The following is a 121,896-nucleotide window of genomic DNA, read 5'->3' on the forward strand; positions in this document are numbered from 1 at the left end:
AACCAAAACTATATCATTTGGAAAACCTTTATTCATTATGCAGAAGCTAAGAGATGCACAATATTCCAGCTGCTTTCTGAGACTAATGTTACTAACAGCCACGTCACCTTCTCGCCCTTTCTCTTTCTTTCATTCCTCTTTCTATTTTTCTCTCTCTTCCCTCACTTATTTCCTTCCTCCTTGCATCCATACTTCTTCTTTCCATCCTTCCTTCTTTCATTTCTTCATTCCTTTATTTCCTTCCAAAGGAGTGAGTTTCCCATTTCCCATTGTTCTTCATTTCCATAGCTTGTGCTTGAAAAACTTTTTTTTTTTTTTTTTTTTTTTTTTAATGATGGCAGCCAAACCTTGTTGGAGTTGTTCAAGGACTGGGCTTTTTTTTTTTTTCTTCCCCATCAACTTGGCTTGGTGCAGTTAAAATAAAAGCTACTCAATCCCTTTAAAAGGGCTTTTGCCACTTTTCTAGAAAGTTTGCCTCTTTGCACCAAGAATCAGGAGATATGCCCCGGAGAAGCAGCATGCTGTCCCTGAGGAAAGGGGACCACCAAGAACAAGGCAGCTAGCTTTGGCCAACCAAGGTGAAATACCTCCAGTTTCTGGGTGGGACTCCATCCTCAATGGGAGGAGGGAAATGAAAAGATGACATAGAATGATTGGTCAGAAATGAGGAAAAAAACTCCCCATAATTTCAAGATTATGTATTCCTGTTTATTGAGAAGTAATTTTTATAAGGAGAAAGAACTTTTAAAAGAAATAAAATTAAATTCTGGCTACACAAGAATACAAAAATCCCAGAAATTTATAACTGAAAGTATTTTGCAGACTGTACAACTACATATGAGTTTTTAGTCTTCTTAAAAACCTCCATAGTTATAAAGAGAAAAACATCATGAGTGTCGAATTTCTGTTCTGCAGCTGATGCTAGTCTGCCTGCCTGGAAACACGAAGAGAAGTGACATATGATTTCAATTAAGTTCACAGTTCCACAAAATACCCTTCCTACAAAATGGAAAAAGAGCTAGAATAAGTACCAATGTTGCTGAAGACCCTTTGGTTTATCCTTGGGCATGTTTGTGCATTGTTCCTGATAGATTTCCAGTACAAGACAATCACATTCCCAAATCCTTAACAAAGCCTAACTTCGGACAATATATAGCTAATAAATGATGAAAGGAAGGAAGGAGTGGCATTAGTCACATGACTCAAGAAATCAAATGTTGCATGATTGAGTCTAGAGAATTCTTCTTCCATTTTCTAGGCTCTGCCCTGTGGACAGTGGTTGTCTCGATATTATTTGTTTTTTATTCTCAAAGGAACTTCGTGAGAATTTGTTGGCTAGCACCTCAAAAACATTTTGAAAACCACACAAAAGTATATGTCCAAACACTGTGCTCCCACATATCAAAATTACCTCGGCTCTTGATTTTTTTTTTTTTTGTACCTCTCAACTACCATTCTCCTCTTTGTCCCTAGGTTCATGGATAAGGAATAAAAACAGAAAATATCCCTTTCATACAATCCTTCTGGTTAGTCACATAATTACACCTTAGAAGCTGTAAGTGGCCACACATCTAGAAAATGATTACAAAAATCATTTGCCTCAATTCCATGTGGAAATAGTCTTTACTGATTATAGTTCAATGATTATGTTTAAATAGTTCACAGAGAGAAAAATGATTTACTAACTTGATCATTTAAGTTAGTTATTATTCACAAGTATCCCTTATGAAGGAAAATATAAAACTGATCTTTCTCAGAGTTGAAAGTATTAAGCACATGGACTAAAACAGAACATTTCTTCCCAAAACCTTTTGAGTATTTGCATTAAAATGTTCAGATAGCTGTGATCTTCTGACCGTTTTGGTCAAGCATAACGAAACTCTCAATTCTAACAAGAAGTTTTCCAATACTTGGGGATGAAACAGCTGCTGTGTTTATGCATCCTACTTTGTCTTTCTGCATAATTATCTAACACTGAAAATAAATGTAAAGGATGTGTCCTGGAGTCACACTCACTCTAATCTAAACACCAAGGCCTCTGTAGGATGGCTAGGCATATGAACAGAACTATAATAAGAAATGCCTACAATTATACTCAATGGGAATGGTGCCATGCTACACAAAGCCAAGGAAGTTATGTCTCTAGTCACTAACTTGCATATGAATATTTTATACAACTAGATGAAGAGTTGTGACAACGAGGGAAAGTGTGTGATTTCCTTCTGTAAAAAGAGAGTTCTAAATCTAGAAGAGAAGTTGGAGATCATCTGGCACAATATCCTCATTTCACGGATGAGGAAACCAAAGTCCAGAGAATTCAGTCTTCTTTTCTAAGACCTGTCAACTACTTAGGGAGCCAAAGCAAATGGGGACCAGCAAAAACAAACAGGCTTTTAAATAAGACTTATTTCCAAAGTGTGACCGTAGTCTTAGCAAGCAACAAGGGTTATGTTTTAATTTTTCCCACAAGAGTTGAGCATCTAGGAAAAGGGGTATGTCTCCTTCACTGTTAATAGACTTTCAAACCCGAGTCTAACTAGCTTATCAGGGCCAAATCGGTCTCATAGAATTTTTTAAATTTTAGACCCAAAGAGCTTTATGGAACATTTTGCCAAAACCCTTAATTTATAGTTGGAAAAATGAGACCCATGGAGAATAAACACTTTGTCCAGAACACAAATAGAACCTATGGCTACAGATGCAAGATATGTCCTTTCCACTGTTGAGGTAGAGACGGTGATATTCAAGGGCATCAGGGAAGGCCACGTTAAGAAATTGCCACTTGAGAAATGACTTGAAGGAGAGGGAATGAGCTATGTGGGTATCAAAGAAAGACTTTTCCAGGTGAAGACATTTTCCAGGAACAGGACATAAACCAGTATGGCTGAGGCTGTGTGGACCTAGTAGAGAGTAGTTGGAGTTAAGGTTGGGGAAGTATTAAAAGCATTTACCCTGACTAAAATGAAGAGCTACTTGAGGTTTCTGAGCAGAGGGGTGGTATGGGATACCTCTATTTTTAAAGGATCAGCCTGGCAGCTTTCTTCAGAATAAATTGCAGAGGCACAAAGATGGCAGCAGAGAGAGACCTCTCAGAAGTTCTTCCGGTAAATCCAGGCAAGAAATGGCAGAGGTTCAGATCGGACTGGTAGAATGAGGTGGTAAGAAATGATCAGATTCTGTGTGCGTTCTGAAGCCTGGCAGACTGAGAATGAGGGGAAGGGCAAGGTTACGTGTAATTCCCAAGTTTCTGGCCTCAGCAACTGGAACAGATGAAGTTGTCATTAATTGAGGTGAGAAAGGCTATGAGGGGCCCAGAGGGTAGGGGTGGGAAAGAGCACGGGGTCTCCTTTGGGACAGGTGGAGTTGGCGTATCTGTTACACATCAAGTGAATGTGCTAAGTGTTCTGGTGGACATACAAGTCTGGGGTACAAGAGAAAGCCCAGGCCAGACATGAAAATTTCGGAACTGTCAGTATACACTTGGCACAGGTGGTATTTAAAACACTTTTTCTTAAACTCAACAAATATAAAAACAGTATGTCATAACATGAATTGCATTTAACTGCACTTCAATGTCTGCTTGAACAAAAACTAACAAAAATATAATGAAAGAATGAATCAAACCTTAGTGAATTTTAGGCTCACTTTATTTTTTTGTAGTGTTTCTTTGTGGTTCTCAATATTAGGAAAACTTGATTTTTCTGGATAAAAATAGCACCAGTCTGCAAGATACCATAGGTTTGCCTTCTTACGATTTAATTCATTTCCTTGTGCATATACATTGGCTTGGCTTGTAGTATTATAGTTATTGTAACAAAGCTGAACTCATTCTGAGTACCTCCACAAAATAATGTTTTAGTTTGACATCTAATGATGGTTTTCTTCACTTTTCAGGATCTGAGAAAATGAAGAGACCTAGTCTGGTATATTCAGGGATGGGATCCTGGCTGCCTTACCCATCACTGACAAGGTTTGATTTGCTCTAAGTAACATCTTGCCTTTTCCCTAGGAGAGCACTTCAGAAAATACACAAAAGATGTGTTTCATGAGTATGTAATACCCATTAGCAAACAATTTAAGGATCAATTAATTAGTCATTAAACTTTCCCTATTAAGTGCTTTGGCTTATATCTCTATGGTAAAGCCACTAATGAAAGTCACATATGCTGAGGTTTCATTTCCCTTGAGAGCGTACATATCAAAATGTTTAAATTAGCCTTCTTTAAATATATTTAAATCCCTCACATCTAGAATATTTTAAATAAAACTTCCAACCTAGGTTTAGGAATCTCTTCTTTTTTTAAAAAATGAGATGAATCTTATTAATAGCTATTCCTGGAAGGAAAATCTCCCTACTGATCTTATTTTAAACTGAGAAAATAATGAATAATTAGAATGCTGTTGAAGAAGATACTTAACATGCAAAGAATCTTTGGGGGGGAGAAAAACAGAGGTAAGTTAGTTCCACCAACTAGACTCTGAGGAGTAAATTTTTGTGCTAAGACAAGATTGACTGACTTGTCTGCTTTCTCTGCAAATTCCTGTCTCCCCCACAAAAAACGTACTTGGGATATATTTAAAGGAGATGGGAAACTGTAAAACAATACTACAGGAAATTCAAGTGGAGGCAGCTGTTGGATTTATTTTGTTTTGGCAATGTATAAAGGTAACTAAAAACAGAGAGGCATATGGATGGGGGAGAAAAACGCAAAATTTACAAAAGGCATAAGCCATCTAAATATCCAAAATACACACTAAGAAATCAAAACACTTTATGCACAGACCATCATCAGTGAATAAACAATCTGTACATGACATGTGTTCCCCTTTTCTACTCTTATTGTGAGAGTCTCAACTGTCATGCATTAATCATTGAGTCAACAAATGTGTATAAGCACCTCCTCTATCCCTGCCCTATGCTGTGCACTGAGGATATAGCCGGGAATAATCTTGTTGAGTTTTCGTTCTAGCAGGAAAGATAAAGTCTAGAGCAGACACCTGAAGTAGGATGAGCACTTTTAAAGGGGAACCTTGGTCTCCCCTTCTCCTTACCACTCTCTTACTACTATTGCTTTCATAAGGGGCTCTCCCTTGAGTGTCCACCATTTCCCCCTCTGCCCAGTAATTACCATCTGATCATCTAAAGGAGTTTACAACCCAACTGCTCAGGCCCACGAAGGTTAGCTCTTCATCTGCTGCATAGGGATTGGCATAAAGTGCTCACACAGATATTTCAATTCATCTCATACATACCTATCCACTTCCATCTATAAGCCACTAGAGGCCCCAGAAAAAATAATCCATGTTCTCTGCTTTTATGAAGCTGACCCTACTGAGCAGGGACAAGTATGAACATGAATAACTCTAACACAAGGCACCATAAGATAAAGCGTCCAAAGTCATGCATAAGTGACATTTGGAGGGGCCAAGGCAATGATGAAAGGAAACATTCCATTCAAATCAAGAAAGACTACCCAGCTAAAGTATGATATCTGAGATGCACCATAAACAATACTTATAATTTCAATAAACAGAGAAAAAAAAGAACAGTACAATCTAAAAACAAAAGATAGCAAAATCACAGAAAGGGAAAATAGCATGAGAGGAAGGGATGGCAAGTGGTCTGAAAGAGCTAGGGCACGGAAAAAGCACATCACTTAGTCCATGTTTATGTTTGTTCATTTGCATGTTTGTGAAGGAGTGTTTGTTGTGTATCTCTTGCATATTGATAACTCCATCACAAATTCTCAGGAGTATTTAAGTATCTAAGTAGGGGCCCTGGAATAAGGAAATCTAGGATCCAACCCTAGTGACTGTATGGCTGTGGATAAGTCATGTCTACTTAATATGAGGTTTTTCTTTTTTGCGAAATGGAGAAGATAGTGATATCTTCAAAAAAAGTCTTGGGGTGCAATAAGACAATACCTTTGAAAGCATCCCACATCGTAAAGGTTGTGAAAATGCTTCAGGTCTTTCCTGATACTTAACAGGTCCTCATAAAGGGTTTTTGCTGTTTCATAAGTCAGTACAACTACAGCCAGAGTCTTTATTTAATTTCAAGTTATCAGTTTTGCTTGACAGTTTCACCAGAGATCACTCTGTCACAGCAAATTGAACCCACCATTATTCTTCCAAAAATATTTAGTCTTCACAAAATAATGACACTGATATCAACATCATCTGTAATACTTAACTGTATTTTAATTTTGGGTTTGGGATTTCTGTTAGGAAGAGATGGTATATCACTTTTATTAAAAAAAAATCACAGCATCTAACATGGCTGTTATCACTTTCTGCAGGAATATTACAGTTTATGAAAGTTCAGGATAGCGCTATAAATTCTTAAAATTAAGGAGGAGAAAAAGAAAGTGCAGAAGAGATAAAGGAATAGTTAAGAGGTGATGCTGTTTCATTTCCTCTCCATGTCTGGGAGACATCTCCTGGAAAATATAAGTGAAGTTCAAAAGCTGAGACTAGAAACTTATTGTTTTAAACCTACATGTAAATGAAAACTTAAAATCTAGAATTATCAAAGACTCTATTTCTGAAATCTCCAATTAAAAAGTTTGGGGTTTCTCCCCTCGAGTGGCATTTTAGTGTACAAAACTTATGAGAAACTCACAACCACTTAAGACAGTAGTACATATTAAATTAGATTGTCTCTGTGAACTTGTTATTAAATGCAAACTAGTTTTCTTTTGAATCTCATATTCAATCAAATATCACTTAAATTTTATATAATTCTAATGCTCCCTTGTGTCTGGCAAGCAGATATTACTAAAATGTATTCAATTTTCTTTTTTGAATATTCTATTGAAATGGAGGGCCTACATCTCAATGAAATAAATGGTTTTTAGAATGTACCATGCTTTCAAAGAACTGTACGAGTATTATTTGGTATGAGCAAATAAGTGTCACCTCCAAAACTGACTCAGCAACTCACAAAGGAGTTAAAGGCCACCTTGTCACTGGACTTGTAATGACATCTAATGTGATGGATAAAAAATCCACATTAGATAGGAGACTGTGGGATGTCATGAAAAGAGCAGTGGTTTGGAAGCTAGAGAGCATGAGCAAGTCATTGAACTTCTCTGGATTTTGTTCTCCTCATTGACAAAATGAGAGGTTAGCCCTGGACACGTTTTTTAAAACCAAAAGGAACAAAACCAAAAAATATAATTCTAATCATCATTTACTTGGCAGTTAAAAACAGTAAAGATGCACAGGAGCTCCACAGTAAATCATCTCGGAAAATTAGCAGAAACAATTTTTTTTTTTAAGTCACACTGTAAAGAACTACAAGTCCTGCTTTCCTCATCTTTTCTCTTCTTGTTCCCAACCATGGGGGGTGGGGGTGGGGATGGAATGGAAGAGAATTGTTGGAGCAGGACTGGGAGAGAGTCCTGAAATATCTTAGAAAAGGGTAAAGCTGTTAATTTGGTTTGTGTTTGGTTCCAAATGGACATCCGGTAGTGCCACACTCAGCTGTCCGATGGGGACACATCTCTCTCTTAAGTCAGTCACAACCCTAAATTGTCTCCACAGTGAGCTCTCCCACCTCTGTTACTCCCTGAGCACTTGTGTATACTGACATATTATTGCAGGATATTTTTAAAGTATAAACATTTTTTTTTTCTCAGCTAGATTACAAGTCCTGTTTTGAGGAACAAAGCACATTGCATCCTTCTCTACCTTTGGGGCCTTTCTGAAACTACAGTCCAAAGAGCAGAGTTTTTTATATAGTGACCTTTAATAAATATTTGCTTATTAATTAATAAATTAGGTAGGGAGAGTCTATAATAGCTTCCAGTGATCCCTATCTTCTAATATCCATGTCCTTATAGTATCCTCTCCTCTTAGATTGTGGGCCAGACTTTGTGGTTCAATTCTAATGAATAAATTACAGGAAAAGTAATAGGATAGCACTCCCAAGATTAGGTTACTTCCCTTGCAAGGAGTGTGACTTATCTTTTTTGCCATCTCTCACTCTTTCTCAGACTCCTTGATCTAAAGGAAGTAAGTGGCCATGTTGTGAATAGCCCTGTAGAGAAGCCCACATAGCAGGGGACTCGTGTCTCCAGACAGAAGCATAATGACCATACCAACAATCATGTGAGTGAGCTTGGAAGTGGATTCTCCCTAAGCAAGACTTGAGATGTCTAGAGCTCTAGCCAGCACCACAATACATCCAGATCTGTGATTCACAGAAACAATGAGATTACAAATTTGTGTTGTTTTAAGCCTCTAAATTTTGGGGCAAGTTATTATACAGCAATAGATAGCTGATACAAGTAGCAAAGCAGTGAGAATGAAGAGAGCATTTAGGAATATAACATTTAGTGATGTGCAAGCTTCTTGTATTGATTTGCTTTGAAGCCATGTTGAAGGGGGTATAGAAATCCCATCCCCACGATTCTTTACCATTGCCCCATGAACCACAGTGCCATTTCTCCACTTGTCATAACTTTTTTGTTGGTTTATAACCATTTACATGCCATTAGAAAGATCACTCTTAAAAGAATTAAATACAGAATGGAGAGGTTCGTGTATAATCTTGACTATTGAAATAATTAAGGCTATGATTCACCCACAAGCACAGTTAATTGTAACCCCAAAGAAGAAGCTAAATGGCTGCTGCTTCCCTTGTCCTCACAACCAATCAACGACTGAGTGCTTCTGTCTGGAATTCTCTGCTCAGGATTGGGTAGAGGAAGCAGATGGGGACAAAGTATCTCACTACAATTCAACAGTTCAGCCTCAACATGTAGAAATATGAAGCTTTACACTAATTCCTCTCCTTTGAGTCAGCCTGTATATCCAGAGGGAGGAAAATATTAGAGTTGGTAGCAGTGAGCCTATGGAAAAAGAAGAGCATATTTGGAAGACACCATGAAGATTCAAAACCTTTAAATACACTCTGGGAAAAGGAATAAAGAAAAGAGCATCTGGGTTTCTCATTAAGTCCAACATACTCAGAAGACTGGCCATTTTCTGCCGAGTTCTGCTGCCATATGCCAAAGGGTTTTGTTTTATTTTATTTAGTTTTTAAAGCTTTCTCAGCTCGCTGCCGTATACCTCACCCATCTGGGGCACTATCTGGTGCATATGTGCAATACTGTAGAACCTAAGTCCAGGTTTTGCCACCTTAAGAAACAAATAGCAGTACCCTCAAGCACAACAACTATGGCTTCTTGCTTTCTTAAATGAACAGGAAGTTTCTCATTCTCCAAGTTTCCACTAATATTGCTACATGCAAAAATCCTAGAAGTGAAAGTCGATTACCCTTGGTGCTGACTCCTGGAAATCCACCCTAGAAGCTGTAAGTGCTAGAAGATAGTAAAACTGAAGATTAGCACATTAGGTCTGGGGCCTTCTGCAGAGATCTATAGGTCATGGCCCAAAGGACAGAGGAGACATTCTTTCTTAGATAGTCAGTTAAAAAATGAGTAGTCAGTTTATTCAGGAAGCACTTCCCAAAGGTCCCAGGCCTACAGAGATACCACCACCACATCTTGATTCTTTTTTCCTCACACACCTTATTAATCCAATCCTGTTGGCCTACCAGGAGTGAGGCCAAGATGGATCCGGTATCAGATATCAGGAGAGACCAGAAGCAGAGCCTCAGCCTTTAATCTTCAATATAGAAGACATTTAACACAAACCTTCTCCCCCAAACTTTGTTCACTCAAGCCCCATAAAAAAATCAATATGCAAAGCAAAAAAATTGGAGTCCAGATCACACTCCTGTCTTGCCTGATTTCTGCATCAGTCTATAGAATCAAATAAGCATAACTGTGCCGTGAGATCTCCTAACTCCATGTGTCAATGGACATGTTAAAAGTAAGGCAGTATACACCTACACAACTTTAAGCCTTTTAATGAAACAAAATGTTCTATCACCCACAGCAAAAATAGGATCTTTTCCAAAATGCAACATTAGCAGATGTTCCTGATTGGGCATCCACTTTATAATAGGTCCTATGCTAAACACACAGGGCTGTGAGGATAAATAAATGTTCATCTCTGCCTCCCTGGAGTTGACCTTCTAGTAGGAGAGACAGATTAGTGATAGGAGTGATAAGCCTAGGTATGTGCTAGGTAAAAATTGTATCACTGAGTAAGATAAGGAAACACTTTGTAGAGGAGAAGATGGTTAAGCTGAGTAGGAGGCTGCCAGGTCATTTCACGCAAAAGGAACAGCATGAGCAACCTAAAAGAGCCTGATTGTCAGAGATATTTATCTCTCCAGCCTCATTTTCCAACACAGCTCCCTTAGCCACTTCTGTAATCACCACAATAAAATACTTTCTGTTCTTTGAATATGAATAACATGTACTTTCTCACCCTTTGCAAGTGATGCTCTCTCTGAAGCAGTTACTCTTTGACCTCATCTCTTAAGCCTTGGATCTGAATACCACCTTCTCAGCCTTCTGGCCTTGACTTGGATATAAGGACTTCTCTGATAACCCCAAGTCTGAGTTTGATGTCACTTTCATGTTCCCTAACTGTATGCCATTACTTCCCTACCATAGAGCTTAACGTACGCTAGCATAACCCCTGCAGACTTACCTATATTCCCTGTAGATTGCACATTCCAGGAAGACATATCAAGATTATTTCTATCTTGATTGCCATTGTGTCCCCAGCATCCAGCAGAGTGTCTGCCATATAACTGGCAGTGCATGCAGGATGAAACTGTTGTTCAAAATTTCCAGGCAAAGCACAGGGCTGGATAAAGGGTAGGTGATAAGATTGAATTTATAGATAAAATTAAAGCCCAGAAGACCGCATTTGCCCTGCTGTGTATATATGTTATCCTCTATTCAAGAAGTCAGGAAGGGTTATAAGCAAGAGGACAGTGTGACAAGGCAGCAATAAGAGGGCCTGAAATAATGGCAGGGGCCTGGAGACAAGAAGACCGATTGCAAGAGATACCGTACTTAAGAAGTTATATCTCCAGGACCTGATGATTTATTACAAGTTCAGGTAAGGGAGTAGGAGAATAAGGATGACTCACAAAATTGGTAAAATGAAAGATCTATGGGGAATATCTTTATTTTTCTCCTACATGAGAGAGATGAGTAATGTAAACAATAAGATGGCCCTGAGTATTCAAGACTAAAAACATGTCTACAGTTCATTACTGCGTGTCTTGATATTGTCAGCTCAATAAGCTACAGAGAATTTGTACCCCCCACGGGTGGCAAATTCAAAATTTCAAAAGACTACTTCATAATTAAAATAGGAGAGGAATAGGTAGTATGCCTTTTTACAATAACACAAAATAAATCATCTTTTAATTCTTTAAGAAATGGATAGTTAAGTGGAGGTTGAATGGCTGAATCTTGCCTTAAAAAACAACACATTATCTGCCTATTATTACTTTTTGCCTTCAGATTACCAAAAATTTACCAAAGATGAAAACTCAAGCACACGATATCTTCCAGGAGATATTTATCCAAGTGGAAACACTGAGGAAACAACATTATAATAGAGTGAGGGGAAGGATACATTTGATAAGTCAGAGGAAACCCTCAACATCAAGGGAAGAAATGGTTCTCAGAAAACATTTTGAAAAGATGAGGGAGGACACCAGGCAACAAGAAAATGTCTTCATGTGGCTTGGGGATAGGGTTTGGGAAGAAATCAGAAAATCAAGAGTGCTGAGCACAGAGAGAATAATATTTTAAATAATATTTTAAAGAGAAAAATCAGAGGGAGAAATGAAAACAAATGTGTGATTAGAGAAAACAATTACAAAGCAGCCCCCCCCCCCCAAATTTCACCCTCAGCTACAAAGGACAGAAAAATTATGAACAGGATTAGAATTTGGTCAGAATTCCTCACCTTGGTCATCTGAGCCTCAATTTCCTCATCTATAAAAAGGGGTTACAGTTATGTCTCTCTGTTATCTCTTATAGAGGCGCTAATCCTATCAGATCAGGGGACTACCCTGAAAACATCTTTTAAACTTAATTATTTCTATAAAGGCCCCATCTCCAAATACAGTCATGTTGGGGGTTAGCACTTCAACATATGAACTTTAGGGGGACAAAATTTGGTCCATAGTAAGATTGTCATAAGAAATGTGTGAAATTATGCAAAGAACATTGTGCCTGGTACATAAGTGCTAAATAGATGTTAGCCAATGTTAAGCTATGAAATCATCATCACTACAGGCATCATCTCCAAAGTTACTTATACTTTTTCTTTTATATTTTTAAAGGAGTGCTACATATGGGAAAGGCACCTATTTCCTACTGCCCTGAAAACTGCCCAGCAACCTGGCACACTAAGATGTCCTCAGGCCTGATTTATAAATATCCTCCAATGTAGAAGTAGCTATAAAAGGAGTAGAGAGATGGTGAGACAGTGGAGGCGGAGGACTAGCAGAAGAAGGTGGGAAAGGAGAAGACCCGCAAGGACACAGGATGAGGATGGACTGAGATCTTGCAGCCTGTCTTCTTCCCACACACTCACAAGTGTGTATCTAAGCTACCTGATGAAAGAAGGAACATTAGAAGTACCCCCTCCAACGATGTTCTACTTCTACTGAGAAGGAGACAAAAACCTCATTATTTAAGGCACTCCAGGGCTAATGTCAAGCTATTCCATTCAGAAAGACCATGGTAAGCAAGTAAAACTAATCTCTCAGGTGGTCACAAACTTAATAGGAAGACCGTTTTGACCTAAAACATCTTTGAGTTTGCGAAACATGCTTCAACTTCTACTCAAAGGGAAGTGTATATATTAGGATAAAAGAATAAGACCAACTATGGACTTAAAGTGTCCATGGAAGCAAAAGAAACACTGTAAAAAGGGCTATGAATTTCCCATCCTATATCCTAGATTTTTAAATAAAAATAGAGACAGAAAACCACTGCATTGAAAATCCAGGAAAGTATAGCCTATGTGAGTCACTTAAGTGATCACAAATCTCCCATGATGTGTTTTAAAACTACCTACCTTCTATAAGGAGTGAGATGTTCTTAGTTGAAATAATGTCCCACTTGGCACTACTATAAATAGAATAGCCATCATTTGATTAGTACCTAGAATGGCAGGCATTTTACAAACACTGTCTCATTCATGTATTCCTAAAAATCCCTGTTGGGGTTGCTATTATTTTTGCCATTTTACAAATAAGTAAACCAAAGAGGTTGCCCAAGGTCATACAACAAATAAATGAATGTTAGAATTCAAACCACTTCTGACTGCAAATACATCTTATCCCCTTTATGCCAGACTTATCATCATCCTTGGGGTGTTGGGACATGTGAGCATGACTAGGAAAAATGGGCTGAATTGGTAAAAAAAAAAAAAAAATGTTAGCATTGATTCTTAAATCAATGTATTTTTCGGTGTCATTCTTATGAGTATTTACTTACTCAAATTTTTAAAATCACCTGCAAATGCCTCAATACTGGAAAACTGCTCTACCATTCTAGTCACTTGATCATATAATGGGCTTTTTAGTTTAGATTCTAGAGCAGAAGATATGAGTTGCAATTCAGTGTTCCTACTTCTAAAGTATGTTATTTCTAGCAATTGCTTATCTCTTCTTAGTATCCATTCTCAAGGGAGCATTATCACCTATGTCACAAGGAAATTTTAAGAATTACATAAAGTCTGCAAAGCATACTCAACTGTCACATTAGCACTCAGTGTTTATATTTTAAAAGTTAATGAAAACATTGCCAACATCTCTATTTCTGAATGAGGGTAAACAAGAGAGACTGTAAGGATTTTTACAAAGAAGCCTAATGCCTGAGAATTAGGACTCATTACCATGTAAACTCCAGACATAATCAAAGTTGTTTTCAAGCTTCATTGTTCCAATCTAGTTTATCTCTTTTCTCCCCCAGTTATTTTGATGGGTTTTCACCAACTATGCAGACTTCAATAACTCACTCTCTAATAATATACTCTGGATAATTGTTAGCTTCATGAAATACAATTGCCTGTACTTTAAGTTATAATTAAAGGCATTACTTAAACCCTCAAGTGGCCTTTGGAAATCTGAAAATGCAAGTTGAATTCATAAATGCTAGGGAAGAATAGGAAATCCCAGAACCCTAAATCAGCAGACTCAAATTCATGTGAACCTAACTGAAAGAGAAGCCGCCTAATGCTCTGGTTCTAACCACCAGACTTAGATGGACATTAACACCAGTACTAAATGAGAAAATTGGGCTCACTAAGATTGGATCTTTAAAGTTCAGTATATTCACTGATGGAAAAACGTTTATGATTCAGCTGAACAAAGGAAATACAGTTTTAAAAGCAGTCCTGTAGAGTAAGGGGGAATTCTAATTGTGAAGAAAGTCCAAATGTGCTTCTGTGGCATCTGACTGAATGGGAATGGTGAGTTTTGCAAATTGGATATCTATAATTGGATTTGGTCAATCTGGGACCATTTGCCCCTTTTTTCATATTATTGGCTGCTCAAAGAATGACATGATGAGTCATATAGAAGGACCTAAGTTATTACCATTACTGACAGCTTGAGCATTCTATTATTTTTTAAGAAAGTAATAATTTGTCCATATTTTAATAACCTTGTCAAAAGAATTCTGTTGTATTCAATATTCCAAAATGAAGCTAAGATCATCTCAGCCCAAATTCCTGGTCCTTTTTTCCATCACTGCTTAAGCTTTAATTCTCTAATATATATGCATATATATATTTATATGTATGTACCACATATAACCTAAACTCTATTCTTCCCACTTACCTATACAGATCATAAAAACATAAAATGTAAGTCTCTAAGTACAAGACTAAACTTACCCTCTCAATAATGAACAATAGTGTTCATTCTTCTATGAAGTTCTACCTAATACACATTATTTTTTTATTCTTATGACCCAAGTGATATGTTTAGGGCCATATACACAAAGATAAATAAGCCATGAATCTTTCCATCAAAGATGTCACCAAAAAAGTCAAACTTAAATGGCACTTCTACTTTATAAAATGAAGATGGCCTAACAGTGCATACTGTTCCCATATTTCTTTCTTTCTTTTTTACAAAAAAAAAAAAAAGATTTCATTCATTTATTCATGAGAGACACACACAGAGAGAGGCAGAGACACAGAGAGAGAAACAGGGATCCTGACGTGGGACTCGATCCTGGGTCTCCAGGATCACACCCTGGGCTGAAGGCAGCACTAAACCACTGAACCATCCAGGCTATCCCCATCTTTCTTTCAAGACCTATAGCCTGAGCTTTTCTCTTAGGTTATCTCTGGCTACATCATTCCACTAATATTATTGGCTGACCCACTTTCTTTTTTTATTTTTTTTTATTTTTTTATTTTTTTATTTTTTTTCCACTTTCTTTTTTTAAATTAGAATATGATTAATAGAGCAGAAAGTGGTCTCAGATCTTTGAGTCCAAACTCCCATTTCACAGATTAGAAAAATGAAGTCTTTCCAATTCTGATAACACGGGCAGTTAAAGAAACAGAAACCCATTTCTTTTAAACCATGTAGAAACGTATGATAAAATGGAATGAAATAAAAAACATTTCAATACATAGCCTGCCTCAAAAGAAAAAAAGAGGGATCCCCATAGCTAATGGGAGAAAGAAAATTCATTTTAGCAAGAACAGTAAACTCCAAGTCACACTGTCTCAGTTCCTAGAGGTTCTGGACCTCACAGTTGGTTATATCTCTGGCTGCCTCAGTTCTTTCTCTGGCACTGTGGGCTTCAGGTGATTAATGTCTGTAGTGGCCTCCGAAGTGCAGTGTTGAGATCTCCTTCAAGAGAGCTATGCAGACAACTTAGCTGACAGACTTAGTTGTGTCCATTGGGATTCATACTTCCTCTGGCTGCACCCAGCTCATGGCTGAGCATAGTATAGGGTATGAGAGCCAGCCCATTCCTACCTGATACTGGACTCCTCCAACCAGCAGATTTTGGCTGAGAAGTCCTCACTGGCCTGGAGAATGTTTTCTCAGAACTGTGCCATGGCCAAAACTCTTCCAATCCAATCCTCCCTTGCTCTCTTCTTTCAGTTGTCAAATCTGTGTTGACATCTAAAGGTTCTCCCGTCCCATCCTATTCCTTTCCCCTTTATCCTTCACAAACATTTTCCAAAATCAATCTCTTGTACATCTACTTCCCATCCTGGTCATCTGTTTCTCCAAGGACCTGAACTGACACAGAATCTAAGTATATTTTTAACATGGCATGGTACATCAGTTGGGAACTTGTGAAGTTCTGCACTAGAGAAACTTTTAGACATGTACACAAGGATACATTATGCAATGCTGTTCAGTACAGCATAGTTTGATATAGTAGGAAATTGGAAGCAACCTAACTGTTCAAATATATGGAAAGGGAAATTCAAGGTATATCTATTTAGTGGTACAACAGATAGAGAGCAAAGCTAGCTACAGGTATCAACATGGATGAGTCTTTCAGTATAATGTTAAGTAAACAAAAGAAGTTGCAAAAATACCCACTCAATATGTCATAATTGTTTTAAATCTAAAACACATAAACAGTATTCTACATAGTTTTTGAAAATTATAATAATTTGGGTAGCAAGAACAAACATCCACTACAGGAATGGAAATCTCTGGGATAAAAGGGAGACAAAATAGGATAGGGTGGATTTCAACTCTTTTCTGGGATATTTTATTCCTCTTTTTTAAAGGTTAACAACTGTTATTTGGGGATACATGGGTATTTGCTATAGTATTCTCTGTACTTTTTTATGTGTTTGAAATATGTCCAGATTTTTCAAGTGAAATAAATATTTGTTGAAAGGAAAGAAACTGAGGCCCCTCCAAATTGTGGCATGACCAAATTCATGTATTTAGTTCATGGCAGAGAACACATTCTTGGTTCCTGGACCGACTCTTTGGCCACCACACTGTGCTGTCTCCATTGTCATGTGTTAGTCTAATGGGGAAGACTATGGTAAATAAGTTTTTTGTATCCTTCACAATGCTTGGTAGCACAGTGGATGCAAGAAAGCATTTAAAATCTACTAGATCAAATTTGCATTAAACCTCTAATGCAAAATTACTTTATCATTGGAATTATGCTTCAAGAGAAGAAGTCTCATGCTATAGTTCCGACTATGACGTGTTTAGAGATGTGTGGATCATGCATTCAACAGCTCTGGGAGGCCTAATTGCTGACCGATGATCTCGTCCAGAAGCAACAACACCACCAAAAAAAAGAGGAGTCAATTCTTGAAAGAATCAGAAGTTAAGCTGACCAATTGGAAGACAGTTAAAGTATACCCATAACGTGTAGGTGATTTTGGAGAGCTTACAGTCTTCCTCTAAGGATTCACATTTGTAAGAACCCCACTACCTGCAGTACTCAGAAATCTCTTTGTTCAGAATCGGGAAAATTCAACTAGCTCTACTCTCTATAGTATAATGGTAAGATAGGCAACCTTTTCTGAACAGAAAATGGATTTACTGACCCTTGATTCTGTGGCCCTACAGAATCCAAATGAAAATATATATTGTCTGTTCTCCAGAGCTCTTCAACAGATGCAAGGCCAAAAGCATACAAAACAAAATACACTTAGGTACCTTAACACTGAAAAGTACCTGGGATAATTAATAACCACAGACAGAAAAGAACAATTGGGTTGTACATTTATTAGGGTCCTTTTTATGTATTTCCATTGTGAAAGGCAATTATTTTTCTAACTTTAGTAAAACCTAATGCCTTTATACTAATTTTAATAACATGAAAATTTGAGGTGAATATGTCCTTGAGGGTAAGCTTTGTATTTTTCATCAGTATATTTTTAAAAGCTGGCAAAGTGCTTGGCACATTATTAATGTTTGTTGATTGAATGAAAGGATGAATAAATGAATATAAGTGAAATTAAGACATATTTCTTACTGACAGACACTAATGACTAAAAAAGGGTTCCAACAAATGAGCAGAGTTGACAATTAAAGTGTAAATAGGAATCTAATGAATGTTTTAATTGATCTTCCCTGCTTTAAAATGTAGCCAGGATTTTTTAACCTTGAGATACAATGCTCAGCAAATTAGTACACTGCCTTTGTATGAAAATCTCTTTAATCAACCTAATAGTTTGTCTACTCAACTATAAACTTTAAGACCTCTGCCAAGTTAATGTTTTGTTTTGTTAGTCTTAACAAGAAAGAGTTGTCTCTTAATAATAGATTCATATGCAGAAGTTGAGTTTAGTACTTGGACTTCTGTGAAAATAGAGAGCATATGTTAAATTAAAAAAAAAAAACCCACAACTTTTCAAAGTTAATAAACCTAGGAGGGAAAAGAAAACTTTCATTCTTTCTTGATGATTCTATCACCAGAAAAACAACACACCTTTCGTGTCTGAATCAGATGTTAACAAGATTTTTTTTAATGGATTCCTTCTTTTTATAGAGGTCCCAAGAGAATGACTGCTAAACATTTCTTCAACCATTGAGAAGTTTGATACCATCTATATAAGGCTTGCTGAGATGAGGTTAAATAAATAATTAAATAAATAAATAAATAAATAAACAAATAAATAAATAAGCAAGCCTGACCAAACCACCCATCTCCACCATATAAAAGAGGGTGGAGGCTAAAGGGGAATTGGAATTTAAATTTTTTAAAAGATTTTATTTATTCATTCATGAAAGACAAAGAGAGAGGCAGGGACATAGGCAGAGGGAGAAGCAGGCTCCCTGAGGGTAGCCCGATGGCAGGACTCCATTCCAGGACCCCGGGATCACAACCTGAACCAAAGGCAGATGCTCCATCACTAAGCCACTCAGAATTGGAATTTAAAAATAAGATTTTGTAAAAGAGGTGCTGGTGAGTGGAGTCCCGCTCTGTTCCTCATGACAGGAAAAGTTAGGCATGCTTTCCCTCGTCTTGAACCCATAAAAAGTGACTTCAATGGAACCACTTAGAGAGTTCAAGGTGCACCCCAGTGTTGACAGAGGACAATAGAGTAGCAATTCTATTCTGATGGAAGACAGGAAAGATTGCTACAAAGAAAGATTGCAACAGTTTTTTGGTGCAAAGAATGTGTGAAAGTTTACTGTGAATGCAAGAGAAAAGAGACAGCCTTAAGGTCCTCTAAATACTGCCCAAATGACTGCCTCAAGGTACACAGTAACTCTTACAAAGGAGTGTATTGCTGGATTCTCAGGGACCCGGGGAGAATATCAAATAAGCAGGTATCTGCAATGATGAATTTCCCAGTACATCAAGAGAACTGCAGGTCAGTTACCCCAGTGATTTTGGGGTAGAGGGTGGGCAATTTTCAAATAATGCACTAAAGTTTGCCAAGAGAAAGTGTCAGCTTTAAAAAAAAATCTGCCAAGTGCAGAGAACACAGACATCAGCTAATTTCACCATGGATCAAATATTACCTTTGCTTTCCTCTGACCTCCTCCCTCTCCCTCAGTCCCCTCCTATGGACTTAGAGCCTGGTAGCAAGCTGGAGGGGAGCAGGAGGCAGAGAAGCAGGAAGTGGTGAATCTGAGATGGATCTCACCAGGTCTGCCTTCCCCTGCACATCACCTCTTACAGACCCAAGCTAAAAAAGACCATAAGCCTCAACTCCAAGTAACATTAATCTTATTACGTGGAAGTCAACATTTTCATAACTGAAATAAGATCTCTTGGGTGACTTAGAAGAGCACAAAGGCTTTCTCATTATCTAATAGATCAAAAAAGCCACTGAGTCCTTCTTGGAATTCTTCCTGCAAAAACAACAACAAAACAAGAGTTTGGAATGGGAAGAGGGGGGAAAACAAAGTTGGCTCGTGATTCCCCTGCTCATTCACTGTGGCAAGGTTATTTCAGCACGTCAAAATTCTGGTAAGTTCTGTATTCTGGTCTTCATAATAAGTATTACAAGGAAAAATGAGGAAGAGGGCAAACTTCCTTGTGTGACATCGATGTGGTTAAGTGGGAAGAAGAGCTGGAGACAGGTCATGAAAGATTCCCCCAGTCTCTCCAGGGCAGTCATAAGGAAGCCCAAGCCTCACCAGTGCTGAGTGAGGTAGACAAACAATCCTGAGGATTCATTTGGCTGCCAGGAGTTCAATACCAGCTGAGGCTGTTTGCTCTCCCTCAGCCCACCATGACCTCTCCTAATGTCCTACTAACTGGCCAGTCTGTTTACTGACTGTGTAATAGTAATCTGCTTTCCTGGAGAGACCTGAACCCTCTGTCCCACATGCTGTGCCAGGAGCCAGGGTCATTCTCCCAATGGACTAATCTCCTAGACTCCCTCTGTCTGCCAAGTTCTATCATCTGTGCTTCCTCTGCCCTGCTCCACTGACCAGATTCAATCTCTTTATAGCAATACTCGCCCCACCCCGCCACACCCACAGTCACACTTTCCCAGCTCTGATCTCAGCCTCTACCCGTCAGCCTTTGCTACTAAGGTCCCTGTATGCCTTGCAGCTGAACCCATAGAAAGTTGGAACATAAAGAGAACTTGGAGTGACTCATTTGCAACTATTTCTTGTCATTAAAAGTGGCACAACCATTAAAGAAGAAAGGTGGGAGGTAAAAATTGGGGCCTTAGAAAGTAGCCTTCTGTTATCATATAAGACTAGGAAAGTAGCCACAAAGTGTTCGTAATGTTCCTCAGTGGTTATCATTTCAAATCAGACTCAGACCAGGAAGATGCAGGGATAATCATGAAATATGAGGCACACTGCTGCCGAGCACCAGTTAGTTCCAAATGTGTTCATTTATTCATTTGCAGTAACAGCCTCGAAAATCAGTGGAGTGGCGTCTAGGAAGTAAAAGAGTAAAATAATTTTCCAACTCTCATAGTCAGAGGGCTAATTCAAGTTTCAAAAGCAACACTAACTTGCTTAAAGTACCATAAAAAGAGAGAGAGACACAGAGTGGAAATTCCATCCTGCTTTAATCACTGTCCACTGCAAGTTTCCTTAATGATTTCCAGCTGCCTCCATTTAAAAGTTGTTGCTTTGACAGAACTTTCATACAAACTTGGAACATTTTCATGTACAAAAGAAAAAAAAAAAACCTTACTTTGCTCTCAACTGCATTCTAACCAAAAGCAGATTTCTCTTGGATTATATAAGACAATGATGAGCTGGAAGGAGCAGGGGAGGGATGAGGAGTCAGGCCAGGCCTCTGATTTTTTTGCAGTCTCCACAAACCATTCCACACGAGGCACAAAGGAAAATGTGAAAACTCAGGGAGAAAGCTCACACCCTTGGGAAAGCCAAAATACACTTTGACTTCAACATACCACTGCATTCTGATGTGAAGAAAAGCTACTCAGAATTAAGCTTTACCATGAAATAATTGCCTCCAAATTCACGTCAGTTAAAATTTTATACGTGTGTGTGTGTGTGTGTGTGTGTGTGTAAGTGTGCTAGTCAAATAGACCATAACCAACCCTGCATCATCCATTTCTTCCCATGGGGTGAGGAGCCCAGAACAAGAGAAACAAGAATGTAAGATATAATGAAAGGTTAGATATTAACAGTTGAATAGGTATTTTGTTACAGATGTGAGGTTGAGGTGACCCTTTAAAGTCCCCTTACCTTCATTCACGTTGTATGCTCTTTAAAAGCAAAGAGCAACCATTTCTTAGTAATCTTTGTCTCCCCCACAATCCCTGGCACTAGTGTCTCCTAGTGTAGGGTCTTCAATGAAGATATGTTACAATGAATAAAGGAAAGCTTTCAGAGATGGAGGTTAGTTAAGCAATAGGATATGTGCAAGGAGAAAATATAGATAGCTTGAGAATTGCTGAAATCATGACTATTTCATCCTCATGATTCTATGAAACTATAATTTGTTCACATATCATTAAGTTCACATATCATATCTACTATATGTAGATATAGTCCTCTATTGTTACCTGTCGGGCAGAAAGGAACTTTGAAAGGTCTTCAAATTATTCTCTGAAACTATCCCAGACTACTGGAAATCCATTCTCCCTTTTGAAAAAGAGTCCTATAAATTAACCTGGTAATATTTTTTCTTGTCCACCATATCAATAAGGAAATAATCTGTCTACCCCAAATCCTTTATTTTGCACATTGGATCTTTTGATGGTGTGGGGAAGGATTTTTAACAATATTAACAAATCCATAATAATTTTCCATTTAAATCCAGAAGAGGCAGAGGAGGTACAGGAAAGAATAGCTCTTAGAGTCACTTCTCATTCCTCATCTTTATTCATTCTGACAGATATTTTTGAGTACTTAGGGTGAAGCAGATGCTGAAAATCCCATAGATATTCCTCATAAATCTTATTTCCATCATTTAGGGACATGTGAAGGCTCCAGAATTTCTATCTAAAAGGGCCCTGCGGGTAATAATCTGGTTGGCTGGCAAGGATGCCAACTTCTGTCCTGAAGCTGCCTGTGAACGCTGAGCAGTTTTACTTGCCCAGCATCTTTACTGGGGGCAGAGTGAGTTGGGAGGGCTTGGAGGGTGAGATGCCTCCAAACTACTTGGTACTGTCCTTGTGAAGGACCTTGTTTTAATCAATTTCTGGACTTAATTCTGAATCTTTCCAAGCTCTCTATATTGTTCTCCAATTCCAGTGCCAAAAATCATACAGAAGACTCTAATGTGGGCAAGCACAGAGATAAAGACAAATTCATCACTTTATAATTGCTGGATTTTGCCTATTTGTAAACCTCACTAATTGTGCTTGCTTTTTTGAACCAGTTCAGTAAAATTTCTTATGACTAGATAATTTTAGCTGAATACCACTGTAGTCATTTATATTCAAAAAAGCATTCTGCAAGTGAAAGCAGGCAGTGATATAGAATGGGAGCCTGTTATATCTGTACTGAGCCTTCTCTTTGCCACTGTTTTAATACATTCCTATTCCTCCTATTTTTCTCTTATTTTTTTTAAAGATTTTGTTTATTTATTCATGAGAGAGAGAGAGAGAGAGGTGGAGATACAGGCAGAGGGAGAAGCAGGCTCCATGCAGGGAGCCTGAGGTGGGACTCGATCCCGGGTCTCCAGGATCACGCCCTGGGCTGAAGGCGGCGCTAAACCCCTGAGCCACCCGGGCTGCCCTCTTATTTTTCTTTCTATTAAATATATTAATATATAAAATACTATTAATAAATATTCCCATGCCACATTATTTTTCTCTCCTCTGGTCTATGTCTCCTTCTGGTCTCCTTCTTTACTAGGTTATAAGTTTCTTTATTATAAAAACATTGCCTTGTTCATATCTGCATCTCACTGGCCCACATCTGGCACACAGAGAATATTAAGAATGGTTTGTTGAGTGAATAAATGAATGTACTGAACCCTGGACCCCGGAAGGAAGATATAAAATAAATCTTTAAAACTTTAATAAATGGATTCAAAAGCTGTTTCAGATAAACTATTAGCAAGTCGTCACATCTAACACTTCTAGAAGGCCCACCAGGGAGGGTCAACATAACCCCATAAGGGTGTAAACACAGCTGTTGTTCTTTTCAGGATATGATTAGTTTTGATTTATTGCACACGTCCACCTGCAAGGCTTCTCAGAGCACACAGAGTCATAATCTCCAAAGTCACCTAGTGACAAGTGAGTCCCTCAGCTCCATTGCTCACCTGGATCAGCAGCTCTCATTTATCTCTTAGGCAGCTCAGAATGCTCCTAGCCTCAAGGCCCGCAAACTTAGACTTTGTCAAATCAAATGGGCAATAATTTACAATATAAGTATCTTTTATAGAATAGTGAGTTATTTCTCTTCTTCCTTGTCTTTTTCCCCCTCACAAAATAAAACCCTGGAATTATAGACCACAAAATATATTTATAGTTAGTGCTTTTTCCTTTTAAAAAAGATAGGTGCATATTCCTGTCATTGGTCACAAAGAAGATGAGACGAGGGATTTGAATGGATCCAAGTAAGGATATCAACCCTTACCCTAAAAGGGCTCAAAGCACATATGGTACACTGCAGAAGATGTCAGAAGAAAAGAAGGACATCAGGTAAAACTCAGCTTGGAAACAGGTGGAAATGTAAAGCGACACAGAAAGGCAGAATGTCCACAAGGGAAGCCATGCCCCTTAAGGAGTGAAAAATGTGAAATCCTGAGATGCTAAATTCTAATCAGGCTTTAAATCAGATCAAGTTACATCGGGTACTTATAACTTACTTCATCTGTGAAGTAAAATAATGCATGAACAATAAGTACTCGACTGTGTGCAGATAAAACCATAAATGAAGAGTAGACTGAACTAAGTGACCCCCCCAATGGAAAAAGAAAGCTATCCTTGTAGTTACCCTACATTAAGAACACCACTAAACACAGGATCCCTAAATAAAGCATGCCTTGCAATTAATACTCTCCTCCATATAGAAAGAGTCCCGTTTCATCCTTTTTTAGCTGTCTTTGCAAAGAGAAGGGAGCATTTCAAAAACTTATATACCTACTGATTCGAATAAGTTACCCCCACACCACCCCACAGAGGGCAGCCGGCAGGATCGGCTCCTACGTTGGGGGTTTCACACGACAATGTGAAACTAACTACCTAATTAATTTTGTGTATTTGGAAACCAGCTTTATTTTGTGAAGAACACTGAAATGAGAATTAACGTTCATGTTCAAATCCTGGTTCAATCTCTTAGTACATGTGTGATTTTTAGTAAATTACTTAAGATCTATTTTTTTTTCAGTGATAAAATGGGGGATTAATGATACTTGCCCTAATAACCTCCCATATGGTTGCCATAATTAAATGAGATGTTACATTAAAATGTGCTTTGTGAACGCTTAAGTGCTATGCAAATGGAAGATACTGATTGAACACGTTTGATGACACAAATATCTGTGCGGAAATTTTTCCACCAACCTATGTGGCAGAAAACAGCTTTGAACCTTTCCTATAACAAAAGAGCGTATAAATACATAGCTATGTTACATAAACAGCTTTTCCATATCTACAAACTACCCGTACCTACTAAAAACAGCTACTAAAATTATAGGGGTAAGCAAATTCTTCCTTTCTCTTGCTTTCATTGAGCTTTGGGGAAATATTTTTTAACTTTTAGTCTATTCCTCCTAACTGGTGTCTGATGTACATATGAAGGATAACTCTCTAGATGCTCACTCTTTCCAGAAAGTATTTACTTAGAGAAAATTAGAATTTAATTTATACTGGATGATCAATACAGACCTTTATGCATGCAATACATCTAATACACTGCAGCCAGATTAATTTCCCTAGTCAGTGATTAATTGCCTACTCTGTCCCAGGCGCTGGAGAAGGTGCCTGGAATATAACAGAGAGCATGATGGGCAGGGTCTCTGCCCTTCTAAATGTCAAATCCATAGTTTCGTTTCAGAGCTCATCTTTCTCAACCTCTGTGACATTTGATTTTGTTGCCAATTTACCTTCTTGAAACTTCCTTCTCTCTCAATTTTGAAGGCGTAATTCTTGCTTAATACAGCAGATACTATTGGCCAAGTTCCCCAACCTGAGTTTCCAACCCCTTTTCCTTCATTGCCTTCCAGCTAAGGGTAGTGATGTGCTGTGGTTTTGCCCAATTGAATGAAAGATGAAGTCTATGCTAGTGTTCCTGCAATAGATAGGCAACACTCCATCTTTTTCCTAATTCCTTCTGCTACGATGTAGATGTGTTGACTAGACCTGTAGCCACCAACCTACAGCCATGGGGAAAAGTCAAGAGAACCGCTCTGTGGTAGTTAACCGCGTAGGAGATGACTATGCCAATTTAACTCTCATTCATCTTCAGTTACAGCTTAAATCTCCTCGGAGAGACCTCCCAAAACCTCCCAATCTAAATTAGCACCTCCTACTAGATATTCTCATAGCACTCTGTGATTTGCCTTCATATAACTTGTATATTTTTAGTTCTGTATTTCACTTCATTGGTATTTGTCTTACATCTTTCTCCTCCTCTAGAAAGCAAAGGGATAATTAAGTCTTTCTATAGCCATTCCATAGTCAGTGTCTCACAGATTATCTGGCATGATTTATGTGCCTCACAAATATGTGTTGAAATTTGATGACTTCTTCAGACTTAGGCTTCAAATTACCCTCTACGTATCTCTACTTGAAGGATCAGCAGGTCCCTCAAAACCAAAAACCCAAAGTAGATTCTATCTGTACTGAATTTCTTTTCCCAGTTAATGGTATCAGAAACCTCTAAACCTCCTGACTTTTCACTCTTCCACTTTTCTGTTTACCTAGTATCCAAGACCTGATTCTACCAACTGAATATTTCTTCACCCTCTGCCTCATCCCCTTAGTGCTGTTCATCCTTCCTTGCTTCAAGGCTTCCTTGTACGTGTATTTCTACAGTATTACTGTTGTAGGAGACTGCTCATTCATCTTCCTGTGTATTTGAAACCCTCTCTTCTTAATGATCTTCAACTAACCAACAATTATACCCATTTTATAGATCAGAAAGATAAGGTTCCAAGGGTTTCAGAAACTTATTACTTCAGGTCACTCAACCAGTAAGTAACAGAGCAGAAACTTAGATTGGTCCATACCCCCAAATCAGGAGACCTGGGAGAGATCTTCTAAACTTCAGCATGGCCAAAGCCCCAGTCTAGGCATCCTGAATTAGAAGAGTAGGCTTATGTATGAACTTCCCACCCCCACCCCCCAGAAGTTTGCATACTTCTTGAGAACAGAGAAAAGATCTTCATTTCTTTCAACCCTTTTCATCACACATCACCCACCCCTTCCCCGGCACACTGCATAGTATCTGCTTTATTGTAGTATATCAAAGGATTTCTGAGGCATAAATGGAAAAAGAAACAAAAGAGAAAGAGAAATAAAGACTCATCCAAGGGAGGAAAAAAGGCGGAGGATCCAAGGTGATAAGATATGAGGAAGAAAGAGATAGGAATAAGAAATATAATTCACTTTGTTTAGATTCTTGTTCAGAAGTTATGCCTTTGCAAAAAATGTTGGCTTGAATTTTGTCTGATGTTTTCCTTACTTCAGCACAGGGAAAATTCCAACTTGGCCTCTTCCCTTGGGAACACTTATGAAGAGTTAAGAGTTATATGATGATGTGAAGTAAAGAAAGTCAATTCACATATACCCTTCTTCAAAGTAAAAGTTAGCAGCTAAGTGCCACCAAGTAAATCACCTCTCCTCTAAAAGCTCTGCCCTCTCCCCTTCAAGACAATTATAGTCTAAAAAGCCAGTTTGATTTGTCACAATTTTTTTTTTTTTTACCATTTTGTGCTTTAAAGTAATTTGGGACTGTATTTAGGGCTGCAATTTCTCCTCTAAAGCAACTAAAAGCCTTATTCTTTTCAGTCTGATAATTAACCTACCATGCCATTTCACCCAAATAATCTTCGGGAAATTTAAAAACGTACCCCCAAATCTTTTGTAGGCTGGATTTGCCTCAGCACCACTAAATCACTCAGTATCATGTTCCTCATAGGCGGCGGCTGAAATGAAATATGCATACTATGTAATTGGAAAAAGATTCTGTCTCATTTGCCTCAGCTGTTCTTCCTTGTTGGAATTGCAGAGGGAAAGAAGGCAGCAAGAATACCTTCCTGCTGTCAATTTAGAAGAAAAGCCATCACCACAGAGCCACATCAGCAGGGGCCGGCCTGAGTTCTCTGCAGGCTCCTAACAAGCCCCTTAGACCTCGAGACACTCATCACGGTCCCTTGACACAGAATGGGAAGAGTCTCGATAAAACAATATGGTGTGCAATTACAAACACATCTTAAGTGCCCCCTACTCATTGGCCCTGTTCCATTTCCAAAATGCTCTTGTTCAGCCTCTCCAAAAAAAATTCACCTCTAGCCAAAGTGCCACATGTGCAGAGAAAGAACACATTCTGGTTTTTTTATGTGCTTCCATAATCCTAGTAATAAAACATATTAAAATGAGAATCTTCCTCATTAGGCTGGGGTTTATATGGGAGATGATTTAAAATTTTATAAATTTACTATCACTTTTATTTTCAGTTCTCTATTATTTAGAATTTAATTGTTCAATGCATGAAATAATTATAGCTAGCACTTATTGTGCTTTCCATGTGCCAGGCACTGTTCTGAATGCCTCATGTATATTAATTTTGTCCTCAAAAGGATCCTGTGTTGGTAGGTGCTATCACTATCACTCCTATCTTTAAGGATAAGCTAACTGAGGCACAGAGGCAAAATAACCTGCTCATGTCACCAACTAGTACGTGTTGCCCATGCCATAGTGCCTCTTACTTATGCAGGTTGTCATTTACGTGTTCGTTACTTCTTTTTTTTTCTTCCCTCTATGTTTTCTTTTGGGCCATTTTAGTCATGTATTCTTTTAGAGAATGCTTGCCTTTAGAGAGTGTCATCAGTATATGAGGAAGATGCAATGAGGTACACCCCCAAAGTCGTGGAAATAAGGGAATTAAGGTGAGTTCAGAGAAACCATCAGGACATCCCTGAAGATCCATGGGACTCGCTTTTCCAGCTTTCCTTGCAGTTGGAAGGAACCATGTGACCAGTTCTGGTCGATAGTCTTCGAGCAGAAGTAAAGCCAAATGAAAAAAAGTGTACTTGGCGAACAGAGCATCGAGCTGTGTCAAATGCCACTGATAGGTCAAATATTATAAGAATTGAGAACTGATTATGACAGTTAGAAACTATGGGATTTTAGCAATAGGGAGGTCATTACTGAGCATGCTAAGAACAGTTTCTCTGTAGAAAATCATTAGTAGCATCATTGAATCAGTAGAGTACAAGAAACTATTTCACTAATGGATACAGAATTTGGGTATATAGAAGTTAATCAGTGATTGGCATATGGTTATAGAACCTAGATCCTTCTTCTCAAACTTATGCTGTTCTCTTTCTGAGCCCACTCAGAAGTCTCTTTCACTTTCCTTGTTTCGTTACACATCCACATACTCACACATATATATCAAGTTGCCATACATTGAACTATTAGTCCAAAGTCTCTTACTCTTTTATAATAGTGCTATACATCTGTGTTTTTGCCATGGCCTTATGGTAAGTAGAGTGTACTCCTAAGCCACTTAACTTTTGACTTGGTCATATGATTTGATTTGGTGAATGGGACATTAGCAGAGACAACCTATGCATAAAAAATCAAAATATGCTTGAGCAACTGGACTTGCTGTGTTGTACATCTATCTACACAACCCTGAGCTAGTCCACATACTTAGGATAGTTCACTTGTCCCATATAGACACCCCAAGATGAACCTACAACCTGGACCCCAGTCCAGCCAACATCAGCCAAACCTCAGCTGACCTGCAGAAGCATGCATGGGAAATAAATGACTTTTTTGCTAGAAGCCACTTAGTTCTGCAGTGGTTGGTATATGGCATTATTGTGAATAGAGCTGACTGAGGCAAAATTTGAATTCCAAATCTCCCAAATGATCTTAAAAAAGAAGGCACAAAGTTTTGCCTGGACTCTTCTCTAATTATAAGCCTCAGATTGATCCCAAAATGCCATGAAGCCACTCCACCCAGTACCCACACCACACAGTAAAATTGGTTCATTCCCCTCTTTAAAAATCAGACCTTAAGGAAAGGGAGGTGGGCAGGGGGATGGGTGACTGGGTGACAGGCACTGAGAGGGGCACTTGACGGAATGAGCACTGGGTGTTATGCTATATGTTGGCAAATCGAACTCCAATAAAAATATATACAAAAAAAATCAGACCTTAGGAATTGGAAGACATCTAAGTAGCCATGCCCAACCACCTCTTTTTACATCAGAGAATACCCAGGAGATGAAATGACATGTCAAATATCATACTGCGAATCACACAGAGCAACTATTAGAATCCAGATTCCTCACCGTTATTTCAGTACTATTTCCTGTGGCACATTGCCTATCTTAATTTCAAACTGAGAACTCTCTGGTTCAAGAACTCTCAGGTTCAGAAACAAGAAATCTAGGATTTAACATTATAAATATTCATTCTCTTGTCACCCATGGTCTCCTCTTTCCCTTTTTATGAACTCCTTTCTCTCCAACACCTGAACCACTCCAACACACACACACACACACACACACACACACACACATAGTTGAATCCAATCGTTAGTCTTTGTTTTGACAATTATTCTGTATCCTCTAAAAATCTCGGTTCCACCAACAATTAGTATAGATTTTAAATTTTTTCATTGGAAGATGCTATAAAAAGTGGTATATCCAATAGAATTATAAAGTTACTGAATTAACAACTTCATTTTGCAGTCAAGGAAAGTGAGTCCTAAAAAAGTAAGAGGACTTGTCCAAGTTCATACAACTGAAGAGCAGAAAAGGGGATACTGGATCCCAGGATTCCTGACTCCTCTCTAGCAACTACCTCCCAAACTCTACCATTTATAATCAACAATATCTGTACATTTGTGCCTTTGTGGGTTTTAATCTTATTACTTCAGGAAAAAGTAATTTTGGATTCTTTTTTCAATCTATTAATTCTTGACATCTTTTTATCTGGAATGGAGATGGAGCCTTTTGCATTAGAATGTAATCCAAATAAATGTTCTTGAGGGATTTCAAGTCAATATGACTTTTTACTCTTTCAAAAAAACTCATCTCTCAAGAGGATAGTGACTTGCCTTTGCATTGCTGTGCTTTGAAACAAAAAGATAATTTGTATATTTAAAAGGCACCTTTCATCTTCTCATCTGTAGACTTCAGTGCTTACAAAAACAACTCATTAATTGTTTCTTCGCTTTTTGTCTCTTTAGAAAAGAGGAGAAACACAACACTCAGAAACTAAATCACACGTCCAAGTTTGGATAGGAAGGCACATTGCCTCTACAAAGTTCTGGTAAGAACTTTCATATATTAGTAATCCAAATCACAACTCCCATGAAACTAACATTCATTCTAAGGAATTGGAAGAGGCACCAAGTCCTAGGCACCATGATATGACTTTGATATGCATTCACTTACTTATTCCAGATGATGGGTGTATTATCATCCTCATTTTACCAGACAGGAAGATGAATATTAGAGGTATCAGATAATTTTTCTGAGGTAATAGCATGAACGCCCAATTTCTGGCAAAGATGCTATCTATGTCTTTCTTACAAAATATCACAGGGTCAGGAGTGGGAAAGGGCCTTGACTCTAGCACTAAAATGGTGAAGAGAATCACTTCTGAGGTTTCCGTGGTGAATTGCTGGAAGTACACATCTATACCTACTTGTTTGAGGCCCTGTGAATGTATGAAAAAAGATGGATTTGAGCTAGTCCATAAGGTAAATTAAAAAGTGGCCTTGGCTATTAGAACTCCAGCTTGTGGTATCCTTTGAAGAGGAAGGAGTGCTTATGACTCGGAGGGAAGCCAACAGGGTCTTGTGCAGTCTGAGGAATGCTCTGCATTTTGTCGTGGGAGGTTATGTAGGTGAGTTTACTTTGTGAACATGCATCGAGCAGGACGCATGATTTATGCCATTTTCTCTGTGTGTACTATACATCATTAGAGCTCACATTAAAATTACCCTTTGAAAATGTCTAAAAACATATTGTGAATAGAACCGCTGTCTGCCTCTGAGGAAACTTTACATTTACCAGCTGTGAACCAGGTGAGGTAGGGTAACAGAGGTTATGCTTATGAACTTTGAAGATGACAGGTCGTGTTCAGTTCCATCCCAATTAAGGATTTCTAAGCTTTAACAGCCTTGCCTGTGAAAACAAAGGGACTGAGCTCAGTGAGCTCTCTTAGAATATTCGTTATATTTCATCGTTGCTTCCTCTCCCAGGGAAGGTTTCTGTTTACCTTGTGTGTTAGTCCAGAAAACAGACAATATGATTGAATTAAAGGTGCAAGAGACTTCTCAGGGAAAACATCCGAGGAGCCTGAAAGAGATGTCAGATTGCAGTGTAAGTCTGAACTTTGTGAAGGTGAGAGGGGAGGGGTCCTGGAAACAAATGATGCTCAACAGGAACCAAGTTTGGGGAAAGGGAGAAATAATGAATTCGGTTCTGACGTATTGAGCTTGAGGTGTTTTTGGCCATCAATCCTGAAATGTCAAAGGGAAATGCGGGTCTGGAGTGGGCTTCAGTTGCACATTTGTGGGTCATCTGCATATTGGCGGTAATAGACGCCAGAGGCCGAACGTATAACGAGAGAGCTTAGGGACAGAGCACCAAGTAAAAGAGAAAAAGGCCTCGAGCATCGGTGAATTCTGATATTTAAAGTCAGGAAAGAGAAGGATGAGCCTGCAAAGATAACAAGTCCACTAAGAGGAAGCGAGCAGAAAAGGATTGTATCCAGTCAAGGGAAGAAAGAAATGATCAATAGCGACAAACACCACAGGGAGGTCAAGTAAGAAGCAGCTTGAAAATGGCCATTGGATTAAGAGACATGGAGGCCATTGTTGATCTTAATAAGAACTATCACAGTTCAGTGACAGGGACAGGCCAGTTTCCCTAGATAGTTGGGGGTGGGGGGCAGAGCTGGACTTGGAGTACAAATCTGAAGGGCAAGTGAGTAGATTGGCTTTTGAGAGGATGCAAACAGCTCTTCTATTAAACAGGAGGAAAGAAGCATAGATTAGATACAGATGTAGGCAGAGATATGTTTGGAAATGGGAAGATGAGAGATCACAATCTTATCTGGTAGTTTCCATTTTCTCAGTGAAAATATCATCGGCTGAGAGCCATGGAAAGGATAAAGAAGTTGAAGGATTCTGAGGAACAGAGAATTTGAAAGTCTTTTCAGAAGATGGGGGTGGGAATTGAGCAAAAACTTGCAACAAGGTGAAAGGCCTATTCGCAGTTGTTGAGTATATATTTATGGCAGATCCATTGGCCCTGCTGTTCAGCCTTCCAGAGCCAGGTTGGGTTGTGCGATGCAAGCTCAAGAGGGGCAGATCTCTGGGTAGCCTAGGGAGGACTTTCTGCCAATTAGGTCCAATGAAAAGCCAAAGGTGAATGTATTTAGTGGTAATGGCCATAGTGTTATCGAAATGATACCATGTGGAAAAGGAAAAGTTAAGAAAGGAAGGGAATGGTGGATTGAGAGAATGTAGAGTTGTAGAGAGAACCCCAGCCCTTGAACATTTTTATCCTCAACCTCTGAACACCTCTTCTAAAACCAATCGCTCTTGCTCCCAGGAAAAAAGTCATGTAGCAAATCTTACATTTGAAAAATCAACAGCACTTATGGTAGCAAACACAACCAAAAACATTTCCTTACCTTCATGAAGTTTGTATTGTAATGAAGTCAGACTAACAATATTTTTTCTAGAGCAATACTATCCAGTAGAAATACCATGTGGGCCATATACATAATTTTAAATTTTCTAGTAGTCATATTAAAATGAGTAATGAAAAAAGGGAATTTGTCAGATTCTTTTCTTAAAGAAAGAATATACTTACACTAAAAAGCCATTCCTTGCTTATCTGAAGTTCAAATTTAACTGGGCATTTTGTGCTTTTATTTGATGTCTGTCCATCTAAACAGGTGGAATAAATATTAAGATTCTGCTTCTTTCCTTATCACTTCAACATGTAACCAATGTTTTAAAAATTTGAGATATTATACATTTTAGTTGAATAAGAGTATATAAAATTAAAAACTCAGCTTCTCATTCACCCTAGCCACACCTCGAGTGTTCAATAGCCATACGTGGCCACACATTGGACTTATCGTAGCTACTGTAATGGACACCATAGCTCTACACCATAAACTCCTGAAGTCGTAAACGATGTTCACCCTTGTCATCTCCCTAGTGGGCTAGCACAGTAGCAAGGTCCTGTAATCACCACCAACAGAAGAAGATCTATTTGAATAGAAAGGATAGACAAAAGATAGACAATAATGAGCAGAGAAGAAGTATATGAATTGAACAAAAGAGCCTTCTAGAAGCCCAAGAAATTATACCCTTTGGACAGAAACTTATATGAAAAAGATGGTCCTTAGAGAAACAGTTTCATAACCAACTGGAATCTAATTTTAAAAGAAAAATATATACTGTGTACCTCAGCAATATATACAGAGACAAGGAAAAGGTGTCTTTCAAGAAAGTTTCTATCCCAGCATGCACCAAACATTTATTTCTCTGCATTTTACATGGAACTTAATTCCTTACATGAATATATTTTCCACAGACACAGCATAACAAACTCCATCGCTATCAAGACAGCAAAGACAAACTCTCCCTCAGAATTCCATAGAGCAAAGAGTCGTGAGGCTGGATATCTCTGATGAGCATGGCTATTTTCTCTAAATCCTCTCAGGGTGTTTTCTGTTTTCTAAAATGAAAGCAACCTGGAAATTATTTACTTCACGGTGGAGACCCAGAAGAAGAGTAATGGCAGGCTGAAAGCTCACAAAAGAGAAGGCTGAAGCTGTCCTTTTTTTCCTCAGGGAAAAATAATCTGAGTCTGATGCAATGCAGTCATTTTTCCCCCGCCATTCTTTTTATCTGCCGAAGCTGTGTTCTCCTAGAGCATTCATCAGGCAGCTCTTTCTTGGTTAGCAGAGACTCTGTATGAATTCTAACCCTGCTATATGATCCATCTTGGAAAGAGGAAAATATAATGAAAGAGGAGGGGAGATCATTCTTGTATTGATATTTACATTTCCCAGAACATATAAAACTATCATTCAAAATTAATTGCTCACCAGACCACACTCCCACTGAGAAAATGTTGTTTTATTCAGAGGGGCGACTGACCCGGAGCCCCTTTGAGTCAGAGACACTCTTTTAATTACCCTCCTCTCTTCGCTCCTCAAACAAGCCCCCTTTAATGGGTTAGTTTGTGCAAAGTTCCCCTCCTTTGTATTTTTAGTCAACCCAAGTTTAGGGCTTATGTATCATTTTTCATTAGTTAAAAGATTAATATTAGAAACTTCTGAAATAACAAAACAGTAATTGCTTTCCAGTCTATAAATGGTGGTGGTGATGGTAGCTGTTTCTGGTGATGATTAAGGGACTGATTTTTGAAGTTAGCATCTACCTATTAGTGGTGAGGTATTTAATGTCCTGGTTTGTCAAGAAGGATGGTATAAAAATGTTAATGATCTTACGGTGGTTGTGTAATGTTTGGACATTGGAAAGATGACACTCAAATATGCTACCCTCTAGTAGTTTATTGAGGCATGAACCCAGGAGCTATAATCTGGAAAGAAAGGTGACAATTCGGTAAAGAATCATTTACCTCTATGACTTAGCATTTACTAAGAACTGACAAGTTATGAGGCCTTAAATATGTTTGGCTCTCAAGAACAACTCTTCTTCTCTGTTTCCTTCTCTTTAATCTCCCAAACTAGGATAGGAGCCCTACAGCAAGATAACATGACCTAGGATGGAATTAGAGTCCTGGCTAGAAATAATTTAACTCTCCTTCATCCTAAAAATAATGCTTTCCTAGCTCCGTCAGTACAAGTTCAAAATTGGAGGGAGACAATTCTCTGCAGGTTGCACGCTTCTGCACATTTTGCAAGACAAGCACTGGTTGCTCTTTTATTCTGGGCTATATTTTCAAGGGTCTTTGTACAGGAAAGAAAAAGATAATAATTCCCTCCTTCACAAAGAGAGATACTTTGCATGCTTATCCTCCAGGATGATAAAGATAATGCCTCCCTGAGAACAAACATGGAAATGGTTGCTGCCAATTGTAAGATATTTGGGTTCCCTAAATTCAGAGTTCCCTTGCATATTCAGCTGCACCTTGGCCCCCACTTTTGTTGGTTTGTTTCCATCACCCCGTGAAACTCAGGGAACTGGCAAAAGAGAAGAAAAAAAATGCTTATATTCTGACCATTGCTATCACTGTGAGCTAGTCTTTCATCTCTCACTCAGGAATGTTTTGTCTTCTACCAGCATCCATGAAATGGTGGTGATCTGACTTGCTAGCTTGCAAGTAGGATAAAAATCCCAAAGCCTTGACAGTTCTTAACAAGAATCTGGTAGGAAGAGGCCCAGAGAGGTAGGCTTTTACCCCTCACATATCTGCTCCTTGCCTCTTCAAGCTGAGGCCGGAGACAGCAGAAAGTGAGGGCTTTCCGGGGCATGGTTCTCAGCGAATTGTAGCAGGCTAGTGCGTGAAAACCCTTCACCAGTGTGGAGTTTGGGCTCAGTATATAAAATGAATTTGTTGGGAGGCCTGGGTGGCTCAGCGATTTAGTGCCTGCCTGCCTTCGGCCCAGGGTGTGATCCTGGAGTCTGCGGATCAAATCCCACATCAGGCTCCCTGCATAATTCTCCCTCTGCCCATGTCTCCCTCTCTCTCTCTCTCTCTCTCTCTCTCTCTCTCTCTCATGAATAAATAAATAAAATCTTTAAAAAAATAAAATAAAATGAATTTGTGCTGCAGCTGAGGGCCTAAGCCCTTATGGTGATGTCCATCAGATAGGATGCTGGCCTGACCTGACTGCAGTGCCATCTAGAATAGAGTATTCCTTGCCAAGGGCAGGAGATGAGAGGTTAAATCCAATCTAAGCAGGACAGGGAACAGAGAATTTACTGGAACATGTGAGCAGCTTGCTTTGCCAGTGGCAAAGTATCATCATAGCATTCAGAAGCTTGAGTCAGGCAAAGACTGGAGCTGAAGGCCCATAGTGGAACTAGTTGAAGAGTGTGGTCTCTTCAGTTAAGTTTTTGCAGCTTTCTAAAACTTTCCCCTTTTTAAAAAATTGATATTTACCTTTTCATCTTTTCAGGAACGACGCCACCCAATCTAGAATCCAATTCTTCTGTGCGCCTCCAAGACATAAAGGCTATGAGCCACAGATCTAGCTATAGGTTGGGTTGGTGTTGCCAAGTCTGGTGTCTGCAAGGAACCACACCCCCACCCCCAACCCCCAGGAAGTTTATTCTAGCAGGAATTAACAAGTTACACCAAGGTCTAAATTAGAGCTGAGCAAATAGATGGTGCTTACACAGGACCATTTTACCTGGTATACATTCTTCAGTGTCCTTTTGAGACACAGTGGGAATATGCCCTCTCCTCAACACTCCGAGCCCCCCTCTGATTCTCAAAACTGGCTCCACATAGGTACTATATGAACGGAGTTAGAGATTTATTCCTCTGGAGTCTACCCCAGAACTCATACAGAAAGCTTTGCCAGTCACACCTAAGGGATAAGATAAGAGAAGTGCATCTCACTCCTTGCCTGAGGCAGAACTCCAGGAGGAGGTCTTAGACCTCTGGAGAGAAATCCCAAGATAAGAGAGGGATTCCACTTACCACAGGCAATAAGCAACGTGATGCAAGGAAGACTGAGGACAAATGGGCTTCACTTAACCCTGCCCTGCCCTGTGAAGATGAAGGAGAGCTCCCTCCATGCCAGGCCAAACAACTTGCTGCCCTTAGACGTTCTGGTTTCCTCTTTAATGTGCCTATGAAGTCCTGGAGGTTGAGCTAAAGGAAGTGACATCTGTCAATACCCAGACAACAAAGAAAAGTGATTCCTCTTAGGAAGAACTTCACTCTTCACCCTTGATTAAAAGTAAATAGATAAATAAATAAATAAATAAATAAATAAATAAATAAATATAAATATTTTAGGTTAATATGCTAATTGACCACCTGCTATGTTCACGGTTGTTCTCTGTAAAGGAAAACCCAGCTGTCTTTCTATTGAAGATGTGTTAAGAAAACCCTTTGCAGGAAAGTCCAATTTGAGGATGGCTCTGTGTTCTAATGAAGACTTTCGACCCCTGGGAAATATAAGGAGGAACATCCAGAGGTAGTGATAATAGATTTCCTGCCTTTTAATCCTGGCAGGAAAGCTTATTTTGAAGAATTTCGATTCTTTATGCAGATAAACAACAGATGACAGAGCTGAGTAACATGCTAAGAGTTCAGTTCCTCCCCAGCAATCTTTTCAGGTTTTGATTCCCTATTAAAACTCAATTCGTAGGTCCACTAGAGAGAGAAGGAGGGAAAAGAATGTCTCTTGCTTCAAACCCATAATGGCATCCAGCTCTGCTTTGCCCACTTTAAGTAGATTGCTTGGTTTGGACGCTTACACTATTTTTTCTGGAAACCACTCATACTTCTGGGTTGCACTCTAAAACCACTAGAAGTTGTCTGGCTGAGAAGGAATTAGAGTCCAAGTACTTTATTTATGACTTTTTTTTACCTGCTCCTTCTGAGTACCCTGCACTTTAACAAACACAGGAAAACACATTTATTGACAACTTTTTATAATGATGTCCTACAGGAAGATTTTGTTGTTACCCACTCCTTCCCAAGTTTTACTGCAAAAGAAGAAGCCCCACTGAATCCAGCTGGTGACTCCCATGGAAAAGTTTAGCACAGAAACATTTGCAATCAGTTAAGACTTTGGTCCCATAATGCTCAGCAAAGGAAGTTGAAGACAATTCAAAATGGAAATGGAGTTCTATACGCCAAACCTTAGAGTTAAGTTTTAAAGCATCACCCTTGGAAGATGTGTGTTTTTCTCATTGTTTGGTGCCCAGTGAATGGAGATAAGTATGTCTTTAAGACTTTTATTCATCATGTTTGTGTCTGCATCTGTATAGAACATTATCTTCCACTTGGCAGGTCACCTAGACTTGCCCACATCTGGTTCTGCTTTCATTTCTATTACCCTATTCGTTTCTGGCCAGCACTCAAAAAGAACTACAAGTTTATAGGTGCCACGGAGGCATATGGCTGAGGGGAATATTTTCCCTTTTACCAAGCTCCTATTTCTGTTTGATACTTTCTCCTATTTTTCACTTAATTAGGAAGAATTACAATTGAGTAGAAGTTTTTATTAATATTTGCTAAAATGACTATTTTAGGGAGGCATTTTACAGTGATCTGAATGCTTAGAAACTTTATTTCTACCACTGACTACAGACTCTATTGAGAGGCAGTTCTTTATTGGAGGACCAGGGGCTTCAGAGTTTGGCAGAGTTAATTCCAAGTCTAGTTTTGCCATTTGCTGAGGACCTGAATCCCGGATTTTCCCATCTGTACTTACATGATAGAAGGAAGTCAACGTGTTTAGGTTGCTGTGAAGATTAAATACATGATAAAAGAAAAGTATTATTAATAAAGGGTAGCTCTTAATATTTTGTGGCAGTAAAATGCGACGCTGATCATATTCAGCTATTAAAAGGAAAACGTGCTGGTTTGCATCTCTATGAGATCTCATTATTATGTACTGGTTCTCCATTAGACCCAACAGAATGTCATTGCTGATAATAAAGGCTGTGAAAGCTTGCTGAGCCATAGAAGTTTTATTTGCTTAATGTGAGAGAATAGGCCCAAGGACAATACATTCATGGTTTGGGAAAGAGAAACAGATTACTAGAAAAGCAATAACATGTTGAACACATCAAAGAAAACTACAATACTGATAAACATGAAATAAGTCTTGGTACCAGGAATAAGGTAAAACGGTGATTATTTACTGAAAATCCAGAGGGTTGACCTTCTAAAACAGACAAGAAGATTAGCCGAAGGAAACTATTGTCTGTCTTACTCCTCTCTTCTCTTCACTATAATCAGCTTTGGCTCCCAAGTCAAGGGAAAAGAAAGGCTCCAGTTAGGTGAGATCAATGCCAATCTCAGTTAACTATTCAAGATGGCCAAGAGGAGTCCCCTCAGAATGTCAATGTTACTTTAAAATCTAACACCTGTGAGCAGTAAAATCAAGCACAGAGATTTCTCTACAGTCACCTAGTGATGTCCTAGACATAAAGGAAAATTAAGTTTAAAATTAAGAATTTAGGGACACCTGAGTGGCTCAGCCGTTGAGTATCTGCCTTCTGCTCAGGGCGTGATCCCGGTCTGGGGATGGAGTCCCCACATCGGGCTCCCTGTGAGGAGCCTACTTCTCCCTCTGTCTATATCTCTGCTTCTCTCGGTGTCTCTCAGGAATAAATAGGTGAAATTTTTAAAAACAAAAAAAATTAAGAATTTGAACAAGATCTTAAAAGATGACAGATTTTAGGTGGTTATTTCACTCCTGGAGTCAAGCAAGATATATTGTATGATTCTGTTAGGATTTACATAACCGGCTGGATCTCAAGCGTGCCTCTTCTGTGTGGGTGATGGTGGTCGCTGTAGCAGGGGAGAAATTTATGATTTTTAACTTTAAAGCAGCAACTATTTTCTTTACTTCCTAACAATTTCTCAGGCACCCCAAGACAGTCACACGCATCTCTCTCTCTTTTGTAAAAATATATTTTGTTTCTTCTCTCTCAGGTAAGGTTGACTTTCATAAGGAAAGACAGGGATGGTGGTAAACATTGGAGTTTGTCTTTAATCAGTTTTCCTGTCTCCTATTTGGTATTGCTTACTTCCCTCTGGGTCATTTCAATGAAATTAGACTTCACTGTGCCATCCTAAATAAAGGAAAAGAGGAGTATGAATTAATGAAGTTTGGGTAATATAATTCTTTTAATGAAATTCAGGTTTATTGCTTTAAAGAATCTATGGTAATTAAAACTAGACTGAGAACTGCTTCGTTGAGATTCAAATTTAATAAATAACGAAGCAAGATTTGCAATTAGATTATCATATCCAGGCGCCAGCCCAAGTATTGCCGACGTCTGCTTATATTGTAAGTATACTATTTTATTCATTTATTCATTCATTCTTTCCACACAAACTTATTGAGCACGTATTATTTGCCTGACACTCTGCTAGATGCTAGAGATACAATGTTTAACAAGAGAGAATTGCTTCTTCACCTGATTGCACCTTGTATAACTGGAAAAACTTTTCTTCTAATTAATCTTTCCCCTTATGATCTTATTTACATGATTCCATATATTCATATAATCACAAACTCACAATAAATCTAAATTAATGAGGCTTTATCCTGCCCTTTTTTTTTTCCCCCAAGGGCAGAAACTGATCAGCAATTCTTTCTTTTTCTGCAGCCGTGTGTCTTAAAAGATAAGAAACCACCTCAATCTGTTTTCTTTTTCTCTGACAATTCACAGGAAATAGATGACTTTTGATCTGAAGACACCCATCAGGTTAGTCTCCTCTTTCTTTCTGCTGTACCAATTATTACAAAAGTTGTAACAAACAAGTTAAGAGTAGTATTATGAAGTCAGGCAAATACTGTACTGTAAAAACACGGTGGAAATCCATTTTGGTGGGAAGAAGCTGAAACCTTCCAATGGGTCACAATAATACAGCTGTCTCAGGTGGAAAGTGACTTTGGAAAGTTACGATTATGCACACAAGCGTTACTAAGCTTCCTTCTATCATGTAATAGTGTTTAACGTTCAGAAGTCCCTCTGCCCCGCAGCACCAGTGGTAAAGGGCACAGAGTCCTGTAAGGACAACTGAGTCTGGTGGTCCCATCTCTGCTGTGACCTTGGTTCAGCGGCCTCATCCCTTAGGGATGCAGCATACTCAGAAGTACAGTAGTTGAAATCAGAAGCCTGATCTGATCTGTGACTATGGGCAAAACTCTTTCCAACAGTGGGCTCTTCTTTCAAAATGATGAGGTCAGGCCAGAAGTTCTCTAAAAGAGTCTACAGTGTTAATCTTCATTTCTAGAATTAGAGTTAACACCAGAGTTGTTTCCCAGGTTGGAAAAACAAAATGGTTGTGAATGGCACTTGCTCGTTCACTACTCTTCTTCACACTACTACTTTTGAGATCTTTGCATTAGACCATCCAAGGATAGAGGAGAAGGTGGTAATAAGCCCATATTATGGGTTGAATTGTGTTTCCCACCCCTAATTTGTATGTTGAACCCCAACCCCCAATACCCCAGATTGTGACCTTATTTGAAGATAGGGTTCTTAAAGAATTAAAAGAGAGAGTTTAGAGAGTTCAAATGAGGCCATTAGGATGGCTCTAATCCAATATGACTGGTCCTTGTAAAAGATAGGGATTTGGACCTAGAGGTACACACAGAGGAAAGGTGATCTGAAGACACAGGAAGAAGACAGCCATCTGCAAGCCAAGGGGAAAGGTGTGGACTGGATCCTTCGCTCTCTCAGCCCTCAGAAGAAATCAGTCCTGCCAACATCTAGAACTCAGGCGTCTGGACTCCAGGACTGGGAGATGATAAGGTTCTGTTGTTTAAGCTATGCCATTTGTGATACGTTGTTAAGGCAGCCCTAGCAAACTAATACACCCCATGAGCTAGTTCCAAGAGCACCAAAAGGATCTGACTATACAGGTAATAAAAGGCTTGGATCCTACATTTCTTGCCCTTTCCAAACACACACCTCAATTTGCATGTTTCCACCTCATGGCACCAAAACTGCCCAAAGACATTTTAACAAGATAGAAATAGATGATGTGATGTCAAGAATTTCTCATATGATTTGCCCACCCTCAGAGAATGAGTCCTCCTTTCTAAAACTAGTCAGTTGGATTTGATAGTAAGGACCCCTTTTAGCTACAGTATCTGCATAAACATATGTGGCAGGTAACAGAATCTACTGAGACAATTTAAGAAGGAATGATATGGTGAAAATGGTGCTTTAGGAAGATCAGTACTGACAAGGCAAAGGAGGAATTAGAAGGAGAGAAATAGAGGTTAAGAGACACGATCATTGTAATTGTTCAAATAGGTGATATGGCCAAATGGTCAACAGAATTAGATTAGATCAGTGAGTGATTCTCAAACTTGAGTGTGGGCCAGAATTGCCCTGAAGACTTCTTAAAACATAGATTGCTGGACCCCATCCTTAAGGATTCTATGTCATTAGGTTTGGGGAAGAGGACCAGAATTTCAATTTCTATCAGGTTTCCCAAGTGAGGCTGATTCTACTGCTTTAGGGAGCACACGTTGAGAATTACTGGGCTGGACTGTCATGACACCCTAGAGAATTTGGGCTCCAAGTTCTGGTTTAAAAAATTTCTTTTTTCAAATTTGGATTTTGGCAAAATCAAGATTTGTTTATGCTTTAGATTTTGTCTTTGGCCTAAATGATCCAAGCTGTTAAATACACAAGAGTACCAACTCAATGATAATTGATTGTGCAAAATTCTGTTTGATGTGGAGCCATATTAACCAGGAATTAGAGGCCTCAGATCCTAAACCTGAGGGGGAAAGATCATGAATTGGTGTCTTCAAATCTGGCTACAGTTTTCTTTTAAGTTAAAAACATAGGTGATTACCAATTCTATTCCTCCAACTTTCCTACCCCAGTTTAGAATCACTGATTTATAATTTGCAAAGCCTTTCCATTTGATTTTCATAGCCATTGATGAATTCACAACTACTGGTTCTGTTCATCATTCTATGTACACAGGCTGAGAAAGTATTTCTCCCAATCTACAGATAAAAAAAAAGAGTCTCAAAAGGGGTTTTGCCCCTCTTTTTTTGTTCTTGCCAGGATTTAAATAATTTTCCAAAACAGATTAATGTTCCAGCTCCAGAAATTTCTCTTAATGTATATAATAGAAACAATATTGGACTGATCATTAAATTCACACAAGCAATTTAAAGCAAATCGCCACAGAATTAAGGTCCATTAAAAACAGCCAATCAGCCCTAACAGACTTCTCCATTTGTGAATTATGGATTCTGCTTGAATATTCATCCTATCACATTGATCAAATTTGTTTCTTTCTTTGGTGTTCTTAGAATTAATTTCAAATAAAGTGGCTTCAAGCCACAGATCCAGAAATCATTCCTTGTTAAATGAGGGGAAAATAAGCCTCTTGTTTCTGATTTTCTTCAAGTTCACAAAGAGTAAAAGCCCAAGCACTGTACTTTCTATTAAATCGAGAAAGAGATGTGTAATGAGGAAAGAATTTTGTTCAACAATAGCAGCCGTGCCACATAGCTGACCAGCTGGAGCCCAGCCCAGCTGCGGCCCCACAGCCCGCCCTTCCAGAGAGAAGCCAGCGTGGCTCAGCAGAGGTGCTCTGACAGAGGGTGTTTGCCCTCAGCCTCCATCCAAGAAACCAGCCATCCCTTTCTGTAGTGCGATTTACGCATTTAGAAAACGTTATCCTCTCTCTCTCTCTCGTTTCCCAACTCCTGTCCTTTAGATCAGTTTTGTGGCTCATGCAATGAGCATTATAGTATACTGGGTCTCTCCAGTTGATCCCCAGGTTTAAATGAGCCATGAGTTATTTTCATTTCCTTGGGGACTTAATTTTACTCAAAAGATGAGGGTTACACACCAACACTTTATCTTCATGAGAAAAAGCAAGAGAGAGACAGAGACACAGAGACAGAGAGAGGGAGGCCATTCTGAAATCGACGTTTCAACCTCTCCTTCCTGACTGCTATTTAAAGCACTTATTCTGACTTGGAGAAAATGTAATATATAGTTCCTTAATGTGTTTAGTTAAGGACCTCATGAATCATGTGGATTTCTCCACAGCCTAAGTGGCTATTATGCTGACCCAAGGGTGTGCCATTTTGTGGACACTTCATCTGTGTGTCCCTGTTTATTTGTAGCAAGCAAGCCCAGTTCTGTAAGACACTGATTAGAGAGGCAGTAGAAGTTGTTATCTACTGTAAGTCGCATACAGCAAGAAGCTGCCAAACAGTTCACATAATTGAAGATGCCGAGCTTTCAGACTTGATTGTGATTTTGGTTTGGGGCTTCCAATTCTAGCTCACGCTCTCAATAAGTCCAAGACTACTCTTTATCCTGAATGATTCCTTTTCAGGAACAACCACGAATCCTGGAGATCGCATACCAGTTGTTGCGTTTAAAACTTCATTTTTAACTACAACAATCTCCTCCTTAGTCCTCTCAAAACTAATGAACCAACGCTGCTTCCTTTGCTTACCACTGGATTTCAACTTTGCAAGGAATTTTACTAAGTAGAGAGAGGCAGTGGGGGGTGGTGATGGCAGTGAGCTAGCACTAAGCAGAGCTTTCTTACCAGCTGTTATACATCAAGAAGACAGGCTTCTGTAACCCTTTCCTGGCATACTAGTGCAACACAAAAGCCAGACACTCAGTGTTGATAAAGATTTTCCCTTGAAAACATAGACACAACATAACATGAATTAATTCATATTTAAATATGATTAATAAAATGTGACACTGTTTGTGTCCGTGTTTTAGATTACTGCAGAAAAGTGTGAGAACACAGAGGCACCGAACAGTGTTGGTATCCTTGACATCCCCACATGGCACCGCTATTTGCTTGTTTCTCAAGGAAAGCCACTCTTTTCCCTCTGAGACATAGATCAAGAAAACACCAATCTGAAAAGTATAAAGAAAAAGTTTAGGGTTGGACCTGAACTTGGTCACATCTCAGAAGTGTGTTTAAGGGTTAATTCCAAGGCACCTCCCAGGAAATGACAAATGTTTCCACAGCCCAAGTTTTCCTCATTCCCCGGCCCCCAATATCCAGACTTTCAGGCTTCAAATAGTTAGAAAAAGTGTTTGGTTTGAAATAATTCCTGAGGTTTAGCTTGCCTCACAAACCACATTCTTTCTGCCCTCCTCCCCCAGCCCAGTTTTAAGAGAAAAAAAAAAAAAAAAGAGGAAAAAGGAGATGGCTTGGAATTCTGATGATAGACTTTCATAAAATCGGCAAACAGTGGTAATAATAATAACAATAATAATAAATCTAAAGCGTAGGATTTCTGTAGTTGCCAAAATATTCGTCTTTAATGTAGAGATATCTGTCTTCTTTTTTACATCTTGAATTCTTTCTGTGGTTTTCATTTTGCAGTTTTCCATTTTAACTTAATTCCAGTGTCATCCTACAACTCCCATGAAGACATCAACTATTTTGTGAAGCCCAAGGTCCCTGGATGTACCAAAAACCTTAAATCAGTGTCTGTAAGCTTTTTTTTAACTTGCAGATGCCAGGGGCCCACCCCTAAAAATTCTCATCTGATTTGGGGCCTTAGAAAGTGTAATTGGTCTTCCAGTGATTTAAGGCAGAACGGAGCTTGGAAAACACTGCTACACACACACACACACACACACACACACACACGGACTACTCCCATTTAATGACTACCATCAGAGAAGAACAGTCATCTTTAAGAGTTCCATTTGGAATTCTGCTGCAGGGGATATCCTCTTTTTCCTTTATGCTAAATTTCTTGAAAAAGTGGCCTGTCTGCCTCACTACTTCTTAACCCCACTGCCCACTTACACTGGGTACAATCTAGTTTTCCCCCTAGTGTTTCCTAGATCAGTGGTCAGTTACCTCTTAATCATAAAGCTCAATGGTCTTCTATAGTCCCCTGCTTCTTAAACATATTTTCATCCTTAATACTTGACCATCTTCACCTTCTTGGAGCCCATTACTCCTTTGCATTTGGAGCTCTGCACTCCTTCAGATGTCTTCTTATCTCTTTGCACTTTCTCTGTATCCTCATATTCCTGCTGCAAAAAAAAAACTTCCAAATCTGCCATTCACTGTTTTATTTTCCATCTCCATAAATTCTCATTTGGCAAGCTTATTCAGTCCCACAACTTTAAGAGCACCTCTTCACCAGGAGCTCCCCAGATCCCTCTCATTCTGACCTCTTTGCCATCTGCATTCCTCTCCCTTTATTCTTCATAAGACTCCCTCATCTGGCTTTTCCACTATACCCCCAAAGCAACATATTCAAAAGGAAGTTAATCTTTTCTCCCAAACCCACTGCTCATATGGTGTTTTGTGGTTTCATAAATAGTAGCTCAATCCTCTAATCAGTTGGGGCTCTAAGCTACAACATCATCTCTGGCTGATTCCTACACTAGCCCACAACATTCAAACAGGGATCTAGGCCTGTTGATTTTTCCACCCAGATGTCTGCAATTCAGTCTCCTTTCTAGTCCTACTGCCAGACTAGAAATACTGTTGCATTTTAAATAAGGTGGAGATTTTTTGAGAACAAGAGTATTCAGAAAAAAACTCAAATGTTCAAGATGAGACTTGAACACTCTATGAAAGATAGGATTTCAATAAGTCAAAGGAGATATGGAATGAAATCTGGTGGAAAGATCAACATGGGTCAAAGTGCAGATATGGGAATAAGCATGGCATGTGCAAATGTATTGAGGATTTGTCGCACTAGAGCCAAGTGTGCTTATTAGTCTCCAAAAGTGACTCCCTAATAAACCATGCTTCTAGGTAATCATACTTTATGCCACGCCATCCTCCTAAATCTCAGTTGGCACTGAGGCTGTCTTTGTGACTATAGAATGTATTGGACGTGGCACTGCATCACCTCCGTTCCATAACTAAGACAGAAGTCTTGAGGCTTCTGCTTTAGTCTCTTAGAACGCTCTCTGTGGGAGCCAAATAAGAAAACCAACTGCTGTGCTGGAAATGCCACATGGAGACATCTCTGTCAATAGTCCCAGTTGAACCCAGACTTCATCATCTCTATTAAGGCAACACATATACTGAATATATGAATGAAGCTATCTTGGACCCTTTGGACAGAGCAGCTGCTGGCTGAACCCTGAATGACCTCAGCCAATACAAAGTAGAACAGAATAATCACCCAGCTAAGCCCCACTTGAATTCCCAAGCCATAAATCAAGAATTTGGTGTTTAAAGCCACTAAGGTCCAGGCTAGCTCGTTAGGCAGCAATACATAACCAAAGCACAAAGACAAATTTTGTTGAGTAGTAGAAAATAAGATTAAATATGTATGATGCTTCCAAATTATGGAGAGCCTTGAAAACGTCAAGCAGAGAGGCTTCTTTTGCTGATATAGGATAATAGAGAGTAAATGAAAGTTTTGAGCAGTAGAAGGATAATCATAGCATTGTGTGAAAGATAGTTTGCCAGAAACACATAAAATGTATACATGAATGGCAAGCATTTGACAACCTGATATAAAAGATGTAGGGTATCAAGTTGGTTTTGTTGATATAAAAGAAGTTATTAACTTGAGCTTGCTACTACCTTAAGGGATTGTTGCTCTGGCTAAATGGGTCATATGCATGACAGTACTGGAAAGCTCATTCTAAATACCATATAAAATAAATTCTTGTTAGTCAGAGGAAGGAGGGACTAGACTGCAAAGTTGGAACAGCAATCTGTGAGTAGTGTGAAACATTGCTTATTTAGGATAAGGGATTTTGTCCCTCTCTAGCCTTATTTTCCACCACTTCCTGCTACATAATTTGTACCCTAGCCCCATTAACAATAAGGGTGACTTCAACACTCTGGTTCATACTGTACCCCATACCTCTATCTTGTCTTTCTCTTCTTATCTACCATGCCATCCTATTCCTCTTTCAAAACTCAGTGAGAGGTTTGCTTTTCTTATAAACTTTTCCTTGATTTTCATAGTTTGAATTAATAGCTCTCTCATTGTGGCCTCTACCATACATTGTACTCTATAATAATTTCACATCATATTAAATGGCATTTGTTGGTTTATGTATTTGTATTTCCAGTGGAACTACACCGCGTAGCTTTGATTATCTGACACACAGTATGGGGCTTAATCTATGCTGTTCTTTTATTTTTTTTATTAACTAGAACATTAGGGATAGTAATACAAGAGGGTTGAAACAAGTGGCACTTTAAAGAGAAAAAATAAGATGGTATGAATGACTGAATTTAAAGAACAAAGACTATGGAAGAATCACAGGTGACCCTGAGGTTTCAAATGTGGAAGACCGCTATGGTACAAAGAGACTCAGGAAAATATAAAGATTTTGGACATAATGATGGAACACTTTTGAAAAGCTTAGATGTGAATATGCTGAACTGAGAAAATGACAAAACATCCGAATAGAAATATCCAGAATTAGTTGTATATATAAAGCTAACATTGAGTTCATAGAACAAAATTCAGTTACCTCCCTGTTAAAAGATCTTTTCAGAGGAATAGTGCACAGAGAGGAGAGGAGACCCATCTTCAGGGACCAAGAGAAAGAAAGAAAGTTACAGAGGGAAATTAAAATGGATCAGTATTCATAAGACTGCCAGTGGTGATGTCACAGAAACCAGTAGCAGTTGCCTGCCAGTCAGCAGCAACTAATGTCCTGCAGTCATCTCAAATATACTAGGTGCAAATCTAAGTTAAATTCACAAATCTGCCTTTCCCCCTTCTGTCCCCATATTTATTAGACACCATCATCCACTCAGTATTCCAAAGGACATTTAATAATCATTCACAATTCTTCCCTTAATCCTGTTATTCTCTCAGCAAATTCTGTGAACCTGTCATTGCAACACAATTCTCCTCCTCCTCCTGTCCAACCCAGCACTACCATGTTACGTGATACAATTCCTTTTTAACTGCCTGCCTCCAATCTCAACTCCCCAAGATCCATCCTTCCCATTGCCAGACTAACTGTTCTAAAACACAAATCAAACTGCAGAATTGCCCTACTGAGAATTCCTCAATAATTCTCCATTCCCTGCAAAGTATACCTTAGCCCTCCATGACATGGATGTTGCCTACTTCTTCACTTCTCTGATTCTTTACCATAAACAGTTCCCATGCTCCATCCATGGGAAATTATACACAGGTATTTCAAATACAACACACTTGAAAAGGAATTTGTCATTTTCTCAAGCTTAAATCCACTCTTTGGCCAGGATTCTTTGTCTCAGAAGTGTTATTGCAACAACGTAGAAAACATTTGATTTTTTCTTTTCCTGATTCTTTTTTTTCTTTAAAGATTTTATTTATTTATTCATGAGAGACAGAGAGAGAGAGAGAGAGGCAGAGACACCGGCAGAGGGAGAAGCAGACTCCATGCAGGGAGCCCAACGTGGGACTCGATCCCGGGTCTCCAGGATCATGCCCTGGGCTGAAGGCAGACGCCAAATCACTGGGCCACCCAGGCTGCCCATCTTTTCCTGATTCTTATAGCCTATATCCACCTAATTCTCTTCATCTCCAATATTATCACCCTAGATCCACTACCAAACTACCAAACATCTCTCATTTGGAAGAATATCTCTCTTTTTTTTTTTAAAAAATTTGTTCATGAGATACCAGAGAGAGAGAGAGGCAGAGACACAGGCAAAAGGAGAAGTAGGCTCCCCTCAGGGATCCCAATGTGGGACTCAATACCAGACCCAGGGATCATGTCCTGAGCCAAAAGCAGACACACAACCACTGGCCACCCAGGCATCTTTGGAAGAATCTCTTAAAAGTTCTCTTAAGAGTCCTGTTCCACGCATCCTTCTACAATCCGTTCTCAAGACAACAGAGAGTTGTCTTTCTAAACAAAAGCTGATTGGGGTTAGAGTTAGAGAGGAGGTTAGGGTTAACATTTGGTTTAGGGATTAATATTTTTCAGTGGATTCTTATTGCTGCTTGGATAAATTCCTTAAGATGCCTTTCAAGGCCCTCCCTGATTGTCCTCTGGCTAACCTGGAGCATACCTCTTTGGACTCAATCCCGACCTCACCCATCTATCTTCCCCTAGCTAAATGGCATCCATTTGTTATGGACTGAATATTTGTGTTCCCATCAAATTCAACTGTGATGAATAATCCCCCTATGTGATGATATATAAAGATGGGGCTTTTGAGACATTATGAGGTTTGGACGAGGTCATGAGGGTGAGGCCCCCATGAAGGGATTAATATCCTTTTATGTAGAAGTAGAAAGACCAGAGATCTCATGCTCTCTCTTCCATATGAACATAAAACAAGAGGGCAGCCATTGACAAGACAAAAAGTGGGTTCTTACCAGGAACCGAATCTGTAGGCAATTGACCTTGGATTTCCCAGGTTCCAGAGCTGTAAGAAATAAATGTTGTTTTAGCCACTCGATCTGTTGTATTTTTTTATGGCAGTCCAAGATAAGACACCATTCTCATTCTGAGTTTGACATTTCCCCAGAGTCCTTCTCTATGTCTCATGGCTAGACCAGGGTCACTGCCATATATTCCCATAGCACCCCACATATTTCCTGTCAGATGATTCATCACAGTCTACTGTGCAGACTTGTTTAGTGCCTGTCTTTTCTGCTAGACTATAAGATCATGAAAGCAGGAACCCTCTTCCCTTAGATTATCAGCGCCTGCCACAGTGCCTGAGACATGGTAGCGTAAAATAAATATTTAATAAATAAGTGAATGCTGCTATGCTTTTACACATTCTTGTTTATTTCCTGCAGTATGAACCTAACAAACCCTCACCCATCAATAATCATCTTCTCCTCTTGGAGATCCATCTTAATATTCTCATACAAAGTTAGATACCTCATTTGTTTTCCTACAGAAACACCTCTATCATATTGTATTGTTTCTCTCTCATACCTCCCCACTAAATTATGAGCAACTTGAAGGCAATTATCATCTCAAGCATCCATTTTTCCTTAGGCCTGTGATTCAAGTCATGTTTGCTGAATAAATTGATAAATGATTCACTTGAGAAAGAGGTAGGTTTAGTAATATTTCTTCCAATATGGAAGGATGGAGCTATCCTAACTATTCAGTGATTCCAGTTCTTCATTACCATATTTGAAAGGCATCATGAACATAAAAGGAGCTATAGTCTGTTTTTTTTAGGGTATAGAAAGTAAGGGTGTAAATATAGTCATTTCACATTAGGAATATACCTTCAGTTAATTGTGAGACAATTCCACCAAGTCCTTATTGGTCACTATAGTACATCTTTTAACCCATTCTTCATGTTTAAAAACAACTGAAGTAGTAGAGATTCCTTAATGTTCTTTGGGGAAAAAAATCCATCTAAAACATTAGAGGCCGTATAATTTTAAGTTCTGTTAGAAGTTTCCACTATTCTTTCTTAAACAATTATTTTTCTATTTGTAATTCTTTCAATTACCACTGTCATTCTCTGACTTCACTTTCTACAAATATTTTGGAGATGAAGTCTATAGGAGATTTGAGTTCTAAGAATTGGCTAACTGTACTATTTCAGATTTTTGCCATTGTCTGGTCACAAGACATTGATGGAACCACTTTATGTCTCTGGAATAACTCCATTATGCTTCACATCAAGTGTGGTAATCAAGACTGTAAAAATAGAGCAAATCATCTCTTAAATCCCTTTTTGCTCCCCACTCCTGACATGGGCTTTCATACTTGCTGAAGCTTTATCTGGAAAGTTTCCTCGGCTTGAAGAACATTTTGTATTATTCGAGACAATAATAGATGGCTCACATTGATTTGCCATATTATTTACTAGTCTTTCTTTCTCATGAGACTGTGAGCTTCCTTTAAAAAATTGCTTGAGGTAAAATTCGCATAAAATAAAATTAACCACCTTAAGGTGTAAAATCCAGTGGCATTTAGTATAGTGTTATGAAACTATAAAACTATATAGTTCCAGAACATTCTCATCATCATCAAAGGAGACCCATACCCATTAACTAGTCATTCTCTGTTGCTCTTTCCCCCTAGCCCTTTTGCCACTACCAATATGCCTCTATGAATTTCTCTATTCTGGATATTTCAAATAAGTAGAATCCTATATTATGTGACTCTTTGTGTCTGGCTTCCCTCACTTGGCATAATACTTGGAGGTTTATCCATGTAGAAGCATGTATCAGTACTTTTATTCCTTTCCATAGATGAATAAAATTCCATTGTATGGATATACCACATTTTGTGTATCCATTCACCTATTAATGGACATTTAAGTTGTTTCCCCCTTTGATTATTGTGAATAGAGCTACGATGAACATGTCAGCTTCTCAAGGGCTGAAGTTATTTGTTTTGATATCCTCAGAGCCTAGATAACTGATTAATCAAAATTCTACTGAGTATGATATAATGATATAAATATTTTTAATGATTATACAAAGACAAGCTCATAAACACACACAAACACACACACACACACACACACACACACACACACAAATTCTGCTTCTCCTCCTGTAATAATGATACCAAAGGCCACTTGGTAGCCCAAGGCAAAAACTTCTCCATTTTCCATATTTAATTGATCATCAAGTCCTATCAATTTTAAGTCTTAAATATCTCTCAGATCTGTCCTTTTCTTTCTTTTTTTAAAGGTTTTATTTATTGATTCATGAGAGATAGAGAGAGACAGAGACACTGGCATAGGGAGAAGCAGGCTCTTCACACCCTGAGCTGAAGGCAGACGCTCATCCGCTGAGCCACCCAGGCATTCCAAATCTGTCCTTTTCTTTCTATCTTTACGCTTCAACCCTAGGTTAGGCCTTCATCATCCCTACACTATTACAATGCCTTTCTAAATGATTGCCCAGACTCCTGGCTCTCTCTACCGCTCCTTGGTAGGACACAAATCACCACTGGACACCACTGCTGAAAACCCTCCAGTGGTTCTCCACACACTATGTATTAAAGAAAGCCTCCTTAATATAGCCCAAGATGCCCTTTATTAGTTTTTCTTTTTTAAGATTTTATTTATTTGTTTGTTTATTTATTTATTTGTTTATTTATTTATTTTTTTTTTTATTTTTTTATGTTAGAGAGCAAGAGAGTGAGAGTAAAGGGAAGAGTGGACGGAAAGGGACAAGCACACTCCAAGCTGAGTGTGGAGCCTGATGCAGAGCTCAATCCTACCCTGAGATCGTGATCTGAGCTGAAATCAAGAGTCAATTGCTTAACCGAATGAGCCACCCAGGCACCCCTATAGTTTTTCTTTAATTTACTATGGCCTTATTTTTTCACTGGCCTTTAATTATACCTTAACTTCTAACTCCACGTATATATTTCCCCTCCCCCAGTACATCCCCTTCTTCTTCAATACCTCCATTCTCTGACTATTGACACTGGGGTAAATAAGACAGGCTAGGCAATGTTGACATCTAAGGTGGATAATTACTTGTTATGGAGTCTGTCCTGTGTATTGGAGGATATTTAGCAGCATCTCTGGCCTCTATCCACTAGATACCAATAGTACACACCCCCTACAATGGTAAAAAATGTCTCCAAATATTGCCAAATGTCTCCTGGGGCCAAAATCAGCCAGGGTTGAGAACCACTATTCTAGAGGGAAATTGTTATAACCTTACTTATTTTTTAAGTTATGATAAATGTCACCTGCCTCTACACATGTTGTACCACTTCTCTAGGAAGGATTTTCCTTTACTTTTGGCCTGATGAATTCCTCCAAGAATCAGTTTCAGTGTTTCCTTCCCCTAGTCATCTATCCCAAGCAGAATCAGTTACTACTTCTTTGATCCTCCTGTAGACTCCCTTAGATCTTGTTAAAACATTGTTCTCTGAATAAACACAAAATATCTTTGTTTTAATGAGCTAATGTGTTATTTTCTCCAATTATGTAAGCTAATTTCTCCCTATGAGTAAATTGCCTCTACTACTTCAAATTTTAGTAAACAAGGGATTTCAGTATATGCAGATTTCATTTTGTATACTTTTTCCTCAACCACAAAATTTTAGTTCCAGTATATAAGAATTATAAGTCACTTCTGTTGAGGATGATTAGAAACAAAAAAAAGAAAGAAAGAAATTGGGTGTCGAGAATAAAAAAGTAAAGTAAAGCAGATGGCATGGCAGTAACAGGGTTTTGCCTTGAGGCTTTAGGAAATAAGGGAATCTGAGGAGACATAAACCAGGACCTTAAAATGGCACTCCCACAGCTGCAAGGAAGCAGGGAAGTGATATTTGTGTAAGAGGGGCCGGATGGCATGTGCTTTAGGGAGTTATCTCTGGGACTGAGGACGCAGGAGTCAACAGTTCCAAATCATGAAATCAGAAAGGCATTGCGCATTTGGATGGAGAACCAGATACAGGGGGAAAAATCCTTTCATATGCATATTATCTTCAGCAAAGCAAAGCAAATTTATGGGCATTTCATTGAAATGGCAGGGGAGAAAGACCCTGAGAAAATTCTATTGAGCAAAAGATGGTAAATGGAAAGCAATTGTACCATAACCATTATTAGTAATTTAAGACGTGAAAAATGTTACTGATACTCTCTTTAGCATGCTGTCTTGATGGTTCTACTTTAGAGATGATACAGAGATTTATAAGGGTTGACATTTAGTCCCTCCATAACCTGATTTTCCCCCTTACATTTTAAGTACCTTGAACTGAAATATCTCCTTATCCCCACAACTGGGGAGGATCTGCTCTGTATTTGTGACATCTCCAGAGATTGAAGAGTATACTGTATCCCTCTGTCTATCCCCACATCTGCACCTGGCACATAACTGGAACCCCAACACTGTTTGTTGAGCATACAATCCAAAACAAGATGTGGCTAGAGGAACTGGCAAAACCCATTTTCTTCTCTTAGATGGAGTCTCTGAGAGAAAAGTGGAGATTGGGAGCAGGCCCAGCAGAAATGGACTCAGCTGCAGGCAATAGCTGGAAGTCAGAAGCAGGGAAAGCAGAGATAACGAGGATGTGCCGGGCCAAGCCAGGACTGCTATCAGTGAGGTCCTGCAAGAAGAAATGCAGGTGTTGCAACAGATGTTGGAAGATAGAGCCCTGGGGAAGCACTATTGCAGATCCAGGCAGGCAGGTCTACAACAATAACAGGAACATAGAGACATGGCACTGAAGTTAGGGACAGGACTCTGGTCTTCAGGGTGTCAGGAAAGGGTCATGGGAGGGTTGTCAGGAGCATGTCTCACACCCAGCTCCCAACACTGTATCTTGCATGGACAATAACAGATTCATGGAATGAACAAGGCCACTCATTGAGGAAATAAGCACATTATCAAAAGAGGAACTTGGGTACAAGAGGAGACAGAGGAATGGGCCTCACATTTAGACTGGGCTGTAGCTATAAGAAGTCCAGACAAAAGGAACAATGCCACAGCGTCAAATCCAAACTTGACAGAAAATGTTAGAACTGGAGATTCTTAATCTCATCTTCTACCACGACAGGGTGGATTTCCAGAGTCTGGGTAGGATTGGGTCTGAACATGTACATAAGTGGCCACAATTGTAAAACCAGGACCCTGTCAGGAAACCCAGCTGGGACTCACAAGCAGGAACAATGACATCTGCGATTGTTTTAGTCTAGCATGTTGCACATTCTGGAGTTCTGAATAGGAAGATTTGTTCACTCATGTACTCTCTTGGGTGCTTCAGAAGGAAAGTCCATTTTTTAAAGCTCTGGAGTGCCATTCTAATTCAAGTATCAAAACATGACATGGGAACCATAGGGAATAGAAGCATATGCCTGTGATATCAATATATAAATAAAATGTTTCAAAACATCATCTGGGCCTTTGGGGAGGGGCATTGTTCAGAATGAGTCATGAATTTGCAGTAAACCATGATCTTTCTTGCCTCACCTGAACTAATTACCCAGGGAATTACACCCAGGACCACAGAGTGGTGGATTCCAAGGTACTATAACAGGGAGAAGTTAATTGGTCCACAGAGGGACTATGGCTACAGCCCAGACTTAATTAGCTACAAGTTCCAACCATGAGGCCAACCACACTCAGCTTTCCTCAAGCGTTCACACATACCCTTCCTCACACATTTTTCCTCTATATATGCTATTTATCCAAATAAACTTAAATCGAATTTGGATCAATAAAACAGGATTAAAGCAGTCTTCCTTTGATGTTACAAATACTATAAATAAAAAATAATTAATAGCCTTTCAGAATGTTCAGCTACCCATTCCCTTGAACCAAGAAGAATTAAGAAAAGAAGCAGCAAGTCAACAGATACATTGGAAAGAGAGTAAAAATAGATATGAAGGGGGCTTTCTGGAATGAAGGAGAATAGAGAAGAGGAGATAACATTTTCTTAACTGGACTTTCCCACTTTGCTATCTTGTCATGTTTACTTCTATCCTCCATGATGCAAGCTATAGATCTAATTCAGGTTTAAGCATAACAGTCACATTCCTCAATACTAAATCACCTGACAGCTGTTAGAACACAGACTATTGCTAACCCATGTCCAGAGTTATTTAGTAGGTGTGGGATGGGGCACGTGATTCATATCTCTAGCAAGTTCTAGGGTGATGCTAATATCCAAGGACAATACTTTGAGAAAGATCTGGAGAAAACCTTGAACTTTGTTGAGCCTCATTTTATCCTCTCTAAAATAATAACTAATCTTCAGATTATTGTAAAGGCCAAATACTGCAAAATATTCCAGGCAAATGCTAGTTGTTATTTTAATTTAAAGGAAAAAAATCAAGAGACTGGGACTTAGGAAACTCTCCCCCTGCCCCAGTCACAGGTCTGTAACAAGGTATCTGGTCATATAACCTCTCTAGGCACGTTACCTCATTTATAAAATATATTAATTCAGGTATCTAAAATTTATTGAATACCTGATGTGTGCTTCACACTGGCCAGACATTAAAAATATGATAGAAAACAAATCCTGATTCTACACATTTAGAATTATTATTATATTTTGGATGATACCTCAATTGTCTTTCAACCCTAACATTTTGTGACTTTAAAATTAGTAAAATTAGCTTTTTCCTGTTTTTCAATCACTTTGTTTTTCAATAATTGGACTTGAAATATTTATGAGACACCGAGGAAAAATTAGGGGCTATTATTGGGTGAGTAGGCTAAAACACATTCACGTATTATTGAAGTAAATTTCATGTGTTCACTGCCATTCTTACCTATCAATAAAAAGAAAAATTTAAGTGTGTGGGTCAGATGGTAAATCAACAATGAAGAAAATAACCACAACTGACATTTAGTTCCATATTCCCCAGTGCTGTCATGCCAAATCAGTCTTCATTAACTGAGTAAATATTTGTTGAGCATCTATTATCTAATAGGTGTTATGATAGGATAAAGGGTTGAAAGTGTGAATAAAATAGGCATTGTTGTGGCTATTAATGACCTCACATCTAAGTGAGGTCAGTCAATGGAGAATTAACTCATTTCACTAATGAATCAACTGTCATTGTGAGAGCTACTAGATATTAGAAGTACAAGGCATTAGAAAATGTGCAACGGGAAGATGCTCAACATCACTCATCATCAGAGAAATGCAAATCAGAACCACAATGAGATATCACCTCACACCTATCAGAATGGCTAAAATCAAAAACACAAGAAACAACAGGTGTTGGCAAAGATGTGGAGGAAAAGGAACTCTCGTGAATTCTTGGTGGGAAGGCAAACTGGCGCAGCCACTCTGGAAAATGGTATGGAGGTTCCTCAAGAGGTTAACAAGAGAATTACCATATGACCCAGTAGTTTCACTAAAGAATATGAAAGTACTAATTCGAAAAGATATATGCACTCATACAGTTATTGAAGCACTATTAATAATGCCTAAATTATGGAAGCAGCCCAAAGGTCCATTGATATAGATCCATGGATAAAGAAGATGTGGTATGTGTGTACACACACACATATACACACACACTGGAATACATTAAAAAAAAAGAATGAAATTTTGGCATTTGCAACAACATGGGTGGATCTAGAGTATAATGCTGAGTGAAATAAGTCAGGGCAGAGAAAGACAAATACATATATAGAATTTAAGAAGCAAAACAAGTAAACAAAGTGGGGGAAAAAGACAAACCAAACCAAGATTCTTAACTATAGACAACAAATTGATGGATACCAGAGGTGAGGTGGACAGGGGATGGGTGAAATAGGTGAAAGGGATTAAGAGACATTTATTGTAATGAGCACTGAGTAATGTATAAAATTGTTGAATCTCTATATGCACACCTGAAACTAAATAACACCATATGTTAACTACATGGAATTAAAAACAAAATGAAACGAAAATGTACAACGGAGACTTAACTCATTCTAGGGTATCTGAGAAGCCTTAGACCAGTCACTTCACTTCTCTAAGTCTCAGGTTTTTCACTTGTAAAATTGGGAATAATAAAACATGTCTCCCCCCACCCCCAAGATTTAGATAATGACTATTGGAGGTTTGAGACAATTTATGTCAAATTCCTAGCATAGTACTTAGCACACAATATAATAGGTAGTTATGATGGCTCATTAACGAACAGAAAGATTATCCATGCAAATAAAGAATTCCAAAGGTCAGGATCGAATTTGAAACTCTAAAGAGTTCATCAGTAATACCGTTAACTTAATTCGCTGGTTATTTTTAAAAGATGAAATATAAATTATATGAATTCTAAATACGGCAACATATATAATTCTTTTAACTTTTTTCTTTATGCAATGTAGGAACCAAAGAGAATGTATCTTGATTCAACTTAACGGGTAAATCAATCAGTTACCAACACCAAGAATCTTTCTTGCAACTGAAGTAAAAGTCTCTTTATTTCTTCCAGCTACTTGAAATGAATTAAAAAATATGACTCTGGAAACCAAGCCAACCAAAGTTCTAATAAGCCGGAGTGGACTTTTGGAATGCATCAGCATTCTGGTACTCTTCAATTTAAGGATAGATTTGGAACTAGTTGAAGAAATGTAATCAGCATCTTCTCAAAGAAAGAGGTGAACTTAATTGAAAGTTGAAATTTTTGTGCCCTAATATATTCCTCTGGAATTATTGGGCTTAGAATAAGTAGCCAATAACAAGATACCACAAAACAAATATATTCATACAATCTATACTTGAGAATACTCAGAGTCCTGTGGAAGTCAGAAGGTGATTGTTTATTTCATATTTCTAAACTTGAAAAACGGGGCACTGAATCCCAGATTAAGCTGGGATTCATAAACTATGAGATAAATTGACTGTCTACACATTTTAAGAAGTCCTGAAGAAAAAATGGTCATTCATTATCAAATAAAAAAAATCTACAAGTACTTGATTGCTCCTTGCTTCAATGTTAAAAAGCAAATGAGGAGGTATATAATGTAGGACAACTGAAGGAGAAGAGCATTTCAATGGAAGTCTTTAGAATGAAGTTCCTAAGAACGCCTGGGTGGTGGGTGCAGTGGTTGAGTGTCTGCCTTTGGCTCAGGTCATGATTCTGGGGTCCTGGAATTGAGTCTACCATCGGGCTCCTAAAGAGAGCCTGCTTCTCCCTTTGCCTATGTCTCTGCCTCTCTCTGTGTGTCTCTCATGAATAAATAAATCTTTAAAAAAAAAAGAAAGAAAGAATGAGGTTTGTGTTAAGATTAAATATCTGCTTCATAAAGTCCCTAACATATATAATTCTCTTCCATATGAATCCTAACATCATCCATAAACTATACCCCAGCTTTCTCCTTACTTCTGTTATACTCCAATTTAACTTCAATTCTACCCCAGATGTGTCTGTTACCTCACTCTTCCATCTTCTCATAGCTTGATTCCATTCCATTGAAACCAGCTCATCAAGATCACAGGTGACCTCTGGGTTGCTAATTGATGTAGTCTGTTTAGCCTTTACTTGATCTCTCAGAAACACATGAAACTTCAGCACACCAAAAAATTATATTCTCCTCCCCTAAACAACCTGTTCCCTTGCCTTCTGTGGTGGAGATGCTACGGTTTTCCCCTATCCCATGTGGCTATTCCTTCTAAGTCACCAGGATGCATTTTCCTCTTCTGTCTATTGCTTACATGCTGAGCCCCTTCAGAGTTTTGTCCTGGGTTCTTCCTATTGTCCACTTCCACACACACACAGGATTTCATCCTGTCTACCATGACATCAGTAATCTAATGTCTTTGACTCCTTTGTCCATATGTACATATGACTATGTAGTTGATCTTTTTTATTTTAAGATTTTATTTATTTATTCATGAGAGACACAGAGAGAGGGAGACAAGACACAGGCAGAGGGAGAAGCAGGCTCCGTACAGGGAGCCCAATGTGGGACTCGATCCCAGGACTCCAGGATCACGCCTTGAGCCAAAGGCAGATGCTTAACCGCTGAGCCACCCAGGCGTCCCTGTAGTTAATCTTCTAATGAACACATCCTCTTGGGTGGTCCACAATCACCCAACACTGAACAAGCTCAGATTTGGCTTCTTCATCCTCTCCTCCCTCACCTCAATCAAGTCTTCCCCTCAGATGTTTCCCACCTCAATGTACTATGCCTCCAGGCAGTCAGTTGCTAAAGCTAGAACTGGTGACTGTTCCTCCAGTCTTCCCTCTCCCTTGCTTCCCCCAACCAAACATCAGACTACTTCCAACTCTAAGGGCACTACCTTGGTCCCAACCACCATTGTTTTCTGGCAGAATTACTGCTGCAGCCTCCTAACTAGCTCCTCTGCAGCTGACACCATCTTTTTAGATGCACTTTCATTACATAATTTCTCTGCTTAAAATTATCTAAACACTTTCTGTAGCACAGTTTAGAAAACACAAACACCAAAATACAGTTTAAAGATGCTTTTTCTTTTTTGATCTAGTTCCTGCTAAATCCACCAATCTCATCTCTAGCTTCTTCCTCTATTCTTTCCCTCTCTCTCCCCACCCCGACTCCATAATCCTACCCTGCCAAAATGCTTCCATTCCTCAGAACTGCCACATTTTCTAATGCCTCTGTACCTGGATCTCTCCCCCATCTCTTCTAAGTTTTATTCATATTTAAGGCTTGAGCTTGCTATATTCTCCAGGAAGCCCTCTTTGACTCTACCTAGAGAGTCTAGATTAGGTGTCCATCTTAAATCCTCTCATAAACACAAAAGCATCCTGTTCTCCCCCCATGGCAGTACTCTCCACGCTCTTCTCTATCCTCCAACAGACTATCAGCCTCCTTAGGGCAATGACCATGACATTCTGTTTCACAGCTATAAACTTTTATAGTGCCTGGTACAACACTAAATATTACATGAATGAACATATATTTAAATGATTAGCAGGAACTGAATAACCCAACTGATTGGATGTAGGGCAGGAATCTCCATGCCTTCCAAACAGATATCACAGAGAGAAGTCAGTCCTCAAATCATGTTAGCTACTACCTTAATTATTTGCTAATACCTTGTCAGCAATTGTTTGACAAACAACTCAACTCAAACTCAAACTCGAATGAGATAGGATAGTATTGGGGGCTTTCCAGAGTGGATCCTCCACAAATGTTTGAAAGGAGACCTTAGTCAGATGCTTACTCTGATCAAAGAAAAGAAAGGAATCAATGTGTAAGACAACATGGCTTTATCAGGCTGTTCACATCCCTTTATCAGGCAGACAGACACTCATGTCATACTTTAAGGTGTGGCCCAGTTTGAAAACTGTGGGCTGTAGGGAGCTGAGGAGCCCATCTGTTTTGCAGCACAGAATACTTTAGGAGTGGGAACCCAGGTGATAACGGTCAAGCAGCAGAAGGCTGATCTCTGCCTCCTTTCCTCCACCCCACACCCCAGGTCTCCCTCATCCACTCCTTCACTCTTTTCTCCCCCTACTCAGTCCCCAGCCACCAGCCCAGGCGCCAGGCACCCCCACACTCACACACCACGGCAGCCATCACCAGGGCTGTCCTTTAGGGTTTGGGTCAGCTCTCTTCCCAGCCCCACCCCTGTTGACACAACAAGCTTCTCTCTGTTTGTGGCACAAAACATTTTACAGAGATCTGACTGTAAACACTATCTTCCCCAATGAGTGATGAGTGATGAGTACAAGTCAAAATAATGTATTAAAATGGCTGGGACTGCAATCAGTGTTACGCTTAAAAAAGATTTCTCCTTCAGTTTTCACCATCTTCATTGTTCTGTCTAGTTCCAGGGCCTCCTACCAATCGCTGACGACTGCCTGCTTCAAACCCTGCCACATCAGCAGGGAAGTTGCCGGGGCAGCATTTGGTATTTGCATCAGTTTCCAGGAATGTGTTTCAAGTTATCAGTTTACTCTGCAGAGATGTTTTTCCTTTAAGTTTATAAATGTGTGCTTGAGCTGATATTTCTCTAGTTTTCAAAAACTAGCTGAGCATTTTTTATGCTAAGAAAGAATTTATAGTTGCATTTCCACAAAATGTTCTCTGATTTAAACTATCAGATTTGACCGCGGCTTCCTCCTTGTAAACATCCTCCTAGAACTGACCAGATACCCTTTCAAATTCCTTCCCTCCACGTTACTTCAAAACGTCTTTCCACATTATCTCCCAAGTCAGTACCCTTAATTAGAATAAAAGAGGGGTTTATTATATGAGTTTTGTTTGTTTCCTTTTATTTCCATTAACCTGTTTTAAGTTTAGAGGAAGCAACCAGTTTAAGAATATTCAGTCCCTTTGGTTTATAGTAGCTGCTGATGGAGTTAACTTAGAAATTCTTCCTTAAAGCACAGCCAAAAAAAAAAAAAAAATCAAGGAAGAGATAGGGGAAAGAAAGAAAGAAGAAGAAAAAGCAAGGAACTGCAGCCCACTCACTTCTGTTTGGCACAGCAGGAATTGACCCAAAGATGCCCCTTTTGCGTTGACTTCTGGGAGCCCCTGGCATTCTGAGTAGCACCTGACTGCCTTATTGGGGGTGCAGAACGAGCAGAGGTGCAGCCCCAGCCCTATGGGCCCGGAATGACATCTCAGGAGAGTTGGGGAAAGGGCGGTCCACTGAAGTTGACTGCACCCAGTATTTCACAATTCTCAGGACCTCTCAAGGAGTCCTTTCAACCTCAATCCCTCAGGGTCAAGGTCCCAGCTCCTCCTCTCCCTGGTGGGGAGCAGAGAATGGGATGAGCCCTAAAGAGGAGAAGGAAGTTGGGTGTTCAGGAGAGAGTAAATATATACATTGATGAGGGCGCTGCTTGGGTAGTTACCGGAGAAGACACCCCATCTCAGAATGGAATTGGAAGCCCCTCTAGATGGGCTAGGCACTTCCCCCAAGGTGTAGAGAGGAGACCCCCATGGAAGTCAAGAAGGTGCTCGGGCGTTGCCCGTAAGAGGGGAGAGATCACTGAATGCACACGGAGGTCCAGAGGCATTGGGGGCACCCCCTGGAAAGTTATCTGATGAGTCCAGGCTCAACACGGAGCTGGTAAATCCAGACAAGGCATCCGTGGAGAAGAGGAGGTGGAGAGTGGAAACCTGTAGGGGAGAGGACGGATTCTCCCCTCCAGCCTCAGAAAGGGGAGACCCCCCCACCCCCACCCCCGTTAAGAGAGGCGTCCAGGTCGTCAACTGCAGTCATTTCGCAGGGCCAGATAATCTCCAAAGCCTCTGCGAGGAGACTCGGCCTCGGGAGCCATCGACTTTGCCTGATGGCTGGGTCTGGTCTACTGTGCACAAAGCACATCCTCCCCGCCCCCGCCCCCGCCCCCGCCCCGCCCCCTGCTCAGTGCCACGCTACCCCTCGGGGCTCCCCCCTCCTCTCCCACGGTGCGGTCCTCCGGCTCCCACCCGACCCTGCGCACACAGAACCCCCCTCTCACCCTCTCCCGGAGCCAGAAGAGAGAGAGAGCGTTACTGCTGAAAAAGTGGGCGCACACACGCCCTAAAGCTGGAGAAAAGCTGGGCGCGGGCGGGGGCGGGGGCGGGGGAGGGGGAGGGCGGCCTCCGGCTGCGCCACGCTGTCGAGCCCCCGCTCCCTCCTCCCCGCTTCCTCTGCGCCCCGGCGCCCTGCCCCCGGCGGGTGGCCCGCAGGGCACAAGGTGAGGCCGGGCTGGACAGCTCCCGCTTTGATCTCCGGGCTCCGGTCCCCTCCGCCGCTGCCCGGCTGCCCCGGGATCTGCACAGGCTGCCCACGTCGGTGTCTGCAGAGCGCTCCGACGTGTCCAAAAGTGTTTCCAAACTTGGAAAGGGCGGGGAAGGGCGGGGGGATGGGGAGGGCGGAGGTATGCAGACTGCGAGTCAGACTTTCCCCTTGAAAGCCTCAAAAGTGTCCACGTCCTCAAAAAGAATGGAACCAATTTAAGAAGCCAGCCCCGTGGCCACGTCCCTCCCCCCTTCGCTCCCTCCTCTGCGCCCCCGCAGTCTCCTCCCAGCTGTGGCTGCCCGGGCCCCCAGCCCCAGCCTTACGATTGGTGGAGGCGCTTTTGGAGGCACCCTCGGGCCAGGGAAACTTTGGCCGTATAAATAGGGCAGATCCGGGCTTTATTATTTTAGCACCAAGGCGGCAGGAGGGTTCAGCTAAGTTGGAGGTACTGGCCACGACTGCATGCCTGCGCCCGCCAGGTGATACCTCCGCCGGTGACCCAGGGGCTCTGCGACACAAGGAGTCTGCATGTCTAAGTGGTAGACATGCTCAGCTTTGTGGATACGCGGACTTTGTTGCTGCTTGCAGTAACTTCGTGCCTAGCAACATGCCAATGTAAGTGCCTTCGGCTTGTTTGGGGCAGACGGGGGAGAAAGGTTAGATGGGTGGGCACCCTGGTCTGAAAAAAAGGAAACCTAAAGTAAACCCTACGGGCAGCTTGGAGGGAAGGCTCCCTGGCATGTAGAGAAACGCAGGCATGGCTGAGAAACGTGGAAATTATTTGAGAAATGAAAACATAAAAGGCTCAACCCTCGCCAAAAGTCAGGGAACTTTTCTCTCACTCAAGTGAGTCTTAATTTGATCTGGAACCTCTGATTAGGGAAGCTCAAAGAGAGCAGAACGTCTTTTTCCTAAGGATGAGGTATTAGCAACTAGCAGGCCCTTGACTGCACTGATGCCCACCTTGTAAAACTCGAGGCCTGCTTTAGAAAGCCCTTGAATTTAGAAATGAAGAACTCACCCCCTGAGGGCTTTTCTCTTCTAGGCGGTTTAAGGCTCGCCTGGAGGACGATGATGACTCTGAGGCGCCCTCTGGAGGGAGGACAATGAAAGCACAGGGGACCAGGCCTTACGCTAATGGAATCCCCATGAGAGACTCTACAGGTTTACACAGAGGTGACCTGCACTTCTGATTGAAGGCATTCCCTCCCAGTGTCCAGGACACACTGGGAGGGAAAATGATGTTACTTGGAATGGATACATTCTGAAGAGTAGAATTAGCTTCTTAATTTATCTGGCCCTGGAAATGGAAACATTCTTTAATTAATATCTCTTCTGCCTTCTGTTGAGCCTGAGAGTCACCTCTTTATCATGTGCTCAATGACAATCAGACATTCTCAACACAGCAAGTTGGAAAATATCAACACGGATCTGAAGCTCAAGAGACCGGGGTTTTCCAATGACTTTGCCACTAATTTACCACGTGACCTGGGGCAAGTCCAACTGAGCCTTTTCTAAAATGCGGAATGCGGATTAGATGGACTCCGAGGCCACTTCCAGCCATAGGTTTTATGACTAGGCCTGTCAAGATAGAATGAAGAAAATCAGTCAGTTTTTGAAAATGGCTGCCTAATTACCAAAGATATCAACTTGATAGGGGATGAGGGGTGTCTGGCCACACCCAACACTCCAAAAAGTTTGCTCCGCCCACATGCCACGGTGTCTACCATTGCATCATTGTTGATGCATTTGTGTGTGTTTTCTCCCTTTGTCCACTTTTAGTATGCACACTGTGGATATTAAGGAATAATTGTATAGAGCAAATTCACATCCCCAATTTTGTTTTTTATGAGATCTGGGGATAGGGGGAAAAATTGGTTCCTAAAGGAAAGATGAAAACAGACCTAGGGAAGTCTGAAGATACAAAAGGCAACTCACCTTCTGACCAACAGCCAACTGCAATCTGGAATAAAACTTACTAAACACACATTTCTTCAAAATGGCTCAGTCTGAGTAATTAAAAGGCAAATTTCCAAAATCATAAGGACTTCCGTTAATCAAGTCTGGGCATAATTATTCTTCCTACTGATGGACACAATGAAGTAAACATATCATTTTCCTAATTTAAAAGTAATTCTCAAAAATTGCCCTTAAATATCAGTGCTGGATGTGGTCCACCCTCCTGAATTGTGACTATTGCAACAGATGTTCTCACTCCAAATGACACACTTCTTGGCCACCTAATTAAAGCAATTTTTAGGGGTGATTCATCTTGTTGCCAGCTTGGCCACCCTTATATCCTGTGTTAACCTATAATTTTTATACCGTAGGAGAGGAATTCAGTCTTTAAGGACTTAAAGCAATTATGGCAAAGGGGGGGATATTACTTGAGTGTGCTTTTCCCATTAATTCTCAACATCTTTAATCCACAGTTTTTCCATTTATACTGGGCAATTCCTTCTCAGGGACAAAAGTGATACATATTGGTAGAATGACCTTACCTAATTTAAGTGAACCAATTTAAAGCAAAATTTCAGATGTCCAAATGGCCCCATTTTCATAGTAACTAATTTGCAAATCAGACCTTTTGAAAAAGGACATTAAGAAAGGTATAAGCTAAAAAAAAAAAAAAAAAAAAAAAAGAAAGGTATAAACCAAATGAACAACTACATAACTTTTATTAAAAAAAAAGTCTAAGTAACATAGTTCCCTAAGTTTTCCCTTTTTGGATTTTTAAGTATCAAAAACTATCTGAACTATAAATTATTTCCTCATCAATGTACTGATCTTACTCACATTCAGCGATCCACCTATGCAGTTAACCAACTTAATTACTACGCATTAGAAATATCCTTCAGACACATTAATATTTTACAGTGTTTATAAAATAGTAAATAATTAACAATTTAATTCAAAATATATTTACATACTAATATTGCAAACAAATCACCCTGCTGATCCCTGCCATACTTTTGACCTGCATAATTTCCAAGTCATTAGAATATTCTTAATAAAAAATATACTTGATCCTTTAATTAGGTAAGCCAATTTTATAGACTATTTGTTAATCACTGCTATAGATCAGTGCAATGATACTAATAATTATTTCTCTCTTTTCTCTTTCCTTTACAGCTTTACAGGAGGTGAGTAAAATTATCTTCAGAATTTGTTTTTTTTATACTGGGATAGCTTTGGCCACACTAATGCCTTCTCTGGGGAAGAAAGAGGAGGCTACACTCGTGTTAAACAACCCGGATTCCCGAGAAAATCATCATGAGTTATGGTAGTCAAACTTTGCTGGCTGTCTAGAAAGTACCCACCCCAATTTCCAAAGTGGGCGGTGCTACTGGATAAGACCACCCTCACAAGAACACTCATAAGAAACAGAATGAATAATCCTGTGGAAGTTTGGGTTTTAAGCATCTGCTACTACAAAGCAGGAGACTTCACAGAACTAGAAAATCTTGTTACTCTCTTGGAATCATTTGCAAGAGTATTAGGAACAAATTCTTAGCTCATGAATTGAATTTGAGGCATAATTACAGATAAGTATACATTTTGGTTCTGAACCTATTTAATTTATTGGTAAAATTTTAAATTATACTTTGAAATACTGAAATAATAGGATGCACAACACCGTGTAGATATGTTTGTATACTACACAGAAATGGGAGCCATTTAAAAAGTATATAATTTTCTTCATAATTATTTCTTGTTCTTTTCTAGGCAACTGCAAGAAAGGTAAGAGTCCAATACTTTTCCATAATATCTGAAATGATCAGAAATAACTTCTAATTTAACTGAATTTATAGTAGACTACAGAAAGAAAATACTTTGTCAAGATTTTGCCCACATGGATATGCATTAGCTAAACCATAAAATAAAGTAGCTTTGATGTCTAAGAAAACCAAGCTTTATTATCTTCCAGCATTATCTCTAATTACACTTATATTATACAAACTGATGATTTACATACTAAAGAAAAAAAGACTTGTTTTAATTCTGGAGATGGAATGAGTATTATGTTAATTATAGGTAGTAAAGTTTATTTTAAAGGGCTTTGGCTATATAAATATGCTGTTAACGACGTAACAAAATGGTAATTTTATCCACATAAATCATATTTCTAAAAATAGTTATAATATTGGCCTGATGACTGGTGACTGCAGCCTCTAGTCCTCCAGTTTAAAGACATTACATGTAATTATAATAAAACAATATACTTTTTTGTTGTTGTATTATGCCATTTTTGCAGCTACTATCTCATGATATTGTGTTTAGATCAGTCTTAGCGACTAATTATTATCAAGAATGCTTGCTCATTCACTGGTAATTGCTTAGATATTTATTACTGTGCTGTTTGTGTCTTCTTCATAGGGCCCAACTGGAGATAGAGGACCACGTGGAGAAAGGGTGTGTAATTTTTGAACTGTAAAAAGGTTTTGAACCATATTTAAACACTACATGTTAGAAACTACAGAAAACTGACAGTTTATGAGTTCTATGTATCCAGATATTTGCACCACTTTTTAAGCCCTAAGGAAGAGGTGAATGAGTATTATTATATGTAATCAATAGTTTTTTACATCAAGATTATCTTATTAGAAAGCAAAGTTATTAAAAGCAGCCATATTCTTTGCATGGCCTTTCTTTGTTTTCAGCTGACCTGTCCAACTTACGCATAATGGAAATGTATCTGCCTACCGCCACAATCCTCTCTTTGCACATGTTGTTTTGTTTGCTCTTCAAGTAAGATCTCTTACATAGCCTGGGAATAGTAGCGAAACAGTAGTCAACAATGTTTCTTTCTAAATTCATAAATGTGCAAGTTAGGTTTACAGCTTATCCATGGTATTCTTAGATCTTCCTGCTATGCGTATTTGGCATGTATAACTACATTATGTGACACTTTTGCCAATGTATAAATACCTATACCTTATATCTGTTGAGAAGTGCAGACTAAAATGTATTCCAATCAATCTATTAGAGGTAGCATCATGTCAGTAAATTACTTTAACAACATAAATAGCGTTAATGGTAGGAAATCTGCAGGATCTTCTACCTTGTGATAAAGTAACTTTATTAATTATCATACCAATTAATCTACCATTCATACATTATATACCAAAATAGCTGAAAAAGTTCATCAGTTTGAAACTGACAATCAAAATACATAGTACATCACTCACTGTGCACTGTTTTCCTTATGAAGTTTATAGAATTATAAATTGTAGCTATAATTTCCATCCTTTATTGGGATACTGGAGCTCCATTATGAATTAATATTCAAAGACTAAGGTATCCCTCTTTCAGAGGAACTCATCTGTCTTGTGTCTTCTTTGTATATCAGACACTAAACCCCCTTCTAAAAGAGACCCATGTCATAAGTGAAGTTCAATTAGTGATAAATAACGGCATATTAAATTTACTTACTTCTTGAACATTGAAAGGTCTGAACAACTGACCTTACCACATGTATCCTTAGGTCTCCTTTTTTATGTATAGGTTCCTATGGGATCTGTCTAACCATGATAATTCGCTTTTTACAAAACAGGGTCCACCAGGACCACCAGGCAGAGATGGTGACGATGGTATCCCAGGCCCTCCTGGTCCACCTGGTCCTCCTGGCCCCCCTGGTCTTGGCGGGGTAAGGTGTCCTAAGTATTGCTAACTTGTAGCTAACTTCAGTTTCTTCTACCTCTATTGGAGGAAGGATCATTGTGGAACTTATTTTCAGTAGTTAAGGTAGAGTCTGCTATTTGGATATTGGTACATTTTATTTCATTTCTTTGGTTTCTTCATTCAAGATTTTCCTTTGCCTGTTCTCTTTCTGAGCCCTTGTCAATTACAGGACTGGTCTCTGTGTTCACTGAAGGTAGCTGCAGCCCTCACAACTATTATTTAATTTGGGGATTTAATATCTTTCATCAGTAGGGTACAAATAAGAGGTGTTGCATTATTAAAGAGTTTGATTAGATTGAATTATAACTGAAATCCCTGATCTTCAGCAATTTCACAAACATCCCACTCTTTTTATTCTCCTTGGCTTGAAGTCTGCTGAACCAACATTCAAAGTAGTTTTAGGTTTAATTTGCTTGAAACTAATTTGAGAAAAGTACATTTCCCTTTTTCATTAATATCTTCTTTTAGCTTTATGTCTTTAACAATGGTATGAGTGCCAAATGGCCTCACTGCAGGAAGGAAAACATATTTGCTTAATTGGTTAGCACTATGAATCAGAAGCCTGATTCTAATACCCAACTGTATGCCAGTAAAATAAGACCTTTCTCCCCCAAAAGATCTTATTATGATTGCTTATCTACTGAGTGCATTAAAAAGCACCTTCTTTAATAGATCTACCACTATAAGAGAGATCTTTAACAGTAAAGTTATTACTGTGAACTATTTTTTAAAAGTTTAATCTTCCAAGGGGCATTTTAATTTAATTTTCCTCTAAACTTCAAAACTCTTTACATCCTTTTTGAAACTCCAGCAAGAAAAAGGTCTCCCAGTCACTTTTGCGTCGTTCTGAAGGAGCCAGGCAACAGGTGGAAATGCAAAGGTGACCTCTTGGTCTCTGCTTAATTTATCAGGGATCTCCAGGGACTTAAAGTATAGAAAGCTCCCCTTTCTCAGTGTAGAGGTAGAAGGTAGGGAGAGGGGAGCAGTGATTGGCAGGGCAGGAAAGAGTTTGAAAAATAAGGTAGAGAAGCTTCCCACTTCAAACCAGATGTGGACTAAATTTTAAACCTATATTTTCTCCTGACTTTTTAGGAACTTAGCTCAATATGGAATTATAAACTAAAAAATATATAAAAATATCTCTCCCTTTTAAACAACAACATAAAAATCTTTACAAGTAGGATGAGAAAGTGAACTACAGAACTAGTAATTTTAATATATATAATGTATTTTCTCCCCTCTAGAACTTTGCAGCCCAGTATGATGGAAAAGGAGTTGGCCTTGGCCCTGGACCAATGGTATGCTTATTTCTTTTTAATTATGACCAAAAAATGACTGAATAGATAATTTGTTTCTATGTTAAAAATTTCACTTTGCCATTTCCTTAGCTATCTAGGTTAACTAACTCAATACTTAGATCACATAAAAGCAGTAACTCCTTTTGTATTCAAATCTGTAATAATTTAAGCCTAGATCTAGGGGTTGAATTTTCTGTACAATCATGTTTCCAGTGTGTAAATAATCGCTGGACATAGTAACCATAATTTAAATATATCAATTGAATTCAAGAGTGATCACTCTGATTAATTTTTTTATACTCTTTAACACTGCTCACAATTTTAAGCTTAGAGACATGAAGCTATTAAGTCCCATAATCTTTCTGGAAAGAAGCAACAAGTTCTAGTCCAGCCTATTTTTTTTAAGATTGTATTTACTCACTCACTCACTTACTTACTTACTTACTTTATTTATTTATTTTGGAGATGGCGGGGAGAGGGAGAGGGACAAGCAGACTCTGCACTGAGCACAGAGCCCGAGTGGGGCTCCATCCCAGGACCTTGAGATCATGACCTGAGCTTAAACCAAGAATCAGGAGGCTTGAGACTGAGCCACTCAGGAGCCCCAGCCCATTTGTTCTATAGCTAGAGTTTTAGATTTAACAGGGCCATGGAGGTGGTTAATGGCAAAACATGGACTAACCTCCAGGCAGGATGTCTGATATTCAACGATACCCTGTGTCACATATCTAGCACTTGAATAAAACTTCAATTTATTCAACAAATATTTATCTGTACTTTGCATAGTATAGTGCAAACTATACAATGCATCAGGGATGTAGCACTGAATATGATAAAATCTCACCCTCCCTGAAAGAGTTAACAATACTGGAAATGTTTCCTTTAATACCTTTTGATAAAAATTCCCTTTTTAGTCTATTAATTATAAGTGCATACAGAAAAGAGTATAATTTAGCATCATATCACTCAGCACAAATAGTTAGCAATATATACCATAATTTGAGTAACATCTAGAAAAGTTCCCTAGATGATGATGATGATGATGATGATGGTCTATCTTTAAAAAGTGAGCCTTCCAACAAGCATTAGTGAGATGTGTTAGGGGAAAAAAAAGCACATGAGCATGCAAAATATACTAGCATGCATAAAAGGGAAAAATTGCTGGAACTAAAAATATTAAGTTGGTTAAACACTACAATTTAAAGTTAACATGGTCTCTCAAGTATAAATTTTACCTGGACAATGCATTCAGTTCTCTATCTTCAAAAGAAGATGTTCGGCTGGACCTAATGGTCCGCAATAAGCTAATACACTATAAGGGCAAGATAATATTTTCTGTAAATTAAAACTCTCACTTGAGAAGTAATGTGCCTTTAATTGATGATTTCCAATTTCCTGATTTTTCCTGGTAATTTAAAACATCCATATCTGAAATGAAGAAGTAGAGATTTTCTTTGGCTTTGTTTATATTGGATATTTGAAATTAGCCATTTCAGCTAATGCCGAACATTAGTCAGCTTTAAAGCAGTACCTATGCCTCAAGAAGAAGCTAAAGGGAAAAAAGTAAAATACTAATAAAATAGCCTACATAAGCCCAGAAAATTAATATGGATTTCAGATTCCCCTGACTTTGGAACATTCTCTGGGGGGCATAAAACAGTGTTTTACTTTTAAATATCAGTGAAATATAATTTAAGCTTGCACATCCACACACAGTCACAGACATATGTAATCAACAGATATGTGGCTCACAAATAAGAAAGATAGGCAGCAATAAAGTATTAAAATAATTTTCCATGTTGGAAAATCAATAACTATAAAACCCCACAGGGTTCTTCTCTGAATTAATGAGTAATCATCGTCCCTCTCACAGCCTCCACAAAATAAACTACACTTTATGTAAATGAAATTGTTGCAAATATGCGGAAAAATGAATGAATATAATTAAAAATTCATGGTGTCAAAGAAAATTATTTTTAATATATACCTAAAAAAATTATTTTGATTGAAAAGTGACAGTTTCTTTTAATGTGGAAGCAATTTCTAAAACCAAACAAATAATTCTTATAATTAAGATGATGTGCTTTTTAATAAAATCCATATTATTTCACTCTAGGCATTAATACATTGGGGCAGACTTGCCTGCAGAGTCCCCGTGGTTGATGTGTCATGAACAAATTACCCTAGACTTGCCAATGCAATATTTTCAGCTTGAAGGAACTGGCCCCTACAGGAGAGCTTGCACAGGCACTGATTACCACAAAGAGGAGTCAAGAATGTGGATTTAGCTCTCAAGCTAGCAACACTATCTCACTCCACTTGTATGTGACAGAATGGAGAACAAAAGAAAGAACAATCTGCTATTGTTGTGGGCCACATTTTCAGTAATGATATTAGAACCTTCCTGGAGGATGTTTTAATATTTTATTTTTCCTTCACCCCTAACTTTTGTCTAACATTTTCATGAGTCCCCAACGGCCTTAAAAGAGACTTAAATTAGGTTATTTAACAAACCTCCCTCTAATCATTAAGGACTTTTGATCCTTTTCAATTCATGCTTGTGGCGATAAAAATACCAATCTCTTAGCCAAATATAACATGGGGAGATGACCTGTGATCGAGGGCATCCAAATGGAAATGCTTCACCAACTGCATGAAAGGGACCTGTGGCCATCCATCCAATTGTGTTCTGCTGATTTGGGTTAGGAGAAAAGGTGAAAGCAAAGACAGAGAAAGAGTGGAGGAAATGTCAGTCCTTAAGAGCCTCCTGGGAGAAACAAAAACTAAGAAAAAAAAACAGGATAATTCTTATCCATCTATCACAAAATGTCTGTGGCACTGCTCTGCTAATCCTATCTAACTCAAACCAAAGCCATGATAACTCATCAGTGCTCACTATACTTGTCTTTTTTATAGGGTTTGATGGGACCTAGAGGTCCACCTGGTGCATCTGGCGCTCCTGTAAGTATTGGAAGCTTGTAATCTCTCTTATGTAAAAAAAAAAAAAGAAAAAAAAAACAGAATTAAAGAAAGGTGTGGAGTATGACATACTGTTTTCTTTTAGGGCCCTCAAGGTTTCCAAGGACCTGCTGGTGAGCCTGGTGAACCTGGTCAAACTGTGAGTACATTTTTGCCCTTTATGGTAAATTTCTTCTTCAAGAAGTTTATTAATATAATCTTAATGAAATGACTGGTCTCCTATCTTCTTAGGGTCCAGCGGGTGCTCGTGGTCCACCTGGGCCTCCTGGCAAGGCTGGTGAGGATGTAAGTATTTACTTATAAGCATTTCCAAAATGCCATTTAAACACTCCTGCCTCAACAAGAATTTCTGGATTCAAATGAAGTATTCTGCCAAAAGCTGAATGTGCCTGACATAACTCTCCCCATATGGAAAATGTTATTTTAATGAAATTTCAATTTGTTTTGTATTTAAGGAAATTCGTTGTTAATTAAATATATATTTGGACCCATATCTTTATTGAATGCCTTTTTCCTATATTTTAAAAACCAAGATGTTCTGACTTCCAGCTGATGGCTTAGCAAGAAAAAGCTTACCCTATGATGCTTTCATGTTTTAGGGTCACCCTGGAAAACCTGGACGACCCGGTGAGAGAGGAGTTGTTGGACCACAGGTAAGCTTTCTATCCCAGTGGATCCAGTCCAGGTATCAGAGGCATCTTGCATGCAAGATGGTTGGTAAAACCGGGATGGGTCTAAATGACCACCTAGATGTTTGACCACCTGTACCCCTCAATGAAGGCATCTGACAAGTCAAGGAAGCTAGTAAGAATGCATACAGTTTTCATTAATGCAAGGGATGTCATCTTAATGACAGCAAGCACACTGTAAACTAAATCGTGTTTTGTACAAATGCCATAGTATCGGTTACTCAAATTAGAGCAAGTTAATTTGCTGCTCTGTGCTTTAAAATATCCTAGTCTTTGATTCCAAGCTCGAACTTCAGTGAGAAGAAATGAAAGGGAAGAAATCATTGTATTCTGATTTAGAAGGAAAACATCATTTGTCTTCTTCTGTGTTTCTTTTTAAGGGTGCTCGTGGTTTCCCTGGGACTCCTGGACTTCCTGGCTTCAAGGGCATTAGGGTGAGCACATTCTTTACCCAGAAGAGAGGAAATGTTGATTATTTTTAGGAAAAGCGTCAACTATATTTAAACTCCCGTGTGACACATACTTGCTTCCAAAATCCTGGAATTCGCCAGAGTGAAGAGAGAAAGTTCACATGGCTGAAAAGTCCAGTGGGGTGTGCTTTTCTTAGTATGTTCGTAGCTTTCAAGAATTGAGGATCCCTATGGAGAAAATTGTATAAAAGGCATATGACTTAAGAGGTACTTATAACCATCTGAAGATCGTAAAATTATTAAAGAGAGAAATGATGTAAGAGAGCACCTAGTTCTCGTTCCTTCCCTTTCAAATGCAGGGAGGTTTAGTGACTTAACTGGGGCAATGGAGCAAGTTTGCTGGGTGCCAGACCCTCCAGTGCACTGAAGCGGTGCATGCACGATTCACTCAGGAGGTTGGGATTTGACCAAGCACGATAATGGAATGGCATTTTAAGAATAAGAATTTGCATTTCAGGGACACAATGGTCTGGATGGATTGAAGGGACAGCCCGGTGCTCCAGGCGTGAAGGTAAATACTAAATCAGAAGTATTATCTTTAAAACAATTGACTGGTAATTCCCCATGATGGTCAGAAAGTGTATATTCTTAATGAAGACTACTCTTATTTCTAAGAGTATCTTATTTCCTCTTCAATATTTCAGAGCCTCCAATGGTGAGGATATGGAATTCTGTGACAAAAGGCCAATTATTAATACTGTTTATTTAATTCAATATCTATTAAACAGTTGAGATAAAAATAATGTCGATAGTTTCTTCCTTCATTTCCTATCCTACAATTTCAACCAATCTCTGCAGCCAAAATAAAAGTAAATAAACATATAATCAGATATTAGAATGCTATGTTATTTTAAACTGTAAATTCTCCTTTGCCACGCACTAATTAGATAGGTACATTCATGTCACAATACACTTTTCAACCTCTTTCCTGTGATTTATCTGTGCACACTCAAAAAAATTTTAATTAGGTAATTAAAGTCTCAGAAGTGTGTTATCTCTTGGCTAGGCTCTTCTCTGACAGCGTTTTCAACTATAAAATGTTCTCTCTCCTATTAAGGAGATAATGTGATATTAAAGTGAATACCAACGTAATTACAAATTAATGAGTAACGAATACTAGCGGGACCAGAAATGAACATGAATATGGAGAATCTGTTCTAACTTTCCAGCTGCCACACAAATGGATAAGGTCAAACTCATTCTCCCTAGAGCCTAATGTAATAGCTCAGACTACTAGTCCCAGCATCATAAAATGTTAGAGCCGAAAGGAGCTTTGGAGACCCCCTCATTTTGCAGATGAGGGAAACTGAGACTCAGAGAGAATGAGTGACTTGCCCAAAGTCCCACATCTAGCAGTTAGAGGAGCGCATAGGCTAGAATCCCTGACTTTCAAAGAACAGACTTGGTGTTTATTCCCCAAGAACATACTTCACATGGAATTCTAGAAATGAAGGGTTCCTAAAGGATCTCTCAAATCTATTTCTTCCAGATCTTGATCAGATTACTGAGAAGCAAAGTTCCTTTACATGTGCTATTTTATTTAATTACTGCCACCCCTCACCCGCCACCACCATGGTTTTTACTCAAGATAAGGATATAGCTTGGAAATAAATAAGACAGCTCTGAAAAATATTATGAAGCTTTAAATTTCCATGCATTTTAACAAAAATGAAAATACCAAGTGTTAAAAAATAAGTTTAAAGAGAGTAAATATGGTTCTATTGAAAGCAATTCATCCTCTGCCATCTCTTTCTATGATATCATTCCTAACATATAAGCCTCGTCGAAATGATATCCCAAATCGAAGGGGATATATTAGAGCTGGGGTACATAATCCTCAAGTGACCACATCTCCCTCGTACTGTGATTTTTGGTACTATCCATATAAAAACTCATATTTTAGAAATTTAAAAATTTATGTGATTGGCATAATTGAGAAACAGTCTATATGTGTAAGAAATATTATGAAATATAAATGGTCCAAATTAAAGTAATAGGATAAAAATGACCCAATCAGAAAAAAAAAATAATCAATACCTGTAATGAACAAAACTCAATGCTTCTTTTCCATGTAGGGTGAACCTGGTGCCCCTGGTGAAAATGGAACGCCAGGTCAAACAGTAAGTATCGATTACTTGATTGTAAATCCAAACGTGTACACTCTTTGCAAGCTAGAACTTCTTTAATGTTTTTGCTAATTACCATCTCCCTCGGCATTGTATTCTTTGATATTTTTCTAATAACTTTCTGCATACTTAATTGAAATCCATTACCTTTTAGTTGGAATTAGAACAAGACCTATTTATTTCTAGTGGATTCTTGCACATGTTGGAAATTGGACAAAGCAAATGATGCCTGTGACATTTTTAAAATTAGCGTTCTGGATTTCATTGAAAATATTTCTGCTTCTAGGGAGCCCGTGGGCTTCCTGGTGAGAGAGGACGTGTTGGTGCCCCTGGTCCAGCTGTGAGTGCTTCCATTTTTGTCCCTTATCCTTTTAAAAATTCTAGTAACTACTACTTGACTTTCCTCTTGACTTTGTCTCCTTATTTTCTTCATAGGGTGCCCGTGGAAGTGATGGAAGTGTGGGTCCTGTGGGTCCTGCTGTAAGTTTTGACACCAAAGAATTTGGAAGAGGTTAAGAGTGTGGGATGGGAACTCTCTTCTTTATTAATTTATAAGACAACACCATTTTGGATACCTTACCAAATGTTCCATGAGGTCTCTCAAAGGCTCTGTTTATAAGTACTTGTATCCCTAGTGCTTTTCATTGATACATAACATAAAATCTACCTCGCCCTGGATATCTTGAACGTCTTCCCTTTGGTATTAATGACAACAGACCAGCTGTCAGTTTTCTCTTTGCCAATATCAGATAAGATTGGGCCACTCCAAGCCGCTTCAATCTTCAGGTCTTGTGTTGTTAATTTGCTGGGAGGAAATATCTTAACCACATTCTACTTTGATTTCAGGGTCCTATCGGGTCTGCTGGCCCTCCAGGCTTCCCAGGTGCTCCTGGCCCCAAGGTAAACACACTGCCCACCATTCTCACTTCTTATTGTGATGTGAAAGATAGGCACTGTGCTTGTAGATAGATAATTACAGAACAGGAAACTTAATTAGTCCCCCTTTCAAAATAGTTATAGAATGACCCGTTTTCTCACTCCAAGCTTGAAATAGAGCGAATCTCTGTACTTGAGCCCCTGAGCATAGAAACCAAAGCCAACAAGGACATTTGTTTTCTGGGACCCCTCTGGGATATACTCCCAAAGTAGTGAGGACTGGCTAGCTGAGAACCAGAGTCTCTGCCGCAGAGGGACAGAGACAGGTGACGATGCTAGCCAAGAGGGCAGAACGAGGCCAGGAAAGTAAGAACCCGAATCCAAATCTGTGGTGTGCCAAACCAGATGAGGGAAATAATTACAGTTCCGAACAAAGCTCATGAATCCTGGTGTCATCAAAATGGAGATAGGCTGGGATCCCTCGGTGGCTCAGCAGTTTAGCGCCTGCCTTTGGCCCAGGGCGCGATCCTGGAGACCCGGGATCGAATCCCACGTCGGGCTCCCGGTGCATGGAGCCTGCTTCTCCCTCTGCCTGTGTCTCTGCCTCTCTCTCTCTCTCTGTGACTATCATAAATAAATAAAAAAATAAAAAAATAAAAAGTTAAAAAAAAAACCAAAATGGAGATAGGCTGCTTCATTATTTGCACACTAATGCCTCAGTGCCTTCCCTCCGTTAGGGTGAAATCGGACCTGTTGGTAACCCCGGTCCTGCTGGTCCCGCGGGTCCCCGTGGTGAAGTGGGTCTTCCAGGTGTTTCCGGCCCCGTTGGACCCCCTGTAAGTAGCCACTGTCATTAACCTCTTGGAGTGGAAGCAGGCAAAAAAAAAAAAAAAAAAAAAATGAAGGTGTGGGTCAAAGATGAACAGAAATACCCTTGCCAACAGAGAGCCTTCTCCTTTCTTTTTCCTCACAGGGTAACCCTGGAGCCAACGGCCTGACTGGTGCTAAGGGTGCTGCTGTGAGTATACAGCTCTCCTGTGCTGCTCGGCGTTCAAGGCACTCTCACAGGCCCCGCCTCCTCTGCCAGTCACCTCGTGACAGACCACGCTGCGTTTTCTTCACAGGGCCTGCCCGGTGTCGCTGGGGCTCCTGGCCTCCCTGGACCCCGTGGGATTCCTGGTCCTGTTGGCGCCGCTGGTGCTACTGGTGCCAGAGGACTTGTTGTAAGTGGTCATGACTGCAGCTTTCATCTCCCTTCAATGCCAACTCTGCCATCATTTGTCACCATCTACACTTCCTTCTTGTGGTCTTATCATTCTTTTGGGGTTTTCCTTGGCATTTTTAGTTTGTATCTCTTCTACAAGAGCATGTACATGTATGTCTGTTCACACACATACCCCTCCTGCTATCCTAGAACATTACCCAAAGGTCAGTGAGGTACATTTCTATACCACTCTTGTCCCTCCAACTAAGCCAGTCCCCTGTAAGCTGTTTAAATATGAACCTGGGCACATTTCTTACAGAACTTGAACTTTTCTTTATCTTGATCCATAACTATTCCAAGATGTTTGTCGTGAGAGGGTTGTGACAAATGTTTGTCATTTGACCACTGTTTTGTATCGAACCCTAGGGTGAGCCTGGGCCAGCTGGTTCCAAAGGAGAAAGTGGCAACAAGGGTGAGCCTGTAAGTAGTTCTCTAATCACAATTTTATGGATTTATTACCTTTTTAATCCAAAAAGTCATACTTCTACTTAAAAAAAAAAAAGTGATTCCTTTTTCTCTGGCTGCATATGACATGAAAATGATGTTTCCTGTTCGCTCCTCTTTTGCCTTTTTCATTAAACAGGGCTCTGCTGGTGCCCAAGGTCCTCCTGGTCCCAGTGGTGAAGAAGGAAAGAGAGGCCCCAATGGTGAAGCTGGATCTGCTGGGCCCTCTGGACCTCCTGGGCTGAGAGTAGGTTCCAAATGCTCTTGACACCCAGACACACCAGAGGGGTCTGATGACACTCTTTCATTGGGAATTGGTCAGAATTACTGAAAACGTTTTCTAGACGAAGGGAGCATCTGCTTTCCATCTGCCTTATTAAATCAGTGACTCTCAATTTGGTCTGGAAATAATGTTGACCTATTTTTGTAGAATGCCTCCTCCACACATTCCTTTGGGGTTTGGGTGAAGTTTTCTTTTCTGGCTTGGTTTTTTATTTGTATCTCTCCCTTAAGGGTATCAAGATTCTTTGCATGCAAGCCATGTTTCAATAAATGCTGCCCTATTGGATCTAAGGGTTTTTTCCCAATTCTTTCTGTTTCACGCACTTTCTTACAGGGAAGTCCTGGTTCTCGTGGTCTTCCTGGAGCTGATGGCCGAGCTGGTGTCATGGTAAGCTTTCCATTATTCATTCCCGGGGAAGGAAGGAATTTGACACTTCTTTTTGTGGGTGTGTCGTTCGCTTCAGCGCCTTCCGCTCTCCCTTCTGTTTACTAGGGTCCTCCCGGCCCTCGGGGTGCCACCGGCCCTGCTGGTGTCCGCGGTCCCAATGGAGATTCTGGTCGCCCTGGAGAGCCTGGCCTCATGGGACCCCGAGTAAGTTTCTGATTGATTCTGAGCAAGTCACACCTGGCACCATTTCCTGTTTTGAAGGGATGATTAATATCTGAAGACAATAGAAAAATCATCCAAAGTAAATCTGTTAGGAGATTTGCTGATGATTGCCTTTTTAATTTAACTTTATCAAAGCCCAGAGATATTTTTACAAATTTGGTTAGTTCATAAATTTCTTATTTATTTCTTGATCCAATGGCTGTGAGGTTTTTGGAAAAATAGATTTATTTTAATATATCCAAATTAGGTGGGTTCTCCTATCAGCATGAATCTTTTATCTCAATTTGTGAGTTTTATATAAGGTGTCCATGAAACGTATTAGGACTATACATTATCAGTGTATTAGATTCATAAGTGAAATCATTTTTCTAGCAATCACAAAGTGCTATAATGTATTCAGCATCACACTAGCCATGGAGAAATGACCTTTAGATTCGTAGACACTCTAATCCATAGCAATAGAGTGATTTTTTTTTGCTTCCATTATCTCTTATGGATGAATATCATCTGTAATTGTACCATAAACAAGTAATAAAGACACCAAATATAGCAATAAAAAATCCCCTTTGAAAATTGCTTACTAAAAGTATTTGTTTTTCTATTATGAGGTAAATAACTTGATACATTTTGCCCATATAGTATGTTGCTTCACAGTTTCTTGAGATATCTATAAATGAATCAGTTGCACTAAACTCCAATAAAAAGAAAGGCATAAAGAAGGGAGAGAAGAAATATTTCAGAGCTCTTTTCATACCTTCCAGCCAGTGGCTAATACCCCTAATGATTTACCCTGTGCAACCAACAAGAAGGGGGGGGGGTAGTGCTTTTGTGAGATTTTAATAAATGGGAGCCTCAAGCACGTGTGTTAAAGTGCCAACATGAAAGCATCCTCATTTATTTTATAGGGTTTTCCTGGTGCCCCTGGTAATGTTGGCCCAGCTGGTAAAGAAGGTCCCATGGTAAGAATTGCTCATTTTCCATTATATTTTCAAGGACACTTATTGCACCCTTATCAAGTCTATTCTGTGGCTTATTTATACATGAACACACTGAAAATAAATATCAGCCACATACATCATCTGGGAACGTGAAGGAGTAGATTGTAATTATGGAGTCCAAATGAACACAGGACTGAAAGGAGGGAAGGAAAAAGAAAAACATGGCAGGGGAAATTGAAGAGGGTGATGAGGGTATGGAAAGGGAGGGGAAAGAGGGGATTGGACACATACGAGATTGACTTGGCTGTGTGTGTACTGACATCCTATTTAGAAAAGGAAAATGGATTCATAATTTATTGACACTTTATACCAGAAAGCTCTGTGCATTCAGAAAATGATTCTCTTTCATCCTACAGCAGCCTCACCAGCGTGAGGTCGAGAGACCCTGTGCAATGCTGAGTGAGCTTTAAATAAACTTTGGTTTCAGGGTCTCCCTGGTATTGATGGCAGGCCTGGACCAATTGGCCCAGCGGGAGCAAGAGGAGAGCCCGGCAACATCGGATTCCCTGGACCCAAAGGCCCCACTGTAAGAACAGCGCACCCTCTTCTCGCTTGGCACATCTTTGCTTACGTTTCACTAAAACTTGGTTTCTCTCCTGCCCTCAGTCCATTCTATCTCAAGATAGGGAGGAGGGGTCCCTTTCAACGCAGAAAACTGCGAGCCACCTACCACATAATTGATCTCCAATATATCATTGCACACCTGCTAGAAATCCATCTCCTGAGTCTGTGCCTCTGAGGACACAGGTGTACCTTCTTGTCCTTGGAGTTGCAAGATGATGGATTGTGCCTTAGCCAACGGAACTCAAAGACTAGGAACCTTAGAAAAGAAAGAGAATTTAAAAAAAAACAAAAAACAAAAAAAAACAAGTAACATTTCAAAATTTTCATGGTTAATTTGACTTTTTTTTTTAATGTTTATCATAGGGTGATCCTGGCAAAAATGGTGATAAAGGTCATGCTGGTCTTGCTGGTGCTCGGGTAGGTGCTGACTTTGTCGTGTTATCTGCCTATGTCATATTCACTTAGGAAACACACATCCTTTGAGGCCATCTGATATAATGATGTCATCCCCTTTTCAAAATGCCATCCCCAAGGATCCTTTATGCCATCACAAAATGTATTTTCCTTTTTAAACTGCACTTATAGGACGGTGAGCTCTAACAAATCAGAATGTATATTCAGTCAAAATTATTTATGGGCTCATTTGATTTTTATTTCATTTTTTCTGTGATTAAAAAGCTATGCATATGCTAGTATGCATTCTCTAGTCTTCATAAATTGGTCTCCATCCGTGGACTTCCCACAAGCCATACCAAAAGCTAGTATTTAGGCAGGGGACCCACAATGAGTCATGCAAAGAGCATAAGCGGTGAGAAAGTAATGCACGAAGCTTCGAGTCTTCTGAAACTGTCTGACTCACAGGTAACCCTGAGCCTTTCTGTGAAATATTTTAGGGTGCTCCAGGTCCTGATGGAAACAATGGTGCTCAGGGACCTCCTGGACCACAAGTGAGTATTTCTCCCATTCTTGTTCCTACTGCCCAAATGAATCCAGTCCTACCAAATGACCATCTCCTTTTTCCAGTCCACGAGTTATATAGGTAGACAGCAATGGTGACAATACATTTCTACTTAAGCTGTTTTTACTATTACTTTCAGGGTGTCCAAGGTGGAAAAGGTGAACAGGGTCCTGCTGGTCCTCCAGGCTTCCAGGTAAGTCAACTAAAACTACAGAACATTGCCTTTGGTCAGATCATCCAGCTGTAAATCACCATAGAACTCTTCCCCCACCACACAGAACCTGATTTCAGAACTAACGTAAGGAAGGATACACCTTTACAAGGCAAACTTCTGTGTGACTCTTTAATAGCATACAATAGTTAGTGACCATGTCGATATCAAAAAGTATCCAGAAAAACCCAGTCATTCTCAAATCCTCTAAAGAGAGCCAGAAGATTGAGATTTTGTGGGTTTTTTTTTTTTCATCTAGGGTCTGCCTGGCCCCGCAGGTACAGCTGGTGAAGTTGGCAAACCAGGAGAAAGGGTGAGTAAAACAAGTGATGGTAGAATTATCGAAACTTGGGACTTCTCCCATAAAGAATGCCCTAGTGCAGTGCAATTATAATATGTAAAAAGAAACTTCGTATTTCATATGTTAATGATAGTGTTCTACTTACGTTGGTACTTTGGAGAGAATACACCCAGTTACTCATGCTCCTTGGAATAACAACTCCTTTGTTTTAAAAACTGAATGAAACGCTGCATTATGAAAGGAAAATATTATCAATGAACATTCCATTTAATGGCCTTACTTTTTGTATTGTTCTTGGTAACGTTAACATGCAAATTATTTGCTTTCCCATAGTGAAAAAGTAAATGCACTGCTTTTCCATCAAACTAGACCCTGAAAAATTGCATTTAATGTTTTTCTTGGCATTCAGACATGACACTGCTAGCCACAATCAGGGCAGGAGTTCTGAGTCATTTTCTCTGGTAATTGTGATGAATGTGCCTCAATTCAGTTACATTCTGTGGCCTGGTCTCCTTTGTCAACAGTGAGGCACATTAAGGAGACAGCTGGTCAGTAATAAAGGAGATACACTTGGGTATACAATTAACTAGGTAATGTGCAGAATATGATCATTTCTATTAAGAAAGCAGTCTGTTATATAACTAAAAATAGGCAATGTCTGATATTGTCTATCATTATTTATATTATCAAATGAGATAGTCTGTTTTATCATTTTTTTAAAGTAATATAGACTAAGTGATGGAAACCTAAATTTCCTGATACCATGTTCTAGCATAGAAATATCTTTGATATCAGTGGAATTCTCACTTTTTGTATCTGTCTATATACACCTGAAAATTCTCTTGCTCCTAATAGCCCTATACTTATACACTCAGGGAGCTAGAGCCTAGCTGGCTTTGTTTGGCTATTTCAAAACTTACCTAAATATCATAATCATAAGTGGACCTCGAGAACATACATACATTTCATGATTTATCTCTTATCGTGTTTTGCTTAGGGTCTCCCTGGTGAATTTGGTCTTCCTGGTCCTGCTGGTCCAAGAGTAAGTATTATTTAATTAACTTTCTTAAACTTCTGGCGATGTGTTTTTAAAACAAGTAGTGCTTTCTCTTAAAAGCTATTGATGACCTTGTGACAAATTCCTGATATTGTTCTGCAGTCAAACATAATCTGTAGAGAACATTTGATTTCTAAATTGAAAGTAGACTTTTTAAATTTAATTATTCATATTTCTTAGCCCAAACCCACACAGTTATAAGAAACGCTTATATTTCTTATACATATATACATTATACATATGTGATTATAATATATGTATTATATTCAGTAATTTATGTAGACAAGTATGATATATTTGTGAAAGTGGCTCAACCTGAGCCAAGGAAAGGTAATATCTTACTAAGATTCAAAATCGATTTTTGCAATGTGTGTTGATGTTCAAAGTCTAAAGCTGAAACCATGAATTTGCTCTTACAAAAACAAAACAAAACAAAACAAAAAAACAAAAAAAAAAAACAGATTTAGTTTGTCTGTGTGGTCACAGAGTTTGCCCCTCAAGTATCCTGTTATATGGTTAGTTACCATATATCTAGGATGCCCAAACAAATTTAGTATCATAGAACCATAAGTATAACAAGGGCCTTTGAAACAGTTGCAATGCAGACTGTTAAATACTATTTGCATACATGTTAAATACTCTGGACCAAGGAATAAACTCTCATGGTGATATTTCTATGCAATTGTGAGAAATATAGATAGGTAGGTATACACATGCAGGCAAACACATATATATGTATATCCTGTTAAATATTATAACTATTACATCAACTATTACATCACTATAAATATTATAACAATAATCCTATTGCATAGGATTATTAAAAGGGGGGTAGATATGAGAATGTCTAATCCTATCTATACCTAGCATTGCTATTATAAAATGACACAATCTTTCCCTATGAATATCATGCATAACTGGCATCTATTTTTACCTATGAATCTATTACCAAAAAGACAAAAAAAAAAGAATTAATTCCAAATTTGAATATTGTACTCTAGAAGAAAAACATTCTGGAGTTGTAGCCACAGAACATTAAAGCTGAATGAGACTAGAGATTATCTCATCCCATTCGTTCATTTTACTACTAGAGAAATTAAGGGGAAAAAATTATAATTTGTTAATGGCAAAACCAGGATTCAAAAGCTAAAAAAGTATAAACTCTGATGTGTAAAATGGTATCTCTGAAAGTGAACAGTACAACTCTTCTAATCTCTCTCTCTCTTTCTCTCTTTTTTCTTTCTCACAGGGGGAGCGTGGTCCCCCTGGAGAAAGTGGTGCTGCTGGTCCTTCTGGTCCTATTGGAAGCCGAGGTCCTTCTGGACCCCCTGGGCCCGATGGAAACAAGGTAACATTTTCTGTTCTATATCGCTGCTTTGGCCCACTATCCTCTAGAGTAACTAGATCATTTCCAATAGTAAATGAATTGCTTTTCAGATATTTTTTATTTCCAACTCTGTGATGATTTCCATTACCTTAAATGACTGTTTGATTCCAGTGGACCTGAATTATTCCAAAAGAAGGAAAATCCCAGTGTTCTACACACATAAATGAATTAGTATGGGCTTTTACTCTTGTGTCATTGCATGGTTTATACTTTGGTTTCCTTTCTTTTTTTTTAAAGATTTTATTTATTTATTCATAAGAGATACACAGAAAGAGAGGCAGAGTCATAGGCTAGTTCTCTGTGCAGGGAGCCCGATGTGGGACTCGATCCCAGGACCCGGGATCATGACCAGAACCTAAGGCAGATGCTCAACCACTGAGACACCCAGGTGCCCCTATACTTTAGTTTTCATCTAGAAACATCACATACATTTGGACACTATTTTTAGGGAACAAAGTTTCACCCTCTCACCATCCTGCTTCAGAGAGTAAAATTTCCAAAGGTAGTCTGGATTTAATTTTTATATATATTTCCAGCTTTATTTTTTTAATATGTATTTTTTATTGGAGTTTGATTTGCCAACATACAGCATAACCCCCAGTGCTCATCCCGTCAAGTGCCTCCCTCAGTGCCTGTCACCCAGTCACCCCCTCCTCCTACCCACCTCCCTTTCCACTACCCCCTATTCATTTCCCAGAGTTAGGAGTCTCTCATGTTTTGTCACCTCTCTTATTTTTCCCACTCATAGTCTGAATTTTAATGAGGGAGATAAAAGTTAACCGGACAGTACATTCATCCCCCAAACATAAGCTTGACAACTTGAGTTTCAAAGTAGAATCTGTGGTTTAGATTTTAAAATAGGTAGAATTTTCTAGACACATTTCTGAAAAACAGATGACTTTAACCACAGCAAAGAGAAGGCAACTCCTATTACTGCTGGTTCTTAACTTTCAAGAGGGGAGGGAAAAAAAAGTAAAGATTAGGTGCAAAAAGCTATTTTGGTAGGTGGAAGGATATTAGAAAAAAATGTCAAAAGCTAAGAGGGCGGGAGGAAGCGAGAAAGTAAACACCGTCCGGAGGATAGCACTTTCAGAGAGTTCTATCTTAGAAGTTAGTCGATAGGTTTGAAGTGTGTGGAATGGTGGGGTTTTCATATAAAGTGGATGCTATAGTCCCCACTCTTAAGGAAATTAAAATGTAAACATCTCCCCAGTTGACGAGGTTTCTCTCCATATTTCCTGCGTGGGCTAAGAGACTTATCCTTAAGAAAGGTTTGTGGGCAAACATTTTTCACTCTCTGCCCCGCATTGTCCCAGCCTCTTCTTTCCCACGCCTGCCTGCCTGCCCGAAGACGACCGGGAGCAGGTTATAGAAAAATCACAGCCCCCCACTCCCCCTTCTCTGCTCTTCAGCCCACGGTGTCATTAACGGCACCTCCTTCTGGGACAGGCGCCCTTCTTTTCAATAACCTTCCTTTGTGTCCCTAAGCAGGCAAGAGTGCGATCTATTAAATGTTGAAATTGGAATCGTTCACGAGTCTTCTTCTTTGGCCACCGCAATCATGGCTCTCACGTGTGTTTGGTTCAAGGGTGAACCTGGCGTGCTTGGCGCCCCGGGCACCGCTGGCGCGTCCGGTCCCGGTGGACTCCCAGGAGAGAGGGGTGCTGCCGGCATTCCTGGAGGCAAGGGAGAAAAGGTACCCTCTCAGTGCTGGGCCTCCGTGCGTGTGGTTGAACTGGAGCAAAACAGGGCTGCACAGGGTTGACCAGTTTGTGTGTTTGCTGCAATTCCTGGTAGGTGGCCTGGTGGCCTTTCGCTGTCCACCTCTGTGCGCTCCCCTCTGCCACCTAGCACCATCGCATTTCTAAACTCTCTAATCTGGCAAAATTCCTTGCTACCATGGAATTTCACGCAAACAGATGGTGTTGAGTAATACATGAGGCTCATTTTAATGCCACTAACAATAATGCCTCATCCTGCCCTAATTAATGGGAAGAAGCTATATTGAACAGCTGTCAACCGTGCTGCTGCATTAGTTATGCCATAAGAGTGATAAGGCACTGAAGCCCATTGTGATGTTGCCTTATAATTCTGTCCGCATGAATTTGTACCTTGCTTGATTATGCTTCAGGAGAGTGTATGGAAATTAGAAAAGAATATTTAGCAGTAATCTAGAGAGAGCCTTGAATTATTTTTTCCTTACATTTTTTTCCCATTCAACATCCTGTAGAGTAATAGGGACATTAGTAAATATTAAATGACTGAAGGTGAATAACATTTTCTGTAAAAAATAAAATAAAATAAAATAAAATAAAATAAAGGAGCCTTCAGATTAATTCTGATTCAAAAATTTGGTCAGAAAACAAAAAGTTGCTCTTGCTTTATACTTTCAGGGTGAAACCGGTCTCAGAGGCGAAATTGGTAACCCAGGCAGAGATGGCGCCCGTGTGAGTAGAATTTTGTTTGTTCGTTTGTACTTAGATTACTGTTGTTGTTGTTTTTTCACCTTTTACTTGATTTGAGTTGAGCAGCTTTCCAAAATAGAACTGACGAAAGAAGGATCCAGGTTTAGTGAGAGTAGCCCTCTCCTTTCTGGATCTGTGAAAAGTAGTATCTTTTCACATGTTTCAAAAGAAAGATCTTATCCCTTTGGAAATCATAACCTGAGTTTTCTACCTTCCTTAGTGTTAACTCGACCAAATACAAATTCTAAACTGAAATCTCTAGGTTTAATAGAACTTTGATTGTTTAAGTTATTATAGGACTTCGGGGAAAAAAACAAAAAACAAAAAAACAAACAAAAAAACTAACTCTTACTTTTTAAGAAGCCAGAACTTCTAACAAGGTCCTATTTATTCAAATGTGTGCCCTAAGAATTTATCACTCAAAGAGCAGCCCCCGTGATTAGTAGTTAATGCCATGGAGATGCCAAAGATGATCCCGTAAAGGTATAATAACCTTACCTAGAGCATTGGCAACGTGGCTCTTCCATACCATCGGCTACCTTGGTCCTCCTTCTCACCTCCCTCAGACCTGATAACTCACTTTGGCACATGGATAATAGTCCTTTCTCTGAATCACACAGTCCTGGCAGTTTCAAACAAGCCTACTCATTTGCCGCTCTCCAGGGAATTTGACAAGAGCAGAGAGTTCAGATCTCCCCAATTCCTAACCTGCCCTTGACTTACACATTTCTATCACCTTTATCGCTGAGGTACCTTCTTCCAGAGAGCTGCGTCTAAGAGTTTTGATCATTAGAACAGAAGTACATTGAAAGCTTTCTTGAAGGACACCCAGAGCATGCAGTGAGAGTGTTCGGTTACTGTATAAACACAGTCAGGGGGCTGGGAGAATGGCAAGGATCACTTTGGCTGGTCTGGGGGTGTTATTAACAAGACTCATTTCCTTTTGGTACCAGGGAGCTCCTGGTGCCATGGGTGCCCCTGGTCCTGCCGGAGCCACTGGTGACCGGGTAAGTGTTCATTTTCCTGGACTTGCCACTCTCTGGGCCAATAGTAGTATCTAAAATTTCCTGCCTGCCCTAGCCCCGGAGAGCCCCAGCAATTCATTTTTATGACTCCGTATAAAGCCTACTTATTTAAAAACCTGTCTGTTGTGATGGGGCAGCAGGAAACAAATGCTATGTGTTTAAAGTTCTCCTTCCCTTCCTATAGATGTGCCAACTATCTGATCTATACTTTAATCCCTATCATTTGTTTTAAAGACTTTCCTGTTGCCCATTAACAATATCCTAATGCACCAAGCCTCCTCAAAGCCTTCAATTGTAAAAAATCAATAAAATACATAGTGTGCCCATTTCGCATCGAACAGTCCACTTAAAATAGACCTTATTTATTGTACTGCACAGATTGCAGCAAATAGATCAGCTCTGTGTCCATCTAAAAATTAAAACGTCCTCCTCCTAGCATTGTGGGCACTGATTTATGGTGTTTTTGCAAGTCTGTGACCAATACCACTTCAGCCCCCAAAATGAATACAACATTAAGCACAGTAAAAATCCCTTTTATTTCACTCCCTGAGATGTGCATTAGTTTTCTCTTCTGACACAACTCCAAACTCTGACAAGAGCCTACTGTCTACCACTGATTCCTCTCCCCACCTGCTCTTTGAGCATCAATGTGAAGCACATTAACAAACTCATCTTTGGTCCCCTTACAGGGTGAAGCTGGTCCTGCCGGTCCCGCTGGCCCTGCTGGTCCTCGTGGTAGCCCTGTAAGTAGAAACCTGGGCCATTTGGGACACTCATAATTTTTAGACATTAATGAATCTAAGGTTGCCATGATGTTCTCAAACCCCTTCTCCCTCCTAGGGTGAACGTGGTGAGGTTGGTCCCGCTGGCCCCAATGGATTTGCTGGTCCTGCTGTGAGTATCCTTAGGATGAAGGTTAATCTGAAAACATCCCAAGCTGGCAAGCAGAGTGAGCTGCAATACCTGACCACAACTGTTCCTTTCTAACAGGGTGCTGCTGGTCAACCTGGTGCTAAGGGAGAGAGAGGAACCAAAGGGCCCAAGGGTGAAAATGGCCCCGTTGGTCCCACAGGCCCCATTGGATCTGCCGGCCCATCTGTAAGTTGAATTCATTGGTGGTCAACATGGCTTGTGTCGTTACCCATGAAATCTTGTAATCCAACACACATCAATCAAGTGCCTACTGTATACCAGGAAGATACTAGATAGAAGGTGATTTAAAAAATAAGAATTAACCTTTGCATTCCACTTTATAATTTGTAAACTTTTCATAAACATTGTATCCTCGTACTTTTTTGGTAGCCCCCATGAGGTGGGTAACACTGAAGTCAGGACATTTATTTTATGACACAGATAATCGTTTTTAATTTCTGGATTTGTTCCTAATAGACATGGGACTAACTAACGCCTTTGAAGAGAAAATAAACATTAATAAGCATTGTCTTGTGGTTTGACCCCATCTTTTTCTTTGTTTCCTTTTAGGGTCCAAATGGTCCCCCTGGTCCTGCTGGAAGTCGTGGTGATGGTGGCCCCCCTGTGAGTATTTATAATGGACCCTGCTAACATTGCTTTCTTTAGAATCTTATTGAAAACAACTTGAAAGCTTGGAGGTTTTGGGTTAATCCTAAACTTTAACAAGGAGACTCTTCAGATCCAAGTTCATGTTTTTCAGAGAAAATCTGATATTGAAGTTACCATTAGGTCATGGGATATTAACTTAATCCCAACTGGAACTCAGTGCAGTGTCGGTTGCTACCACCTTACCTGAAGTCATAACCAAAGTTAACCCTGGGTTGGTTAGTTGTGAAATGGGTAAAAATAATCTCTCTGGTACCCTTTATCCTTTTGCTGATGTGCCCCCCCCCTTCTTCTGCCCAACCATGCCCCTTCTCTTGGCACCCAGTGCTGTTACACTGACTCCTTAAAGACCCAGACCTCCCTAGGAATAAACTGCACTGACTCCTTCCTGCTCTCCTCAGACAGCAATTAATACTCTTGGTCTTCTGTTGTACCCTCCTCTGTAAACATAAGTACTTATCCAGTGTCCATTTCCTTCATGCCCAGCCAGGTGGTTAAGGTACTTATTAATGAATACACAACAATGTGTAATAAGAGCCTCGTGTCCTACTATCTTGTTCTTAGAACCATCATGCTGACAAATAGCATTTCAAAACAGAACATTAGAGCCTTTATGAAAAATATGCATGTACAGAGATCTAGGGTCTTCGGGGTCCTTGTTACAAAATACCCTGTATGAGGCTGCCTCTGCCTACTCCGTGGTCCATCCTCAGTCATGTGTATTGAGGACTAGCTGAAGGAGAAATTTCCATCTCACCCAAATCCCTAGAGTTGGCACTGATTGTGGAATTTTAATGTGCTTGATTCTTAGGGTGCTACTGGTTTCCCTGGTGCTGCTGGGCGGACTGGTCCTCCTGGACCCTCTGTAAGTAAATCATTTCAAAATCTGTCATTTACTCTACCCAATAGGCCTTTGCCTCTAGTAGGAAGCTGGTAGGAAACTCTCTTGGAAGCATCCTACTAATATTTTGCTATTACTTTCCTGGTCTGAAATCAGTTTTCCTGAACCATTAAGGCAGAATCATCACAAATTATATTTTATAAGATCAGCATAAGAGGCTTTTATTCATGTGAACACAAGTTCCCTTTTAGGGGCATGGTCTCTTTGTTAAAAATAAAAAACAGAACAGTTTTAGTCACATATCAGATATTTCTATATCTAATTACCCTTTATGGCCAACATTCTGCCTCCGTTGTTAAGGTATAATTGTTCCTGAATTTAAAGGTGGTTTGGCCTCTAATTCAATTCTGATTCAGACTCTCCTGTCAGGACTCAAGAGAATTTAATTAATTACTAAGGATTAAGTCTTCCGGTTAAGGTTTCAGGGAAAAAAAATAGCAAAGATGTTGATTTCTTGGAATCCTTTTACAGGTTCATAACAGAAAAATCTTCATTCCCCGTAGGCATTTAATTAAACCTAGTTGAGAGCATATGTGATTCCTCAATTATGAACAAAATGCCAGTATTGGCTTTCTTCAAAAAGGGATGAGCCAGAGTCCTCCCAAGCCCAAAGTCTCATTCATATACAACTAACTCTCCTCACCATAGTTCGAATTCCAAGATGCCAGGGTCCCGGGAGCACAGCCTTTCCTCTCCTCACAGACATTTGCCATAGCCTCAGCCTCAGTTAGTCATGTTATTACAGCTTCAGGAGAAGGAGGACAGCTGTTGCTTCTCTCCATTAGAAGGAATGTGACAAGGTCTAAATAGGTCCCCTCAAATCACCAGGATGTCATTTCATTGCTTCGCACTGTTTGCATCTTCATCTCTAGAGCCTCAGCTGCTTTATCCCCAAGTCTGTAATGACTAACAGACAATAAATGACTCTGTCATTTGCTCCCAGGGTATCACTGGCCCTCCTGGTCCCCCTGGTGCTGCTGGTAAAGAAGGACTCCGTGGGCCTCGAGGTGACCAAGGTCCAGTTGGCCGAACGGGAGAAACAGGTGCCTCTGGTCCCCCTGGCTTTACTGGTGAGAAGGGTCCCTCTGGAGAGCCTGGTACCGCTGTAAGTGATTTCAAGCTCCTCTTTCTTAATACCTTATAGCAAATTAAAATAAAGCCTTTACGCAGATCTTCAAGTGGCATATATCTGTTGATAAGTATTGCAGGCTTTCAAGTAGAGCTCAACTGAGCCAAGAAATCTGTCCAGCAGCTACTGAGGTGTCACAGCTTCAGCAGTTGCTTAGAAGGCACTACATAAGGATGGCAATAAATGAAGGAACTCACTGTTTTATCAGAAAGGCACCTTATTGGTCCTGGGATTAGAAAAGAATCCCATAGCCATGGCCCTCCTATTGAAAATGAATCAGTCTCAGGAAGCTACCAATTTCTTAAACATGCATTGTCCAGAATTATTGTTACTCTGCAATGTCCTTTACTAGACCTAGCTCGGTTAGAGGCCAAAGTCAAAATTTGCTTCTTGGCATAAATTCTATAAAAACTCTATTGCATTTCATTAATCTCAACCACATATTGTCCAGTGTTGTTCAACTGGTCTCTAGGAGGAACCAGGTATAATGAAATATACTTGCCAAGCTGTAATTGTCATTACTGGAGACAAGATATCCAAGGATATATCTTCCCAAAAGAAGGTCACTAGGCTTTTTCTAAACTGAGAATAGCTTATTCTTACAATTATCAAGCCAACCTGTATTATCATCTAGGGGTTTACCCAGTAATATTATTTTTCCTCTTGTTCAGGGACCTCCTGGCACACCAGGTCCTCAAGGTCTCCTTGGTGCTCCTGGCATTCTGGGTCTCCCAGGCTCTCGGGGTGAGCGTGGTCTACCAGGTGTTGCTGGATCCGTGGTAAGTGTTTGACACCATTCTTCTGCTCATTAACATAATAAAAGATTTTAAAAGCTGCCACTTCAGATGTGACAGATTGATCACTGAATAACTCCACTTAAGATTTTTTATTCATGGCATTTTCTTTATACAGATCACATGTCACTTATCTAAGAAGCTTTAATACCACCTTACTTAGACACACGCTATAAAGATCCAGCTTAACATTATGCAGAATGATTTTTGTTCTTTTTACATGCTTAAGAACTATATAAGCTCTAATTGCATTTACTCCTCTGCAGTATGAAATGCTGGCATCATTTATCCTGTAGGAAGAATGAAGCTCTGAAAGTTCTGAATCATTCCATTAAATCTTATACATGACAGCAACTAGGAATCATCTCATCTCCATAAACTCTCTCAACTTTATGATTTTGTTTCATTTGGGATATCGGATGCAACTAGGCTCACGTAGTAGAGTGACATTCCAAAACTGCCTAAAGCTGGCTATCTGACCATGTAGGATGAGGGTCAGGATAACACCAATGATACTTCTTGCCATTTTGTGGTCCATTCACTTTCACTATACTTTCTCTTTTCAAACTGGAATCTCCTAGCCAGGGTCATTTTGGGGAGAGTGATATTTGCACTCAGTCCAGTGGGAGGAGTGTTGTTTAATTTTCTCTGCCTCTAGGGTGAACCCGGACCTCTTGGCATTGCTGGTCCACCTGGGGCTCGTGGTCCTCCTGGAGCTGTGGGTGCGCCTGGAGTCAACGGTGCTCCTGGTGAAGCTGGTCGTGATGTGAGTCTAACACTTGGTTTGTATAATAGAACAGAGCTGAATTCCATTGTGTGCAACTTCATATCCTGAGCAGAGTTCCTCTTGTTCCAAGTGTCTGAATGAGATGGTCTGTTTCTCCATAACACTGGCATGTACTGGCCACTCCTGCTATTGAAAATATGAAAACTTATTTGGGCTGGGGGATGGCTCTTTAAATAGTATACTTCAAAGTTGGCCAAAATATTAAAAACATGTCTACAAAAACTAGGTTGGCAGGTTCTTGTTCCTACTATCTTTTGACAGTCTGACAGGGGGTTCACTACTGAGCCTGGGGATAGTAAGGCAGAGGAGGTGAGGTGAGGTGAGGTGAAGAGCCTCCCCGAGTGCCTTAACTGGTGTGGTATCTTCACAGGGCAACCCTGGGAATGATGGTCCCCCAGGCCGCGATGGTCAAGCCGGACACAAGGTCAGGACACCTCTTTGTCTTTCTCCAACTGAAAAGTGACTAAAATATAGGCCAGTTTTATGTGAAACTTCACTTTGCCTTTGGTAGGGAGAGCGTGGTTACCCTGGCAACATTGGTCCCGTTGGCGCTGTGGGTGCACCTGGTCCTCATGGCCCTGTGGGTCCCACTGGCAAACACGGAAACCGTGGTGAACCTGTAAGTTTGTTAATACCAGTCTTTTAATGCTGGCATCTTTGTAGGCTTCACTTCTGACCTCCCCACACTGGGGCACTGCGGGGGCTTGGGGAGAAGGGGGGCTTGGCCCTGGCTGACCAGTACTGGTTTGCTTCTCCAATGTGCAGGGTCCTGCTGGTTCTGTTGGTCCCGTCGGCGCTGTTGGTCCAAGAGGTCCTAGTGTACGTACATGGTGATTTCTTCACAAATTAACATTTAAGAAGACTCAGTCCAGTCTAGGCTAGAATTCATATTGTTTAAAAAAAAATGTGGTCCATATTGAGAATTGCTACAAAGGCTTCTAAGTCTCTTCTATTTCAAATCTCTTCTGTTCATGTGTATGAAATAAGCACAGGAATCTAGCCATAATACGGAGTTCAACTAAAGCAGGTTAGGGGAATAGATAGAGGTAGTACCCACATGGCTTTTAAACCTTTGCTTGTCTCAAGTCAGCTCTGTAAACAGATTAAGCAGTATTTGTGGGGGAAGTGGGCACCATTTTCAAAGGAAGGCAAATGCCCTATGTGTCCTCCTTTTTCTTTACAGGGCCCACAAGGTATTCGAGGTGATAAGGGAGAGCCTGGTGAGAAGGGGCCCAGAGGTCTTCCTGGCTTAAAGGGACACAATGGACTGCAAGGTCTTCCTGGTCTTGCTGTAAGTAAGGCGTGGACATCTGGCATGTATACAGATCTAAAATGATCTTCCTCAAATTTTCACTGCCCTTGTTCTAAAATGTCCTACATCATACTCATTTCCCATTCTCTGGCTGACTCCATCTCACAGAGATAACGCTATTTCATCCCAACACAAAAAGGTGAGGGTTAAGGGAGATCGAAATATACATATATTAAAATCTCCTGGCAACAATGTCCTTCAACCCCACTTAAAATAAATATAATTAGAGGAATGACTAATATTGCACTGCTGAAATAGCTTGTAGAAAAAAATATAATTGAATATAATAGACATAATGGGAGAAAAGAGCCCCATTTTACATTTTCAATTTTCTCAATCCAGAGTCCATTGAAACTAAAGTTTCCCATTCAATTTTAAAAACAAATCTACTTATCAGCACATGTTCTGAAAGTGTGATTTTCTGGTTTTCTCTCTCTCAAGGGTCAACATGGCGATCAAGGTGCACCTGGTTCTGTGGGTCCTGCTGGTCCTAGGGTAAGTCAACCTCAGAGACATTTGTCTCTGAAATCGAGCTGATGGCAGGCAGTGAGCCCCCAGGCCTCTGCTTCCTTGGGGGATTTTCACTGACTCACTCAGACTTGGTGTCCTTCTTCTCTAGGGTCCTGCTGGTCCTTCTGGCCCTGCTGGCAAAGATGGTCGCACTGGGCAACCTGGTACAGTCGGACCTGCTGGCATTCGTGGCTCTCAGGGTAGCCAAGGTCCTGCTGTAAGTATCATTCTGGGAAATAATAAAGAGCATCACGGACCTAAGGAATATTCTCTTCAGACTAACCAAGATGGTTGTGACAACACATTAAAGCAGTCCCCCACTTCCATATATCAGTTCTAAGACATGTAAAAATCATATGGGATGAGCTCTTTAGCCCATGCTTACAAGTGTGCCTGGGATCCAATTATTTATTTACACACACTTGGTTCTTTTTTGACTTGTTAGAATATGCCTGTGTGTGACACTTAACTGAAGGTCTGCTGTCATTGACGCCTCTCCCTATGACCCAATACGAAACCTCTTCTTTCTTCCTTTCACCTTTGCAGGGCCCTCCTGGTCCCCCTGGCCCTCCTGGCCCTCCTGGCCCAAGTGGTGGTGGCTATGACTTTGGTTATGAAGGGGACTTCTACAGGGCTGACCAGCCTCGCTCACCACCTTCTCTCAGACCCAAGGACTATGAAGTTGATGCTACTCTGAAATCCCTCAACAACCAGATTGAGACCCTTCTTACTCCTGAAGGCTCTAGGAAGAACCCAGCTCGCACATGCCGAGACCTGAGACTCAGCCACCCAGAGTGGAGCAGTGGTAAGTCAAGATGTCCAAGCCAGGTTGGCCCTTCTCACAAGCTGGGCTTTGCAAAGTCACTTCCCACTGACATTTAGAATGAAAAAATTTTGAGTAAAAATTGCATTAGGTGGAATTATACCTGATTGATGAAGCATTTTCTTCTCCCATCCTGCACCAAGTTTCAGGCTTCTCTTAATAAATATTTTTGCCTTTTTCATGATAATATACTTTGATTTAGGAGGAAAGGAGGAACTGTCTAATCTTGAAAATTGCCAACCTCTTCCTGTTAAATGTGGAGTAGACAGTGTTACTTCTGGGAATCAAAATTCTTTGTCTAGTAATTATTAGAACCTATGTTCCACTCAAGGAGAGGTTTTATGAGCTGGGCTTTTTTTTTTTTTTTTTTTTTTTTTTTAAAGGTTACTACTGGATTGACCCTAACCAAGGATGCACTATGGATGCTATCAAAGTATACTGTGATTTCTCTACTGGCGAAACCTGCATTCGGGCTCAACCTGAAAACATCCCAGCCAAGAACTGGTACAGAAACTCCAAGGTCAAGAAGCACATCTGGTTAGGAGAAACTATCAATGGTGGTACCCAGGTGAGGAATCCTACAAACATTCCTTCTCCTACTAAATAATATTGTTAAGTTTGCTTGCTTTTTAATGGTCTGCATTTTAATCCTTTCCCAGAATGGGATTATTGAAAGAACCTGCTTTTTGCTCAGGTTTCAGTTCTATCCTGGACCTCGCATTAAAGATGGATTGATGGGCATATCCATGCAATCTAAAGTTATTATTCAAATTTAACTTAGCTGATAACCACTAGAGAAACTGACTAATGCCATTTAGTATGAGGAAGTACTGGCCAGCACATAACCCTGTGCTCATGCATATGCATTTTCAGGATATGTGCTTTTCCAAATTTTTAATCAAAATCTTTCACCAACTTTATTGAATGCCTACTGGTGGGAATCACAGAAAAAGAAAGAGGTCTGACTCTCTGTCTTATTTCTCTTTCATTCTAAGAAGAAACCTACATATAAAGGGTTAACTAAAACAGATACCATTTTGAGATTATCTTGCCTCAGCCTGGTAGTTCTCATGTCCCTCCTAGGTAACTAATATTGCAAAGACATGTGAATTGCGTTTCCTATAAAAGTATCTTTTTCCCAAGGTTCAGATCTGAGGTCATCATTCTTCCCTATACCAGCCTTTTCTCTCTCTCTCTCTTTTGACTCTTAGTATCTGAGTCCTTCTCCACTTAACTAGCATTTCTATTTTATTCTCTGTAGTTTGAATATAATGTTGAAGGAGTAACCACCAAGGAAATGGCTACTCAACTCGCCTTCATGCGCCTGCTGGCCAACCATGCCTCTCAAAACATCACCTACCACTGCAAGAACAGCATTGCCTATATGGATGAGGAGACTGGCAACCTGAAAAAGGCTGTCATTCTGCAAGGTTCCAATGATGTTGAACTGGTTGCCGAGGGCAACAGCAGGTTCACCTACACTGTTCTTGTAGACGGCTGCTCTGTAAGTAATAGTGAAATTTGGGAGTAGCACTTATTTACAAAAAAGGGGGGGGTTGGAGTTCTAGCTTAGACCCATGAATGAACAGATAATGAGACCAAACTTACTCAATCTAACTTCATAGGTGTATTTATTTAAATTCAGATGCTAAAGAGGATTCTTATCAGATCTTGCCTTTGAAAATTCTCTGAAATACTGAAATATATACCATGTCCATGCATTAGCTGTTTTTCTTTAAACTTGAGTTTTTTAAATGATGCTGTCTGCCCATAACTTAAAATTACTTGGGGTTAAAAGGTCCCAAGGTATAATTTATAGCTATATGTACTTTATTTTACTTATTAGTATGGTCTGCATGTAATTTTTCTCTACAATATTTTATACCTTGGAGAAAAATTAAAATTTACTCACAGTGTACCCACTCAGCTCTCCCTAATGACACACACATCCCAAAAATGATAATGTAGCAATAAACCACATGAAATATGTATTGAAATTTTCCTTAAAAAATTAGACTGGTAGGAAACCTCTTCCCTAAAGATACCCCTGATTCTTCTGTCTCAAAGATGAATATTTTTATCTGGGACACACTTCAGATGAACAAGCCCCAAAATGGTTCTTAAATATGTAAAGTTCTAATGATATTAGATTTAGGAATAATGCAACTTTTTATAAATATTCTTTTCTTTTTTAAACAGAAAAAGACAAATGAATGGAGAAAGACAATCATTGAATACAAAACAAATAAGCCATCCCGCCTGCCTATCCTTGATATTGCACCTTTGGACATCGGTGATGCTGACCAAGAATTCAGGGTGGACGTTGGCCCAGTCTGTTTCAAATAAATGAACTCAACCTAAATTAAAAAAAAAAAAGAAATCTGAAAAAACTTTCTCTCTTTGCCATTTCTTTTTCTTCTTTTTTTTTTAACTGAGAGTTGAGTCCTTCCATTTCCTCTGCACATCTACTTGCTTAAATTGTGGGCAAAAGAGAAGGAGAAGGATTGATCAGAGCATAGTGCAATACGATTTCATTCATTCCCCCTCCCTGCCCCCAAAGATTTGGAATTTTTTTTCAACACTCTTACATCCGTTGTGGAAAATGTCAACCTTTGTAAGAAAACCAAAATAAAAATTGAAAAATAAAATAAAAACCATGAACATTTGCACCACTTGTGGCTTTTGAATATCTTCCACAGAGGGAAGTTTAAAACCCAAACTTCCGAAGGTTTAAAACTACCTCAAAACACTTTCCTGTGAGTGTGATCCACATCATTAGGTGCTGACCTAGATGACATGAGCTGAGGTACTTGTTTTGTTTGTTCAGAATACAAAGGTGCTAATAGTATTTCAGATACTTGAAGAACGTTGATGGTGCTAGAAGAATTTGAGAAGAAATAATCCTCTGTAATGAGCTATATTGTGTCTTCTTTTCTCATTTGATTTAGCATCAGTATTTTACATCTTATTCCCAAATAAAAGTATGCAGATCACTTGCCCAACCTTGTCCTCTTCTTTAAATTCAGCATTTGTTCTTTGCCAGTCTCATTTTCATCCTCTCCCATGGTACCAAAAGGAAGCCTTATTTCTCGGACAAGCAGAAAAATTAAATTGTACCTATTTTGTATATGTGAGATGTTTAAATAAATTGTGAAAAAAATTAAATAAAGCATGTTTGGTTTTCCAAAAGAAAATATCGAGTAGATTTCCTTGCTTTGAAGCTCTTTGCAATATAAATATGGATTATGGCATCTCTACCAGCCATTAGACTGTTTCTCATTAAATAGAAACTATGCAAAAAAGGCAATTTGATATAGTAGAAAGAGCAGAGAACAAGGACCCAGGAGATCTGAGCTCCAATTCTGACTTCTCCTTGTGGCTGAGTGACCTTGAGCACTTCACTTTTCTGTGTTTAATTTCTGTATCTATAATATGGAGGAAGATAAAACATTTGCACTACTCAAAATACATAATACTTAAGCAAATGGTATCGTAGACCTAAGTTTACTCTAAGCGGAGATCCACAGAACCTTCTGGTGTATATTATCTATTAAGCACTTTGAAACAGTGGCTGAAAGTTGGTCTATGTACAATTAATACTATTAACTAAAACAGTTTCAAATATTCAGTAAAAAATGCCATACACTTAAATCTGATGCAACTGAGTACAATGCCTGTTAGGAGGTAATGTGTGTGCTGTCAATCAGCAGAGACAGTTGTGGATAATAGTACCATGAACACCTACCTGCCAAATCAAGTTCATTTTCCTCCCCTGCACCTTTCAATGACATCTTTAATACACTTAAACATAGTAATGTGTCAAGTAAAATGTTAAGATTCATTTAGAGCTTATTTCCTGTTGCAGAACATAATTGTGATTGTAATATTTGCCTCTTGAAATAAGTCATTTCAAGATTCAATTAGTTTTAAAAGCAAAAGACTGAACATGATGAAAATCTAACATCTAAATCTAAAAAGTTACCAAGATCTATTAACCAAATGGTAACTTCAAATTATGGTCTGGCTACCACCTGAATCAGAACACAGGGATGCTTATTAAAATGCATATTCCCAGTCCCCAACCACCAAATCAAGATTTAGTAAGGAAGCAGTATTCTTAAGCACCTTGCAAAATTCTGTTGTGCATCCATTGGGAAACCGCTGGATGTGGTGATTTCCACAGCCAGCACTTTGTAGCTCTAACATTTTCTATCTGGCAAGAATGGATAAATATACCTGACCAAATGACAGGAAGAAAACTAAACCCCTGTAGTCAGAAAACCCAATGCTCCCTACAAATTAGTAATTGAAATGGCCAGGGCAAACTTATATGATAACCAGTTAGAAATCTCTAGGTTTCCTCAACATGTTATGCCCTCAGGTACACAATCCAAGAAAGTTGACATACAAAGGGCAAGAGTGAAGAAGAAAACGTTTCCTGAGTACCAGTTGAGAGCCAAACACTATGCTAGATGTTAATAATGCTCTTTGTCAAACTAAATCCAAATAGGCAGATTTCTTAAGCCAATAGTCATTAATAATTTAATCATGAATGTGAGATTACAAGAAGATAGTTCAAAATACAATGGTATATCTGATAAATAACAATGAGGAAAAATAAAAATAAAAAAAATAACAATGAGGAAATAAATGATGGTATATCCAATCAAGACTAATGAGGAATGAATACTGGTCTAATAGACAGCAATAGGAAAATAGTGAAATACATTTTGATACCCCAATGACATTTATGAGTATGATTAAACAACCAAAAATGCTTAGAATGGAATGTTGTAATCTTTAAAATATTCAAGTACATTGTCATTAGAAATACATCGAACGTGCATATCAAAATGCTAAGAGAAGGTGCATTCGTGGAGTAATGATAGGAATGACTTTTATGCCTCAATTTTCCAAAATTGCTGAAATGTAGTTATATCACCTCTATCATTTATGACAAATTAACTCCTAAAATATTATGAAAAGTAAGAAGCAGCGAACAATTGAAAACAATTCTGGTTGAGGAGTGGCCATCTCTAGTGAAAGATGGTCAACCTCCCACCCACTCATCTTCTGAAAGAGAAGGAAAAGCCTAGCCTCAGAGTCATCACTCATTGCAGCCCGGCCACACTGAGGGGGCCTCAGGGAGGGGTACACAAAGCCATACATACCAGGCAGCAACATCCTCAGGGACTCCACAGTTCAGGTGCAGGGAGAGAATAAAATAATGTGTGAATGCAATTTTAAACAAAGTGTCCTCTGAGGATAGCAGAGGACACTATTAATTAATGAGAGGGGATCTCAGAAAATTAACCTTAGCTTCATGCAATAACAGTGACATTTGGGCTTAGCTGGCCAGCTTTTGCCACAGATCTCATTTCACTTTCAAATCCTCTATCTGGCTAGAGGTTTCTTCTATGGAAGCTACATATTAGAACAGTCTGGTACTTACCAAGCCAGGAGATCCACTGTGAATGTGCCTGGGGCTTGGGCAAAAGGCTGAAGGCTTGATCCTTCCACGACCAGTCCCCTCCATAGAGGCTAATCATCAGGCCTGAGGGACCCTCCTCACAATTTCCTGACCCTTGATCCTCTGAAGGTCAGCCGTCTCTAACTTGTGCCAGTCTGAGAGGGAAGAAGATTGCATATGAGAGAAGGAAGGAGCAGGTAGCCAAGATCGGGGGACGAGACATTAATCAAGTCTGGTAAAAAGGGTCATTTAAAATTCTAAAATCAATACAGCTAATGCACTGGCAAAGAGCAAGGACACCTGACCAATGCAAAGCACATTTATTATCTTTAATGCCAAAATACTTTTTTTCTGCTATTCCACTTAATATCACTGAAAAAGAAGTTCAGAAATTGGATTATATATAAGAAAAGTTGGAAATGTCGTTTTGGGTCAGAACAACAATCCATCTAGATGAGTACTTTGCCTTTGACAGTGGCACCAAGGGAAATTTGGGAGAACGAGTGGTTGGCACTTCCTGAGAAACCAGCCTCAAAACTCCCATTTAATAACCCATTGTAAATCTTTTTTGTACATAGATGTATCTAAACCCTTCCAGAGCCCTCTATCTGTTTTGAAATATGTTGGTATTACAGTACCAACAGGAGAGAGCTAATGCTGAATTGTTAGCTCGGCTTCCTGGCCCTCTGATCAAGTAGCTAAAATATGCTTTCTATCCCTGTATCTGGATCAGCCAGGGATTCAACGACTCAGCGTCCACAGGGAAGCACCAGTAACTGCAGCCATGGGGCCATTGACAGCCCATAATGATTGACTTATCCCTGCTGTTTGACGAAATAAGCACATAATTTGTGGTCAGCAGTTGAGGTTTCCTGCACCAGCTCCACCACTGACTAGCCAAGGGCACTTGGGAAAGTCTCTTAAGTTCTCTAAGAATTTGGTTAACATACCTTACTCTCAGAGATTTCTATTAGCACCTGCTCTACCTATGTCACAGCTCCGCTGTGACAAATAGAACATTTGTGAATGGACTTCATGAAGTGTGGGCAAATGTTAGGTGCTATCACTAGGTCCAAAATTTCCAGTCACCAGTAGTCACCTCTTGAGTTAATCTCCTATCCTTGGCCCTCCACTGTGGGGAGAGCAGAGCCTAGAATTTAAATTTCATTGGCACCACTCTTTAAATACCAATCGATCACTTTCGAGTCATGCTTCCCTGTCAGTAAAAAATGTGATCCCTTACAATTACTTTTGTTAATCTATTTATATATAAATGTTATGCGAGTGCTATATACTACAGAACTCGCATATGATGTGCAACGTAAAATCTACAGGGAAAAGAAAACCTTTAAAAGAGAGACTATAGGTGCACCTGGGCGGCTTGGAGGTTGAGCATCTGCCTTTGGTTCAGGTCGTGATCCCGGGGTCCTGGGATTGAGTCTTGCATTGGGCTCCCTGCAGGAAGCCTACTTCTCCCTCTCTCTTTGTCTCTGCCTCTGTGTGTGTGTCTCATGAATAAATAAAAAAATAAAATATTTAAAAAGAGAGAGAGAGAATAAATATAAATAGAAAATTCCATACTCTGGTGGATGATTTTACACACACCCTGGGGTGCATATAGATTCCCACCCTCTAACTGTAGAGACTAGTACCCTAAAAAAGAATTCATGATGGGCTTCAGGGGAGTGCAGAACATCAACAAAGTGCTGAAATAGCATGCTAAATTTTGTGTGCACATGCATTTTTCTTGGGAGGGGATGCATAACTTTCTCCAGATACTTCAAAGGGCTCATGATCAAAAAATACATGTTATGAACTACTGCACAAAAGCAGTATTATTTATCTAATAAATTCTGGGCTTTTCTGAAATATGACTCTCCTATCTTATCTTGGATCTCATACTCAGAACATGCTACTTCTCCTGGCCCAGGACCTGGGAGAACCGACCAGCCACTGACCCACATTAAAATAGAGGCTTGTCTTTCCTTCTTCCACTTCCCTGCTGTGGGCCCTCCAATGCTTTAATAAGGCTTGGCAGATGCTTCATGACCCAGAGTTGGACTTTACATATCAAAGTGCACCTGTCCACAAACAAATAGAAACAAATAAACTCAATAACGGAGACTGGTTAATGAGTTATTCTTTTTAGGTAAAATATGCATATGTTAATTATATTTTTTTAAATTTTTTAAAAAAAAAGCTTCAACCTAAAAGAGACTGCAATTCCTGGTACTATAAGAGACACTAAGGACAATAATTGGAATGTGTTCTTCAGAGACCCTCAAATCATCCCAGAATCAAATGTCTCCTCCTCGCCTGGCTCTTCCCAAACAGAGGTGTTATTCTGAACCCAAGCTATAAGAATAATTTTGGCCAGAATTAACAATCCTCATGGACTCCAGAAAGGTACCCTTAAATTTTCGACTCATTACAGAGTTAAAGAAATTCACAAACACAAAATGCCACCAAAGTGACTTTTTTCTAGTGCAGCATTGCTTTTGGTGCCCAATGACTTAATTAACCATCAACAGCATGGGGGATAAAAAAGGAGAAATAATTTTTTTTAAATGAAATCTATTAATGCCAGGCAGAATAAGAACACCCACTCATAAACCACCGTGCTGAGTAGATGGCCTTTCTCTCCCTACGGGATGTCACTTCGAGTTCACTGCTCCCCCTGCTGACTGAATAATAGAACACCCCAGTCTTTTGACACAGCCACATGCACACCATCAGAGAATGAAAACTCAAATTTCAGAGGAGAAAATAGAACAGCCTCCTGTGCTTATTTTCTGTCTGCCCCAGACACACAGCCTTCTCTCCAGCTTCCATGGCAGCCTACCTTCAGGTCTTCAATGCTCCTTTTTTTTCTTACCCTTTTCCATCTATCCTTAATATCTCTCCCACAGAGCCAGTAAATGGAAATCACAAAGAGGCGAGCGTAAGCTCAAAAGGAGAATGGCCTTTTGGGTGAGTAGAGCTGTCCAGTGCTACAAATATATCCCCACAATGCAGTGAAAAACTTCAGGATTGAAGCAAGGGGTTTTAGGGATTACATAGAATAGAAACAAGAGGACGTGACAGAAAGAATAGGGGCGTAGAAGGCAGAGCTATCTGGATAGGAACCCTGTCTCTCTCATTTCCTCATCTGTAAGACAGGGATAATGGTGACCTGCCCACTGGGTGGTTAGGATCAGAAACAGGAAGACATAGCAGCTTGTAGGGTTGATGGAGAGTAAGCACGCAACACCATTGCTGGCGTAGTCTGCCACAAGGCTGGATCTTTCCTCAAGCCTGTAACTCCATCCTCACCTTTCCAGGAGTGCTGGCTTCTCTGACGACAGTGGCCTAAACTGATAGCACATCTACAATTCAATTATACTTCAATATCTCCTACTATGAAGGATTCCGGCAAAATTCCAAACCCTCACGATTCTGATGAGTCCTTCTCCACAATCTAATAAAGAAGTACTGAGCTTTTATTAGAAGCTTGAAAATCATCTCGATTTTTTACAAAGAAAACTAACAATCCCACCTTAACAGTAAAAGCAAAAGCTAAAATTTCTGGGAAAAAAATTTTTTTTATTCAACTAGTCTCTGCCACATGCCATTAGGTGCAAACAATTTTAAAGACAAAGCTTTCTGAGCTGAGAAAACAGCCCTTTGCTTACTTGGAAGCCAGTTCTCATACACAAATGGACCATAACTCATATGTATGTGTTGAATTAGCCAAACTCCTGACACTTAATTTTCACAATTTGAGTTTCTCAAACTTTGTCTCTGGAGCAGAAATTCTAACTCAAGAGTTATCAGCACAAGAAATGATCGTAATTATTAAACTCATGTCCTTGGGGAAATTTCTTGGCCTATATGAATTTACTCAAGGGATTTAAACACCATTAAATCACCTATTATTACCAGTGCTTTGAATGTCTATATGAGTATTATTATATAAGTGGATCTACTTCAAAGAAGCTGTATTATAGTCATTTCCAACATGGTTTTTCTCTCACTGATTATAGGTCTCCTCTTCCTTAAAATACAAAAGTCTAAAAAAACTTTTTAAACCTTATCAATGTAACTAAATTAAAGTTTCCATCCACTACTTTGCTCATCATGATATGTTCCTAATCAAAAGAATAAAAAAAGACTTTCCTCAGATAACAAAACTGCCCATTTAACCATTTCCCTGGGTTTACTCATAATGAGTATTTACTTTTTGTCAAATATTAAAATATACTAAACTTACAGCCAATTTGAAGCTCTGCATGTTTTCTTAGAATTTCTTCAACTAAAATATCACAATAAACACTCACCTTGTCACCATAAACTATAAAAAGAGCCTGGCTTTTCTTCTCCCAAGCTTGGGAGGGCTATTTATCAAACAGAATACAAAGTCTACTAAATCCTTTGAACCTTTGAAGAGAGAAAGACAAATCAATGCCAAAAATGATGTGCCTTCTCACCAATACACAAATTAAACTGTGTATTTTGTAAGATTTATAGGGTAAGTGGGCTTCTTTTTATTATCACTTTTGCTAGGTATCTGTCAAGTGAGTCTAATTCAGTAAAATAGATTGATACATTGGGAAAAATCTCTAGTCTCCATTCTGGGATGGGGAAAAAAATGATGCAGACAGTTTAGTCACCCTATACTACTCATATTATGATTTAATTGGTCTGAAATATTGTTTTATACTCCCTTGGTGATTGTAATACGCAGCCAGTGCTGAGAAAAATTGTACTTGACTAATGCCACAGGGTTCTGAAATCCTCCCTTAAAATCACTGGTAGCTGGAGGTAGGTGCAAATGTGCCTTTTTCTAGGAAGATGATGTGCAATACTCAAAGTTTTTCCAGATCCCATACAATATCTACCTAACCAGCATTGCTAAGGTGGGGTCAAGTTATCTTCATTTTCAATGAGGACATTGAGGTGATTCCCATGTACTCTCAAAGTTTGGGAACCACTGGTTTACTGCTGTCACCACATTATTGAAATATTCTTGGATGATTCTATGCCCCTCTCCCCAAAATGTTTAGGGCCACCACTCTAAAATCATGGGCTCTCTAAGCTGCTTTAAATGAGAACATGTAATGGCTCATTGAACTCGTGAGCAATTAATTTGGGAACAGTTGCAGTATTATAAATGTGATTACTTATTGCAAACCCAATTAATCCAGTCAGGAGGAATGTTAATTACAAAGGAGTATGGAAATTAGCATGAGTGCATGACTAAATGCCTAAATTCTGACCTATTATATTGTCTATCTGGTAATTTACTTTAAAAATACTTCCACAGGAGGTCTAATGTATGTATGTGCGTGTGAGCAATAAGGTAACATTAGTCCACACTCCAGGGTTGATTAGATAACCTTGCAGATACCCTAATTAGGAAAATCGAAGTTTTAGAGGTGGCTACTGTGGTATTTCAAATGGGCATTACTGAAATCTATGTCAGGGGATATATTAATTAGCATAAAAGATGTGAAAAATAAATTTTTATTGTTGAAATAATTGTCTTGAAGATAAATGACTAGCTAATAAATATTTCATATTAATAAAATTTGAACTAAGCCTTGCTCTACTTGTAGCATGCCACTTAATAGCAAGATTGACAAGAAAAGACAGTCCAATTGATCTCCAACCACTATAAGCTACCTATATTTGCCCAAAACTCTTGAATCACTAAATCGGTTTAGATCAGGTCACAAAATGACTCAAAAAAAAAGATCTTTTTTTTGAGAAATGGCAGGAGATGGCCAAGAAAATAACATGCAAAGCAAAACTGTATTTAATTGATTTTTAAAAAGAAATTGCATACAATAACCATATTTCTTTTATGAGCAATGGAGTATCAATCAAAACAAATCCAGACAGAGTAGAAAGCAATTGGGAAGGTTTCCAAAACTCCTAAGAAATGATCTCCCCTAATTTGGGAACAGCCAACATTTACTAGGTCTGTGATTTTATGGCCCTTTCCTCTTCCATAACTGAAAAAGTAGACCGAGCCTGAACCAACCAGGCCATTTGACTCCTCTTTCCTGAGAATTTAAAACTTGGAGTGGAGAATGACAGAGACTGGGAGCCACTGAAGTTGAAGCATGCTAATGACAGCACTCTAGGGGTGGCCATCAACTTCTGCTGATGAAGTCCTAGAACAGCAGTAGGTTTTTGGTTGTGTTTTGAATTATGAAATCATCCAGTATCCTTTCACTCTCTATTCTGCTTGAGGTGGAGAAAAGTTGGTTTCTATTACATAAAACAAGTTTTAACTCATACATCTCGTAGCAGGATATAGAGTACACACCAAAAACAGAGGAGTATAGAGCAATCTTAGAGTAAATAGATACTTAGTTAGTAGAAATAAGAACCAAAAATGTGAATGGCCTAAAAAAGTAGTAGCCAGAAAAAGAACGTTGTAGGGAGACAATTCTGCAAAATGTCTTGCAGGCAAAGGTACTGAGGACATTTGTTCTGGATTATCTTTTCAAGGACATTTGTATAGTGATAGTGAATAGCCCTGAAAGAGAGAGAGATAGTATCTCCTTCCAGAGTGGAGAACAGCTTTCTGTCCAGTATAATAAAGATAATGTTTCCCTACAGGGCAAATTTCTGGCAGGTTTGCTTGCAGCCCACCATAAAATGTTTGGGTTCCCTACACTTTGTGTTTCTCCATCATGACACATCCAGCTGGGTTGCTCTGAATGACCCCCATAGAACTTGGGGGCAAGGGAACCAGAAGCAAACATAAAGCTTCTGTTGCTTGCCTTATTGTGAGTAATTACTCCTTTGTCTCTGACCTAGAAGTCACATGTCTTCTGCCAGCATCTGTTCAACTGTGGCCGACTAACATCTTAGCCTTAAAGCAGAGAAAATTTCAGACCCTCCACAGTTCTTGACAAACATTTTGAAGAAGAATACATACCAGAATGAAGCTGCATCGGATCTGTATGCCTGTCTTTCAAGTTGCCTAGCAACTAGTTGGTCACCATTGATCTGACACTCTGCAGTAACGAAAGACCGCACTATGTAGAAAAGTGTGATGGAACTGTATGCTTCTGGATCGCAGAGTTTGTCTGATTCGTCTCAGTATCTCCTTTATCACCTGCCCAATACCCAATATAGACTGCATGCTTGACGATTTTATGTTGAACAAATTGTTAAATCAAAGAATTAACTATAAAAATGACTCTGCTGGAATATGTATGGAATTCTGAGATACTTTTAAATCTGTCGCATAAGTACTCTCCCTCAGAATCATTCTGTTTCCTCAAGTTCACTTAATTGTGAATAATAGAGATGACTCAAGGAAGCTCACATGGCAGGGACATACTTAGAATGGGAAAGGTAAACAGCTTTGCTGAAACTGGAGCTGGAATGTGTCTCTCTAAGGTGGCTTTAGAGATCTCAGGAGCAGGAATTTGTGGCTTTTTTTCTCTACAGCTCTACCACTAATCTGTTTCATTCATATTCTGTATTTTTGTCTTTTTAGATCTATTATTAATTGGCAGCCTTTTTTAAAAAAAAAAATTTTATTTGCTACCCTAATTCCTTAAGAAGAGATTCCGGTGCAGTTCATAAATCCCTTGGCAACCTATTAACTGATGACCTTTGAGTAGACATCTCATCAACTGTGATCATTAAAGTCATGTGGTATAACACCTGGCATTGGAAGCCACGGGTGGGGCAATTTTTCAAGGGGTGGAGGGCATGAAAGGCCATAAGCAACATCTCTATTTGGAGGTCTGCAGCCTATCTATCCTCTCACTCTCTTCCCATCTCTTCTTCCTCCTGAAAAATGTGTATCTTATTTCACGTGGTTTGAGTACTTTGTCTTTAGATACAAACATAAAATACAAAAACTTCTTAGACGTTAATTTAAAAAAAAACTTGGGTGGTAGAACATGAATTCTGGAAAAAGAAAGAAAAAAATGTCATTAAATATACCCCCCAAAAAAGTACATTTGACTTGTTTAATAAACAAAAAGCAAGATCTTAACTGGTCTATGGCTAACCTTCTCTTAAAAATTATAGTGTTTTAGCCAGAAGATCAGTCTCATGTACAGCTGGCATGAATATAAATCAGTAAAAAACTTTTGGGGAAGCAATTTAGCAGTATGGATCAAAAGCTTTACAAATATTTTTATACTTTGACCAGTTATTATTCCACATGCTGGAATGTATCCTAGGAAACTAGTCCTTAAGTTTTCTAAAGACTTTTAAACAAGCAGAGTTTGTAGGTAGCGTTTTTTATAAAGCTGTGAGACTCTAGTTTTCCTTCCACAGCCCAAGTCAGAACACCTAGCTGTCCTCTAGTGCAGCTGCCCAGAACAACCTAAGTTTGGAGACGGAGAGCTATGCTGGTATGAAAGACTAGCCCATGAAATCTTCTAACTTTGAGAAATGCCATGGCTATTTGCAGCAGGAAGCTGACAGAAGGAACCAGAACCCTGGAGCAATCAAAAAAGTCACAGCAAATCCACCTTTTGAACTGGCTCACGTGACTAAATGCCAATCCAACCCTCTGAACAGGAAGTGTCATGGTAAGGAGTCTCCAAGAAACACCAAAAGGTTGTATTCAAAAATGTATGTCTTATTGCCTCCTCTTCCACTGAAGTCAATCCCTAGCCGGTTACTGTGAAACCACAGTCTTCTGCCTCCTATATCTTATCAGCATGAACGTGATATAAGTGCCTGAAGGAAAGACACTTACAACAGCAGTAAGTACTTGCGCAAAAATAATGACTGATGCTCATATCATATCTCAGGCGCAACAGTTGTCATAGCCTTATTTATAGCGAAAGATTGGAAATTAACCAAATGTCTAATAATAGTGGATTGGTTAGAGTAGATATGGCACATCCACATGATGGATTGCAATGTGGTTATTAAGAATGTTCTCAAAGAATACTTTGTGATATTAGGGGGGATTAATAACTATATACTAAAACAAACAAGTAGATTATAGTGAAGTTGCCTCTCACGTAGGAGATTGGTTTTTAAATCACGATGAAAAAAATCTCATATAATTAACATTACCCTTGAAAACCTCCAGGTTGGATAGCAAATACCGTAACTGCATCATAGATTTCCTTTTAGCATTAGAATAGGTAAGTGTGTCTGTGGCTGAGCATCAAAGCAGCTGGTCTGAGTTTAGATCATGTTGTAGGAAAAATATGCATTCTTACCACTGGAGTCATGGTCCCTGCACAAAAATGCATATACCATAAGAGACACACAGGAATTGAGACGCAGAGACTAGGAACAGCAAATTTCTATCACTCATCTCATGCTTATTCTAGGGCATATACTCATGAACAAAATGAAGGGGAATATTTTAAAAATCTATTTAAATTCTTGTCTTCTCACAGGCACACAGAGTAAAATTCACATAAGTTCAATGTGTGTAGTGATTATCTGTATAAATCATTATCTACATGTCTAGTCTGCTTTAAAATTTTCATTTTATACAGATATGCATACAAGATCCAGACAGAGTATATGCAAAAATTGAATAGCCATCATCTCTACTGAGATTATGGGTATTGTTCGAGCTTTTACCTCTTATTTTTCTGTATTAAAAAAAAAATTTTAAACGAACATTTATTGCTTTCATTATCAGAAAAAAATAGTGACTACTTTTAAATGGCACTCACAAAACATAGATGATATCTTTAAAACCAAGCCTTATTTTTTTTTCAAATGCTTAACAGTATATAGTATTTGGTATGCAATCTCCATATCAAAAGAACAAGCACTTGGTTAAGCAAACTGCTGCAAAACACGATAGAAACATGAGAACACATGCATAGTGCAGGAAGTCTCAATCAACAGAATTCTATTAGTCTACCTCGGTAAAGCAGTGTTATTAGGGACTACTCAAAAGAACACAGAAACAGCCTCCTTATATTGAACTGGACATTAAAATGTACTTGTCAAAAGAAAAAAGAAGGTTCTATCTAGATATGGATTATGTAAATATACATACAGAGTCTATAGTAAATTACATTAGGAGATGCCTTCTGAGCTTCCCTGAATTCCTACCCTTTATGCACTTGCCTAAAATTTCATTAAAATACCTATTACAGCAATACACTCTCTGCTCCATTCATAAAAAATGCATAGACATACTCATGTAATAAAGGAAATTTCTCACTGAAACACATATATCACTCTAGTAAGTCTGTTTTAGTGATTGGAAAAAATAAATGTCTCATATGAGAAGGATTTAAAAGACAGGTCAGTTAAAATAGTTCTTCGATTGTGTAAAATTACTGGTGGTTGATCCATTGTGTCAGATGTGAAATGAGATTAAATTGTAAGAGTCAGTTTTAAATTCTCAGCATTAAACTGAATTAATAAATTGAGCAAAGACATGGTTCAAGTAGGATTGAAAGGTTCTGCTAAAACCAGACTGTTTAGATCCATTAGCAACACAGCTACAAAGAAAGAATATCTTATCAGAAAGGAGTGTAGGCTGTGGAAAATTAATAGAGAGTGCTAGACCCAATCTTGGTGTAGAATTACATGGAAGGGATTAGGAAGTGAGGGGAAGGTAATTAAGTAGAAAGAACAGCCGGAAAGAACTGAAAAGCGAAAGATCAGATGGTCTGAGGTTGAGCCCCTCACCATCTGTTGGCAATCATCAAAATTTATTTGATCTTATTGTGTATTTACTTTGTAAAAGGAGGGAAAAAAACCCTCATTCTAATGAATGAATAGGTGGGATACAAGGTGAATGCCCATTATAACAGAGCTCATTATTACTGGGAGTAAAATCATTGCCATTGCAACATAACAGATACAATTAATGCAATCTAATTGTTCCATCTTTGTTCATGTCTCTGACATCAGCTTCACAAAAAGGTTCTTATGCTTTCCTGGCCTTTTGTGATTTAGTTGGAGAGCTTTGTCTGTAATTTTACTGTCATTGTTTATTGTATGTCTGTCTATACAATTTGCTCTTGTAAAATTTCTGAGTGCATGTATCCATTAGCAAAGTAGGTCAACCAGCCACTTATGTTTCCCCCTTCTAATCACCATCAACACCTGTGATTTCAATATCAGCTAAGGGTGTTAACTATCCACCCAGCTACACAAAGAAGAAAACTCAATCCTTTCCTCAACTTTACCTCTGGCCCCCATATTCACTCAACTACCAGATCCTTCTGAATGTTTTTCCTATATGCTTTCCCTTTCAAATATTTTGGTGGCTTCCTCCCATCTTTGTCACCCTGTACTGCAACTGTAGGCTTCCGTGGTCTTTCACCTTCACTGTTACCTGCCTCTCTTCCTGTCCCCTTCAGATTCACCTGCCATCACACAGAGAAAACACAAATCTGACCTTTCAATCTCCTGTTAAAAGATTTCTGTTTCCACACCACTTACAGGATAAAGTCAAAAGGCATCTGTGTGGTATATGAAACCCTTCACTATGGTGTCCCCTGACAATTTCACCTCTCTAGCTCTGCTTCCCCATCTCACCGTTTATACCCTTTAGCAAAACCGGAGTGATTTATAAAGCAACTACTAATAAATAATTAAGCAATTTTTATTATAATCAACTCATGACATGCCTCAGGGATGAGTATTTTCATTCATTTTTTACACCTGTGCCATGCATTACTATTTTAAAATTAGCTGCTTGGGTTTTAGAGTGCAAGCCTTGCAAGTAAGACAGAACAGACTACACAGCCAGCTGTCACACAGGAGCATCTGTACAGGAGGTCTCAGCACACCTCAGCCAAGACTAGCAGATACATCATGTATCTCTGGACACATTAGTATTGCCCACCAGTCGAGCAGTGTGCAGCTACACAGGAGAGCTGTATATTTTCCTTTATTAAAAAATGATTGAAACAGTGTCGTTCTTTGTCTAGTATCATCTTTCACGTATCTAGCAACACACTTTTAACATGCCGGATATTTGAAAGCTTTATCAAAAAAGGCTGGCTGCCTCAAATCAAGGGTTTTATTTAATTTAGCTCTAAAGTTGCTGGAGGAAAATAAATTGATGTCAGTTTTTAATTTTAACATCACATTTGCATTGCAGATGGACTATTTAACAGTTCACATAATCAATAAAATCACTGCTGACGCACAGGATGTATTAATGAGAGATTCTAATATCTGAGTAAGTGTTTTCCTTCTGAAAAGTCAAATCGTGTTTGTTTGGTTGCTTAAGTTTGTGAATTATAAGAAGTCACCTTCTTTCAATCGAAAAATAGCTAAATGTTTCCTCAAGATACTTGACTCCTTGCACATGATAGGGATTAACATTATCTTGATCAGTAAAAATATTCTACCCTATTCCCCCACCCTAGAAAAGAATGTGCAGATCCAAATTTGTGTAAACTGGTTTAAAATGCTGATTCATTACCATGCCGAATGCCAGTGAAGAAATATTTTGAAACGTCTTCTGTATTCTACATATCTACAAATGGGGTGAAATAAACATTAGACTAGTAAAAAGTGACACTACGTTTTTAAACACAAAATTTTCCTTTCAGAAAGAAAAGATGAGAATTGTTTCTATTTTGTTATTGAGCAGCAGTTTTATATATCAACAACTTCTTTGAAGAATCAACACCATAGACTGCACATATTTAAAGTATACAGTTCAATGTATATATTTGATATACATGTATAGACTATCATTTCTAGTTAAAAAGCCAGAAAAATAAAGAAGAAAACTATCAACTATCTTCATAGTACTGTAATCACCATAAACCTTTAAAACATTGCCTTACCAAGTTTTAAAAACTTTATCATATATACGTATGAACAAAATAGGTACACTTTGACTTCTATCAAACTGTGAACAAACTGCATATACTGCATATACTTTTCCTCTTTTAACTATTAGGTTTTCATGAATATTTTCCATGACTTTAGTTAAATACAATGTACATTTTTTGTTTATCAGTAGTAAAATAATTACAAAATGAATAATGAAGGCAATAGCCATATTCCTATAGCCATAGAAATATAAACAAAATAATAACTATACAAAGAATATTATTAAACTCTAAAACAATTTTAATCTACTTAGATGAATTACAAATGTAAATATGCATATATACACATACACTTTTTTTATTAATTAGTAATCAAACTACATGTATTATTTCATACTCAAATGAATTTTAATGAGCATATTGTATATTTGTAAATTTTTGTTGCCAAAAGTTAAAAAGTACAGACATGCATGAGGAAGGATATTATCACCAATAACTCTAGTAATACAAAAAATCACTACTAAAACTTTGGAATAACATTTTTCTGGAGAGATGTAGATAAACTGAATTATTACTTAAACCCTATTTGTAATCTAAATTTGATATGGGCATTTTTCCTTGTTACTAAATATCTTTTAAGTAATAATTTTAAGTAGCAAAGTAGCTCTGTAATATGGAGTACTTTTGACAACATTAGTATTTTTAAAATCTTGGCCAATATAGCTAAATCTTTCATTTAAAAAAAAAGTGCAATCCTTTGATTAGTAATGAACTTTAACTTTTTTTTTCAAATGCTCATAAGCTTTTTAAAAAATATTCATTTTGTCAGTTCTATATGCTAGATGTTTTTTCGCAGCTTCTCCTTTGTTTTTATGGTAATATTCTTACACAGAAGTTTTCAATATTCTCCTTTACAATTTTTCCTTTGCATTTTTGCTTAGCTTAAATATTCATTTCTGGATTTTAAAATCTATTTTATTTTATGTTTTTAATTTTCACATGTGGAATTTATTTGGTAAATGATGTGAGGTAACCAAGCATCCTTACACATGAAGTTGAAATGGCATCTTTATCACATAATAAATTCTTATGTATGCATTTGAATTTAAAATTTGTGCTAGTGGAGTGATGAAAGCTGCAGTTCAATCTCAGAGCTTTTGTTCCTTTTGTATCTGTTTAGTTAAATGTGGCATTGATTTAGGGCGGTGCTTTTTTTTTAACACTCCATAAAGTGCTGTTATTGAAGACTTACATTTCGATTTATATACACACATATACTTATTTTTCCTCTTCAGATTTAGATTTTCTTTAAAGCAATACAAGCTTTCTGCAGAAAAAAAAAACTTTAAATGAAAGTGTAAGGAAGCAATAAAAATTAGTTTAATCCCTCTTAATCTTAGTATTCAGCAGCGACCACTGATAACACTTTGGCATAATTAATTCTAAGCTTTTTTTTTTCACCTCTCCACATTGTAGAGGCTACAAAAGATGTAAATAAAGGTTTCTAAATGGTTTATAACAATGACTTATTCTTCAGATGAAGCTTTAAATTGTTTCATAATAATGAAATTCTTTATTCTTCTAATGGAGTTTGAAATATATATTTTTAAAGAACCTACATGTAGGAGTTCATACTCTGAAACAGAAAACAAGTGTTTTCTTAACTGGTGAAAATGAAAATTCTCTATTTCACCAGTGGGTGGCACTCTCAACATATACCCGGTTTGGTGTTATCAATGGAACCCATTCACGCAAAGGGGAAAACTAACCTAAAATGTCTGACAAACATAACTCCAGCAGCTGTTGTTGCCCTTCAGTTGTTGTGATTTAAAAAAGAAAACGAGTAACCTGCAGAAATAATCACAAGTAAGAACATTACACAACATGGAACAAAATTACCTTGGCTTAATGTGGGCTCAGTGAAAATAAAAGCTATGTGTTAAAATATTATTCCTTATGTGCCTCTAGAGAACACAGCGTTTTAAATATTTCCAGATAGGACTAAGGGTTTACATCAAACAAACATCCTACGATTACAGGAATTACAACTATTGCTGAAAAAAAAAAAACAGAACAGAACAAAAAGTAATGGAGAATACTATTGTGATGGGAAAATAGCAAATTTGAATTATTGGCAAAACATCCAAACGCGTAGTTGAGCCACCATTAGAGTTAAAGGCAGTTAGGATGGTAGAAGGCTTATAAGGGCAGGAGAATACACATGGGGATGAACTTGTAAGTAACAGCCAGAAATTGCACTTATCTCAGATTTTAGAAACAAAAATGAACAGAAAATCAAGGTAATTGGTGTTTTTAAGTGCAAAAGTCAATGATCCCACACATCAGCTCATGAAAGAAAACAGTTCTTGGTAGTTTCACTGAGAGCTTGGACCAAAACATTTAGATACTTAGTCTCCAAGCCAAATAGAGTATAAATGTGGCATTTTTTTTATTTTGTAGAAAAACCCATATTCTTTTTTTGCATTAATAATTTTAAAAAAAACTAAACAGCACAGTCACTTGAGAGACAGAGAAAGAATCTTCAACGTGCCAGGCAGTCTAAAATTGAGAGTAGGGCTATGCTACAAAGCTGTAGAATTTGTCTTCAAACCAAGTACATGCTCTCAAAAAGATAAAGCTTCAAATATAGTCTGTCCAACCCAGTTCCCTCTTACTGACCATGAATCCAGACCCGTTGGCTATCCACAGTCTGTTAGTTCCAATTTCCCACCTGTTTCTACTCTGGTGCTTTAGAATCTTCTGAGCCTGGGGGAGCAGGGCACAGTGAGAGTTTGACTCATGCTGAGCCCCCTCCAACCTCCCCAACCCCACCCCCAACCCCAACCCCTCCCACCCCCCACCCCCCCACCCCCAGGCAAACTGGTTTTGCTCCCTCTGTAAAGACTGAGGAGCCTCTAGGGAGCACTATTTGGGTGGGGGGGAGGGAAGGACAATAAAACTGACCTAGAAATAAAGCCATAGTGACTGCAAGAGTAAGGGCTTCTAAAGTGTAGTGACTCTTGATGTCAACTATCTCCAACCCAGCCTCAGGGATTTGTATTAAAAATTGACTATAAATAGAAATCTAAAAACTGCAAACCCCTCCACTAGCATCTAACCCCAAAGAAAGAGACAATCTTATCCCCCATCTCATCCAGTGCTTTCAAACATTTCTCATCTAGAAATTGCTAGACCACCCCTCTACTTGCTTCTCGTGACCAATGTCATTCTCAGGGTGTAGATTCCCATAATTAAAATAAATATCCTAGCAATGCAGAATAAAGCAGGGCATCTGTAAACTGGACCCTTTTTCTGCATTAATGGAATACAATATTCCTTTCGCTTTTTTAGTATTGACTCAGAGCTTTGAATAAATATTTATCAGAGGTCAGTTTAATGTGAACAGCACTATAATAGGGAGTCTGCTATCTTAAACACTAGGAGAACCATATTCAGCACTCCAGCAGGGATTAAAGTCACCTCAATAGATGGTGATAGATGAATTAATGCATGATCGAGTGCCAAAATGAGCATGGCAGATTCCAAGAGCCTTAGTAGTTCAGAGTCAAGGAGTAGTTATGGCAGACAGGACTTAACAGCTAATGTTCATGGAGTGTTTATTTGGTGCCAGGCTCTGTCCCATGTTCTCTCAGTAGAATGATCTCATTTAATCCTCACATCAACCCTATGAGTTAGATACTATTATTATCTCCATTTCACAAGCAAGGAAACTGAGCCTCAGAGATGTTAAATAATTGATCCAAAAGTATACATTCGTAATTGGAAAGATCTGGTTCTTGAACCTAAACAGCTTGACTCCATTCTGCTATGCATTCTCCCTACACAGCTGCGTCGACGATTTCTCAGTCATGCCCGAAAAATCAGAGGTGTCTCATTTAGCTTAGTTCATGGTGGCTGCTTTCTGATCTTCAGGGACTGACACTTCTAGGTTTCCTTTTTTATGTGAAACCAGGCAAACTGGACATAATGAAACAGTCTGAAGCTTTGTCACATCCGAGTCCACTGCATTCACGAGGATCCAAACCACGTTGGCAGGTTAGGGCTCCGTGAAAATGAGCAGCATAAACATCAAAATAACCCATAATGGAAGACTTACGAAAAGAGCTAATATTATGATCTATTTTTGATTTGGGGATAGTAACACAGATAATTCAAAACTATTTACATCTTTTTCACTCAAATAACAAGCATGACAGAGTGCATAATGTGTGCAAGGTGCTCCAATAGATACTATGGGTATTCACTGCAGGGCTTGGGGAGATGTTTATGGATCTTTAGAAGCAGATATACTTCTTAAGGTTTTTTCCTTGGGATTTAAATTTTTAATTCTAAGCACACAAGGCTATCATGACAGAGGTGAGTATGGAAGATACCACATAACACCAGAGGGAAATACACCAAAAAGTAAAAAGTCCTTCCCCCAATTGAGAATATTTATATTAATTGAAAGTCAATAACTACAGACCTATTATGATCATATTCACAGCCTCAGGAGGACAGTGCTGTATAATGATAAAGTTGAAAGAATTTCTTCCACAGTAATAAAATATTTGGTCTTTTTATATTGTTCTGAGGAGAGAGAGCAAAACAAATGTGTCAATAAACATATGAATGATCCCTATTAGACTAATGAAAAGTGAAAAGTGATTTTATGTTCTTTTTTAAACAACTTAAACATTTACCTAGACAAGTATTATATTTAAGGAGCCAAATTCTGCCTCAAAGGGAACCAGCTGGCCATGAAATATAATCTCTAGCTGGATGGAGGATAAACAAAGTTTAGTTCTTCGTGCAGAACATGCAATGAAGATGGAAAGCGCATTGCCTTGGGATTTGTCCGGAGCAGGTGTCAGCAGCCTCTGTGAGATGGCTGCCAAGTCTTTATTTATTCACTCTCTCACGAACTGGAAGAGGGAAGGATTCTAGTGTCTTTAGGTCATTCACACACACAGGCCCAGAAGTGGATGCACTTTCAGGCAGCTATGTTAAATCTATAAGCAGAAATACTATGAAAAACATCTAGTCCATGTTTGCTGCTCCACTGAAAATGTGGGGATAGGGCATCTCCCTCAAAGGATCTCTCTTTCCACAATTTCAGTGACTGCTTCAGGGCTTCTTTAGAGTTCTCAACAATTTCCTTTTATAATGCAAATACCCTTAAGACAGACCACACCTTAGTACAAAGCCCTGGGAAGTTGAAAGACAGACACCGCTCAAGCTCAAGCATACTTTTGATCTTATGATAAGAGGACATTTCAATTCCAAGTGTTTATCTGGTCCCAATGGTGTGGGTGTGAGGGGCAGAGTGACAGGGAAAGGCCAAGAGTGTTGTTGCTTACGAAAGGAGTAGCTGCTTATTTTCTTGCTGTTCTGCTCATCATCTGCGTTAAGATCTCAGGGGCCAGTGTAGTAGATCAGCTTTGAGGCAGGAATACCACATTACAATCATATTTTACATATATTTATGCTACTGAGTGGGTCAGTAAACAACAGTAATCAAGTGCTGACCAGAAGCAGCATACCGTATTTGGGATTTATGAGAACAACAAAAATAAAGAGTGTGGTTTAACCCCTAGTTTGCTAGCCAACAGAAATTTTGCTACTATTTACCTAGTCACCAGAGACAACTGGAGCAATGTAGTTAGTTTTCCAGGTCATCATGTTAAGTAATAACAGTCTTAAGTGCACTTGGATCGATTAAGGAAACATTTGCTTGTTTCTGTTGTATGCCTATATAATTCTTTTCTTCATTTAGGTTGATCTTAAATAAATTTGTCTTTAGTCTATATATAAATAGAGGAGTGTTATGTAAGATTGATGACAGAGAATTAGAGACCTTTAAAAATCTTCATAATTTTATAAATTCTGTTTTCATATAGAAACTGACAGCCACCTTCAGACTCTCCAATCGGGAGCTTTTAGCCTCTTCTGTCTGTCTTCC

At 39.1% G+C, this 121,896-nt stretch overlaps 1 protein-coding gene across 1 annotated transcript; it reads left to right on the plus strand.

Annotated features, from left to right (window-relative positions):
- Positions 1 to 64,378: 64,378 nt before the first annotated feature.
- On the plus strand, positions 64,379 to 100,393 carry COL1A2 (collagen type I alpha 2 chain). The gene is made up of 52 exons (XM_025471330.3): positions 64,379 to 64,819; positions 67,337 to 67,347; positions 67,931 to 67,945; positions 68,582 to 68,617; positions 69,759 to 69,851; positions 71,131 to 71,184; positions 74,101 to 74,145; positions 74,249 to 74,302; positions 74,395 to 74,448; positions 74,763 to 74,816; positions 75,233 to 75,286; positions 75,780 to 75,833; positions 77,398 to 77,442; positions 77,735 to 77,788; positions 77,884 to 77,928; positions 78,295 to 78,348; positions 79,062 to 79,160; positions 79,298 to 79,342; positions 79,449 to 79,547; positions 79,955 to 80,008; positions 80,172 to 80,279; positions 80,649 to 80,702; positions 80,808 to 80,906; positions 81,830 to 81,883; positions 82,350 to 82,448; positions 82,850 to 82,903; positions 83,380 to 83,433; positions 83,584 to 83,637; positions 83,915 to 83,968; positions 84,954 to 84,998; positions 86,263 to 86,361; positions 87,989 to 88,096; positions 88,794 to 88,847; positions 89,819 to 89,872; positions 90,580 to 90,633; positions 90,731 to 90,784; positions 90,881 to 90,988; positions 91,373 to 91,426; positions 92,280 to 92,333; positions 93,313 to 93,474; positions 94,170 to 94,277; positions 94,951 to 95,058; positions 95,450 to 95,503; positions 95,591 to 95,698; positions 95,845 to 95,898; positions 96,263 to 96,370; positions 96,833 to 96,886; positions 97,011 to 97,118; positions 97,448 to 97,706; positions 98,108 to 98,292; positions 98,986 to 99,228; positions 99,924 to 100,393. The coding sequence occupies exons 1-52, from the start codon at positions 64,750 to 64,752 to the stop codon at positions 100,068 to 100,070; spliced, it is 4,101 nt and encodes a 1,366-aa protein (XP_025327115.1). The 5' UTR covers positions 64,379 to 64,749; the 3' UTR covers positions 100,071 to 100,393.
- The last annotated feature ends 21,503 nt before the right edge of the window (positions 100,394 to 121,896 follow it).

Source organism: Canis lupus, chromosome 14 (genome assembly GCF_003254725.2).
Source record: "Canis lupus dingo isolate Sandy chromosome 14, ASM325472v2, whole genome shotgun sequence".
In the NCBI taxonomy this organism is placed as follows: Eukaryota; Metazoa; Chordata; class Mammalia; order Carnivora; family Canidae; genus Canis; species Canis lupus.

Excerpts from the sequence above, each read along its gene's own strand:
- COL1A2 (XM_025471330.3), top strand. The coding sequence starts at position 64,750 with ATGCTCAGCTTTGTGGATACGCGGACTTTGTTGCTGCTTGCAGTAACT. Across the intron at positions 80,907-81,829 it reads CTGGCCTCATGGGACCCCGA|GGTTTTCCTGGTGCCCCTGG; the intron begins GTAAGTTTCTGA and ends TTTATTTTATAG. Across the intron at positions 83,969-84,953 it reads TTGGCAAACCAGGAGAAAGG|GGTCTCCCTGGTGAATTTGG; the intron begins GTGAGTAAAACA and ends TGTTTTGCTTAG.